Source organism: Lissotriton helveticus, chromosome 1_1 (assembly GCF_964261635.1).
Source record: "Lissotriton helveticus chromosome 1_1, aLisHel1.1, whole genome shotgun sequence".
Taxonomy (NCBI): Eukaryota; Metazoa; Chordata; class Amphibia; order Caudata; family Salamandridae; genus Lissotriton; species Lissotriton helveticus.
Window position 1 is genome coordinate 1,384,810,573 of NC_136057.1, and position 144,179 is coordinate 1,384,954,751.

Here is a 144,179-nt window from a genome sequence, read left to right on the forward strand (position 1 = left end):
TGATCTTAATTCCAGCATATGGGTGGAGTGACATCCTTTACTACGCATCCACAAGATGTTGAGCACAATGGGGGAATCTACATGTTTTAGTGTCTTAGACCTATCTATGGCTTACCATCAAGTAGAATTGCACCCAGAGTCTAGACATTTAACAGCTTTCACCACACCCATGGGCACGTTCATGTTTCGCCGCATGCCATTAGGACTCGCCTCAGCTGCTGCGGTCTTTATAAAGAATTATGCATCAAATACTTGAAGGGGTACAGAAAACACTCGGTTTTCAAGATGATGTTCTGATCTATGGTGCCAAAACTGATGAACACAACAACATCCTAAAAGAAGTACTCTCTAGGTTCAAAACGGCAGGATTAACCCTTAAAAGAGAGAAATGCCTGTTAGGTGTTAATTCAGTAGAATACTTAGGTAAAAGTATTTCGAATGATGGGTTTAAACCCAAGATTTGCCTCTTAGAAGCAGTTAAAGATGCACCTGCTCCAGAAAATAAGAAAGAGCTTAGGTCCTTCTTGGGACTAGTCGAGTACATGGCAAAGTATGTGTAGAATGTTGCCAACATAACTTCTAATCTTAGAGATCTGGTAAAGAACCATGCACACTACCAATGGTCAGAGGACCACCAAACATCATTTATGAAAATAAAATATGCTATCCTTGCTGCTCCTTATTTGTGCAACTTTGAATCTAGTTGTAAAACATTTCTAACTACAGATGCCAGTGACAAAGGTTTGGGAGCCACTCTCTCCCAAATCACAGAAGGTAAAGAGAAAACTGTGGCTTTTGCATCGCGCACCCTCACCTAGTCCGAAAAAAACTATTCTGTTGTGGAAAGAGAAGCCCTCGCCTGTTTTTGGGCTGGCAGACTTTTCAAGTTCTTCTTATGGGGCATACAGTTCTGCATACACACAGACCATAAACCACTGATGTTCATGTTCAATCCCAAAGGCTCATCATGCAGTACCCCTCACATTGCCAGGTGGATGTTAGGGTTAGAAAGCTTTTGTTTCTGAATGGAGTATGTTCCAGGCAACTTGAATTCCGCTGCAGATTTCCTCTCCAGAGCGCCATTGAACAAGGAAGAACAATTTGAGAGTACAGAATACCCTATCCTACAAGTTAATCACACTACTGTCTCACCTCAGGAAGGGGGTGAATGCAAGATCAAAGATGAAACCATACAACAACTCCGAAAATGTACTTTACATGGGTGGCCCACTTCGAAAGCATCTTTTCTGACGACATAAAAAAATTCTGGGAGGTTTGCCACGAACTTAACATAAGCCAAAACTTTTTACTAAGTAATGACAATCATTATTCCACCAGAACTTTTACGTAATACAATTGTAGACCTAGTTCATGAAGGTCACCTGGGCTGGAGTTTAACAAAAGCCAGACTCCGGGAACGCTATTGGTTTCCCAATATGGACTCCATAGTAGAAAACAGAGTCAAAGATTGCAGCATCTGTGCAAACAGTGATGAATCCAAATCGACTCGCAAGGGTCCTCTGTCACCAGTGTCTGTTCCATCCAAACCATGGGAGAAGCTTGCACTAGACATCATTGGTCCTATAAACAGTAGAAATGTACCTAAGCGATTTGGATTTGTTTTAATAGACTACGACTCCCACTGGATTGTCATAAAAATGGTGAATCAAATCACCACTGAATCATTAATTCAATTCCTTAGAGACACCTTTGCTATCGAAGTAGTTCCATTAGCTATAGTCACAGACAATGGAGTACAATTCATATCTGTGACCACATCAGGATTTTTCACGAACTTAGACATTACCCACCTCAAAACATCTCTTTATTGTCACAGGGCTAATGAGCTGGTCGAGAGAATGAATAGGATGATCAAGGGGTGTATTCAGTTAGCATGCACCAACAAGATTCCTGTTGAACAAGCCATTCAAGAAATGCTGTGGGCTTACCACACCACTCCTAACCATGTGAGAAGTTGGCCTGATGTATGAGTCCACAATTCTGTGGGCACCTTTTATCAGTCCAAACAATCCCTTATGGTGGTGGTTCTAAGTCAGTCTTAAAAAGACAAGCTATCCTAGTGGTAGCATGGACTAAGCAGCCTTCAGGCTACACTCAAGAGGGCATGTGAAGCCAGTTGTTTTACCATATGCAATCCTGTAATATCAAATGAAAGGACACCACACAAGTTATATATTATAAAAATATATGTATTTATTACTAGAATAATCCCCTGTACTCTTTATGAGTATAGAAGCACAAGCGTTTAAACAAAAGCACAGTTTAACATATGAAAGTTGCACGTTTATGGATGAGGCCGGTGGCCACTCAAACCATATATAAAAAAAGTGGTATAAGTATCACTTTACGAACAGTGGTAAGGCCTGGGGCCTTGGGAATCGCTGGGACTACACTGGACTAACAACAGTTAGGACGGGAGTAGCCTGCGGGATTCGGGTGCAGCGCTAAAAGCACACGCATGCACCAATGTAAAGTCAATAGTGCGTAAAAGTTATCGAGTTACAGTTTTAGGAGTCTTCCGACTGGAATAAAATTACCACACTTTAAACTTAGACACTAGAGGTGTAAACCACTACAGGAGCACCGGTGTTAGATCGTTACCTCACCCACAGGAAGCGGGTGCATAGGTGCCAAAGTGTGTCGGGTTTCATCGTGTAGATCTATGAAGCCTGGAGATAAAGATGCTGCAGGCGGCCAGGAGAGAAGAGTCCGGTTGGATCCAAGGGTGGATCGAAGATGTAGAGTACCTGAAAGCAGAGGGGACAGAGTCTGGGTCACTAGCCAGTGACCAGGAAGGAACCAGGAAGGAACCAGGCGATGTCGGGCGCAATCAGGTGGTTGTCGTGAAGCTTGTCTCCGCTGCCACATGGACTCTGGGGCATCGAGGGTGTCCAGGAGTGGGTCACAAGCTGTCCCACAAAGGTTCTCGCTGTCGGCGGCGGTATCGGCTTCCGGATCGGAGTTAACAAACCTTGGCAAGGGCAACCCACGCAGGATTGGAAGATCTCTTCTTATTCGAACCAGCAAGGTCAGAGCGGGTGCTCCTTTTCAGGGGAGTGAGGGCCAGTCTGGAGCAACCAGACTAGCAGAGCAAATTCAAAGGTTTGTCTGAACTGGGGCCACTAGCCAACGGGCAAGCGACCGGACCAACGCGTCGAGCAGGAAAATGCAAAAGGGCCCCACTCAGCACTCGATGAGTGTGGAGGGGTGAGCTTTGGTGCAAAAGCTGCTCGGGGCTAGGGCTTCTCAAATCCCAATGCACAGCTTCGAGGGAGCCTCGGGAGCTGCACAGTCAGCACTTCGTAGTTTTTCCAAGATGGCCGACCCCACGCTTCAGGTCGCCTCCACGGGTCTCAGTTTCGCTGGGACTGTGGATCGGGCTGTTGGAAGGCAGGAACGCTGGGTCTTGTTGATCTCTGTTGCTCGAGTTCCGGCGGGAACTGCAACAAAGCAAACAGTGATGCGCTGGATGGTGCCTGTTTGCACAGGGTGGTCACTCCTTGACCACAAGGGAGATTCTTCAGTCTTCTACGTCGAGTAGGAGGTCGAAGGGTCCAGAGTTTCGTTTCATAAGTTTCAGTCAGGATAATCTGAGGTGCATTGGCACAGCTCCTACCTTTATTCCAAATCAAGGGGCTGGATTACCTGCTGGGTCCCTCCTATGGGTGGGACCCAGGAAGGGGGTGGTTACACCCCTTTCCCTTTGTCAAGTTTCGCGCCAGAGCTGGGGCTGGAGTGCCCCAGAACCGGTTTGACTGGATTTTGCATGGGACACCTTGTGTGCCCCAGGCAGTGTCTAGTTTCTTTCAACCCTCCATGCTCCAATCCACTATCTCCTGTCTGGGGTGGTGTAGCACCTCCCTGTGACAGGAAACCCTTTGTCCAGGCTTCCCCTGCCAAGTTTCGGTCAGCAGCAGGAGGTCAGACTTGTGTCGGGGCAGCAGCATCCATTTTGTGATGCTGAGGCTCTGGTTAGGATTAACCGCATTTTAAGTAAAGAAACATGTCTTCTCCCTCTAGAAGGGTGGAATGCTACCCCCATCGCCAGAACTGGCGAGGGGGTAGTATTCCAAAGTGTATGACACCTTACACGACATGTTTTGATAAAGCCAAACCAAAGTTAGCAATAACCGCGAGTATTATAATGCACTTAAGAGTATATGGTATGGCAATACCCTGGAACAGCAGTAAGGAAATGGTTCCGACCGCTACAGACAGGCTCAGCTCATGCTAGAGCACCATCTCACATAAAACCAAGCACTCTGCCTCCAGGATTGTTAAGGCCTGCCATAGGAGTGACTGATAGGTATATATGTGTCCAGATATAGGTTTAGATACAGGTATACTATATCTAAGCAAGGGGTGATTACACCACCTTGCCCCAGCTGAGTGATCAGCCAGTTGTGTCGATTTGGATAGCCAGCCAGGGGTGGGAAAAGATATGCTGCAGCCCCTGGTAGGCCTTGGATGCACCTAGGCCCTGGGTACCTATAGTACACTGTACAGGGGCTGATGAGGTGACCCAAGCCAATTTAGTTATGCACCTAGGGTGCATGGAGTCCATTTTACAGAGAGAGCAGATAGCCTGGGACTCTGATTAGCAGGGTCCCAGGCCAACTAAGTCGAAAACCAGCTAAACACAAGGCAAAAAATCTGGGGTAACCATAGTCAGGTATCCACCTTCCTACACCAGACCACAGGGGTTTCACCATTCACCATTCTCAGCTCCTAAAGGGAGCCAACAGTGCACCAAATTTTTCCCTAATTGGTTGGGAGGAGGTGTTGGGGTGCAGATCAATACCGAAGTCAATAGCTCTAAAATCACTGCACATCAGGCCAAATACAAGTCATATTATGATACCAAACATGGCAATAAAATTCCTCCATGGGTGTTGGTGACTGGGTATGTGTCAAGAGTCCCAGATTGGCAGATTGTGCTCTCCAAGTATTTGATAAAAGGGTTTTAATTTTTTTATTTTGCATTGTTGGGAAGTTTTGTCCTGAGAGCACCGCTCACGGCTAAAACCAAGGAACACCCTTCTCCAGTCACTTACTTCACCTTTGAATTGGTCAGCTGTCCCCATCACAGGGCTTTTGTTTGTTCATTTTGGAATACTAGATGTCTTTTGAATAAAGTAGCGACCTTGACATTGATAAATTCCTACAATATGCAGTGGAACAATCAACTCAAGAGACAGGCATATATTGTTTTTAATAATGGGTACAGAATTATAATTGTGACTTGAAAATGGGTTTTTAATTTGCCTCTGTTTAAATTATTTTTATATGAAACATCCAAAGGGAACAAGCATTGGCAATTCCAATAGGTCTGGATTTGAAAGAATGTGGGATGGTATTGTGAAGAGTCACATGCAAATAGCATGGGAATTAATATGTATTTGTGTGGAAGTAAGGAACTGTATAATAATATTGGTAAAGGTTAAAAGGTCTGGTCAGAAGTTAACTTTTCGGTCAATCCAGGCCTAAAAATCCACACACAAAGCACACACCTTCTGCTCAACCAAAACATGCTACGGGTGCTCCCAACACGTGGGCAAAGCCAAAGCCCCTCTCTAGTAACGCTCACATAATTGTCAGGTGACAGCTATGCTCTTAAGCCAGACCAAAAAAAAAGATTTATGGAGATTGACATTAGAGATATATATATATATATATATATATATATATATATATATATATATATATATATAAAATATATCTCCACTGGCAGTATCCCAGTGCGAACCAGCACAAACAGGACCACGGACTCTGGGTATAGCTGTTGCCTATATTCGTACTTTATTCCAAAGTGAAAAGGGGCAGCCTCAGACGCATTTCGGACACGAACTGTGTCCTTGATCACTTGGCGGCGTAATCCAAAGCGGGAAATTTAAACAAACATAGCACTTCCGGTATCGTGATCAGCATGATGATAAAACACTGAAAAAATATCACACAATATAGTATCATGTATACGAAGAGAAACTCTAAACTGATTGTGATGGCCATAAATTTAATGCATGGTGTTAAGGCACAGAGAACCTAATTTGCAAATAATTCTGCAAATAATAAAGTGCACAAGTGCAAAAAGTGCTAGACTCTTCTAACATACATCATGAGGAGATATAGCATATATATTGTTTACAAATATGCATATGTAAACATCGACGGGAAGCATATGCAGATATTTTGCTAAAAATGCTAAAAAAACGTACTGCCTGAATTGCTAAAACACGTGAATTCATATATATATTTCTCAAATGATGTATAATTTAGCAGCAATATGTTGTTACTCCTCCTGTAAAAAATACATTTGTATGTAAACACATTTATCCCATGTTCGATGTGCAAAAACGCAATAATATAGACACTAGGCCAAGTATGGAGTTCCCATGCCTGCACGAATTTCGAAAGTGCTAAAAGTGAAATGGTGCAAATTAAACAATAGATGTGCATTAGTGTAAGAAATATTAAAATCTAGACCAAAAGGGATCATGCGGCTGCTGTAGTAGTTAATTAAAATATACTGTGGGAATGTAAACAATATCTGCCAGTACAAATACCATGTAACAAGGTTCCATACATTCCTATACCAGTAAGAATCATCTCGTTTCATGCCCTTAATGAAACTAATAAAATCATACAGTTGGCATATATATATAAGATATCTGAAATGTCAAGCTGGAGTGACTAAATCCAAATGGAACTACGATTAAAAATCAGACACATGAAAATAGAAATAGTTACAGAACCGCCTTTATACAAAATTGTGTGATTCTTCTCCTGTGTTCAGCCCAGACGGAAACATAGTATCTAGTTCTACGATGTGTTTAGATTCTAAGTGGCGTAGCTGTTTCTCCCAGTTCCCACCTCTTTTATTGAGGGGTACTGCTTCAATGACAAAGTATTGCAGACATTTTAAATTATTGTCATGTACAGCTTTGAAATGTCTTGCGACCGGGTAAGCTGGGTCTAAATTTACAATCGCAAAAAAGGTTCAGCAGAATGCAAACATGTACCTGCAGTTTCGTGGTACCAACATAGCACAAACTGCAGCTACATCTGAGCACATATACTGCGTGGTCAGTCCTACACGTGTAGTGTTCTCTTAATGTATATTCTCTATCTGAAAAAGGTGTCTTGTATGTAGAGGTATTAATACTGAATTTACAGGCTATATATATTATTATTTTTAGTTCTTTTTAGAAGCAGTATCGATTCTATTAGCGCCGTCCAGTTCTATTAGAAATGTCAGCTATACCTGGTATCGATTTACCAGCTTCAATTTCTTCCCTTAACTGTTACTATTCCCATCTTAAGCTAGATCAGCTGGCAACCCTGCTGCGTTCATTGGCCAGCTGTCATCTTGGCTATTCCACGAGCGGCTAGCTGTCACCTTTGCACTATTGTGATAGGATAGCTGTCAACGTTACTATTCTTCCATAGGTCGCCGTGGAAACAGGCGCTGCAATTGGCTCCCCGGGCCGCATGCGGTACTTCGTGATTGGCTCCTCCCTCCTCAACCGGTGTTAATGATGGCGGCTCCCGGGCCGCCGCAGCTACCTCTTCCTCCCCACCTTTCACCGGCGCGGGCCCGCCAGGTGCTGGGTGGGACGAGCACTGTGCTCTTCGACTGTGACGGGGTGCTATGGGAGGGCGAGCACGCGCTGCAGGGGGCGCGAGAGGTGGTGAGGGCGCTGCAGGCGCGGGGCGGACCCGGCGCCGCCATCTTCGTGTCGAACAACAGCCGCCGTAGTCGTGCAGAGCTAAGCCAGCGCTTCCGTGAGCTGGGCTTCTGCGGCGTGCGAGGGCCGGAGGTCTACACCTCGGGCCACTGTGCCGCCCGCTACCTGCGTGCTCAGCTGCTCGGAGGCGGCGTAAGCGCAGAGGAGGGGTTGAGGAGAGGCAGCCAGGGCATTGAGGGGACCAAGCAGGGCCCCCTAGACTCCCAAAGCCCCAAGGACACTCCCTTGGAGCCAGAGGAGGATGGACAGGGGCCTAGGGACACTGAGGAGGAGGCACAAGCCCAAGGGTCCTTTACAGTCGAGGGAGAGCAGAGGGCACATTTAACCAGCCAGTCGAGCCAGCAAGAGGGGCCGCTGGACAACAAGGTGGTCCACGGGGCCTATGATCTGCAAAGGATGCCGAGTAAAGACGAACAGGACTCTGCAAGGGGGGCACGGATTTTTCACATCACAGGTCCTCGGCAGCCCCAACAGCAGCAAAGACCATCCAACTTGCAAGGAGGGGATGGAACAAATGCAGCTTCCATAGACTCTTCTTTCCTTGAAGAGAGTGGCATTGATGAGCCAGAAGATGACCTCCATGAAGACCCTGCGCCAGACGCCCCTCTGGTGTTCATGATTGGAGGCCCTGGGCTACTCCGGGAGCTGCGGAATGCTGGCCTGAGAGTGGTGGGCGAGGAGGACAGCGACGCCACGGTCAGTGCAGTGCTGGTGGGCTACGACGAAGAGTTCACTTTCCGCAAACTGAGCCGCGCCTGTACCTACCTAAGGGACCCCAACTGCCTGCTGGTGGCCACCGACCGTGACCCATGGCACCTGTTGAGTGGAGGACGTTGCACCCCCGGTAAGATTGCTCCTCTGGATGCCTCTGTTTGACAGTTTTAAATTGTACTAAGTGTGGATTACGGCCAGGATTTATTACATTTCTACCTAGCCTTAGATGGGTGCATGGGTTTCACTTCCTCCTCTGATAATAATAAGATGTTATGAAACTAAAAATGTGAGTTTAACAAAATGATTGTTATGAGTGTTGTTTCTATGTCCGAAATAACCGTTGTGGGTACCCATTTTGTAGATTACGTCCTGTTAAGGATGGTCTGTCGGGTGGAGATGCTTAAATGGCACTCGGAAATACCGCTGCCATCTCGTGCATTTTTGGGATGAAGGGGTAATGAAAATCAGGGACAGCAATAGATACCAGGTGCTACACCTGGCTTACCCTTTGTACCAATAGCACTGCTTTTGCTGCCTGCAGTCTTCAGGGCAACGAAATCTGACAAAGGGACAGAAAGTTAATGTAGCTTTAAGAGCCCGGATTATTTAGTTTCCATTGTGTTAACTCCTCCTTGTGTGTATCAGCAGCAAATAAGATAATGTAGAAGGGATAACATGTGGGCCTAGGTTTCACTCTCTGATGTCAAAGGGTACGGAATATCACTACTGTTGCAGCTAGCATTTTTGCGAATAAATATGCATCAGCATTTTCTATGAGGCACTTATGCCGGGGTGAAGGTATCCATGACATAACTCTCCAGGTTTGCTAGCCATCTTATTTTGTAAGTTATCCCCTCTGAGAGGTTAGTCCATTCAACTTGTATAGCCTTTCAAAGAGGTCTTTCAAAGAGAGGTACTCCTGATATAGTTGCACCACATGTATTCTTGATCACTTAATGTTCGAAAATGTGTTCCTCTGATAATATATGTGGTCATTGCCCATGCCAGGCAAGAGAGAACCTGCAAGCAGTCGACGCACGAGACATGGAGTGGATGCGCTTATACTGCGTCACTTTGATATTACACAACTCAAAATGATAAATGAATCCAGCTGAAATAATACATAACCCTGATCATCATAAAACCTAAAACAATTTAGTTGTCAAATTTGTTCAGCCCAGACTAAGTGATCCATACACCAGCTGCTAATATTTCCATTATAGAATGTGTTATTGATGGGGGATTCATTTTGCCAACCCGTTTTGCTTGCCCATTGGAAGAATCCCACAATTTTGGGTAAATCTGAGTACCTCAGCCATATTCGTGTCTGCTTGCGTTTCATTGATATCATCTTTATGCTTTAGCACTACATTAACTTAATTCCTTGTAGATCGGCATTAAGCAATACATTCAGACATGAAGGCGACAGTTCAGGTGATTGCTAGGTCTACCTACTTTCAAGGCACACTTTTGGCTAGCAAACTAGAAGGTACCATATATGAATACTAGCTTAAATACATTGAGACTTCATGCCAGATCATCAGTTATTACTTATTAACATCAACTGAGCGTTCTGACCAGCATCAAGGAAAAATGTGATGGAATATCCATCAAAGCTGACTGTGCTGTGACTGGTCCTAAAGCCAGATTGCAAGGAGTGTAGGAGGTTGTTGCCGTCTAGGAAATGAATCCGATGGGTATTCACCACTTTTTCAAGTATTTTAGCTTCCCCTGGAAGCAGAGACTTGGGGGGGGTCATTAGGATGCCAGAAGGAACGCTGGGCCGGCGGTGGCTGTCCTTCCGCATTCACACAGGGTATTCCCACCGCCGATTAGGATGGCGGTGGGGATCCCACAATGTCCCCGGCAGACGGAAAGTCAGTCAGCCATGGTTCCGCAAGGAGGTCCTTTTCTGCCCGCCTGGCAGAACCAAAACAAAGGCCAGCATTGCGGCGGTGCCTGCAAAGCACTGCCGTGGAGATTAGGAAATCTCTTTTTGCGGTGGTCTTCCCACCGCGAAAACACAGGCGGATGCTGGATTCTGGGGCCCTATTGCGGGCCCCCTTTGTGTGGGGGGGGGGTGCACTGGGAGGGTACCCATGGTACCACCCTGCATTTCATAGCATGGCAGGCACCGCGGGGTGCCTGCCACACAGTGCACGCCAATTTGACATTGCAAACAGTGCTGCATCCAGCAACACTGTCTGCAATGTTAAGGGCCCGGGATGCGCCCTTAAAATCGGTAGGTCATTAGGGTCTGCATTTGTTTTTTTCAGAAGGGCCTAACGGTTGCCTTTTTCCAAATAGAGGGCACAGACCCTGATTGTAGGGAAGTAGTGAAATAGATATAGATAAGGAAATACAGGTCGTAGGCAGTCTCCTAGAAGACCAATATCTTGAGGAGGTAGGGGATCACGGGGCAAGCCAGACTTGCTGTTAGCAATTAAGCCTTAAACTTCCTTGATTCAGGGATGGGAAAATGTCAGTTTAACCTAGGCCTGTGATGTGGGGAGGCTGATAAATTTGGTAGATTCACTAGATGGTGAACTTAAGTTTGTCTTGGATTTTTCTTCAAAGAAGGTGCTTAGTTGGGTTCATAGGGTGATTGAGGGTTCAATGGGGGTGCAGTGCATTTAGGATAAATGGGGGTGCGGTGCATTTAGGATCAATAAAATTGGTTACAATTTTGAAGATTTCTTTCGTATTGTTACTATTAATTTTGTTAGTGTAAAAAGTGTGACATGCTATGTTCAAGTTAGAGTGGTAGGTACTGAGGGCATTTTTGTACTGTCTTTTGCTAGAGACATTATAATCTTTAATCCATATGTGTTCAAGTCTTTTGCAGCGTTTCCTTTCTCTCAGCTAGTTCCTTAGTGAACCAGGGAACAGAAAGCTTAGCCCTGGAGGTTCTATTGATCACTATGGACACAGCAATAGACACAGCTTCAGAGAGCCAACTGTGCATCCTTTTTACATCAGCCATAATATCTACCATTAGGGTAGGTCTGGTGCAATCAAGAGTATCTTTAAGAAGGGGGATATTGCTTTTATATCGGGCAGAATTAGGATTAATAGTAGAGAGACCTTGTCTTCCTAACTGATTTCCCAGGACCAAGAGAATGGTAGAATGAAGTGGCCGGACCATGTGACCTCTTTTGGACTCTCAAGGACCAGTGAAGTGTTTGTAAAGATGGCATCAACCCTGTGACCAGCTTTGTGAGTGGAATATGTTTTAGTGGTTTTGAGGCCTCCGTCAGAACCTCAGTCAATTTAGCTGCCATGGTATCATTGGGATTGTTCAACTGGATATTAAAGTCTCCCAAGATAGGAACGTTGGCATAGTGAATACTTTTATGACTCCGGGCTAGGGGAATAGAGTTGATGAACTCTCTAGCATAGCCTGGGGAACGATATACAAGGGTCCTAGTAAACGCGCATTGCTCCTCCACCTGAAAGTGCAACATTTAAGAGATTTCCTAAACTCAATTGCCACTCTGCCACCTCAACCAGCCCATCCTATTTGATAAATAATTACACAATGTAGCTACTTCCTATTTCATGGAAACATTTATTTCCAGATGTTACAGAGACAGCAATAGTGACACTGCACCTACGATTAAGTCACACTTTCCATTGAAAAGTTTTTTTTGTTTTGCTGCCAAACTCAGGGCCAGATGTACAAAGGCTTTAGCATTCGTAAGCACTCCGAATCGGTAGTGTTTGCAAATGCTAAAATCATTTTTCCTATGTACTAAACACATTTATCAATAAAGGAAAACAGTTTATGGATTGTTAAATGTGTTCAGAAATGGATACCGATTCGGTATTTGGGAAGGGTGTGTTATAGGCATATGCATGGTATATATCCATGTTTGGCAACCGAAATACGGTAAAAAAACATGGATAGTTTCCGAACAGCTCAAAGGAGGTGGTAACCAGGGTTGGATTGGGATTAAAAATCGGCTTGTGCAGGCTAAAAAAAAGTGTCCCACATTTGCATATTGGTTTTCCGCAAAACACTGCTTCGGCAACATTTTTATAAAAACAAGGAGGGGTGGGGGGTAAAAAAGTGCACGTGTTACTTTACATTCGTGAAACACACCTGAAAACAGGTGAGGCCACTTTTGCTCAGTCCCCTTGCCCCACTCAATGTGCATATATTAAAGGGCCGGCCGGCCCTGCAACAGAAAGGGAGTGACACCTGCCGTTGGTAAAAGGGAGGTAAATTACGCCCATCTGCCTCCGGAAAGGCCACTCAGGCCCCCACTGGGCTGCTGGCGGTATCTGAACAATGCAGAAACCACCCAAATCTGCCCCAAGCTGCTCAGAAAAGCAGCCCACAACTGGAACTGAACACTGGCCCCTCGGGCATTGCCCAAGTGCCCGCGTTACCAATCCGCCTCTGGTGGTAACCCATTTGCATAGAGGGAAGAGGTCCCTTTGAGCAGGTGCAGCACAACATGGGTACGTAGCAGGAGACTGCAGTATAGAGGGATGGCAACTCCACAAAATCTGGAGGCCATACACATCGGAAAAATATTGGCATCAATCCCAGTTGAGAGGGCTGAAAGGTGAGGTGGAAAACATGGAAGGAAACTGCCCTTACTAGCAGTGGTGGCGCCAGAATTTTGGTCCAGATACCTCATATAAACGAGCAGAAAGTGGCGTATACCCTAAGCTTCCGCTGTGGGGCTTGGGTTTTTTGGGTACACAGACGCAGCGGTATGGTGGAAAGTGGGCCTCAGTGGTCTAGAAGTGCAGAGATTTGGAAAATTAAAAACCCTGATGGAAGTGAGTATGGGTGAGGGTCAGAGAAATTTCTTGTGTGTAATGGATTGGTGCATTAGATAGGTAATTAAGAGAGTGAGACAAACCCCCTACGGACCAGTCACTATAATTACTCAAGTTCAAGTTCAAAAGACCTTTATTCGAATTCCTTAAAATTCATAAAAGTACCGAACATAATTCATCAACAAACCATAATAATATATATACTTACAAATAATAAATAAAAATAAGCATGCATGTGGCATTCCATTCCGTACAGTGACAATACAATATGTTTCAAAACAATATGCTAAATTTCCATAATAATACTAACAAGGCTGATTTACTGTACTCAAGGGTTTTCCATCATTTTACGTGCTCGTATAGCCAATCTTAAAAAGGAGCTGACACGAAAAGTCAATTCATCACTATCCAGAGCAATCAACATATTATATGAGTCTTGAAGTGTCCGTGGTCTGGATTTTTTAAAATACGAAGTTAAAAACCATTTAATATACACAAGATAAAATTTACAGAAGAATAAAAAGTGCAAATCATCCTGAATACTCACGCCATCACAGGGACATAAAATAGAATCAACACTGTGACAATGCCCTAGTGGAAATGACAACATGAATTTTACTGTTCCTGCCCTTAAACGAAACAGCAATGATCTCTCCCAGCTAGTCATGGGCAGCGAGAGATAGGGCGGTAGAATCGGTCCACACAATCCATTGCCTATGTATTTCGTTACAGTTGATTTTTGTGATTCGCTTCTAAGTCTTTCATTGTTGTAAAGTGCATATAGCGCATTCTTAACCTGAACTTTATCCTGTAATTCTATAGTTGTGGGATCAGTAAACAAAGTACCTCTACCAACTTCATTCAGAGATTTTGAAACTTCAGACAACCATGGAATTCTCATTCCATGGTCGCTACTTAAACAGTCCTTTATAATATTCTGAGTAAGAGCAGCAGCTTCATTCCTCCAGATTCTGATCCAGAAGAGTGCCGGTCTTGCTCTGATATATGGAATGTTTAATTCGCTATGACAAATGAAGGTGGATGAGGAGATTGGTGCACCCAACACTTTCCTGCAGAAGCGATTCTCCTCACTTTGGATGCAGGGGCTGTTTCTTGATCCCCATACCTCTGCTCCATACGTGGCAACAGGTGCGCACTGTAATTTAAATTTTTTTAAAATAGCCCTAGTGGCACCTATTTTCTTTGGGCGAGGGAGACTTAAAACAGAGTTGTTGGCTTTCGAGAACTTGCTCGTGGCGTGGGCCATATGCCCACTCCACGAGCCGTTCGCAGCGAAAACCAACCCTAGATATGGGAATTTAGGGACAGATCCCAATTTGTCTGTACCTGACTGTATAGTGTTAAGTTTCCTTTTGCCAGGGCCACAGGACATGATAAAAGATTTTTTAAAATTGACCTTTAGATCCAGATCCTCCATGAACTTAACAAAACTATGTACAAGCAGACGAAGGGCATTAGAAGTGCGGGCCATGAGCACCGCATCGTCTGCATATAAAAGCACTGGAAGTGGTTTCCCTAAAATGAATGGGACATCTGTAGTAACTTTTTTCAGACAGGTGGATAAGCCGTTAATATAAATGATGAACAACAGGGGTGCTAAAACGCACCCCTGTCTCACCCCCCTCCCTATCTCAATGGCTCCTGATACCTCTCCGCCCATCCCGATACGTACCCGTGCTTTCAGGTCAGTATGGAGATAGGCTAGGAAATTTACCAGAGTGTTATCAAGACCGTTAGTTGAAAGAATGGACCAGAGCTTTGATCTATTGACAAGATCAAAAGCGTACGAGAGGTCCATAAATGCAAGGTAAGTGGGGGAGGAGCGGGCAACACTGTATTTGTCAATTATCAGTTTTAAGTTTATGCATTGCTCCACTGTTCCTACCCCACTACGGAACCCCATCTGACACGGGTCTAGAAAGTCAGTGTCATTTGCCCAGTCCAATATTCTATGAAAGATTATACGGCCCAGTACTTTTAAAGTATTGTCCAAAAGGGAGATAGGTCTGATCCCGCGAATTATCGCCCTATCTCCCTTTTTGTAAATGGGGACAATAATGCTGGTGGTCCAAGTAGTCGGCATGGCTGTTTTTGGTAAACTATTAAAGATATTGAGAAATATGGGTGTCCACAAATCAACATCATATTTAATGATGTCAATGGGAAGACCATCTGGTCAGGGTGCCTTATTTCCCAGACTCTCTTTTATGGCTGTTCTAACTTCATGCTCTAAGATTAATAAACCACCTGATTGGTCAGGAGTAGGTGGAAAATACTCCTCTGTAGGGGCTGCATAGATGCTAGAAAAATGGGTCTCCCATGCTGCACTTGTTATGTTACAGCTAATTTGGGTAAGTTTCTTTCCCATTTCCCGTGTTTTTCTGACAGCTGACCAAAATGGGCCGCTACCACCCAAGTTTGCACTAATTACCAAAGAGTCCCATTGGTCGGAGAGTAAATTGGCCTTCCGTTCTGATATTTTAGCTTTGTAGTGTTTCCTAGCTAATTGAACGGTGGCTTTACACCTTGGTTTCATAGAGAGAGCCTTTCTTAATTCTCTGTTTGCCAAGGAACATTCCGAGTCGAACCACCTTGGCTCTTTACCTTCTATGGGTAGTGGAACAGACAAAAGAGTTTTGATGGCTGAACACAAGATTTCAAAATCAGCAATTAATTGATCATAGTTGTTACTTAAAGATTTACAAGAATCAATCAAATGCGGGTATAGCAATTGTACGTTTGTTAAAATAGCCTCACAATTCACTCCCCTCCATTTTAACCGAAGGCCATCGATTGATGGGGTAATGTACCTTGCACCATTTAAATTTTCAAAATTCGGACTTGGGGCAAGATCCAAAATTACAACCAGTGGATTGTGATCGCTAAGGGGTGTTTGTACCACAGAAGTTTTTACTATACAATCTGTTAGCAGTGATGACGTAAAAACATAATCAATAGTGGAACTACTGTTCCCACCAGTATATGTAGGAGCGTAATGGGAATCATATTTATGTCCTACACTCAAAGCATCATCTAAATCAAATTCAATGAGTAGTTTGGACAATTCAGAACCCCTGCGCTCTGCTGGATCAGAGTAAGTTTGATTAACAGATCCAGCACTCACTGCTAGTTTTGCATTGAAATCACCCCCTATTAAAATACATGACTTTTTATCTACTGCAAGGGAACATTCCAAATTTCTTAAAACTTTAGATAGTGCCAAAAAATTCTTGTTCGGTACATGATAAAAGTCATTGTTATAAAAATTTATTAAATAAATTGTGGTCTTTGACTTCAACTTATACTCAAGAATCTGGATGTTGGAGTTTACCGGACCATCGTTCTGCAGGTTTTTGATTGTACCACCTGCAAGAATCTTGATCCCAACAAAAAGACCACCCACCGCTCGGCCAAAACATGGTTTAGACGATGTTAGGCTGAAGCAGTGATAGCCCTCAATATACAGATTACCAACAGCCCATGTTTCCTGAAACATAAGAATATCCGCATCATTGATTATCTTAATCCATGCAGGGTCCGATAGTTTAGATTCTAGTCCTGCGACATTCCAACTTAAGATTGATAGCCCATGAGTATTGCAATGGTTACCTGGCCTAACCCTAGTACAAATACTCCCTGCTTTTTCAGAAATAATATTAACAACTGCAGGTTGATTGCCGTCAACAGGCATTAATTCCAGGATTTCTACGGTGCCAGCTGAAGCCTGACAATGTACAACCAGAGCTAAATGTCCATCTAGTGTACTGACTGTAATTAGGCTATCAATGTCTTTTGCTGGCGTTAGATTCAGTCAATCCTGATCATCTAAGTTGGAAAAATAATCAAAACGATTATAAGTAGGGATGTTAAATGTTGACCTTGCTTCCATTGACGGTTGGAACGAATGAAGGTCAGGGGCAGGATAGGATCTATCTCTATAGTTAGGTTGGTGCTATAATTACTCCTGACAATGGGGGAGGGATGAAAGGCCGTTACCTAATGATCTGATACTCTACGGGTTGGGGAAGCAACAAACTGTGATCACATAAAAATCAAGTAGGAGGCAAAGATCGAAGATTCAACAGAAGCAGATTGGGACTGAATAAGAGAATTCCTGAAAAAAAGTATAGAGCAATGCTAGAATTAAATTCACACAATGTAATCACTTGCACGAGACATAACTGATGCCTGTGAGGTATTAACGTATGAACCCTAACATACCATGTATGTGATTAGGAGTGAACACCAGTTTTCCACATGGTATTAACATGTTACATTCAGGAACCCTTTTGGAGATCTGCGACTACAATATTATCAGAAGTAGCAAGCAGACAGTTTTAAGACCTTATCACTTTCCTGCTGGGTAGTCGACCACTACCCAAGAAAAGCTAAGTAGAAATAAAGTTTAAGGATCAGGCATCATTATGGACCAAGTGCCAGACCCCCAGGAGCTGGAAATCACCAGTTCCTTCTAGAGGGAAGAGCTGGGCAGAAGAACCAAGAAAATTGAATGAAGTAGAGGTAGCTAAAGTTAGGAAACTATGAAAGTTGATCAGTCCTGCTCCAAATGTATTTACCAGAGACGACCAGCCACCACCCTGAGTAAACTTGTGAGTTATTTGCTTAATAGTTTGGTGGGATTCATGGAGGGAAGCATGCAGTCAGAAACTGGGTACTGTACAGGGATAACAGGAAGGGAGTGGCCATGCCTAAGTGAGATGTAGGAAAAGCTGGAAGGATGGAATAAGCGAAAGTGTAGTAATCAAATCGCACACTGGGAAGGGAAAAGCAATGAACTGAACAGATGTGGCGGGGTAACTAGCCAGCTAAAGAGTTTGACATCACTTTGGGAAGGCAACAGCTAGGATTATGTTGCAAATGCACTTATTGGTATTACCATATTACAGACCTGTCAACTGGTTAAAATGCCAATAAAGTATTTTTTTTAAGTAGGTCAATGTATTGAATCATTGAAAAAAATAGAAATTAATTGGAAAATGTGCAGTTTAAGTGGAGTTGTGTTTAAGAATTAAGAGAATGAAAACCCCAGAAATTCACTGGTTATGTTTCAGTACTCTCTCTTTAGAAGGGCTGCTTATTATTTCACAGTATTTATACTAATAAATAACTGGACTTATCAACACAAATATTAGGTAACAGCACAGATCCAAAAAAAACATTGACAAGATATCTATCGTGCTGCGATTAATGTCAATGATAAGGTGATATATTATGCCAACGGGCATCTCTCTCTATGATCTCAGTTATGTCATCTGTCATGCCATGGGTGTCGTTATGAATGGTCGATTCGGCGCATGATTTAGGTTTGCATACTGAGCCATTTTTGGTGACTTTCTCTTTTTTGTTTTTTCCTTAGCTTCACTCTAACTGTAAGATTTTTTCAGTGAAAGTATTCATGCCTGCTAGTGACTAAAAATGATGCATAATAGCCGGTTCGTTAGACCTAGAGACTAAATAAATTCTCCGTTATACATTTCTTACTACAGTGCAAAAGTAAAATTCCCTGCTATGACATTGCAACTTAAATAACATTAAAAACACTTATTAGTGGTTTACAGATGGCATGTTACAGTGACTTGACAGAGGAAAACTTCGTTGCTAATAGTAATAAGGTTTTTTCAGTGTGGTTTAATCTGATTGTATTTATTTAACCCTTTGAATTCTGGTGAAATTGTACACATGAAACAATCGCAAGACATAAATCATCTATGCTGATTTGTTTAGTGTCATGTGCTATACATTAGCAATGTTGGGGGATTGGAAGGGTATTGCGGAACATTCGCAGCTTCACTGCTCATGTCGGAGCCCTCGCCACACTCCGCAGTGGTATTAAATGAACCATTTCCTTTTTCTAGTGTTAAATGAATTTACTTAATGTACAGCATGTCCATCAAGGATGGTGATGACTGCACTAGCTTCCTGGTGATGGTGGTTTGATTGCTCTCGACTTTTGAGTTTTGATTAGCTTCATCTCCAGTTCGTCAGATTGGCCACTTTGGCCCCTCCTGCTCCCCAATATTGATACACAAATGAGAATTTCTTCTATAAATTTACAATTGATCTCCTTATTAAGGTAATGAATAGGAAAAGCATGTTGTATACCTAAAGGTACCCATCAATGGAATACTTTTTGATGTGAGAATTTGTGAGGTGAAATAGTGATATGTGCAGAGAAATAATCAAAAAAATAATTACAAATACGCACTTATACCAGTCTGAACAATTTTTCATGTTCCTCCAGCGGCGGCCCCTCAGCTATGGCGGGGGATCGTCGCACTCCCAAAAATGGCAGGAAAGGGAAAAAACCAACACTCATTTTATTTCTCCTTTCCTGACGAGTCTTGGGGGCAGGGCCTGGAGGGTGACCCCTCTGAGGTTAATGGTAGTACACTCCCTTCACTGTGTTTGATAGTTTGGCCGGGCACACCAAGCGCAGCAAACCTCTCTCCAACCCCAGCTGCATTGCTAGGGTTGGAGAGAGCAGGCACAGACTCCTAGTCTGTCCTGGAGTACAAAGAAAGGGCGCTCAGGCCAATCCTGAAGATGCTCTCATATGAGAGCAGCTGCAGGGCATTCTGGGAGCTTGCCTGAAGCTGGGGAGCGAAACACGGATGGCTGGAATTAAGGTTTTTTTTTTCTTTTAAATTATTTTTATTTTGCGCCCACCTGCCTCACCACTTGTCCCAAACGCTGGCTGCTACTGCATGTCTCTAATCACTCTAGATATTGCGATTTTATTTGTTAGGTAGTGGTAAAAAAATGTTTCATTTAAATAAACTAGGATACTCTTGGACACTATCCAGAATCCAAGGAAAAAAACATACATAGGGCATGCTTTTAAACAAACTAGGATACACTTGAAGAGAATCCTTTCTTGTAGAAAAAAGACACGCTTTTTGATAATCTATAGTGGTGTCTAAACAAGCACTTGATTTGGTGTATTTGAGTGTATGCACTATAGAGCATCAAGCTATCAAACATCATTTTGAATATTTAGAACGTTGTTGGAGACCCCACTAATATGTGCGTACCAGTAAGCACCATATATTGGGTTCCAATCGAAGGGAGAGATGGCCTAACTTTTATACACATAGGCAGAGTCGGATTGGGAGCACAATTTGGCCCGGGCACTGTTGAAAAAAGTGGCCCACATTTGCGGGGCGTGGCCCACATTTGCGGGGCGTGGCCCACATTTGCGGGGCGTGGCCCACATTTGCGGGGCGTGGCCCACATTTGCGGGGCGTGGCCCACATTTGCGGGGCGTGGCCCACATTTGCGGGGCGTGGCCCACATTTGCGGGGCGTGGCCCACATCTGAAAACAGCGAGGCCCCTTTCTATTAAAAAATTATTCCCCAGCGCTCCAGTGCAGGAGCACATGAAAACAGCGAGCCCCAGCTATTTGTAAGTTACTCAGCCCTCCCCAGCCCTTCAGTACCTCAGGGCAATGGTGTGGCAGGAGAGGGGCTAAAGCAAAAGCACAGCTTCTGGGCCATACATAGGGGTCCCCATAGTGAGACCTATTCTTCCTCGCCCACTATGCCCTGAATGAGAAGTGCTGTGGGGAGAGGACTAATGCAAGCACCGTTTCTGGGCTGCATGGGCCCCAGGGGGCCTAGGTAAAAATGGTTCAAAGGCCTGAGCAACACCTGGCCCCTAGAGAGGCCGATTCTGGCACACAATCACCCCTCCCCAGCCCACCATCAGCATGATTGCTTGTTAGGGGGTCAATGAGAGGTCACAGCTGATCATCGCCGAACGGCGGGCCGCACAGCGAAGCTGCTGTCCTCTCCCTGTCAGTGCTTTCTGTGGACTGGGAAAGGGGGAAAAACAGGCCCACAGAGTGCACTGAGACACCGGCCCTTAGGCCCATGCCCGAGTGCCTGCAGTGCCAATCCGCCCCTGCACATAGGGGCTGATTGCGATGGTGGTCGGACCGCAACTGACTGCTTGTCTGTTGTGGTCTGACCGACATCTGCTGCTGCAGTCCGACTGACGCATTACAATGTGTGTGGTCGAGACAGCAGGCGGAAGTTAGAAACAGAAACTGAAACTACTAGCTAGACATTTTGAGGCAGTGAGTCAGAGTAATTGGCATACTTACAATTCATATGGTGGAGTAGTTTCTGATCGCTTAAGTAAATTGACAGTGTTAGCTCCGTGTGGAACGTTTTTGATAAAAAATCTAAGGGCCCTTAAGTCGAAGGGCGTTAGTAAAAAGTAGAACTTTAGTTGCTTAGAACTTTACTTGCTTATTTTGGCTTAGTAAAGATATCGGTTTGGAAAGAGTTGCAAAGAATACACAAGTTAGTAATTGACGACTGTGGTCAATGCTAGGAGGTGACAAATTGACAGAAGAAAACAATTCATTTTAGAGATTAAGGGCCATGAGGCATCTCGCATATCGTTCTGTAAAGAACTTGTATTTTATTTGGATGTATATAGCGCTACTTACCCCATACGAGGCATTGAAGTGCTTTGCGCAAGAAGCACACTACTACGGAACCCCAGATTAGAGGTTCCTAGCATCATTGTTTTCAGGATCAGATTGGGATCAAAATAGGCCCGGGCACAAAACTAACAAGCATTAGCAATGCAATAGGTCTCGCATTTACACGAGTTTCACCTATTGGCATTGTAAATGACAATGACTTTTATTTATGTTTCAAAAACCAAAACGTAAAAGGCAATGTCATTTACAATAAAAATTGCTCAAACTCTCGCAAATGGGAGACCTATTGCATTGCAAATGCTTGTTGTAACATGCTGTGATCCCAATGACCAAAGAAAATAAACAAGATACATTTAAAAATGGTACAAGCCATGTATTTGCAGACAACACATTCATCATGGCATTCTGGAAAACATATTAATGAAAGCCGGGGCCATTTCTGCAGCCATTTATCAGCTGAAGATCACATTGAACCTCTCCTGACAGGACAGACAGATGTACATGTACTGCTCAATAGAGGAGAACATCAAAACAAATACTGATGGACGATGGAGCGCCCACAGTCAACGCTAATGTTGCTGACTCTCACTAGAACTTAACAGCATTTCCCTTTAAACTATGAATGACTTGCACGGTGGGGTGAGCCGACAAGGTAAAGTCTCTGCAACACGTACCTTACTGCAAGCTATTGGCACTGGCCGCACAGCAAAGCGAGAGTTCAAACGCTTAAGGCCTAACTTGGACTCTGGTGCTAATCCAGATTTAAGGTTCCGGTTTAAAGGGAAGTTCAGAGCCAATTAATTTTGCCTCAAGCCCCCTCAGAGGTTTTACAGTTCGAGTAGAGAAAAAGTATTTCCACCATTTGATACTTTCTGCGCACGCTAAAGTTATTTTCACAATTTTATCGAACTCCTACAGTTGGTAAGTACCTGCATTCTCAGACCTTCCGCTACATACCATGCTTACGCAAAACGACATAAGGTGCACCACTCGGGCAACAACACCCTTTCAACCAGACCATGCGTGAACCGAATGCAGAGTGTTGCTCAACCTACAGGGGAATTACGTGCTATATAAATAATGCAGTCTGACTACTCAGAAAGAGCTTCAAACATCGCACTCGCTATGGAAAGCATATAGAAACTAACATTTTTCTAGAAGCCAGTCCACCTATCCTGTGTATTGTTGATTAATCTCTTGCCTTTCTACATGCTGAAATCATCGTAATATTATTTCGGACATTTACATAGTCAGCCTCACGGAGCTTGGATCTTAAAGGTTTTTCCACAACAAGGACTGGAAGCAGATTGAATGTCCTTTCTTTGATTTCATTTGAGAATATCAGTTATCCAGACTGAGAACCGAAGACTTAACTACTACCTGCACTGCTAGCGTAAACCTGCCGTCCTGCAATCTCATCCATTCATTTTTAAACATGTTGCAAAGCCTACAAAAACAAACAACACACATGGCTGGCATGGCACAAACTTCAGAAGGAGTTACTGCATGGCTATCTTTTGTGGTTACAGACATGGCCAGAAGCCAAGCCAAACTAGGGGGCAGTAGGCCATATTTAGACGAGCAATCCTACTAATTCAGCGAATAGTGAATACAATGCACACGTGGCACACCTAGTTAGAGACTAGAGCCTGCTTTGTAACGTAGCAGGGTCAGAATATCCTCGTTGAGAAGCATCAAGCTGCAGTCTCTGAATAGGACTTCAGTCCCAGAAACTATTGAACAACCTTGTCAGCGCGGCCCTAGTCCCACTGGATAAAGGGGGCACTGTTATGCAGAAAAGTTCATAGAAAATTGAAAACTATGACAAAATTCCTGTGGTACGCATGCACCACAGAGGAACCAGGGCGGAAAACGAAACCAGTGGTGCGCATGCACCACAGAGGAGCGGGGGCAAGGGAGGCGAACCTGCGCTGCTGCGCATGCTAGCCACCGGTGGGAATGGGAGGAGCAAAGGCGGGACATGGGCCCGCCTTTGCCCAATTGCATGTCTTATTTTGGTACCAAAAAAACGCTAAAGCCAATGGCGGGCGGCGAAAGCCTACTCACATGCACGAGCGTGTGAGCAGCTTTCAGAACCCCAGACAAAAGGTCTCTCGCTGTGCGAGCAGTGCTGCACACTGCTATGCAGGCGCGAGCCCTAAAAAGTGGCCCACACTTGTGCATAATGACTTTTCATAAAATGTTGGTTAGTTAGTATCAGGGGATTTATTTTCCTCTTTTCAGTTCCTTTTCTCTTCCACTCTTTCGCCGTTGTTCTCATCTCTGCATGTCTCAATTTTCCTTTTGTTTCTACGCGGCGCCCCTTGCTCATTCTATTTTGTTACTCCCCCGCCATGTCTATTCTCCCTCCCCTTTGTCATTTTCTTCCCGAATGAATGTTTTTCACAGTACTGTTGTCAAAAAGCAATTGTTTTGATTCGTCAAAGTTTTATTTTTGCTTAATTTGGTTGTTAGCCGTATTTATTTATTTTTCTAATTGGAGAACGGGACTCCTTCGCAGTTTTGAAAATGGCAAGGTGTCAGCAGACACCTGAAGCTCATCTATCTGCTGCTGGAGACAAAAGTAGATACTTTTAAACAGCCACCGCTGTGAATCTGACTCCTTGCACAAACCATTTATTCCACCCCACGTAACATTAGTGCTAGCTGTGATGCTCAAAAACTGCATAGCTACTCCCCAAGGCTTCATTATCGCCCTCAGTGACTCCGGATGGGAGGAGAACCACCATATGCTGGGCTTGCTCAGTTTGGCCCATTGCCCTAATAAGCGTGATGAAAAGCCACCAAGCATCTGTACTTGGTCATATTGAGGTCTGACCTCTGCTCTAGGCCTTCACCAGCCTTTCGTGTGGTGTACCAGAGGCCAAGGTGGCCCAGGAAAATACTGGGGGTTTATGTGCAGCTGAAAACAAAACGGCCCACCAGCTGGCCTTTGCCCCGGACATCCCTCGGGTTATGGCCGATAATGCCCGCCCAGCCAATCGGACCAGGATTGTTTTGAATTAAGAGGTACTGTCTGTAAATAAATAAAATAACAATGAAATCGTACTGGATTTCAGGCTTTAGACATTTTATTTGAATATGTCTATGATATGTCACTGTCTGTGTTCTGAGCTTCGTCCGAAGACAGACTGTACATTTTTGTGGCTTATGTAAATAAGTCACTTCACTGGTCATTTCAGTGAGCAGCACATGTAGTGTGTTTTTTGTAAATTTTTATATAAGGTTGTTTGAGACCTGCCGAATGTGGAAGCCGTTCTTTATGTGGGTCAGCTGCTTTACGTCTGGCATGACTACGGTCCTTTTTGTTTTAACGAAAATTGTGTATATTACACAGTGTCAGTTTGCACTTTGTAGGTTATAGTTAGGTCCAGAGGAAAAGTGTTGTTTGTTTTGCTAATAACTTTGGAGCATCTAATGAAGAACTAGAGGGCTAGCCTCTGCATTATGGCAAAAGTGTGGCAAATCTGTACACCATTTTAATAGAATTAAAGCTGTAAAACACAAACCAACTCCTTTAAAAATGAACAAAATAAGATTAATTTTAAAATAGAAAATATGATTGTTTTAGAAAGCTAGAATGAGGACACGTATCCTGAGGTAATTATCAATGAGTTGTAAAATATCTCCCTCATCCATTTCAGTGAGACATTCTGAAATGTAGAGTAAAATATGTTCTTCCAACTCCAGCAGCAGTCTGTGAGTTAAATCTCTAATAGTAAACTGAAGCTTGACTACAAAGTTCTATTGAACAACTAGAGCGCTGAAACTTTGTGTGGGAGACCAGTGAGGAATTCCTGAAAGCTCTTTTGTTGGAATAGGAGCTGTTTACTTCATAGCCTTTCCTAAAGAGCAGGCGGAAATACACTAGTATTGAGATCTTAATGCAGAATGAAACCAGTGGTTTAAAAGTGTGAGGGGAGGTATGGGATTTTAGTAATTTGAGGCACAAACAATTTTCAGCCTTGCGAAAAATAGATTAAGTTACGTCTACCTAAGTATAGCATTCCCATTGCACATCTATTTACTCGGAATGCACATCTTTTCAGTCACTTAATGGCTTCTATACGTAATTTTAAAACTGTAACATTTTGGTTTAAAAAATATATTTCCAGATGGTCACCATTGCCTGCTTGTGCACACACAGTGAGTCACTTTTTTAATGGTTTTTGAAATAATGTTTTACCAAACCGATGACAAACCAAGATTTGGGAAAGCCAAAACCTTAGCAGCCAACTCCAGACCTATTGGTTTTGCCGTGGCTTATTTTCCTAGTAATTGCTCACCTCTAAGTAGCGTTCCTTTGGACCCATGTGAGTATGCTCTGCTGTAGAACCCAGGTGGAGGTGTCATAAACCTCTCTCTCTGGGCAATCACTACACAGTACATGAAATACCCACCCCAGGACCCAATACAGCACCTCTCCTTCCTCTAATAGCACACTACTGACCAACGCCAAAAACCAACAAATAAAAGCACAGTCTACTAGTACTTCCTAAAAAGTAAACCTGCTATAAAGTAAACATAACTACTAGGATGTATTAAAATACTTTGAACATTGTATAAAAGTTTTAAAAACAATTGTCGTGGGAATTACTCACCTCACGTGCTCTATTTCTGTCTCCTCATAACAGTATACAATTTCCCTCAACCATCATCAGGATTGTACTAACACCACTGAATGAAGCTCGCAATAAAGTCAAAACAGATAGTCTGGAGTGCAGAAATACTAAGTGTAAACTTACACTCCGCAAAATAACTCTGTTATCTTGTGTGCGAATACAACAACACTCAACCTGCACCACGTACCAGAGCAATGAATGCAATTCACAGTCAACCCAAACCAGGATACAAAAACAACAGCTATATCTCACACCATGGTCTCCAAACCTTATCACCTCAGTTGCAAAAACGACTTCCTCTTTCAGGCAAAGGACAGGACAGACTTAATGGGTTCAAAATGGGTGTCTTCAGGTTTTTCATGTACACAGTAGGTAATGGTAGTTTTTTTTAAAGTACACAGCAGTTAATGGTTTACTAAAGTCGACTGCCTGCTCAGCCTCCTTTTACTTGACCTCTCAGTCCAGTGACCTTCTCAGTATTCCACGTAACATCTCATCTCCATGATCATCGGGCCAAATGCTGGAAAAATACAAGGAGAAGGTACAACACCTTTAATCTATAGTGAGTCTTTTACATCATTGTTCAATCTTAAGTAAAAAAAAACATTTCTATTAAAATGAATGGGATACATTTTGATGTTCTTCACATTTTACTGTTTTAACCGCCCTTGAGTTTTGAAAGCCGTTTTTTTGCAGAACTGTCGAACCATTTGCATTCCTCTCCTCTACAATGTGGACTCCCTTTTCCCCTCCTTTTCAAATGTACAGAGACTTCGTGTGCAGCTTTGTTTTGCATAGCACTGGTGCATTACAGAAGCTACACTTTACCCAACTCAATAAAAGGAAGACTTGCTTCTGGTAGAGTGATATTTAGTTTTTCACAAATCAACTTATACAGGATGCACCAGTCGATTTTTCGAGTGTGCTGGTTAAAAATGGAACCCATGCTATAAAGTCGTTTGGTACTAATAGTTATGATTATTTATAGTAACTTTCTCTTCGGTTGGGCTTAATAAATTATGCTTACAGCATTCATCCAACCCAAGCCTTGTAACGTTATAAAAATAGGCAGACCTCAAACTCCTAAAAATGTTAATAGACCAGCAGGTCTAGTGACTAAAATAATCTACTAGACCTAACTATAATGCTCTTGACCAATAAACTAGTTTCCAATTATGCGATCCTGCGCAAATATTTAAATTCACTGAGCCACCATTTCCTTCTTTATCACATGAGAGCACCTTCAAAAACCCGAGATTTGTATGTCTGCTGAACAAAAAAACACTTGTTTGAATTAGTAGACTAAACGTTTGCTCCATATATAATACAAATCTAGCCACATCTAGTATACTCATGACCGCTGACTTGACTCCTTCGTTCATTAACCACATTGTCATCAGGGCAGGGGCAGGAATGTTTCACAAATTACGTTTAAAAACTACCACTTTTAATAAATACATACCTGAAGCGTGAAGTGGTAGCACACATATTTGCATCAGCAGATTTTTCATTGAAATGGCCACAACATTTCCCACTGGCATGTGGTTTTATTGATAAAACTATATAATGTTTGGAAATCGAATTTCTGCAAATATTTTTCATTTGCACATCATCAGGTAAAGTGTTCTGATTTGATTTGCTCCTATTTAAATCTTAGTTTGCATCACACTTGCTAAGTACAAAAAAAGGCCTTTAGTCATTTCTGAACAGAAATAAAAGTAAACGCTATTTTCCAGATTAAGATAAGAAACCGGTAGTAAAAAGACAAACTGACATTTGACATCTGTCCCTGGACAAACCGCAAATGTGTCAAATCTTACTCTGACTTTTCATTCTAGGCTTGAAGATATGTTCGATGTGGCTAACTTTAAGAAAATGGTTTATAAACTGAATGATCATTTAGGCCATTTCAACTATGTATGGGCTCCTTTTCCAAATGCATGTTGATTTTGATATGGTTTATACTTGTGATATTTGTGTTTATAGTATGGATTTTAGTCTTGAATGTATATATTTCGTTAATTTTCCCTTCTGTGAATATATATTTCTTATTTTATTAATTTCTTATTAATGTTTGAAACGGTGATTATGGTATTACATTTATTTTATTTGCTTTTTGGTGTCCTTTCTTTATCTCTTTTTTTCTTTTTCTTTACTCTTTCTTTTCCATCTTCTACTCTACTTGTCTTCGTTTTTCTTATTCCTATTGTACATTTTGTTATGTTGTTCAGTTTTTTTGGATTGATATGACTGTTAATCATTGTTTCTGTATTTGTGTGGAAACCGTTTTAAATAAAAAATTGTGAAACAAGTTTAAAGGTGTCTTTATGGCTGCTCATTCACTTTCTGAATGAACAGAACACCTGTTTCTTCCAGCTTAAGTTCACTTGCCAGAACGGATGAGTAGGTACTGAAAATAGCTCAACCGGATAAAATCTAACTCGCCATAGCGAGTAGATTTTTCGAGGCCTGATGGTGGGGCAAGTGGAATCGACGGCTGTGGAGGTGGTTGAGAATAATTTCTCCTAAAGGAATGTTATATATTTGATATCTTCAATGCACAGTGGTGGCATGCTATTAACTGATGCAACTGTTCTCTACAGTTTGCTTATAATGTAATCCTTTGATATAAAAATCTTGGTTTCAAGAAATGTAATGCAAGAGTTACTATATAATGAAGTTTGTACTGTTTCTTTTGCGCACTTTATTTTCTGTGGCGTAATACCGTTGATTCCTAATTTAATACTTAAACATTTACTTTTCTCTGTTCATGACACTAAGCTCCGATTTTGACAAAATCCATTATATTTCTTCAGATCTTTCCTACGGATAATACTTGCCATTATCCGCAAGCATCTTTCATAATAAGTGTCATTTGCACTTAACCAAGACATTATCAGTGACTCATGTTTTCCTTTTTGGGTAAGAATCCATTGAAATCTCTGCTCTTCCATCTAATAACTGCTACCAATGTTAATACTTATTGTCACCTTGTTGTATTTTTTGTATAGAAATTATCCAAAAGCACATGGCGTCATTATTCAAATTTTAAACTGACCTAGCCACTACAGAATGTCCAACTTAATTTTTGGACGGTCTTGAATCACCTAACGGAACTTCACTTATCTTCAACCACCATTTTGTGATCATTTTATGCATGACAAAGAGGATTCTATCTCCTAATCTAATCTCTGTAATAACTTTGCATGAGAATATGGAAATTATATAAAACCTGGATCTTATCTCCTAACACCATCTTTAGTTAAAATGTAAGCATGAGATTCTGGTACCTCTTTTCTTTCGCCAGACTATCTCAACACTCCTATAGGTGGTTCTCTCAACTGATGCATGATTTTCCATTTTGAAGTATCTTCACACTTGATCATCTATTTTTTCTCCTGCTAACTGCCAACAACTCTTATACTCCCATTCTCTCCTTTTTCTTTTATCTTGATTCTTCTTCTTTACCAGTATTGTTCCGTACTACTCTTTTATACTTTTATTTACTACAAAACATTTACTAAATAAGCTTGTAACAATTCGAGTATTGCTTCTGTAAACTTCATTACCTCCTTGAGGTTGAATATATTTTTGGATTACTCTTTAACCCACCTAATGTCTTCAATTTTCTGCGTAAATGTATTACATTTGCAAGCTTGTATTGACCAATGAGCTATCATTGTCTTTTGCATACTTTGTTTTGTATTATTAATAACTGTCATATCTCGGTTTTTTCCACACCCTTTCGTTAATTTAATTCAATTAAACTTGATTTGGGTTAATTTTTGTATTTTTTAAAAAGTTATTGTCTGTCTTACACATTGTTGCAAGCTCTAACGAAGCAATAGTATATTTAAAAGGTTGCGAAACACGTGTTGGCTTGAGTCATTTCATAAAGAATCTGAACAATAAAAAGCAGAGTATACCAAACATGAAGACTAGCAATATTCTTTATTTCCACTGACTTGGGTACCTGTCTTCCTTATCAATAGTACTGTTTGCGTTTGACTAGGACCTAAGCGTGATTTCAGGCTGACCATGATGGGGTACTGGTCAGCTACTCCAGGCCGATTCATCCCTGCCAAGGATTTAACATTTTGTTTTAGTCTCTAAAATGGAAGTCCAAATCCTTCAGCGAGGCAAGGTTGAAAACCGTATCCCAGAACGTCCTCTCGAAGCCAGATAGCCATAGGATGAAGTCTCGCTGAATCCATTGGGTTTAGTGGGAAAAGGTCAAATGTTGCGCTGCAAGACCCATGCTGGTTAGCCAAATACTTTTCACGACTTCACCCTGTCAAGATTTCTCCGTTTAGACGTAGTCTGTTTTTGGCACACAGAAGCCTACAATGGTGCAGGGCGTTATTCGGGAGGGTTGCACTGAAGTCAGTTTCGAGAGTGCACTAAACTGTTTTTTCAAGTCGCAAAATGCTCAGAGCGATACTTACTTCATTTTCTTGCCCAGCAATGTCCTTCCTCGGGCAGATTAACTTGGGTGATTGGCCCTAGTCTTCAGGATGTCTGAAAGTCCAAAAATTAAGTACCACTTTTTTATTGGTTGTTGAAGTCCAGCTGGACAGAGCCAGAAGCTCTTCAGAGACCTTAGGGACAGCACTCTGGAGACAGAATGTACTCCAACGGAAGCCATGAGTGGGGTCCAGTTGCAACTGGTCAGATGGACTCTTAAAGAAAAATATCTCTTGCAGCTTGTTGTGTCCCATTGCAGTTCACTACTTTGTCCTAGGTACGAGTGGGAGCATGTCCATCCCTTTAGGTCTTTTCATAGAACACACACAGACGGTGCAGTCTTTAGACGTTCCTCGACAGATCCAGAGAGTGTTATGAGATTCTGCTTGTGATGCCCATTTCTGTATAGTTCAGTAGATAGTGGTTATAAGTGACTCCTTGACACTCCCTAACCATTGAGAAAAAAAATAGATCCCAGGGACACCCCTACCCACTTTTACAACACATCCTGTTTGTCTTACTCCAGATTGTCGCAGAGTGCACTCTTCTAAGGAACTTCCAGCATGACACAGGCCTTCTGCCCTTGGAGTGAGCTTGTGTGCTAGTTTGGGCGTATTTAGGGAAATGATCCATCCTCTCCTCCTAAGCTACACCAAAATGGTTCTGGCACCAGCCTCCTCTCCCACTTGGCTTGCGCCCAATCGGGTACTTAAGAACTAAAGCTCAAAGGCTTCCCTTCCTCGAGCTTACCCGTACACTAAACTATGAATAGTTTTCTGGAACGCTCTGTTACCCTAAGGTATCTTAGCTCTACAAAAACCCTGTCCGAAAATCAGTAAACAGGTACCACCAGAGAAAATAGCCTTGTTTTAAATGGCTTTCTGAAGAGTACATAATTGTATATTTTATTTCACTGGGAAGCGAGTTACAGTGCTTACCTGTGAACAGAGAGAAGGACCTACTTCTGCCTCTGCTTCATTTAACACTTGGTATCATAACATCTTTACTCTTGGATGATTTAAGATGTCTCCTAAGGACATAGAAACCAAACTTAGATTTGATAGATTCTGGTTCCATAGAAAGCACTGTGCACCATGCACAGAGCCTTAAACATGAATTGTTTCCAGACTGGCAACCAGTGTAAACCCTTAAACTGCTTATGCTTAGGTGGACACATTTTGAATTGGTAAGCTCTGTCCCTTTCAAGTCAATGAAGTTCGTGGAACGTCCCCGGCTGCCTTTCTTGCACTGATCTGAATTACCACCCAGTATATCTTCTTACCAGGCTTAAGCCATTGTCCTGCTCTGGGAGCAGTTTTCACACTTCGTTAAGATCAAGCACTGACACGACAGCTGTTGGTAGGCTAATGTAAATTAGCCTCCATGAGCTTCAGGCAGGGAAATGTTAACTTTCTAAAAGTCATTGTTCCTAACTAGTTAGTAAAAAAATATATAACTTCACAATCAAATTGGATTTTTAATAAACATTAAAACTACTCTAGCTTGTCTTAAACCAGAGATAGTAGGATTAATAGTTTAATCTCTACGCCAGTTTTCCTCCGACGACAGCCAGAGACTTCCACTGTGAAAATTGTTTTTGGTGGCTTGTCACTGAAGGAAAATGGAAACCTTCACATTTCTACATGTCTCACTTTTGAATCCCTAGCACCCTACAGAGTGTGCTACACGGCCTCCCTAGGGGTGACATTAATATTTTCCCCCTTCATAAGGGTTATTTTGACAGGTTATGCTGCAACTTAAATTGCAACAATCCAGCTACAATGGCAGGCCTGAAAGCTTAAAGGGATCATGACGTGGACCTGTAGTCCACAGATGACATTTATCTTTCTATGCCATGGGTGTAGTTTCTACACCATATACTATGGGCTTGTAGCAGAATTAAAAATGTCATTTAAGGATTAGCCAACTTTTACATGTTTTAGGGGTCAGAGCACATATTCTGAGGCGCTGGCCAGAAGTGCCCCAGTATGCAGAGTTTAAAAAAAAAAGCAATAAAATAAAGCAAAACAATTGGGGGTCAACACCACGCAAAAATTGCATTTTCTCACAACTGTACATTCTGCAAAGCCAACAGTAAAACCAGACAATCGAACCCTAAAACGGGCCCACAAACAGCCATAAAACGGCACACACACTGGCCTATCAGACCAGCTGTTCTGGTACTGCCAAATTAACAGATAGTCCAGTCGACCCTGCATTACACCACACCCAGTGCTGCTCCAGCACCAAAAACGGAAAGACACTTCACCCATAAATGATCTTCGCTTCACCGTTATTTTTTCTCCAGTAGTAATAGTCGTACCTCTCACATCAGCAATGCAGTGGCAAGAACTGTCAGCCCATTCACCATTTGTCACCTGAGGCACCGTACATCAGCCGGCTCCCAAAGAGTGTCCACCAAGTAGATCCGAAAGAACACTCTCAGAATGGTGACCATTCCCTCAAAATGTATTTTTCTGTACTGGTTGACACTGCCTCTTTCCAGTCCCCAAAATTAAAACCCTCGGTGGAGTGTCTGGAGATGTACTCTGTAGCTGCCGGGGTGCATTGGATACGGAAAATACATCTATTTCTTCATCTTACGGGTTAAGACATTTTTAAACTATCTCTCTCTAACACTCCCTTTGCCCCTGTAGCAAATCCATACTATTTAATATTGCTGTCACAACTAAGCAAGGCACGGGTGAGCCAGTAAACACATCTGTGCCAAAATATTTCCTTTGGTGGTATACTGTGGGAGATTCATAAGCAATTTAATATCTCTCATTCGCCCATTAAGAGAGCTTATCAAGTTGAAAGGGATTTACACCGTGTTATGACAATTTGCTGCTTATTCTTTTGAACATGGGGATTGGTGTTTACTTTTCTTCCTCTGACTGCAAAGTGAGACGAGTTTTTAAAGTAAAGTATGTGACAGTCTTGGATTCATGGAATGTGAAAGGAGAGTTATGTTTAATAACAAACAACAAAAATGTAATATTTGTAGATGAACTGTACTCAGAATATATCGATAGTCAGGAAAGCAAAAATAAAATACTTATTTTGTAATGCTGAAGTGTAATAGAAACAAAGGTTTTAGAAGGATCCAGACACTTTTACTTGGTGATGTGCAAATGATACATATTCACTTGATTTCCACAGATTATCATTTGTGGGCTGTATGACTTTACCAGAAAACTGTATGTCTGTGAAAATTTAGTGACTGTTCTGTGGAAAATGTAAGTGACAGAGTAAGTGACCGAGTACTACAGCATGATACTTTAGTTATATATTTGCAAGAGAGTTCTCCAAAATGCACCACCAGCTGCATACTACGTTCTTACCACTTATCTGCCGAGTGCATTTGCTAAACTTTGTGTGAAGCTAGTTTTTTTTGCAATCCCGAAGATTTCAGTGATGTAACATTGATATCGGCACCCCCACTCTGAAAATTGTTCCAGCACCTCACTTGCAGAGGTGCTGAACTATGTCCTTAAATCCAGCTTTTAAAACAAACCCCTGCTTGTATTCCCAAATTTCCAATCAAGGCCCGGATGAACCTTCCAATATGTTTTGCTGCTGTTTATTATTTATTTATTTATTTTATTACCTTAAAGCAATTTCAACAGAGAATAGCCTCCTAATATGTAATCTTACATATTTGCCCCACTTGTGTATGGCTTTCACACATAAATTGAGAAATATGGATGTGGATTAATCGCCAGAGATGCTGACTGTGGAACCAGAATTGAGTCCCAGCATTGGCTCTGGGCAAATATTTTCATCTCCTGTGCTTAAAATAAAATGAGCCTGATCTTATGTAATGTAATCTGGTGTTAATGTAAAGGGCGCCCTTGCCCTATAAAATAAAATAAAAATATATAATTTAGTCAAATGCACCCCTGGGTTTCATTTTAACACCAAAAAGGCGCATGAGTCCTTGCTCTATTTCCTGTTCGTCAGAAGGGAGTTTTTAAATATGCTAAAATCACTAGTATCAATGTCAAGATTTTTTTTTAGAAGCCTTACTATTTTATTGAACAGTTGCTACACTGAATAGTGGTCCAGCTCCAGTGCAGTTCATCGGTCAACTTATATGGCCAGATCAATATCTTGGCCACATTCTAATAAAGACCTAACATGACTTTTACAAACAATTGCTTTGAGGGAGGAACACAAAAACACGTAAAGAGTGTTATTTTGGTAATCCACAGCATTTCGAAAAGGTGTCTACTATTATACAAAAAAATTGCCCCTGCCCCATCCCATGTGTGTTAAAGCTAGGTAGGCTCCCAAAATATTTCATTCTAAAAATTGTGTTGTGGTTCTCAAAAGTTTGGGAAGCACAGGAATGAATGGGAGAACAGCATTCTGCCTTCCAAGCAGCGAAAGATGCCCTGTCGGCCGAGTCTATCATTCAATATTTCAACTATGCCAAGGAGTCTGAGCTTATTTTCAACATAGGGGACCCGTTAGTCCTAGGGTACATGGATAGACTTCAGCTATATAAACACAGTAGTTCACCCAGAAATCAGTTCCTAGTACAGTTTTCTTTAATTCATATCCAATTGCTAAGTTACCAAATGTATAACTGTATGCATAAAATGTCATTAATACACTTATGCGAATCCAAACCTCACACAATTTATCAAGCAATGTCATTTTCAATAATTTATACAACCATAAACCAATTTGTGACATGAAAATACTAGTGGTAATGAACAGTGTTCCAATTCAGATTCTACATATAGTCGATGACCGTGTAGTGCATGTGACCAATTGATCAATAAACAAGTGAAAGACTGTACAAAATACTTAAACTTTTGGCTATTTAAAAAAAGTTATTTGAGCTAGCAATGATCTTCTTCCGTCGTGGTTCCAAATTATATGTGTGATATATATATATATATATATATATATATATCTATATATCTATATATCTATCGCTCCACGAAAACCTCAAAACTCTTGAAGAAAACAGGACACCCAGAGCTCCAGTTCAAGAATTTATTTGGCAGATGAAAATATCTCCACGACGCGTTTCGCCAATACGGCTTGGTCACGCTCGTCTAGTGGTATAACAGCCATTTTTAAATACCAACACCCGCAGTGTAATAGTTTCAAATGATCAACAAAAATCGGACAGAAATGTTCCAGGATGGGGGCTCGCAAAGAGGCCGAGGACGAGGCAACAGAGGCGGAATTACCGCAACAAACAAGCCAAAAAGAGGAGGTGCTGGCGGAATCAAAGCTCCAATGGGAATGGCAACACGGAGCAAAAACCAGAAATGAATATGACCGTGGTCAATTTATCGCAGAGAGCACTGACTCAAGATGAGATAGATACTTTGGCTTTGGGACTTTCATTCTGTCAAATAACATGAACTTTGCTGAAACACGGATTGATCTTTTCCTATTTTCTAGAAAACTTAAACTTAAGAAATGGTTCGCAACCAAGCCTAAGACAACAGGAATTGTAAGTACTCCTATGACTATTAGTAATTTAGACACACATGATGTGGAATTACTACATGCTATTGATTCCAATTTTGAAAATGTCTACAACACCCCGGAGTGGGATGCATGGGGTTTTGATGGGGGGAGCTAACCCTGGAACTAAATTTAAACCGAAATCAGTTTTCCTTCCACTGATCCAATGTGACGCTATTGATGTCTTTGAAAGAGGGGTGTTAAAAGATCTAACCAGAATGCGATATCAGAAGATATCACGGACAAATAAAAATTTAACAGCTGATCAAATTATGGCTTTTGATAACTTGAAATGTGATACCAATATTGTCATCAGACAATCCGACAAAGGTGGGAATGCTGTGGTAATGGATAAGATAAAATATCTAAATGAAGGTTTGAAACAACTGAGTGATGAAAAATGTTACTGTAAAACTACCTCTGAGTTATTGAAATCCAATACAACTTTTAGGGACTTGCTGTCTGAATGGAGCGATTTGTAAGCTTGCTGGTAGCTGCAACAGGACCGCCCGTGACAGCCTTATTTCCGAACCAGCACTGGTGGAGTATATATATATATATATATATATATATATATATATATATATATATATATATATATATATATATATATATATATATCTCAAATAATTGTTTTTTGACGTTTCGATCTCTAGTGTTGACTATTTAGCTAGGGTCTTCACCCGGATGGATAATTATGCAAGACCCCTCTATTGTAGAATGGGCAGTGGCTTTAAGATATCTGCCCTGGTTTACGAGACTCGTGATTTTTGGGGTTGAGTGCTCATAACATGAACACTATTTCTGGCATGTTTAATAGCAGTGACTTGTACATCACTTAAATAATTTCCTAATGGTGAGTTTCATATTACCTCACTTTTGATCTATGATGGAGAGTGCTACATAATAATGCTGCTGTTGTGTGCCAAGTTGTGGGCTTTCATGCGAAAGGTGAAAGATAAGGAATCAAAGATTACCAACCATAGAGCTCGCCACTTAGCATACCACATGGGGTTGACCGAAACCCTTACCAAATTAATTACTTATTGGTACTACACCCTGAGCGCCTTCACTCAATAGATCCCACCCAGGGGGCGAACTACTGGCGAGGATGCGGGAGCGTGGGCACCCTAGTGCACCTGGTGTGGGAATGCACACATATCCAGACATACTGGACTCAAGTACTTGATAAAGTGGACAAACATTTAGAAACCCAAATACCGCGATTTCCCGCATATGTCCTTCTGGGCCTCCCAAACCCTTTGACTTACCTGCTCAGATCCAGTGAGGTTGGTTGATGGCAATACGCTGGGTTCCGCAGTGCAAAACATACTAACACACTGTTTCACCTCTCAAATCCCTACCCTCATAGGTTGGCTATTCCGCTTGTGGCATGTCCTGGGGATGGAGAAGTTGATCTTGACAATAGCGGGGAAGGAATCCATGTTCAATGAGCTTTGGCAACCATTTTTGTACCTTCTTTCCTCCGAACACAGGGAAATCACCTGTCCCAGGTATTTACACCTTCTACGGCTCTCTGATCTGGCAGGGACCTAATGCCCATGTTCAAATAGCCGGACTCAGGCAACGCTTATAGTCGTCTAGTTGGTGGACAAGGGACGGGGTGGAGGGAGGGGTTAGAATTGGTTTCCTTTTCAAGTTATGTTATGTTTTGATTCTATTTTGATATGTTCTCTATATGCTTCGATCTCTTAGCTATGACGTATGTCAAACGTGTAACTATAGCTACGATACAGCTCTTGAAATGCAGAACATATTGAATGTTGATATATATCAATAAAAAGATTTGAACCTGTAGTGTAGTTCCTATATTCCCAATAGGCTCTGCGCATTGGAATAACATAAACGATAGTTTAGACGTAGGACTGAGGTCGACTAGGTCTCTACTGAATATGTTAGACTTAATTATGAATGCCAGCTAGCTCAGAGGTCACTAGAAACTTTCTCGAGTGAACAGGAAGGTGTTAACTTTCCTGAATAGACAAGAAGGGATTAGTTTCTGACACCCGCATAAACATGACAACTTTGCTCCCTCCAGAATAAGGAGTATATCTCCAGAGCCGCGCAAACAATAGATAACTATTTCACTCAGTCAATCGTGCATGCTTAGTCTCACCAGGAGTGCAGAGAAATAGAGAGACGGGCGTTTTCAATAAAAGTGGTTATTTATTGAGCAGTCTTCTTTCTCGTGCAAGAGAAGTTAATTGCCACAATTGCAATACTTATTATAAAGTAAAGTGCATACAGTAAAAGGAGTATTATGAAATAATACTGTAAAAGCATTGATATGGTTTCTGGGCCATAGCGTGTTTAAAATAGATCAAATATATACATATATAAAACCATGACTAAACATACTCAACTGGTGCCTCTATGATACGCCTACCCCGGTGTAACCAACCTAAGCCTAGTACGTGGGAAGAAGTATATGAGCTGCAGTTTAAGTTAGGATAGTTTTGCCAAGAATCTAAATCAAGAATTCTCTAAGGATCTAATCAGCTCCGTACCTTGGTTATAGAATGAAGGAGGTCTTGTATCTCGTTCTCAGGACTCGATCTCCCAGCAACCCGCAAGGGTGACTGGAAACACTGGAGCTGGATTTCTCGGCAGGAGAAAAGACAGCGTCTCTCTCAGTGAGTCAATGGGAGGGTCGGCTTCCTTCGGCACTCGCTACAGCTGGGCTTCGGGTAAGTAGATAGCCGATCTGCTCCAAACCACCGTGTGTGTGCTTAAAGCAGATGCTGGTATATTTATACCTGGAAGGTGCTGAGTTTGACGTAAGGTTGGACATAAGACGTCACTAAGAACTCGCAGTTCTTTTAGGACTCCAGGAGTTCTTGGACAAATCAAAACAAAAACAGGGGGAATTCCCGGGCTGCTGGAGGCTTGGTTTGTTTAAGAACGCATTGTGCTTTCTAGGAGTCTATGGGAGTAGCCTTGCCGTATTTGGACTGCATTGGCTATTACTAAATATGGATATGATTCTTATGCCTTTATAAGGATATGATTTGTTATAACCACATAAGGGCATGAATCGGGAATATTTAAATAGGGTCCTAGATACGTTCACAACACCCACTCCACGTATAATGTCCATCATTACTAAATACTAAACATATAACGATGCATGTGTTTTCCAACCCACCCCAAAATACATAAAATGCATTTGAAATGGTATATACACGAAAAATTAGTATTATACTGTACGTTTTTTAAGCAGAGGTAACATTCAGTTAATGCATATATGGTACGTTGGCTGAATGATTTTGCGAAAATTACATTTATGAAATGGCTCTTAATACAGAAGAGAAGGTCGAGACCATTTCATCACATATTTATACAAGACTGTACATGTGCTAGAGGCTAGGTCAAAATATTGTCTCTATCGTTTCTTAAGAATAGAAATTCTGTTCTCTAAGAATAGTTCTACTTTAAGCAGAGTATCATGTGCCAAAAAAGTAAATATTTTGGGAACGGGAAAAATAATTTGGCTTTCAGAGGAAGAGAGAAAAAATAGTTTTACTGTTTTCAGAAGTGTTGTTTATCAAAAACTGAAGACCGAATTCAGAGTTCAGGGAACGCTGTGTGCTCATGTTTTGTTTCAAAAGTTATTCTCGTTGTCAGGGGAGAACATAAGTTCAGATAGGCTGGCAAAGAATTTGTCTACAACAGTAGGTGAAAGTTGGACCAAGTCCGAAAAAGTAGAAATCGTACAGATGTGACATTCATTGCCGTCATCGGTGTCTAGATTAGCAATGTTCACAGAAGGTTGTACCTGTGTGCCGCTTTCATCTCGTACCTCACCGCCACCTAATCGTAATGGTGAGGTCTCAACAAATGCCGTCATCAGAATAGGTAGACGCTGGGGACAACACGTTGCATGATCCGTTACCGAACCAAACAAAGTATTGATATCCATAGGTACTGCTGATGGTAGTGTAAGACAGACGTCCAACACGCATTCTTCTCCGCATAGCAGGCATCGCAGAACAGGTAAGATGTCATCTTGCCAGATTGGTCTAAATGAAAGAAACCAGGTAGTATTCAGATATTAGACAAGCCAAGCCGAGGACCTTAGTAATCCTGTCTCGGTATCTCATCGCTAGGATCGTTTCTTCCATTGTTGCCTGAGTTTTATCTGTGACTTGACTTGCCATATTGGAGCAGAAGGAACAAAAATAAAATTCCTGCTACGAGTCCCAAGAGGAGAGGCAGGCCGCCGAACACAGAATGCACGAAATTCGGGAAGATGTTCAGGACTGCTTCAAAGGGTGCTAATAGTCCCGAAAAAAGTGTCTTAAATACATGTGCGATGCCACTGGTATCAAACGTGTTTAAGATTTGACCTAACATTTCTACGAAATGCACGGGGCAATTTGTTGATAATAGTGTATGTATCTCTGCCGCTGTCCTTGCAACTTGCAGATCATACGTCTCTTTGGACGAGGTTAAAGGCACAGTTGTCTGTAAAAGATTAGACTTCATTCTGCTTAAAGTATCAATTCGAATAGAAGAGATATTCAGAGTAGGCCATATTGCTGCCTCCTTGTCTGGTTTGCTGTTTGGATACAATACTTGCATACTGCAAATGACCCTGGGAGTAACGCTCACGAGATAGGCAATTCATGGCACCATGCCACAACAGCTGTGGTCACTTATTATAACATAGCTGCCGTTGGAAAGCTGTCTGAAAAAAGGTTCGATCTGTGTTGCAGGGGTGCCGTGCAGGTGACATGAAAGGTTATTTGATGAACCTTCGCAGGCTCCATGCAAGTTAATACCTTGACACAGAAGTGTACCGCTTAGTGAATTTTTACAGTTGTTACCACTAAGAAATACCTCCTTTTTTTCCCTTCACTATAACATCTATGTGTATAATGTAAATTCCAGGTTGACCTGATGTATCCTTTACCCAAGCTTTCATACAGACCTGCTGGTATATACTTTTGGCAATATCGAAACTGAAAAGTTATCGGAATTGTAATTGTACCATGTATTATCCATTCAATGACAGGTCGTTCTGACATTGTTCATGGTAATTATTCAAATTTTTCAATGTTCAGCAGCGTATAGTCTGATCCTTTTTGTGCCAAAGAGATTTGTTTATCTGTAAGGTTAAAGATAGAAAATAATGACGTTGTGTTTATTAGACGCCATGGCACGTAGCCTGAACGGAGGTTTTGTAACGTCCAGCCTAACTGTACAATAGAACGCAATTTGGACTGGCAATGTTGTAACATTAGCAAGTCCTGCTCTATTATATCAATAGCAGATGATACAATGCTGTCCAGTGAATAAATTCTGGAGGACAGAGTCGTTAACCCATTGTCCACTACAGACAGTGATTTTTCCAAATTAATACGATCAATTTCTCGTATTTTTTTCAGCAGTTTCAATTTGCATTACTTTCCAAGCTTCGTTGTAAGCAGCGTATATACCGGCGTATATGAAACGTTTTTGACGCTGTTTGCAAGGTCCCAGTATGAAATCTCGCAAGTCAGCACCTTCTTTAAGTAAAGTCAAGTGTTGCTTAATTTCAGGCAGTGTGGATTTCTGTAGCCACTCAAGGCATAATTTTCCTACACTATATGTTGTTATTATCCCTGGATGTTGTCTCTGGGAATATCTTGAGTCTGGCCTGTTCTGTTTGAACCCCTGTGTTTTGTTCAGGAATCTATCTTGACAGTTATTTGTGTCTGTGGGCCAGATCAACCATTTTTTCCAATCAGGATTTGTTCTGTTTTGGTGTAAAATATGGGATACGTCTATCTCCACATCTGTAGTGCAATTACTATCAGGTATGGGCTTTGGAATAGACGGTTTGTTTAAGTCTTTTATCTTGGCTAGGCCGAGACAAGTTGTTTGTTGAATGGTGTCTTTCAGGAATATTATCTGTTCTGGGATCATGCAGGCTCTGAATAATGATTCTAGACCTTGTACCTGCCAGTCTTTTGTACCCCAGATGGTTTTTGTCTCAATATTGTTTTTCCAAAATTCAAAACCAAATGTAGACATTTTTTCATAACATTTTTCAGAATAAATCAATTTAGTATTTGTCAACATGTTTTTCATTCCTGTCTTATTTAACATTTTGAAATAAAATGTTTCTGGATCAGTGTTGTTAAACCCTGAGAAGTATGGGAATTTCTCATAAAAGTTTTCGAACGGACTTTTGGCGGTGTTGGACAATGTTCCCATTGATTATAAGTAAAAACATTTCTAGGATTAGCAGATTTATGCAAATAGTGATGCCCATAATGATTAAAGCAATACATTTCATCATAGTTCGACGAACCCTGCAAATAATCATGGTCTGTAAATTTTGCTGACATTTCTAAATCTGACATCATATTATTAATATTTTCAAAGTCCCAAACATCAGAGAAACTACTTGGTGTTACAAAGTCACTTAATGAAACCTTGAACTGGTGTGGATATTTCAAGAGCTCAAACGGGCCATAGATTTCATAATCCGTTTTGTCCCATGCTACACCACCAGGTATTGGAATGGCTGTGATGTTCACTGATGACAGTTCTCTTTTTTTCGATGTGAGAAGATCTGTGTGGCTTTAGGACCAAGTTGATGTTCTGACTTGCTGTGTCCATTGTACTATATTTTCCATCAATAAATCTACCCAAACTTAAAACCAAGATGAGCCAAAGTAGGAGGAAAAGTACACCTAACACAATCCATAATAAAGTCCATGGTGAAATCGGATATGTTTCTTTGAGTTGAAAAAAGAGTTCAGTCATTTTTTTTCTTTGAAAGTTTTTGTTGCTGGCTTGTCTTTGTGTTCACTGGGATCATCAGAAAAGTCATCGAAATTGATGAAGTAGCCAGATGCAGTTCTGTCAATTGTTGGAATCTCTTCCGGATTTTCATTTATCTTTGGATATTTATGTTCAGAGGCTACATCATTGTAGACAGGCGTTTCTTGACGAACTGTTGCAATTTGGATTTCAAGAGGCACAAGTTCCATTGCTTTGTTGCATTGTTCTTTTTTTATTTACTGCAGGTTTATCAAAAGTGATTAGTCTTTCAGTTTGAAACTCTTGGATTGTAGCAAGGTTTGGTCTTTTGCTACTTCTTGGGAGTCCACTGGGCCTACTACTTATTATTGGCCACATGATTGTGGTTTTACCAGGTCGATTGATACAACTCTGTTCTCCTTTTTACCAGCAAGGGGCGGTAGTACTACTGATCTTGTTCCGCTGACAGCTAAGACAGGTACTGCTTTTCTGTAAGAAGGCCCAAATTCCTTCTTCACCGCAATCTTTTCTCCGACTAGATCCCCAATCTTTGGAATCCAGACCGGTCTTGCTGGGACAGGTGGTTTTTCTTCAGTGGCCGTTGGCTTTAGCTTTGTGTTACTTAGACTTCTTCTTGTTTCATTTAAGTCCTGTAAAACAGCCAAACGATTTTTGATATCAAAGGTTTTTTGTTTCACCACTGAAGTCTGACAATCGAGATCATGAATGATCATTCTAGTACCAAACAAAAGTTCCTACGGAGTGATACCTCCTAGCGAATTTCTTGGCAGATTATTAAGACTACGTTTGACACTTATTAGATGTTTGACCCACCCGTCACCCGAACCTAATACCCTCGCTGTTATACATTGCTTTATGTCACGTTTTTTTCTCTCCACTACCGCATTTCCCTCGGGATGGAATGGACTAGAGTACCGCAATGCAATGCCCATTCTGGCCATGGTCTCCTTGTAAGCTCGAGAGCTAAACGCAGGACCCTGGTCAGAATGTAGCATGCCAATTGCGTATGTGCCAATAAAGACTCGCAAATCTTTTATAACAGTTTTGGCATCAGCCGAGCGCTGGGGCCACATCCAAATGAATCTCGTGCAGGAATCCACTGAGACCATGATATATTTATAGTTGCCATCCCTTTGTAAGGGACCACAGTGGTCCAGGTAAACACATGCTAATGGTTTATCTGAGATTAGAAGGGGCGTCTGCGCTGGTCGTTTCACTGTTGATACTTTCATTCTTTGGCATATTTCACAGTCTAGAACATAGTTTCTAGTCTGTTTCCTCATGCGTGGCCACCAATATCTCTGTTTTAATAATGATACTGTGGCGGAAATGCAGCATGTGCAGAAGCGAGCCCTTCGTGTGCTGCTAAAATTAGTCCCAACCTGTATTCCATGTTTGGAATTGCTCTATCCCCCACTCCAGGGATTTCAGCAAAAGGAACATTATTCGCATCAGTTTTGTATGAGTACTTTACTGGAAAGCCTTTCGGGTGTGTCTTACCACTGTCTTTTACTGAAGCACTGACAGCTTGCATTATCTCGCTGTCTATTTTTGTTTTTGACCGGGTAATGGCAGCTACGGAAGCCGTTTGCACAGCTCCCTTCGCGGCCTCATCAGCCAATGAATTCCCTGCAACGTGAACGCCATCACGTTAATGACGTGATGGCGTGTATGTATCACGTGAGTCTTTTGTAGTTCTTTCTGTAAAAGAACTACTTGTTCCCAAAGCATTTTATGCTTGATTGTGCCACCTTTTGCATCTTTGAAACCGTTTTGAACCCAGTTCTGCAAGTATTCGTTGTAAGACTGGACGCAGTAATATGAATCACACACTATTAGTGTGGGGAATTCGCGATCGGTATTTTCAAGCGCCAACTTAAAAGCCTGTAGTTCAGCTCGCTGAGCTGTACAATCTCCTAGAGATTGAGTTTTAGTGACCAGTGGTCTGAATTTTCCTTCGTGCCAATGACCTTTAACAATCTCGCACCCAGCACTATATGCTTGTTTACCCCCAACTGCGGGTTGTGCTGAACGTCTGTATATATTATACAGCTGTAGTGTTCGAGAGGCAGAATTTCAGTCGGAAGAGGACATTCATATTCGTATTGGAGAAATTCTTGTGTTTTGAAGTTAGGATCAAATTCGTATACTACGTCTGATGCAGCAAGAAAATTATCCCATTGTATCCATCTTGGATGTAAAGCTTTAGTATTGGGAATGCTTGCTCTTGTTACTGCTTCTAGGGCAGGTACCGTTGTAACGATTATTATTCGTTTACCTTGTGCGAGGGCTCTTTCTTTTGCTACAGCAGTTTGAACCGCAGTCAGAATTTTTTCAGTGGAACTGAATTTCATTTTGGCTTGTGAGTACAAGTGTGATTTATAAGCTATTGGTACCGTTTCTCCCTCGGAGGTCAGGTATGTGAATTCGCATCTTCCTGGGATGACTCGGATTACAAGGTTGCGTTCGTTTTCGCGTGTTTGCAGTTTTGTTTTAGTTAACATGTCTGTTTGTAATGATCTTAAAATTTCTGTGTGTTTCTGAGTACAATTAATTGGTTTGAAATAAGGTTTTATTAATTCGTAGAGAGGTTTAACCCTCTCTGCAGAATTTAGAATGTAAGTTCTTCCGAAATTCAGGAAACCTAGTATTGATTGTAAATTCAGCGTTTTTGGAGCTTGGAGTACTGCACACTTCTCGAAGAAGTTGTCTGCTAGGCTTTTGCCTTCTCTTGACAATTCATATCCTAAGAACAGGACAGTTAGGTGGGCAATTCGTGACTTTTTTAAGTTGAATTTATACCCTTCAGATGCAAACCCAAGTATGACGGTGTTCACTCTTTTCAAGTGTGTCTCCAGGTGATCGTCTATAACATAGATGTCATCAACATAAGATAATGCCTCATCATCATACATTTGTAGTAACTCTGTTACCCTGGCTAAAAATAATCCTGGGCTATTCTTGAATCCCTGTGGGAGACGACAAAATTGTTTTTAGGCCCCCATACTGGAGAAAGCAGTCAAATGCCTGCTTTCTGGTGCTATGTTTTGACCGAAGAAACCATTTGAAATATCTAATGTCGTTTTATATTTTTTCCGCATGATGTTATTCATTAGTGCTGCACTGTGTGAGTTTTGTACTGCAAAGGTTTTGCAACAAGAGTTTAGGTGTCTGTAGTCCAAAACTAGACAATATGAATTGTCTGGTTTGAAGACAGGAAACAAAGGATTGCTCATTTGTGAGGTGCACATTTCAATCACCCCCTGATATTCAAGTTGATCTAAGATCTCCCTGACTTGCTTTTTAGCTTCTTGCTTAACAGGATACTGCCTTTGTGCAGTAGGTTGATTTTTTAACTGAATTTTGTGGTGAGGAGAATCCTCATCCCATCCTACATGATTTTTATATAATGCAGGGGCTTGGGCCACTGCCCATTTTCTAGCAAGTGTGTATTTTTTTTAATTGGAATGTGATTTGAGAAGGCGGGCATAATCATTTCTTCGCCATGTGGGCACTCCCTGACAAACTCTGGTGGCCGGTCTTTCTCTGCTAGAAGGATATCATAGCCTTTCGATAGGTTCTCCCAAAAGAGACCTCTTATTTTCCTAGTTTTGTCCCCCTCTATACGTAATGTTATTTCATATAATTTATGGGGCATGCAAACTCTGGTATCTGCAGTTTCCACTTGAATGTATTCATTCGTGTCCACTGTCTCCAGAAGTTTCATCAGGATCTTGCGAGCTATGGTCACTTATGCTGCGCTGTCTAGCATTGTCTGGGCCCACTCTCTGTTTTTCAGTTGTGTCCTCAGAATCCTCGGCATGTTTTATTTTAATACTAGCTACCTTCTTTTTTGGAAATAGTAATTTTTTACTTTGATGAGCAGGTTCCTTGTCTTTGGACTTGACGTGCTCTTCTTTGTGTTCTGACCGTCCTCTTCTTTCCAATTTCTGTGAGGAAGTCTGAAAAGATCGAGAGGGACGTGTATCAATATCTTGATATCTGTCCGGTTTTCTCAAATTGTCCCTATTTCTAAGGTTGTATCTTTTTTCAGAGGGCTCCCTTTGGGGAGACTTGCCTCCTCGTTCTGGAGATCTATCTCTCCGTTGAGAAGACTTTCCTCTGGACTGAAGCTGTTTTTCTCTGGGAGTGGTTTGTTTATTACCATCCCACCTCTTTTTTGGAGTATTGAGATTATTTTTAATAAAGGTTTTCTCAGGATTTTCAGTTAGTTGTGGTTTTAGTGGTTTCCCACCAAACTATCTCTACCTAATTCTTCATAGAATTTTTCAATTATTCTGGCAAGTTCAAAAGGTTGTTCTGCTATATCTGTTTCTTTCAATTTTTGGCGGATCGTCACAGAAGCTGCTTCTCCTTTTATGTTGGCTAATAATATAGCCGAGACCTGTTTAAAGTCTTTCAGTAATTGCATACCTAGAGTTAAAGCAGGTTCTGGACCGTATTCATTTTGAATCTGTCTTAGTACGTCTGGTATAACCGCCATAGACGGAACACCATGTGCCCTCCAGGGGGAGGGCACGGCCAGAGGGCTCGCATAGGGGCCGCCACGAATGAGATAGCGATGCTGGGGTAGCAGTGGCGGAGACACGCAGGACGTCTTCCCCCCCCCCTTCTCTTACACGACCCCCGCCCACTGAGTGCATTGGAGGCTAAGCGCACACGGCCCGTAAGTAGCAGCCCCCCCCACCCCCCCCGGACGCATCCGTGATGGACTGGAACATACTCCTGGCCCCTCTCCTAGGCATCGCTCCCGCAGGCACACTCTCCCTTTCTACCCCCACCCCACGTACATCCCCATGTTCACTGTTTTTGGACTCATGTTTCCCGAATGCAGCTATGACTCCATTACAAACCGCACTTGGAAGATGCGCCAGGCCCCATGACCGCCCATAGGCCCGGACTGGGGCGCCATCTCCCGAACTCACAACATGGCTACACCACTTCCTAGTCAGGCGCGTCACGCACTCTTTCGACAGCCTGTGGGGCCTCACTGCTCTCGATGGCTGTTATGTGCTACGACCACGATAAGCCGCGCACACGCACTGATAGCCCCATTCCAATGCCGCGCCCCCAAGGCCTGACGCTTCACTCTATGGGGTTCAGTGTTGTGGACACTGGTCAGATGCGCGACAACGCAGCCGAAGTTAGGGACACACCAATGAGAACTGAACTGTTATGTTTTGCAGAGTTACATTGTTTATTTCTAAAAGTTGAAGAAAAAATGGAAAAATGAGACGTCACTTACGGATGTAACTGTCTAATGAGCAAGTTAGATGTGAAAATGGTGCTTTAACCCCACTCACTGGGGGCACAATCGTGAGACCGGTGCACTTATCCCCATGCTCCCTCACCCTCATGATGCACCGTATTGATGCAGCCGGCCCGATGGGTTGTAGGTTCTGCTATATGTACTGCTCTTTAAAGCACTAATAAACGTCTCACAAAAAAAAAAAAAAATAGACGGAACACCATGTGTTTTTGTGTATATCGAAGCAAAAACTGTGCCCCAAGTGTCACAGTCCTCCACATGTGGTGGGATCCTCATTGGAAGACAGATAGTCAGGATTCTGTGTTTTCTCATTGGGTGTAGTATCAGGAAATACCGCCTCTATTTGAGTTATTTTTTTTTGAGCTAACCAGAATGGAATTTGTTCCCGTTTTGCGGGTAATTTGCCAATGACTGATTGTATAGTCTGTGGTGTAATTTTATTTGTGTTCCCCTGGTGAGGGGTGTGCTGTGGAATTCTAATTGCTGGTTGGACTGTTGAAGTCCGCATGACCTATTGGACCAATTGTCTATGTATTTTAATTAGTTGTTTTAGCTGAACTAAAAGTTCTCTGTCTGACATTTTTTCAATGTCGGGATGTGGTGTGTAGCTGGCTACAACCGGCCATGTGGCTCCTGGTCTACCTAGTGGACCGAGCCTGGTGATGTGATTTTGATGTTTTAGGGCGCCATTAAACCAGAGCTGGTGCTCTTGGTAAGTTAGTGGAATTTCAATGTCCTCGAAAGGGGCGTATTCCTCTGGAGATTCCTCTATTCTGTAGTAGTGGAACTCGTGTGTCACGGCATTTGCTGCCGGAAAATGTATCCAGGAATAGAATACCTCTGTCTGCCGATATTCATGGGCCTCTACCACAAATATATGACTGTACCACCTCTTGATGATACTCCATTTTTTAGAAGTTTCATAGTTATAGTTTTTCTTATATTGACCGGGATGATTATAGCATTCGGGTCATCATTTTTTAGAACTGTCATCCGCTAAGAGTTGAGCTGTTATTCTAGCTCTCTCTCTTTCGTCGTCACTTTCCGACATTTTTACTGACAAAGTTTGCAGAGTAAGTTTCAAGGAAACAAAGATTCGGTGCACAATATTTTGGAACACTGTATCCTTCAACGTTGACTAAACCAAAAGCTAATACATAGGATTCTCATCCTACTAAGCAGAAAGAGGACTACAAATCACTTCCAACTGCAACTGAAAGAGGACTACTTTCTCTTTGCTATCTTGTGGCGGCCATCTTGTAGTGGTACTAACCCAACCTGCAGAATCAATTTAATGATAGGCATAATCACTACTCACTATTCCTCGGTAACAGGACAATGACCACTCTACCTACCTCTCTTCAATCTTGGAAGTGGACTAGTCACTCATAAAAAAAAAAACGTTGGACAACTTCTCAAACACATTTTTTGATGTTGACCTCAATGTTGGATGCTCACTGATCCACCTCGCTACGTGCGTTTCCCATCCCAACCCATCATGGTTGGCCCTGGTTTAACCGCCTACGGGTCAAACGCGTACACACTGATCTACCCTCCAAACCTCCCTAAATCCGCAACAAAAGCCTTAAAACACCTCCCCTTGAAAAACCATCCCAAGACACTGATCGCGGACCTACGTTTCTGTGCGGACATAGGCACCGTCACAAATGACTTGGTTTTTTACTCCAGAAGAATCCCTGCTTGGCGTAACACCCTCTCACTATTCCTTAATGTTCACTCATCCAGGAACATTCCCTACGGCACTAAGCTCACAATAGCGCATTCATCAACGTTTCGAGCTGATCTCACCATCACCCTCTACAAAAGTGGCATTGTACTGATCCAAGCCTCACCCAAAAACCTTGACAAATTCTCAGTTTTTCACCACTCTCCCCGAAACCACGTGCACGACACATGGCGCCGACCAACTCCCGGCCTAACCGTACACCTACTCCCTCGCCCAATACAGAACACCCGAATCCCATCACTACGCCTCCATACTTCCCTAACGCTATGGACCTGAGCCCCCCCTCCACGTGAGTCCACCCCCCCCTCGCTTCCCACTCAGAATCCACGGCTCCCATCACAGTGTACCTTAACCCAATCCGACCGCCTTCAACTACCCTGAGCGAACCGAACACTGAACCTTTGATCCCCTCCCTCCTGGCTCCCTCCGCAATCTCCAGGACCACTAAGTCCCCAGCGACCGGGGCTATGACCGGTCAAACCAGCTCCGCTAGCACTCAAGCCACCCCCTCTATGACCCCATACACAATCCACCCTAGCCACCTAGCCCCGCCCCCCTCAGTGACTCCTGCTGTAGCAGGTCATGCCAGGACTGCTAACACGCAAGCCTCCTCTCCCACGACTCCCAGTTCAGTCCACCCATACCCTCCAACACCCCCCTCCGCAGACATCCATTCCTTGCACTCCAGAGCCTCCAAAATAATTCAGAACCTCCACTCCTCCATCCTCGACCTTACAAACCTCCTCCACCTTGCCGAACCTTCCTTCGCAAAGCTCAAGCCTCAGCCTGCCCCCTTTCTAATCCCAGAGCTCCCCAAACGCCCATTACCGACCTCCTCAAGGCATCTACGCCTTCAGAAGCACACTAGCGGCCTGTCTGAGGAGGAAACCTTTGACCTTGCCCTCTCCTACAACCTCTCCCTCACCACAACTAATCCACTAGATCTCACTGAAAAGGAGATCCAGGACATCCTTCTGGACCTTAACACACCCCCTACTTCCCCTTGTCTACCTGACGTGAGTGCCGCACACCCCATCTGCACGGTAGCTATCGACCCACACAGATCAGCCCCCCCCCCCAGTAATAGAAGAATGCTCAGAAGCAACCTTACTCCAGTGCCCCTGTCCGTCCCGACCCCCGTCACCACCCCTCCCCTCGTTATGACCGGTCTCTTACTCAACTGCCGTTCTGCAGTGAAGCATGCGGCCGATGTCGCCGCACTCATACTGAACAACAACACCGACATAGCCATTCTAACAGAATCATGGCTTAACGAATCTACATCCCCATGCCTCGACATCTTCATCCCCCCCAACTTCAACATTGTCAGGCTCGACAGACCACACAACAAAAAAGGAGGCGGAGTTGCCTGCATCCATTGCTCTAACCTCCTTGTTACTGAGCTGTTAACGGATGCCACTAACTCCTGCGAATATCTAGCCCTCTCAGTCTATAATAGGACCATCCACCTATGTAACCTACACATCTTTTACCATCCCCCAGGCACAAATGAACCTTTCACGGACTACCTCATGGAAGTTATCACAGCTAAGAACTCCCCAAACACCAAAGACATTTTCCTCGGCGACTTCAACCTGCACTGGAATGACCATAAGGATCCCCATGTCAACGCCATTAAAGACCTATTGGCCGATCTAGCCCTGACCCAAGCTTGCCCTCTCCCAACCCACTCGAAAGGAGCAACCCTAGACTGGATCATCTCCAAGGAAACCACCGTCAAGCTCACCTCGATAGAGCCCTGCGACTGGTCCGACCACCATGCCATCGCCTTTTTGTTACCTAGCACACGAAAGATATGGTCACCACAACCGGTTCTCCCAAAACGCTGGGTCAGAGACACCAAAAACCTTGACATCAACAAACTTGAGATCCGCTGCAAAACCGACCTACCCCCGCCACCCCACATCACCTCGGTCAGTGACCGCAATGATCACTACTCTGCTACAATGTCAAACATCTTGGATGACCTAGCCCCTCTGAAACTAAAAAGAACTCCAGTCAGAGAAAGAAACCCATGGTTCACTGGCTCCCTCAATGATGAGAGAAGATCCCTCCGGCAATATGAAAGAATATGGAGACAGCACCCCTCGACAGATCACCTAAAACATCTTCGCCAGGCCAGAAATATCTATAACAAGAACATCGTCAAATCAAAAAAAGAATTCTTCAGAGCGGAACTAGGAAATGCCCAGAACAGACCTCGCAAACTCTTTGAGATGATCAAACTCCAGTCGAACAAACTGTCCAAAACAGCGAAAGAAAACCCCAAGTCTCTCATCTCCTCCGAGGTTTTCTCTTCATTCTTCGCAAACAAAATCAAAACCTTAGATACTGAACTCAAGGCCGCCTCCTTCCCCCCGCCGAACTTTGACCCCCTGCCTCCTCCCTCTCTGCCGCCATGGTCCTTACCGAAGAATTTAGCACACTGGTCCGAATTTGCACCTTATGATGAAGTCGCTATCGCGAAAATCCTTGCCTCCCTGAACCCCAACAACCACTTCAATGACCCGCTCCCTTCAAACTGTCTCTCAACCGTTTCCAAATCCATCATTCCCAGCTGGACTGCAATCATCAATGCCTCCCTTCGACAGGGATCAATACCGACCTCGCTGAAAACATGCCAAGTCCTACCCATTCTGAAAAAGCCGTCGCTGGACCCAGCCTCCCCAGACAACTTTAGACCAATTTCCAACATTCCGCTCCTGGCAAAAGTGCTGGAAAAGTGTGTACAAATACAGCTAAGTCACCACATCAACAACTTCCATCTACTCGATGACTGCCAATCAGGCTTCCGGCCGGGGCACAGCACCGAAACCACCATGCTTCACATCGTTGATGACGCTCTTCAAGCCCTTGACCAAGACAAAACCTGTCTCCTGATCCTCCTTGATCTATCATCGGCCTTCGACACGGTCAACCATGAGATGCTACTCCAACGCCTCAACCACAGGATGGGTTTAGATGGCACAGTCCTCGACTGGTTTAGTTCTTACCTCCAAAACCGATCCCAGAGATTCCTAGTCAATGGCGAACTGTCCGCTCCCTCCGTGGTTACAGTGGGAGTCCCTCAGGGTTCAACATTGTCCCCCACCCTTTTCAATCTCTATCTGGAACCTCTTGCTGAAGTCCTGCGCACTGCAAATATCTCCTTCCATATGTACGCTGATGACACTCAGATCTACATAAAAATCTCATCTCTTGCAGAGATCCTCACCCTGAATGAGGCCCTAAAACTGACCGTCAGATGGCTCTCCTCCAATCAACTTAAACTCAATGCTAAGAAAACTGAGTTCCTTCTAATCTCCCCGCCCAAGAACAACCCTGATATCCAGACTTGGATTAAAGCCATCACAGCCTTGAACTGCTCCCCGACCATTGTGAATTCAGCCAAATCGCTGGGAATTACCTTAGACTATAACCTAAATATGCATGACCACATCAACACAATGGCGAAATCGGCCAGATTCCACCTGAGCTACCTATGGAAATTGAAACCCTTTCTAGACGCCCCGGACCTAAAACTCGCAGTCCAATCATTAGTCATCTCTCGACTGGAATATGGTTGCTCCACCCTCTCTGGCTTACCCAAGATCTCGCTGGCACCCTTGAAAGCCTGCCTCAACACAGCCGCCAGACTACTTACAGGCTCAAAAAAATTCGATCACATCAATCCTCACTTGAAAGCGTTAAACTGGCTCCCCTTCGAGGCTAGGATTCACCTCAAGCTGGCATGCATCACGTACAAAGCCGTTTACTCGAACTCCCCTGCGTATCTTGCACAGAAGCTTGTGTTATCCGGAGGAAACAGAAACTCAAGATCGACCAAGACCTTCCTACTCCGGCCTGCACGCTTTAGGAAAATAAAAACCTACAATCGAGCTTTCACCGGGACTGCACCAAGAATATGGAACTCCCTTCCTCCCGACATCAGAAAAATCACTTCTTTTGCACGCTTCAAAAAAGAGGCCAAAGTCTTTCTCATGGGTAAATTCCTTGGCTAAACTCGTTCCCGCAGCCACCTGAGAGACTATTGCCTTGTCCTGCGTCCTTGTACATTACTCTTTTGTTTATTGTAATATTTCTGTCCTGCTGTTATAGCTTATCTTATTCCTCAATGTACAGTACTTGTATGCTACCCCGTCCCACCTACGACCCCCTGGTTCTGAAACCTCTCCGACGTACTGATTTCTTTTTTTTTTCCTGTTTTTTGCTTATGTCCTGCCGTAACCTTGTATTTCTCTATTGAATCTGTAAAGCGCTCTGATACCATCACGGGTCAAGTTCGCGCTCTATAAAACTCTAAAATAAATAATAAATAAACACTAGTACCACTAGTAACACTACCACCACCACTACCAGTACCACCACCATTACCAGTACCACCACCATGACCAGTACCACCACCACCAGTACCCCTACCACCAGTATCACCACCAATACTACCAGTACCACCGCCAATACCACAAATACCACCACCACCACCAGTATCACCACCACCAGTATCCGTAAACTTCCACCAGTACCACCACCACTACCACCACCAGTACTACCACCACCACTACCACCACCAGAACCAACACTACCACCACCACTACCACTACCACCAGTACTACTGCCACCAGTACCACCACCACCTGTACCGCCACCAATACCACCAGTACCACCACCACAGCCACCTCTACTTCCCAGGCCGGTCTCTTCCTCTGATATTTACAATCTAACAAGTGGTCGAGGAGGCCCTTCCTTGCAATGCAATAGGTCTCGCATTTGAGAGAGTTTAAGCTGTTAGTATTGTAAATGGCAATGACCTTTATTTATGTTTTAAAACCAAAAACATTAAATAAAGGCATTTTATGGTAATAGCTCAAACTCGCGTGAATGCGCAACTTCTCACAACCACCACCACCACCACCACCAGTACCAGTATCACCAATGCCACCACCAATAACAGTACCACTACCACTACCACCACCTCCACCAGTATCACCACCAATAGCACCACCAGTACCACCACCAATACACCTTGTACCAGTACCACTACCACCAGTACCACTACCACCAGTAACGCCAACACCACCAGTATCACCTGTACCACCACCACCACCACCTCCTCCACCAGTACCACCACCTTCACCAGTATCACCACCACCAATAGCACCACTAGTACCACCACCAGTACCAGTAGTACCACCACTAATAGCACCACCAGTACCACCACCAATACCACCACTACCACCATCAGTGCCACCACCACTAGTACCACTACCACTAGTAACACTACCACCCAGTCCCAATACCACCAGTACTACCACCAGTACCACCACCAATACCACCAGTATCATCACCACCAGTACCACTACCAACAATACCACCACGACCAGTACCACCACCACAACCAGTACCACCACCACAACCAGTACCACCACCACAACCAGTACCACCACCATTACCAACACCACCATTACCACCAGTACCACTACCACCAGTACCACCACCAATACTACCAGTACCACCAACAATACCACCACTTCCACCACCAATACCACCACTTCCACCACCAATACCACCACTTCCACCACCGGTACCACCACTTCCACCACCGGTACCACCACTTCCACCACCGGTACCACCACTTCCACCACTACCACCACCAGTGCCACCAGTACCCCCACCACCAGTACAATCACCACCAGTACCGCCACTACCACCAGCAGTGCCACCGCCACCTCTGCTTCTACTTCCCAGGCCGGTCTCTTCCTCTGATATTTACAATCTAACAAGCGGTCGAGGAGGCCCTTCCTTGCAATGCAATAGGTCTCGCATTCGCCAGAGTTTAAGCTGTTAGTATTGTAAATGACAATGACCTTTATTTATGTTTTAAAACCAAAAACATTAATAAAAGGCATTGTCATTTACAATGGCAATAGCTCAAACTCGCGTGAATGCGAAACCTATTGCATTTCAATTTCTTGTTTTGATTTCGACCAGGGTTAAGACAGTCCTCATGGACACGGGGATGTTCTTCCAGATTTTGGGTGCATAAATGGAAAAGTCATGTTGCTTTGTTTTTCCTTTTTTTTTTTTTTTTTTTTTTTTTTTTTTTTTACACTTCTTTGGCACCAGTTTGATGGTGTCCTGACTGCGGTTTTGGAGAGAGCCACAAAAAGATGGTGAGCTCACAAACCAGGTGTTTGGGGTGCAGGTGGTGATAGTTTTGTTTATGATGCAGCCGTTTTTTAAGACGGTATGGGCCAGCAAAGGGAGTCAATTGAGTTCCTTCATGATGAGTTTGATGTGCTCACATTTCTTCAAGGCCCTGGATAAAGTGTGCTACCAAGAGCAGAATGCTCTTAAGGAGGGGGCTAGTGTGGATTCTGAATTACTATTTAGCAGGGCTGGTCCACCTTCCATCCACAGCAGTACTGAAAGATAAGAACATAAAAACCAATCATGTGATTCAACAGCAGAGGTCTATAGACTCAATAAGACAAGCATTTGCAATGCAATAGGTCTTGCATTTGCGAGAGTTTAAGCTATTGGCATTGTAAATGTCGATGCCTTTTATTTGTGTTTTCAAAACCAACACGTATATAAAAGGTGTTGTCATTTCTAATGCCAATAGCACTTTCATAGTGGCCGCGCCCCTTTCTTTAGACGCTGCTTTCCGTATTCTGGTCACAGCGAGCCGTGTCTCTAAAGAAAGGGGCTTGGACACCATTAAAGTGAAAGCACATCATGTGGGGCTTTTACCAAGGGCCCCAAGTGTTTCTAGAGAATTCGCAAACAGTTGTGCTGGTTGCCTAATCATTCTATAGATGGTTCCACCCACCTAAATTATGAAATGTAGCCACATAACAAGGGTTGCTTCTACATTAAGTCAATATAAGGAAATTGCCAGTGGAGTAGTGTCAAATTGTCCACAGAAGCATTACATATGGAAAATGTGTCATCCGAGGTGGTAGGAAATTGTTACTTCACCTAAGGCTCCAGAAGGCCTTCCGCTGGCCATGCATGTCAAACCGGGTTTAGTCAACCTGGATCCCTAATTCATTTTCATCACCCTCTTCCACCTCTTATAGAGCCAAGATTGAAACCTGCAGTCATGAGGAAGGATTTGGAGAGGTGAAGTTTATGTCTGAACTTCTCCTTCCATAATGCAGGAAGAAAGCTTTTCAAGACTTAAACAGAGGTGGGGTCCTGATGGACTTCTCAAGCCTTCAGAAGGTGACCTGTGGTGAGCCTCGACATGGCAATAGTATGTCTTTTTTACTCCCAGAGCCAATCACCTATCACCCATTAAAAACCTCAAAATCTAGAAGAAGTATTTCCTTGTGATATAACCCCAGAACCCTGAAACCTGTCCCTGCTCCCATGGTGACAACCAGTTTTGGAAGCCATGTATTTTTGTTTCACAACTTCCATGTTAACCTCCAGGTCTAGGGCCAGGTATTCATAATCCGACGTCCCTTTTTCAGCTTCAAGACTGTTCATCCTATCCACTTGTGAGGTCAGGGCTTGGTCTGTGCTTGGAAGATGTTCCATAAGTCCTCTCTCTTTCTTTTGCAGGCACAGGCAGCCTCGTTGCAGCGGTGGAGACTGCAGCAGGCCGTCCGGCAATAGTGGTGGGCAAGCCATCCCTCTTCATGTTTGAAAACATCCTGGCCCATCACAATGTGGATCCCTCCCGCACGCTGATGGTTGGTGACAGAATTGAGGTGGATATCCGGTTTGGCAGGAATTGCGGCCTCACTAGCATCCTAACCCTAACAGGCGTCTCGCAGCTGACCGATGTTCAGGCCTATGCGGAAAGTGACCTACCTGCCCAGCGCCGCCTGGTACCCGACTTCTACGTTGAGAGCATTGCTGACCTGTTACCTGGGCTGGAGGGATACGAAGAAGAACTGTGAAGTGTGGGAGATTGTCCTGAACACCTCTAGGTGTGGTGTCTGCCCCTGTGTTCTCCCTCGCTTACCCTTTCATGTTGTTGGACCCCTATATCCTACAGACAGAGATGCCTTCCCTTGACTGAGCTGATGCCTCTGGGCCTTGGGGTGGACTCTTTGAAACTATGGGAGGCACGCTTGGATGGGGGTGTGGGTGGTCACTGCAACCAAGTTCAATTTGTAAGTACAAGAATGCACAATGGGGTGTACAGGTAATGTGCAGAAATTCCAATGTACACAGACTGAAAGGAGCAAGAGTTACAGCTAGTGGTTTGTGATCCTTGCTCACATGAACAAGCAGCTGAAGGGAAACAGTTGTTTTGCACTAAGGTTGGTGAAGAGCGACATAGGTCTTGCCAGTAAGAGAAACGAGGCACACGCTAGTGTGCATCACTTTGGAGCATGCCTGAGCAGGACGGTCTTTGTTCACACCAGGATAAGCGTGGGTGGAGGTTTCTAGTGTTTCTATTGACAGAATGCCTGGGAGTGGCCTGGTAAAGACAATGGGATGGGTCTCTAATTGTCTGGAGCATGCTTGGGAGATAGATACTTCACTGTATGGAGCGTGCCTGTGGGTATAGAATGTGTTCACATTGGAGTGGAGGCCACTGAGTCGATGTTAAGCATGCCTAGGAGGGTAGGCCGGGGTAACTGGGGTGGGTCATTGTATCTTTATGGTGCATGCCTTGGAGGGACCAGCTGGGCACATACTAGGGTGGGTCACTGTATGGGGTTATGTCTCTGAGGGACCAGCTGGGCAGCCACAAGTTTGGGTTACTTCCTATACAGAGCATGGATGGGAGGGCAAAGTTCTGCACACAAACGCGTCCCTGGTTTTTCTCTTCATTGATAAACAGTTCTCCATGATTTGGTTTAAGTATTTTTAACAAGTATTTGGATGGGATATGGCAATCGTGGGAGATGGGCTCCTCAGCTACAAGGGTGAGTCTCTTTATCCAATTGAGCATGCTTCGCTGGGTCAGTTAATGTACCTGCAAAGGAGGGTGGATGGATAACTCATTTCACCAGTGACACACTGTTCCACACTTGGAAATTTACAAATTAGTGAGTTTTGGAGGTAGAAGTTCTGGTTCACATAAGTTGACTCTTTTGGACTAACGTTCTAGCATACCGTCAGCTGTGTATGGAATAACAGGAATGTTATTTCCCTGAAGACTTGCAGTCATCTGGATCCTCCGGAGTGCGAAAATCCTGGGGAAGATGGCTGGAAACACTTCCTGGTTTCTTGTATCTGAAAGAAGCATGCTTTTGCTCACACAATACTGTAGGCCTCTATTGGAAACCTATTGAGAAGAGTGGTATCAAAGGTTTTACTATGTGGGTTCCAGCCTATTTTCCCTAGTATGCTCATTCATTTACTGGTATATGTCTCTCCTTACATGGTACCTCAGTTTTCTGGCTCTATTGAACCGAGTGAAAGTCATACACCAGCTTTTCTTTTAAGAAGGTTCATAGACATTGAAACACATCAAGGTTTGATGTATCCATTTATATAATGCAGCTAAGATCTAGTGGGCTCAAGTAGAAAAGACCTTGCTAGAATTGACTAGTCCTACTTCTGTCAAAAGCAACAATTTAGCGGACTTATAAAAACTTTCTTCACTTTTTTTTGAAGATCAAGAAATGCAGCTGTGCACATATGTTTTCCAAAGAGTAAACTAGCAGCAATCTCCTATGCCCTCACAGTGTAGTTAAGTAACAGTAATGCCAGAATGTTAGTCATAATGTCTGGTTGTTACTTGAATAATTTTGTCAGAATGTCCATGGATTCTTCATTGTCCTGTTTTCAGATGACTGAGTTAGGGCAAGCCGAACAAAGCAAAACTGTATTTCAGAGTAGTTTGTACACCTTATCTTTGTTGTCCGGTTGGAAAGTGTGTCCCCACAAGGTGGGTTATGCTGTGTATAAACATGGGGGCATGACTGTATTGCAGAGAATAAATCTCACTCTGCCACTAGCAACAGAATCTGGGTCTAGAAACCTTGAGGAATCATCAGCATTTGCAAGCATCTATCGGGTCATTGGGCCACTCACATATATAATTATGACCAGATGATTAATTTCCGAAGTTGGCCATTGATTCAGCCCATTCTTTCCAGTCACCGCAACAGCCTGTGGAATGTTTGAGTTTCTTGCAACAACCACTCCATGATGACATACTGTTTCAAAGCTAAGTACTTTTATGTCTAATTCAGCAGCTTTTCTTGCTTCCTATGTCTGCCAAAGAATACCCAATCTTGGCTAGGAAGGATTGTAGGCTCATCCTGATTGAACTAGTGGGATAGAAAATAATACGATGTTGACTTGTGAATGAGGTACTATGTTGACTTGTAATTAAGGCTTCTCCACTAGTGGTTGGACTGTCTTTTCTTAAACCTGTTCTAAGGAGGATCCCGCAAATGTGAAGTGCAGTACAATCCTTTCAAATGTCCTTGCCGCCTGGGATACTTTGGACTGGACTATGTTGCTAAATTGGGCCTACTTTAGGCACACAATTGCCAAAGATGGCCTTGGTCCATAATGTGGTTCAAGCTTCAGTTCTATGGGCTAAGTGAAATTCTTCAGTTTACTAGGGCAGACTTCCCTTTTTCTGCACACTGCTACAGTTTTGTATGTGTTCCATTTATTGCTGAACACCGCCCAGTATTTGGTATGGAAAGTAATATTTTTCAGCACATAGGAATGCCAAGCTATTGGCTGTAGGAATGTACCCATTGCAAATTTTAACCTGCAGATTTTTGGTGTATGTTTCATAAGGTGTGTAGAAGAGATAGCAGACCGCTCAGTCGGGATGTTATGAGCATTGGGACCTTGCCAATGATCCTGGGTAATGACCGTACCCATTCCTGTTCTGGGCTGAAAGAGGCATTGGTTGAGCATCTGATTTGGTTGTCCTATAGTCAACATAGAAATTGTAACATATGTCTGCCATTGACCCCTGCACCAAAGTTGTTATCCAGGGTTTAGCAGAATTTTCAATCAACCCCCTGATCCAACATCTCTTTCATACCCTAAGTGGGGGCGAATTGTGGCAAGTATTATGGCTCCAATTCCGAACTTGTAATACACAGCTCTCTGGCTTAAGTCTAATCATACGGCAACTATTTGACGTCATTAGGAGTCTACAGATTGCTTCATGGAAATCCTGAGTTCCTCCATTTGACAGCTTAGCTCGTCTTCAACCAGCAGCTGTAGAACTAAATTGAATGTGGTCTTTCCTGTTTAACTACCCTTGCCTCATATTTTCTCCACCATATTAGTTATTTACTGTGTTAATGCAGTACACCTTATTAAAGTGACCTGTATTGAGCAATTAACTAATTATTGCCATTATCTATATAGCCTATTGTAGACCATTAGCACAACCTTTTAAGTAGTATACTATTTTGATTTTCTCATGCCATGTTTTCCTTTTGGAACAAAAGATAGTCAAACATTCTTGGCCAAATCACAGAAACTTCTTAAATTTCTCCCTAAGAGTAAGCACTTGAGCCATCATTGAGATCAGTTAGCAGATCATCTCAGCCCTTGACCAAGCTAGGTGTCTTGTCTCTCCTAAACAAAATAGCAAAGAGCTGTGCAAATTGACATAATAATGTATTTTGTCTGAAAATGTCTTCTTCAGAACTCCATACATTTAGTGGGCACCTTTCCAGTCTTTGCCACCAGTTCCTGCATAGGTTAAATCATGTTTTTTTTAGTGGCGGATTGCTTCGCTCAGTTAAGCCATTGATCTTGGTGTGATAATATTTATTAGGCTCTCTTACTCTGCAATAACATTTCAATCTGTAGGCAGTTACCCCTGAAGCATAACTTTGGTAGTGGAAGTCAGACCTCGATGAAAGCAATTCAGTGGTCACTTATGTGTTTAATCCTGTTTAGAATTGATCTTAAAACTGATAGAAATTTAACTTGAGAGTGAGGAAGTGCTGCACACATGTAATTTTATGAGGAGAAAAATCTAGCTAGCTTGGCTTTGGTTCGAAACCATATATTTAAGATGTACTGTTTTTTAGGTTGATATTGGTCAGAGCTTCTTTGAATTAAACCAAACATTGGCTTTGACATTATGCCCACCAACATCTGCTTGACCTTGGTTTAAAATAAGCACTGCTTTAGGTTGATATTGGTTGGAGCGTCTCTTTGAGTTAAAGCAAAAATGGGGGAATTTCTGAATTGAAATTTTACACACCAATATCTTCTGCTTAACCTTGGTTCTGGGGTTAAGGAACTCGAATAAATCTCTTGTGTGAGTGAAGACTAGGGCATTTTTCTGGATTGCTCCATTCATGCATGGTGTCACTCTAGGTGCATGAGTGGACTATTGTTACCCAGCCTTTGTAGTTTACAACCAACTAAACAAAGTGGATTCCTGTTGGGTTTTTGAAGGCTTGTGGTGGAGGTGAAACTGCACTTGATGCACAGCAAAATGCTGTGAACTGTTGCAGAAGTTTGCACTAGGATGTGCTTGTGATAAGTTTGAAGCGTTCTGTCATGAATAAATTTAACCTAATGAAGAGACATTGAGAGGCCCCTTCTTAGTTTTTATTGAGAGAGAAGTGTGAGGAGCTCGAAATAAGCATCGGTTCAAGGGTCTTAGCATTCTCCCAGAACAGGTTTGCGGTGGTCTCCCTCAGACATAGAGGAAATAAACAAAATTCTACTTGGCAGGATTTATACTTTCTTGTGGCGGTGCTTGGCTTTCAAAGGGGTGGGATCTAGCAATATGAGGAAAATTAGTAAAGCTTTGTTGGTGACATTCGTGATTTGATGCCATTGAACAAACCCTTCCCTGTCCACTGACTACAATGAAAGATAACCTGTCTGGGTGGGGCAACCAAGCATTTACTTTCTTTGCGACACAGGAGTGACAGTCCTGTTTTGCTGCTACTTGAGTAAATATTTCCACTGGCATATTTGACAAAAGACCTTTCTATTTTAAGAAAACTACCTTATTGTTGCACATTTTCATTAGAAAGAAGGTATACGTTTTTACATTTTTCTTCAAAATTTATTTTTCTATGTAATTTTAATGCCAGGACCCCATCCTGCTCCAGAGAAAAAAATGATGTACTTTACAATCCACTCAGTGTTAACACCATATGGCATTAATCCTTATGGGAGAAGGTTGATCAAGAACTAAATGCAAAAAAATGCAATCAGGCTAGAAAAATCAAAACTTGGCATTGGTTCTCCATCAGATTGAAATACTATAAAAGTAGAGTTGGGGGGGCAAAGTTAAAATAGGTCGAATCTTTGGAGTTGGAAGATCTCCTCTGCAAAGGCACAGTCTTGCTTAATTGATATTTAAAACGTGCCTTTTATCTTGTATATTCAGTTTCTTACTCAGTTTGACTAGTCTTTTGCCCTCTATTTTCGATGTTGCAGCTTTTAATTGTTAAACCCTTTAAAACCGTTACCCATTTTTGTCATTCAGGGATTAACTGTTTTTAATAACAGTAAAAAACGTTGTTTACTTTAATAAATGTAAACCTTTTTGGTTTACTTCCTTTTGTTTATTTTTAAAGGCATTTTTTTCTAATATCAAAACACTTCTATTGTGTTCTTTATCCTGTTTTTTTATATGGTTTATTTATTTGTTAAACACTGATTTTGTTTTTAATGGGAAAACAGTTATTCTGTTTTTTCAACTTGTTTTACTGTTTTCCTTCAGGAAAGCACTATTTTGTTTAACTTATTAAAATAGTTGGTTTACCTGTTCAAAAATTGTATTGTCTGTAAAACAATGTTTTCTTTGTAATACCGAACACATTTTTCTTTAAAACATTTTTAATTGTTTAGTCTTTATTTCTCAGAAAAACATGTTTTAGTATTATTTATGATTTTTTTTTAATAACATAATTTATTTTATACTTAGTGGAAGCATCTTTTTTATTATTTAAAAGCATTTTAGTATGTTTTGTTTTCTTTTATATTAGGAAAAACCTGTTTCAGGCATAGCTGCTACATGGTGTTGTATCTCTGGGCTGATTGCCTGTTCCTGGTGAAAGGCCATTCTGATTTTTGTTAGCATATGTCTAGGGTACAAGCTGACAGCAGTTATTATGCACTGTGCGATAAAATGCAGTGCTAAAATACACGTGTTTCCCCCTTTCTAGTGCAAGAGCATTGCAACTTTTAAGATTCAAGAAGCATGCAGTAGGGTCTGTAGCCAAGGCTTACTAGTATTAAAGGGACTTTCCCCTTATCTGACTCAGTAAACGTCTGGCGAGTTAAGTGTATGCACTAGGTTCATGTCTTTCTGCAATGGCATGGCAGTATTACTTGATTGATAGAGCGAGAGAGCTTGTAGAAAGCCAGTTTGGACCACCCCTACTGTGCCAGGCAGGGTAGAGTGCCTTTAATTGAGGGCAATGGTCCTGGAACCTGGCATCAGTCCCCTCAACAAAGCCTGTTTGTTCAAGTAACTGGATGAATCGAAAATGTATTTATATGAAATAAACCATGTATTTCACAAACCTGTATAATAACAAAAAAGTACAAAAAAGTTGGGTTTTTTTAAGTGGGAAAGGTACATTTAAAATGAATAATTTGGTAAGTCTATTCCCTTTGAGACTTTAAATATATGGCCTGCTTGGTGGGTGGGTGCCAGAGGCAGTAAATTATTTGTGTTGCATTCACATGTATGTTGCTGTTACCAGTTCCGTATTTTGCTGGTCCAGTTGAGGATGTCATTCTGTATTCTCAAGCCATTCCATAAAATTCTCTTGTCAGTGTAATAACTGGTCTGGTGTTTTTCAGACCTAAGCTATGTACCCCTGTGTTGTGCTTTAGTGAAACTGTGTATTAAATGTGGCAATAAATATTCAAGTGAGTGACTAAAAGTAGTGGACCACTTTCTTCTCTCAGCCACGCCAGACTACATGTGACTTGAAGAACTTCTTACTCGCTGTGCCTATTCCCTTACCAGTCTTCACCTTTAGACCCTTTCCATCGGTTCTCCTTCCTTTATCCCTTTCTCACCCATGCTACACATCTCCCAATATTATGTTCCTCTCTTTTCATCAATTGATTGATTTTTAGCTGTTCTCAACTTTGTGTGTAGTCTGATGCATGAACCCTAAGGAAAACGTGTTGTATGACCGTACAGCAAGGCATGGCTGAGCACATGAAGAGCTCCTTGTAGCGAGGATTGACAGGTGAGTTGGAGAGCTCTTCTTCAATTGACTTCAATAAAGAAGAAAGACAAATGGTGTCCAACAAGTGGATGTATTCTTGCAGTACTAGAGCAGTTAAACTGCCTTTAAGTTATGGTTGGGTGAAATAATTGGTCCAACTGCGTCTTCCTTCTGCCTATTATGTTTTCCGCCAAATGTAACAAATTCCCCCCCACCCCCCATCTCCCCCCACCCCAGGAGTTAGCCACCTCTCCCATTGGGATACATTTCTGGTTGACTTTACTTCCTCCGGGCAGTTGAGCTACTCTGATACTGTTGGAGATTAGTTGATTAATTTACCAGAACCTATCGTATAACCTTCCTGTGGTCTCACTCTCCCCACCCCCCGCATTTTCAGCTTCTACCTCCATATACTGCAAGGAAATTGGTCCAATCTAAAAAAGCGTAGGCCTTTTCTGAAACAAAAGAAGCAGCCATGCAGTGGCTGCTTGGGTCTCGGTGTCTTTCTCTCTCACACAATTTCGAAAAGAGAGAATTGTATATGGTACTGTTATGACATGCTCCTGTACATTTTATTGCTATAAGTAAATGTATATGATTTTAAAGTCCTCTGCTCTGGCTAGGATTTTCCTATGTTTATCTAAAAAAAAAAAAAACACAGCCAAATAAATGTGCAGCATTGTTTCACCACAAGGTGTTTACATTCTAGCAAATTAAGCTGATACTTTTTCTGGATTTCTCTTTCGATCACAGCCCAAGAAAAAGCTCTCTAGACTTTTCAGATCCAAGGACTTAGTCAGTGTACCAATATGAAGCAGAGAACCAGATGGACTACGCCCCCACAACCCACTGTGCATTACTTGAATATGGTGCATATTGGTTAATGATCACCCTTGTGAGACTGAGGAATAGTTAGTGACGCTCACACCCTCTTTCATTATGAATAGACGCATTAGGACGCTAGGAATCTACTTTTAAGAGTTACTAAAATTAAAATCCTATCCTAGTGCACACAGTGATAGTAACTATTATATAAAAAGAAGCAGGTTAGTGGCAGTTCTGTTTGACAGTAGGCAGAATAACAGGACATATTGCAACATTATAACAGTATTTTAGGGGTTCTCAACATTGATAAGCCAAACTCCTCATTTCCCTTGGCTAACTAAACTGATCTTGGCACCAAAATGGGGCTACTCGAATTTCATAGCTACTCTACACCTGCATACCTTTTCTGAACTAAAGAAGCAGTGCTTAATAAAGACAGCAGCTGTTGTTCTTGTCACCGCATCTTTGCAGCTATGTTGTAACTAACTCCCAAACATGGTAAACGATACACCAATTCTTTTTTTTAGGGTGCAAAATTAATTTTTGATGCCCAACCAGCACACACACTTGGTCTCTGAAAATTCACCTACTTTTACTTTCAAGTAGTACAGCTCTGTATTCTACAGAAATACAGGAAACATCCTTTGCCTTAATGTTAATCCGACTTCTTGCTTTGTTTACAACCCTTTCCCCAGTGATTGGACAGGCCTCTCAATTCAACCTATTGGGCTTACTCTGCTCCACCATGTTGTTAGGAACCCATGAAGACTGATTCCTGAAGGCTAAATAAAACTTCCATTCCATATAAGATAGAAATTTTTTCCATGCCCAGCATCTTCAACATTATTTCACATATAAATAGTACAACCATAAGCTCACCATCAACAAACTTGTCTTTCTCAATCTTAAAATCTTTGGAGAAGCACTTGAGCCTTAGACTTCGCCTCTATCCTTCAATTGAATGGGACATTATACAAAGGCACCAGCCTCCAAATTTAAATTGCCCTTCCATCATGAGCAAATCAATGAAGCTATAAATGTCCCAGGGAACTGTTTGAAGTTGTAAGAAAATGTGCTAAACGTTTACCAGTACACTATTTCCCTCATTGCTAACTCACCAAAATCACGCTCTTTCTTTTCTGGAAAACAAAAAACCTGCAAAATGAGCATACTCACTTTCAGGTGCTTCCCTTTTCCACCTCTTCCCCAAAAGTGCAATTGTAATTAGTCCTCCTTTCTGCAGTCCCACATCATCTTATCAAACAACTTGAAGTATTCTGTAAACCTTAGCCTCTTGTCGGTCTTTCTCAAAGAATTTTTTTCCCTTCCTGCAACTAACCCAAATAAGCTGTCGTCTCAAAACGTTCTCAATAAACATCCTATACCAGAAGGAATGTTGCATCATCACAGATCTTCCTCGACATTCAAATTAATGCAACAATGTTCTACAACTTCATCATTATCAAGTACTTAATTTGAATTGAAATATCAAACCTTAAAAGTCAATTACATTTAAAAAAACAAACCGTTGACATACAAAACATTATAAGGCTTTACATCGTTTCTCATTGTTCATACAGTTCGTTAGTATGACCGCTCAGTTTAAATAACAGGAAATAGACCGACAAATAAAAGGATCACTAAAGAACTGTAAAAACTGCAAGGCAGCCCTGGTCTGAGTAACATTTCTTCCAACTAAAAGTGGGCTTAAAAAACTGAGTCTCAGATGCTTATAGATTGGGGAAAATAGAATAAAGTGCTTAGGATCTTGTTCTGATCAAGCCACTCAAATAGGTGTATGTACCACATCACAACATCATCCCTTGGGGATACTCAATAAACAATTGACCATATTTAATATAAAACACAATAATAAAAAGCAATAGTAGTTTTACATGTCATATAAGAGATATGGCTCAGTGGACAAAGTGGTCTGCACAAGTGCATGGGCCTGACTGAGACCTTGAATAGGGGGTTCCCTCTACTGTCGTAATTGATGAACAAAGGCATCCTTTACCCAGGTGAGGTCTGCTTTCATAATGGTCCTGGGTTACTAAACTGGGATAGTCAGCCTAAGTAAAAAAACCTCATCCTGACATAACTAATCCATGGTATTTATAAAACCTGATACAAACCTAAACAATCCTTTAAAAACCTCCTGTTGAGGCCAAACTCCGGTTTAAGCCAGACTAACAACCATAAGATGAGCAGTCTCAATCGAATTGTTTCATACAAAAAGCTCTTCCCCCCAGTTCTTCATGGAGGATGAAGGTGAATGAACTGCTGAGTAGAGCAAGAAGACATCTAAAAACATATTCTTAACCCATTTGAAGTTAGTTTTATTGGCATACCCCCAGATGTCACAGCTTTAAGACACTATGGGCACACATTTGGCTTTGTTCAAGCATTGCCCTAACCGATGTATGCACTAGCCTGGCAGCAATGTAAAAAAAACTGGAGCAATGCTTCTTGCAAAGACATGCCTTCTTTACCTAATCAATGGTGGCCTGCTAATAGGAGAATCAATCAAAATACCAAGATAAAGAAGGTCTGGACTTTGGTAAGTATGCTGCCCTTGCAAAAGTGAGTTTTGCTTTTGGTGTTTCTGGATTCTGTTGCCACGGTGTGAAATTTGGTGGAGTTAATACTGACTTCAAGTGTGTCCACATAATTACTAAAAAGAGGTCTGATAATATTTGGAGACCATGAGCCGTCCTCGAAACTAAAACAGTATCATCAAATTATAAGAGCTGGAACGGTCTGGTCATCTAACATAGGCAGATTACAACCCCCAGCTACTAGGACTCACTCCAACTTGTTTACATGAAAAGTGATTGAAAAGATGGCCAGGATATCACTTGTCTTGCCCCCATATTGAGTGAAAAGTAATCAGTACACTCTCCCATCTTACCATATCTGACAAGCTCTCAAGTTAATATGCAGATCATGTTAAGAGGACAATGTTTTTGTCAATAACCAAGTCCAACATTCTGGACCACAGCTTTTCTCTGTTAACCCTATTGAAGGTGTAGCATTAGTCCATAAAAGCAAAATGTATGCCTCCTGGTCTTGCTACAATGTACTTATTATTTAACGCCTTCAATGCTATGGATATTTTTCTCCTGTGCTGGATATTTGTTTTTCCCATTGTTCATGACAAGGTCAGCTCGTCATTAGCACAGCTCCAGTGTACTGCATGACGAGCTGACCTTGTCATGAGCATGGAAGGGGTTAAAAGATACAATTGTAAACATTGGTCCACTGTGCCATTTCCTGGTCTGAGGCCATATTGAGCTTCAGCGAGCACATTATGGTTTTTTACCCAGGTCATTAGTCTAGATAAAAGCATTGTCCCTGTTAGTTTTTTTTTTGTTTAAGAACTTTTGATTGAGTTTTCAATTACAAGAAGAAATAAAAGCGATAAAACAATAGTTTATAATGTATACAGCATAATATGCATACAATGAAAAAAATGTAATGGAGTAATATATGCATAACTGGAGAAAAAGAAGGGAAAGGAAAGAAAAAAGAAAAGGAGGGAAAAGGGAAAAAAAATAAAAGGTAAATAGATATAAGGAGGCCAACGAGGGAAAAAGAATAATATGACAGAAAAGAAAGAGGAAATAACAGATTAATGTGCAGGATTATGAGTAGATGATGATGTAGAATGATCTTTCCAGGATAGTAAGAACTTTAAAAGCTAGTGCAATAAAAAGATCAAATAACAAGGAAACCGGAGATGAGCAATCTACATCAGGCGATAAGGAACCTAGAAATACATTTTGTAAAGATAAAGTAAGGTTGCATTTTAACATTTTCATGCACGTAGACCAAAAGTTAAAAACATTAGGGCACTCATAAAGTTGGTGTCTCAATGTGCCAGTATCCGTAGAACAAGACCAGCATAGAGGAGAAGAAGAGGGAGAAAACTTTGAAATCCCAACTGGGGTCATAATAGCTCTATTATCGATGAAATATAAAGACTGAGTAATACGAGCAGCAGCAGAAACTTTAAACAATTTAGACCATAATTTGTCCCAAGTTGCAACGGAAAAAGAAACCGACAAATCAGTTTCCCATGCAGTTTGAACAGAAGACTTCGGTCTCTCAATAATACGGGATAGCAATACCTTATATACAAGAGCAGCTTTAGGTCTATGTGTGGGAAATAAGAGATATAAAGGAGAGGTTGGAGTAAGGGAAGGTGTAGCGTCTGGGATAACAAATGTATGTAAGTGTGATAGTAGGGCATTGGAAAGTATATTATACTCTTGAGTGGAGGAATCAGGTAATTTAAATTGTAGTTGCAGAGTAAAAAAGGGGAGAACAGAGTTTTGGGAAACCATTTGATGAACATAAATAATACCCTTCTCCTTTCAAAATTTGTAGTAGAATGATTTTCCTTTTTACCGAAGATATTTATTATAACAAATTGTAGAGGATAAGAAACATGGAAAGGGGTGAGATCATTAGAAAAAATATTATAAAGCAGATTCTGAGAGTATTTTAAAATAGGGTTATGTGATAGGAAAGTGCTATTGGACATATAAAGTACATTTGGAAAATATTTTTTTTTTAATAAGGACATCATAAACAATCCATCTAGGAATATCAGCAAAATCATATGATAAGGCAAAGGCTTGTTTATTTAGAAAAGCTGAATGATAAGCTCTGAAATTAGGGAAACGGACACCGCCCTCAGATTTAGGACAAATAAGTCTGGTAAGGGAAATACGTGGGTGTTTCTTATTCCATAAGAATTTTATACACATGGAATTCATTTGAGAAAAAAAGGAGAGATGAATGCGAATGGGTAGCATAGATAGTGTGTAAAGGACATGAGGAACAATCGTAATTTTTATAGTGTCCAGCCTACCCCACCAGGAAAGAAATAAAGGAGACCAGGTGTGAAGAAGTGATTGAATTTTTGTAAATAGAGAATTAAACGAGTATTTAAGGGTGGTATGCAGAGAGGGGGAGAACCAAATACCAAGTTATTTAATTTTAGAAGGGCACCAAGTAAAATCGGTATCGTTAAACATAAGTTGATAACAGATGGATTTTAACGGTAAAACTTCTGTTTTTGAGAGATTTAATTTATCCCCAGCAATACTAGAATATAATTGGATTTCTTCCATAAAGGGCGGGAGTGAGTCAGTAGGGTTTGACATATAAATTAAGATATCATCTGCATAGGCAGATATTTTGGTCTCAATGTAATTATGAATATAACCAGATATACGTGAATTAATACGAATGCGTTCCAGGAAAGGTTACAAGGCATAAAACAAAAAGTAAAGGTGAAAGGGGACACCCCTGTCTCGTACCTCTGGACAAAGAGAAACATTTTGAGAAGTGATTATTAACAAAAATACTAGCCCAAGGACAGGAATTTAATAACTTAACATAAGATATAAAAGTAGGGCCTAAACCAAACCATTGAAGAGTTTTAAACATAAATTGCCAATTGATCCGATCAAATGCTTTTTCGGCATCCAGGGATCATGCTGCAAGGGGAGGCTTATATTTTTTGACATGAGATAATATTTGTAAACATTCGTGCATTATCTGATGCCAATCTACCTTTGACAAATCCGACTTGATCAGTTTTAACTAATAAAGGGACAATTGTTTCAAGTCTTGACGCAAGAATCTTGGCAAATATTTAACAGTCGTAGTTTATTAAAGATATAGGCCGAAATTTTTTACATTGAGTATGATCTTTATCTGGTTTGGGGATGAGAACAATTAAGGCATCCATAAAGGAGCCAGAAGTTTTGGCATCTTTAATAAAGGAATTAAAAAGTGCTAGAAGGTGAGGGACAAAAATAGAGGTGAAGGTAGAATAAAATTCAACGGATAGACCATCAGGGCCAGGGACTTTGGATTTGTTTGAGAATTAATAGCATTAATTATTTCTTGAGAAGTAATCTCTCTCTCTAAATCATTAAATTTATCAGGTATAGAAGGGGGAGAAGGGAGGCCTGAGAAAAAAGTGTGTACGTTTTGATTAGAGGTAAATGTATCATCAGAGTAGAGGGATTTATAAAATTCATGAAAGACTTCTGCAATATCTTTATCTGAGGATACCATTTTCTTAGTAGAATCCTTAAAAATGGGGCCCATATTCTTGCGTTCAGATTTAACTTTCAGGTAATTGGCAAGCATTTTACCAGCTTTATTTTGACCACCATGATATTTGGATTTAATTTTGAGAAGAATATTACAAGCTTCAGTGGTGGCTAGTTTATTGAGTTCAGATTTGGCCTTAATTAATTCATGGAGAGTTGAAGGTGACTTGGAGATGTAGTATGTGTGTTCAAGTAATTTGAGATGGTTTAATTGTTCAGTATACTTTTTCCGCATAGTCTTCTTTTTAGAGACATAGGAAATAGTGAAAGCACAAAAGAGGCTTTGAAGGCATCCCAATTATTAGAGACAGAGGTATCCATTGGATTATTAAAATTAAAAAAATCCTTAATAAATGTGGTGGCTTCTGTAATGTAATTAGTGTCAGATAATAAAAAACCATTAAGCTTCCAACGACTAAATTTGGGTGATGTAAGTGAGAGGTCAAGAATAGCATGTACGGGGGCATGGTCAGAGATAAAAGTGGAACCAATTTCTGAGGATTGAATAGAAGGAAGCAGAGATTTACTAACTAGAACATAATCAATCCTAGAACGAGTATGGTGAACACTAGAAAAAAAAGTATATACAAGTAAATCAGGATTACAAGTATTCCAGACATCGTAAAGTGTACGAGAGATTCGATTGCCGATTGAAATGCTTTTTCAGATTTATCCGGGTTAAACTTGTATTTAGATAATCTGTCTGAAAAAGGGTCGATCCACTGGTTAAGATCACCAGCAACAACAATATCAGGACAATCAATGAAAGAAATTAAAATGTTGATTTCATCCCAAAATTTGGGGTCTGGTTTGACAGGACCATAAATGTTCAATAAAACTAGGGTTAAATTGATAAATTGTAAATTGATACTTGTATAGCGCACTACTCGTCCGCAAGGGTCTCAAGGCGCTTGTACGAATACCGCTGTGGAACCCATCCTGGCTTTCCCTGTGAGGTGTGAAGAACCGGGTTATTTAAGACCCAGCGGTGCCAGGGGACACACCCGAAGTCTCCGGATTCACCTGTCTCAGAACTACAGAAACGCGGACTCTTCTTGGTGATGTCGAAAGATCAAATTTATTGGCTGCAACCAGTAACAGAGGTCCACGAAGTACAAAGGCTGTATATTCGTAGGAGACTGCTCAATCTTACAAAGCAAACCATCCCTTTTATACCAAATATTGTGCTTCAGGCAAACATTCCTTATTTACAGTTGACCAATCCCATGTGTACACGAAAAAAACATTGCATGACAAACCCACATTTCATTGTCCAGCCCACCATCAATTTCTCGGGAAGGTCCAACACTCTTCATTAGATAAATCGAGCGGACCCCTAATAAAAACGGGCACCTCCTCATCGTAAACAGGCCATAAAGAAAGGAGCAGAGACCGGTGTAAGTAAGATAAGACATAATTGTGTGCAATAAAGGTTTTATGATGTCCTGTGCCTTTATCTTCAATCTTGACCAGCTGCTGAACAAGGAACTGGCTCAACAAGTTTGTCCTCGGGCAACGGAGTCAACTTGCCCAGGTCACGCAGAAGTCAGCTAAAGGTGTGCGTGTCCCAAGGACTCGTTCGGCCTTAGTCATCGGCCTATGTGAGGTCAACCACAAAATGGCTGCCGCACACAAAATGGAACCCAAGGGTTCAGAACGGAATCCCTGATTTCATGAGGAACACGTTACTTGAACATGACGAAAACACGCATGCATCGTACGATCGCCATTTTCGGTTCGCTGATACCAAAATCATCATGATACGACGACATTTATGAAAAGGGTCCAGAATCTCAGAACCTCAGGTGTCCACTCCTGGGCACCCCCAAGGTGGAGGCCAGGCATCCTTAGCGTTGTGGGGGCCGTTGTGGAGATTAAGCAAGCTATTGCCCAGAGTTGCAGAGTGGGACTCCATGATTGGAATAGGCATCGAGGTGAGAATTATCAGGTCCGTGGAATTTTTTAGCCCAAGACCTGCCGATGCGGGGAATTGAACCCTGGTCCAGGGCTAGACCTCTGCATCAGGGTCTGTCGCTCTAACCATTGAGCCCACTTCTCCAGAGGCAATTAAAGAAATCTAGAAAAGTCAGGCATTAGCGTCCATTCCATTAGAAGAGAGGCTGTGGAGAAAAAGCTTGAGTTTATAAGGATCATCAAAGGAGCGAGAGGTTTTGTTGTGTATAACAACCTTTGCTATCACCCACCGTCCAGCATCATCACATTGTGTAGATAATATTTGTACAGTTAAAGATTTATGAAATAAAATGGCAACACCTTTTTTATTCAATGCAGGAGAATAAACAATTTGTCCCACCCGATTTCTCTTCAACTTAAGAGATTCTGCATCAGTACAATGTGTTTCTTGAAGAAAGGAAACCTGGGAATCAAGTTTAGATAAATGAGATAATACCTTCTGACGTTTGACGGGGTGTCCAAGACCACGAACGTTCCACGTGACGAACTTACACATAATGGAGGGTTAGGAATGTGGAATCGAGACCCAGCAGGAGCACATCTACAAAAAATGGAACAGTACTCATGAGATACAGACAAAAAAATAATGCAAGAAAAATGACATGCAGTACCACATCACATTCGGAGCAGATACATTTCAAAGGTAAATCTACAAAAGAAGACGCAACACAAAACAAATTGCATGGTGAAAAAACAACAAAAATACCTACAACACCGTAATAACTGAACAGTAAAGAAATAACAAAGGACATTAGTAACCAAAAAATATATAGAAGAAAGAAGCATAGGAAGATGGATAGAGCAGAAATGAAAGAGAAGAAACGATATAGAAAGAAAAAGGGGAAGTAAAAGAAAAAAATGAAAATGAAAAAAGCAACATAGGGAAGAAAAAGGAAAAAATAGAAAGTGAAGAAGAACAAACAGATCAAGGTATAATAACCAGACCTGTAGAAAGAGACGAAGAAGATAAGGAGGGAGCATAGTGATGCAAGGCAAAACGGATCTCAGCAATAATAATAAAGAAGATAGGGAGAAGAGAACCTCAATCGAGTAAAGAATTAAAGAGAGTGAAAGGAGCTAGTCATTATAGGACAGAACGAGGAAGGTAGAATAAAGAAAAAAAAGAAAAAAAAATCAAGAGGCAATTTCAAAAATCTAGAAAAGTCAGGCATTAGCGTCCATTCCATTAGAAGAGAGGCTATGGAGAAAAAGCTTGAGTTTATCCGGATCATCAAAGGAGCGAGAACGACCATCATGAGTAATCTTGCAGAGACCAGGATGAAGAATTCCGTATTGAATATTCAAATGACGCATCTGAGGGCGAAGTGCGAGGAATTCTTTACGACGTGCATTAGTTGCAGTAGAAACATCCTGCGAAATGAAGATGTTGTGGCCAGACCAAATAAGGCGTCGTTTAAGTTTTGCAACTTTCAGGACTGTCATTAATTCTGTAACCTCCAAGAAAAGCATGATAATTCCACGAGGTTTCGTAGCATTAGTAGGTGGACGACCTAAGCGATGGGCCCTTTGTATGTTGAAGGGAGGAGATGAAGACGGGAGATCTAGAAGCTCTAGAAGGAATTTCTGAAGAAAGAGTGCCATATTGGGCCCTTCAGCATTTTCCGCAAGGCCATACAGGCGTAGGTTGTTTCTACGGTTCCGATTTTCAAGATCCTCTGTGTGGAGTTTCAGCTTATGAATTTCTTGTTCAAGTAACGGAATTTTTGTGGTAACATCTTGTATATCGCTGACACGTTGTTCCAGATTTAACACCTTGTTTTCCAGAACAATCCACCTCTCCTCGATCTGTCTCAACTTCTCATTTGTTGTAGACATAAATGGTTGAAGACCACGAACTTCTTCCAAAATGGAGTCTAGAACCGGATTCTGAGAAGAATGGATTGGAGATGGTGGGTCATTTTTTTGTCTTTTAGATTTTGTACCTGTTGCAGATGATCTAGCTGAATGGGAATCGTTAGCCATCGTAGTTTAGAGGTACATAAAGAGTTAGTTAGAACATTCAATAAAGATACGGTGTTAGCACAGAAAAAAGGAAAAATGGCGATGAAGGACACTGCAAGAAGTACAAGCAGAGTAACTCAGTTAGACCAGGGATTATGAGAGCACATGTACAGCAGATCCTTAATCGTGAAAATACAGTCGGTATGGAGACCATGAGGCTGACTTATGAAAAAGTGGATATTATATGAAGGAAACCAAAGTGGCGATAAAACATGAGCTCCGCAACCAGATATGATAGTTATCAGCATCCCCAAGAAGCAGGAAATAACCAAGCATCAGGGTACGATGGGAAAATGCCGGCACACATCATAAAATCATGGTCAATAGAACAAAAGTTCAGGAAATGAGGTAAGCCATTCAGCGTAGAATCCCCTGTCATGCCAAGCAAGCGTAAAAGTTAGAAGGCAAAGGAAATATTGCCTGTAGAAATCACTTCAATAATGTGAAAGCAGAAAAACCAGGATGACTGGCTATAGGGGAAGAAAAAGCAGAGGAAAAAGCTCACGGGCGTGGGAGCCAGAAATGGCGACAGCCCGCCTCACGAAAATGCCAAGTTCCTTGTCCAAAAAAGGCAAGGGCATGAAAACATTACAAACGCGATCAATGTGCTCACCGCATACTCCAGCGTTGGTATTTGGCACTCAGTCAGCAGGTAAACGAAAGGCCAGCAGGTTTGTGGAAAGAAAACGCGGGAGCTGCAGTGCAAAATGGCGGCCGCCCGCGTCGGAGATAGAACAGAAGCGCCGCTGACTGTAACTTGATGCAGAGAGCAGTGAGAAAGTCCAAACGCGGCCAGCAAATTCAGCGCATGTTCCGATAATAATAATCGTCGCCGTAGCGGTGAAAACAGTGAGAAAGAGGTTCGTAAAGGGCTTCCGAGTTCCGCTGAAGAGCGGAGGTCACGCTGGATCCGCCATCTTGCCTCGGCGTCCAAGCCACGCCCCCCCCCCCTCACGCTGGATTCGCCAACTTGCCTCGGCGTCCAAGCCACGCCTCCCTGTCCCTGTTAGTTTGACTTGAGAATCTAGCAGAGAATAACACCAAGGGCTTTTCTCTTGAACCCCTTTAAATAAAGGGACAATGACTGATTTAGACCATGAGTTGGGTAAACTATGTTTAAGGGCCTCATTCAAATAGCTGGTCAATATCTGTGTTCGCAGAAGTACGTTGGGCTTGAATAGTTCTATTGGAACCCCGTTAGGACCGGAGGCCGTTTAACTGGGAAGAGTAAGGACTTCATCTCTTGCTTCTTCCCAGTCAAAGGAAAGCAAAAAGCCACTGGCTGGTGTCAGAACTGGGTGGAACTCAGTAAGACCATAGTTAGGACCATACCTGTCATAAATTGCTTCAACATGTTTAATCCACAAGTTGGCTGTAATGTGTTATGATAAATAACTTCCGGAGTCAGGATTTATTTATAAAGTTTTATATAGCGCGAACGTGATCCCAAAGGATGTCAGAGCGCTTTACAATAGGAGGGAGAGGAAGGTAAAAGTTGAAGTACATGTGTCAAATCGGGATACCAAATCGAGCATGTATCAAAATAGAACTCACAGAACAAAAAAACGTATACAAATGCAAGGGGTAGACAAAGAGTAAGATAATAACTGGTACATAGCGAAATGGGAGGGGAGCAAATGATTCGAGAAGGAAAAAAAAGTAAAGAATAACATCCAACGCAGGGCCTAAAGGTGTACGTCCAGTGCCTTAGAGCAGAACAATACAGCACCCTATTAAGGTAAGAACTTGTTCATAAGGAATCTTTTTACTTCTGCTTTGAAATCAACCTTGAATTGAATAGGGGACTGCTCCCGATCAGTTTGAGCAAAGATGAAAGTTAAAATCACAGGACTAAAAACACTAGTCCTAATAAAAGCATTGATCAAACACAGCTCTGAATGCTCTAACATGTTCAACAATGATGTGACAGATGTTTGCGCTATAGAAATCAATAACAAGTAGTCAGTCTACGTAAGCCACAAGCATATTATATTGGACAAACCAATGTCCACTGTTTCTAGCTTACAGTTGAGAGCAAGGGAAACTAAAGTCAAAAGACCACCCTTAGCCCCCCCCGACTGAACTGCACGCAAGCACAAAAATAAATAAAAAACACAAACATATAAGAAGAAACCATGATTAACTTCCTAAGTTTCCTGAAGATAGATAATATTAAAATAGGAAGGACGGCCAAAAAGGTTCATCCCTATCAGGCGCGCAACACCCATTGGGCTGAGAGGGCTCCTGCCCCCCAACCCCCCCTCCCTACCTCCCAAAGTCAGGTGCCGTGGGCTAGGCCGAGTCTGTCAGGCAGTAATAAATGTTCATCCAGGGTATTGCTCTGTCCGTCCTAAAGTCTCGGCATTCACAGTAAGCGGTTTATCTTTATACCTATTTCTTTCTTTCAGCAGCCTGCCTGCATTGCTTAATCACGGTCTCTGCATGACAACAGTGGCGAGCCTGGCACTGTTAAAAGGTCTATAGGTGTGAAGTACAGCCAGCCATCCCAACCGGGAATGAATACAGGATATCATGCAAACGAAAAAGAATACACCCATATCACAGGCTTTTACATATCTTGTAGGCGAGAGGTGAATTTAAAGTGGACATGTGATGGATGTATATAGGGTTGCCACTTTCTCAGAAACAAGTGAGGACGAGGCTAGTATGTAAATGGCAACTTATGGATACATTCGCTGTAAGACTTTCTTGAAACTTCAAATGGCAGTAGAGTTTAAAATTAACACAGTACAGTGAGTGTTAAAGAAAGTATGGTAGTCCTGAGGAGTTCACAATACGCACTCAAAATTATAGACCAGAATAAGACGTTATCTGCAGAAGAGTGAATGTGAAGCCAGCAACTATTGCATTGAACAACTGAGTATCAAAGTGATCAAGTCCGATCATAAGAATTTTTTTCAGTCAAATGTTGAACAGCAAAGAGTAAGATGCTGTTAGCTTTATCAATGATTTAGGAATTATGTATATAATATACATAATTCCTAAATCATTAATAAAGCTAACAGCGTATTTTGATGCAATATATGTAGGTACAAAAGGAGATGGTGATGGACGGAGTTTCCGAACCAATCAAACACTCCGTCCATCACCACCCCCTTTTATACCGCTTTGTTCGCCATAAGCTGGTAGGGTATGCTCAGACGGGAGTCCCTTGCTCACTTTGCCACTGGATTCAAGCAAGCCTGGCTGAAGACGGCTGAAATGCCAGAAACAGGTCCTAGGAAGCTTGTTTCCGGTCCAGGAGGGCATGGCTTGGCAGTTCAGGCCGGACTGTTCCCATGAAGCACAGGGTCAGACTGATTTGCACATGGCCATGTCTGAACTGGGGTGGCAGAGTGGGCTAAAGAACGGTGATGGGTGAAACCCAGATCTGTTGACTGGGTGTGAGTGTTTGATTGGTTCAGATGCTCCGTCCATCACCACCCACTTTGTACCGCTTTGTTCGCCATAAGTTGGCAGGGTATGCTCCGACGTGAGTCCCTTGCTCACTTTGCCACTGGATTCAAGCAAGCTTGGCTGAAGACGGCTGAAATGCCAGAAACCGGTCCTAGGAAGCTTGTTTCCGGTCCAGGGAGGGCATGGCTTGGCAGTTCGGGCTGGACTGTTCCCATGAGGCACAGGGTCAGACTGGTTTGCATATGGCCATGTCTGAACTGGGGTGGCAGAGTGGGCTAAAGAACGGTGATGGATTAAATCCAGATCTGTTGACTGGGTGTGAGCGTTTGATTGGTTCAGATGCTCCGTCCATCACCACCCCCTTTTGTACCACAGTATATGCAGGGCTACTGGAATTCTGTGGTGGGAGAGAACCAAAATATACAACAGGGTTGAGTCAATTATGTGACAAAAGGCAAATTATGCAGCATAATGCAACACATTTTGTGATCGTATTGCTTTATTAATTTGTCATTTTTACACTTGTTAATACTGTCTAAGCATTAGTGGCATCAATTAGTACCAGTTTAACACCCAAATACAGAAATAAGCCACAGAATGGTGAAAAGTCACCATTTGCAAAGGGCCTTCCACTGTACTGCCACACAGGTCGCTGCATTTTTTAGTAACTTTTGAACTGTTTAAGCTAAAACTTTTTTTCTGTTAACATCTGCAGATTATCAGACCGATGATATATTATGTGGCAAATGCAGCAAATCTACAACTGTGCGAAAAATGGTACAGCCATACCGTTGCATAGTTTCGGTGGCCCTGGGTATAAGCTTGTATTAATTGCTTAAACCTTGTAGTTCAAATAGAAATAACTATGAGCTTTTGTTCAGTTTAAAGAGATTTTTACCACCTTTTACCTAAAAATATCCATTATTTTGGTAACAAATTGGCCAGTTGGTAACCCTATGGGAAGTTACAGAATGGAGGGAAAATGTATGCAAGTGTGGCAGTGTAGCAGGGATTCTGCTCCTACACAGAACTGTTCACAGAGACCCAGGACCTCAGTGAATTGTGGTGTACCAAAAACTCACCTCAGTGCCTAGAAACCACATCCAGCTAGCAGCAGTGTCACATTAGCTTAACGTTCTATAGCAAAGGAACCAATGATTAGACAACCCAGAACATGCGACTTAGGTTCTATTCAGGAATGGTGGAAAGCAAGAACAATCTTTCGTTACACTCTCATACCAGTCCATAACAGGAGTAAAAAAGAGACACAGAAAGGTTCAAATATTAATTTTAATGACGTGTTCTAAGATGCAGTATCTTTGCTAACCTAAGCAGGCATATGATTAAAAATAATATGATCAGCATTGTTACAATTCCATAAAATACAAAGGGAGCAATCATATTACAAAGATGGTGAAAATAGTGCCGAGTAAATCACCCTCCCTAGCTAGGAACTATGTTTTATCAAATATAGAAGGTCTCTTAGGCTTGTTTGGGGGACCCCATACCTCCAAGATCAGCAGGTGTGAATCACATCAGGGTCTTCCAAAGCCTCTCTGTCTGGAAAACGGGCTTCTTCCAAGTGCCTGAAATCATGCTTACAGTGTGATATTAAAGGTGCCAGAATCACGTTGGCTTGCAGCTGCATATATGTTATGGCTAGAACGTGAGCCCATCAGCTCGAACAACAGCTACTTTGTTATGACCTTGTAGGCTTTAGAATTCCGTGTGCAGACTAGAGTCACGATGTAAGTCTAGGGGTGCTGAAAACAAGCCCTTCTCATGTGAAGCATTTCACGCAGCCTAACTACAACAACAATTATATGCAGTGTCGTGTGCAAAAGCGGCAAAAAGATAAAATGGCGTTTACACTTCTAATAAGCCTATGCTGACTTAATGTGCGCAACAAGGCCCAGCCCACACTACACCCTCCCTTGATCGGAGAATGGACAAGAGCAGGGGCAATTTCTAGAACGCAGAGTTCAAGTTCGAATGAGACCGAAGCAAGTTCAAAATTTCACCAAAGTGGATAATTGGGAGTATAATCCGAATTAGTAACCAACATTTTTTTTTAAATCCAACAGGGATCTATAGTGTCAACACAAAGGTAACCTGAAAAAGTTTATAGAGAGGAAAAAAAAATGAAGGGTAAAAATTCACCAGTCCAATTCAGGTCTATGAAGCAGAAAGCCCGTGGTCAAGGAGGCATTAAAGATAGTGTGAATCAACGCACCAAAATGAAGGGGAGATCTGTGTTTAAGAAGGCATGTACCTCCGTACGAGTATTAGCCACGTGAAGGACGAATGTCTCACGCGCAGATGTACGGGCGACTTTTTTTTGAGACAAAAGGGCCCTTATTCGACTCATCTTGTTGAACTCTGCCTTCAAGGTCGGAATGGAAGGCCAGATGGATACATCGAGCTTCCCATGCAGAGGAGGAAACAGTACATTTTTACAACAGACTACTTGTTGGGAAACAGTCACTATGTAAGGAATTCCCGCCAGCATACCACAGCAATCAAACAAATAACTGCCATTTGCAAACAGCGTGAAAGTCGGTGTAATAGCCGGAGCTGGTGTACCTTTCAAAATGCAAGCTAAATTCGGTGCTTCCTGGTTGCAAGAACCGTGCAATTGTATATTCCTACAGACCAATGAGTGATAGGGTTTTGGATGTGCAATCTTCACCTTTTTAAATAAACTTCTTTTCCCTCCCTCAGGCACCTATAGGTGAACGGAAGAGACCAAACTTCATGGAGATATGCGCTACCCAGTGGTTCATGGCTGCCTATGGCATAGTGTTTCATGCATGATTCAAATTTAAGCAGCGGAAAAGGTAGAGTTGTTAACCCGTATATAAGCCAAACTGCTGAATTGGTTTCGGCCACAGAAAATGGTAAGGGTTCTAACTTTTCAATATGCAAAAGTGAAAACGTGGCATCTTTCATTGACATAAATTGTTGTTTAACAGTCAAATTAAATGGCAAAAACAATGAAGAATTGTTCATGTAGTCCCAAGGCACTTTCCCAGCCTTTAACGTTGTAAAGTCCATGCAAACTGCATAATAGAACGCAATTGATTTTGACTATGGTACAAAACAGACTTCATCTTGCACAATATCCACAACAGAAGAAACAATATTATCTAATGTGTAAATGCGGGAAGAAAGTTTGTTAATGCTATTATCTATGACTGCAAGCACTTTTTCTAAATTAGCTTGATCAATAGCATGTAACCTAGAAGCAGCTTCAATTAGGGACAACTTCCAAACTTCGTTATAAACTGCATAGATCCATCTTTTGGACCTGCTTTTTGCAGGACCTCTGACAAAGTCATTCAAGTCAACAGCGTCCGTCAATTTAGACAAATGGAGTTTAATTGACGCTAAGGTGGAGTGTTTGAGCCAGGACTGACACAGCTTGCCAACAGAATAGGTAGTGACAGAATGGTCAGTCTCAAAACGGGGTTCCACCCTAACTTGTGTATAGCCGGGGCTAAACCCAAAAAACAATGCTGGCATGAATCTGCACTTTTTTTGCCATAACAGCCAGCCTGTGGGATCCAAACTCGAAATGTTAAAGAACGAATTCTGTAACCGGGTTTGTAAATCACTAAGGGACCTACTGGTATGATTATTCCAATAGGAGTAGTCCCCCCAAATCGGGAATAGAGGGAGCATTTAATTTTTTAGATGTAGCCAATCCAAAGCATGTGGTTTGTGAAATAGTCGAATTCAGAAACAACATATGGTTCGGGATGAGACATGCACGATGCAAAGCCTCAGTGCCTTTCACTTGCCAATGCTTAGAACCCTAAACAGATTGAAGATCAATGGTATCTTTCCTCAGCTCATAGCCTCCTATGGCCAACTGGTCTGTAAAGGACTTTGAATACAGCAATTTTGTGTGGGTAAGTCTAACCGTGGAAGAGAACTTTTCAGTCAACTGAAAATAAAATGCCTCTGGGTTGGTTTGATTAAAATCGAGTCACCCCGGGCTCTAATGCAGTGATGCCTCTGTTTGTGCCCACGAGGATCTGAGCTCCGCAGTCACACCGCCCACCATGCGCTTTTCTCTCTCAACATAACGCTGTAATCACTTGAATTTAGCGCTTTGAAAATTGAACACTTTCACTAATCCTAAGTCTGTCAGCGCCCGCAATGCCTAGGTGGTGTCTGCAGGTGTTTGAAGGTCAGAGCTGAAACGAAGCAATTGGAAAGGCTGGGAATAGCTGAGAGATCAGCATAGATGCCAAAACTCTGTTAATGTATGAACAACAGCGCAACTCAACCAGGGCGCCAAGTCCGCTCACCGAGACAGCAACGGGAGCCTAAGACTCCAGAAAAAGGCGCGAAAACACCGGCACACAACAGCGCGGCATCTGAAAACCCAAAGCGCTCCAACAAAATGACGGCTGATCTTGGTGCTCAGCGACATAGTGTAATGCCCTCATAATATCATAGTGTTTATTGGCGTTCTTGGAAAACACAGTACACGTGTGCATTTGATGACTTTTACATGGTCTCCCCCCCACACTGCGGCACATTGATTGACTGTGTGCAAAACGGGTCATAAAACCACAGACTTTCTAATTCCTCTATCTCTATGAAGGCAGCCTGAAATGGTGACATCACGACTAGACCACCCTGCCGCGAAACGCATAAAATTCCCGCATGCAGGAAGTTGAGTGAAGTGAAGCCACGTGCGGCACTGGATAGAGAGCAAGAGTTTGCTGTTTCGAGTTGGAGACCCCGCAGCGTATTAGGTGCTTACCTGCTTGTGTTTACCTGCTTGTCTACTGCTTGTCTACTACTGTAATTACCCTCACGAGCTCATATTGACAAGGAGCAGCTATAAAGATTATCTTTAAAAAAGGGAGAGGTGTATATTCCGCTGGCCTGCGCAGTCCAAATATACGTGGTCCCATCACTACATGCCTGAAACGCCAAGACGCCTGTACAACCCACTGCCTACGCATCTACAGTATGGGAGAAAAGGAGAATGGTGCAGCTGCCAAACGCCTGAAATCTAACCCACCGACACCGGTCAAAGGGAACAAAGGGAAAAAAATGGAGGAAGCCGTGGAAACAATCTTGAGCAGGCTAGAAGAAGTCAGAGACTTGGCCAAATCCACCAAGGAGGAGGTTGTTGCTATCCGCCAAGACATTAAAGACATCAACTCGAGATTAACCGACACCGAGACCAGGATAAGCAAATTGGAAGACCTTGAAAATAAGACATGTGGAGCTGTCAAGAACCTTTCCTTATGCTCTGACCATCTCGTGAGGAAGGTTGCAGAGTTGGAGGACAGAAACAGAAGAGGGAATCTAAGAATTTTTGGTATGCCGGAGAAATCGGAGGAGAAACATGATTCATGCATACCCTTCCTCGAGGAGTGGTTCACGCAGGCCACAAATCTAACTTTCACTCAGCCACTGGAGTTTGACAGGGCGCATAGGGTGCCAGGACGAATCTCAAAGGACCAAAAGGGCCCAAGAGCGATCGTGTGCAAACCACTAAGGTACCAACACACAGAACAGATACTCACCTTCGCTCGTAAACACAACCACGTACTATGGAAAGGCCAAAAAATCTTCATCTCACAGGACTTCAGTAAGGAAACAATGGAGATCAGAAAAGCCTTCCTTGCAATGAGACCCCAACTAAAGTCACTTGGTCACCTGTATGGCTTTATCGGTCCAATTAAGTTTAGAGTGACGATACAAGGTGTGCCCCATGTGTTCTCAGACCCGCGAAAACTACGACAACTCCTGTTTGACCGTGGAGATGGCAGTATGGAAGTCTCCCCCCCGGATCAACAGGGAGCCTCTGCGTCTGGCTTAGGATAAACTCTGGTTTTGAAATTTTGTCCTACCAATCTCATACTCCAGTACTCTTATAAAAGTGCCTATCTGAACTGGATCTGATATGCGGCTCTCTTGTCTTGGACTTGATACCTGGTTGGTGAGCGCAAGTGGTCTTTGGACGGTAATGACACGGTAATGTACTCTGTACCCTTGGGCCCTATATCAGCTATTCATCTGACTCCAGATCTATATTGGAACGATCCCTTGGACGATCTGGTGAACCTTTAACTTGAAATATCTAGATTAGATAGATTAGATATCTAGATTAGAATGATTAGAACGATCCCTTGTACGATTTGATGAACCTTCAACTTGAAACACATATCATTATAAGCTGCCTCAGTATGGTTCTATCCTTGCTACCGCACCCACGATACCATACCTATGCTAACATGATACCACGCTACCATGATATTGCTCATGTCCCTTATGGGCCTTACATAGGCACTATGCCGTGCTGTACTGTTGACTTGTTGTTGAATACGCTTACGATAATTCTTTGCAGGTACTGATATATTTGGTCCCGATACTGAACCCAAAGCAGTGATTTCCCTGTGTTTCATGTTCTGGCACCAGCGTTGTTTATTGTTTGTTGTTGCCTAACACATTTGGGCTAATTCCTCAGAATTAGGATTGCAGCCCGTAGAATCGTAGTTAAGAGTAAGTTGCTTGGAGGCGGCCGGCTGGTCGTCATTCCTGAGTCGCCATGTTCTGTTGTACCTACTATTGGGGAGGGAGGGGTGGGAAGTGGGTGAGGGAGGAGGGCGGAGGGAGGTTGGAAGGGAGGAAGGGGGGGGTTGTTTTGATATTTCGTATATGGTTTTGTTTAATTCTGTCCACCTTGCATACTAGTTTGCACCCACTGTACCACATTATGTTACGAAGCTTATACTCTGTACTTCTGTATCCTGCATACTGTGCTAGCCCTACATCATGTGTGTCAAAAGATGCTGTTGACTCTTTAAGGGGTATGAGACCGCTTCCACGGCCTAGTCCTTATGTATACACATGTGTTATGAGACGATATTACTGGATGCATAGTTGATGGCTGCTGTTATAGATACTCCGATAGGAACGACAACTGTAACTAACCTTAAAATTCTATCGTTGAACGTGAAAGGACTCAACCAGCCAGTTAAACGCCAAAAGATACTTGACTATCTACGAAGACAGCATGGAGATATAGCCTTATTGCAAGAAACGAAACTAGAAGCAAAGCAATTCCACACACTACGCAATAAGTATTATACTGAAGTGATAGGCTCTGAGGCGATCTCAAAAAAGAATGGGGTGGTAATGCTAGTGGCTAAGAATGCAAATGTGGAAATAGTCTCTAGTGCAATAGATACAAAAGGCAGATGGGTCTCAGCGAGACTACTCAAGGATGACACTGAATTCTTTATCACGACTATCTATGCCCCAAATACACATGATCCGTCCTTCTGGGTAGGCTTAACGAAGCAGATAAACTCCATCCCCGACACAGCAGTCCATATTCTGGCGGGCGACTTCAATCTCCCACACGACCCAATACTAGATAGAGATTCTAAATGCGTCTTTCGCCCGGGGAAGGCCCATAAGGCATTCATGAAACTGCAATAGATTTCATTTGGTGGACACGTGGCGTTTGATGCACCCTGATGGCAGAGACTACTCATTCTATTCCCCACCGCATGACTCGTTCTCAAGAATCGACTATATACTCATATCTAATAACGCGGTGGCAAGAGTGGAGGACGCGGACATTGCTCCCAGATTAGTCTCTGATCATTCCTGCGTCTCCCTTACATTGTCTAATATTAAACCGACCACCCGTCAATCTATGTGGCGATTCAATGACACCGTTATCAATGACACAAAGCACAAAGAAACCCTTGACACTGCCATTAAAGACTTTTTATTATTAAACAAGAGGGGGGACACTTCAGACACCACTCGATGGGATGCTTTGAAGTCCACCATAAGGGGGGTCATTATAAAAATGTCGTCTGCAATTAATAAGAACCGCACTGCAGCCTTGTTAAAATTAGAGGAGGACATTTCAAAACTCCAGCACACATACTTGAGGAATAGAAACCCTGAGATTCTAACTGAACTGTCCAATCAGAAATACACCTATAACAAACTTATTAGTGAAAATACGGGAATTTGGTTAGACAGGAGGAAGCGTTTCAAAATTTGTGACTCGAACAAAGCCGGGAAGGGATTAGCCGCTTATCTTAAATTTAAAATTCAAAAGAATACCATTGCATCCCTACTCGATGACAATGGGACTCCTAACTCTGATCCCACTAAGATTGCGAATATCTTCAAGGACTTTTACGAGAAGCTTTATGCTAAGAACATGCATGTAGACAGCGAAAAAATGGAGAAATACCTCTCCAACTGCACGCTCCCAACACCGACGGCTGCGGAAAGAGACTCCTTGAATGAACCAATCTCTGAGTTGGAGGTTATTAGCGCGATCAAATCTCTCAAAAAGGGGAAAGCCCCTGGGCCTGACGGCTATACAGCACAATTTTATAAGACCTTTGGCCATATTCTTTCCACCCCTCTCCTAGAGGTCTTTCACGAAATTACCAATACAGGTAAAGTTAAGGGGACTATGGCAGAGGCTGTGATTGCGGTAATACCCAAGGAAGGCAAAGACCACAAACTCCCCAAAAATTACAGGCCTATCTCACTGATAAATTTAGATTGTAAGCTCCTAGCATCAATTCTAGCGAATCGCATTCAGAGAGTCCTGCCGTCTCTAATACATCCCTCGCAAGCCGGTTTTCTGAAGAACAGGCTCTCGAGCGATAATACGAGAATCCTGGCTCATGTCATTGAAAAAGCGAAACTCTTATCTACACCCACCATCGCCATTACACTAGACGCTGAAAAAGCGTTCGACAAAGTAGACTGGGGTTACTTAAATGCTGTACTACATAAATTCGACCTGGGTCCCATATTCACTAAATTAGTCATGTCCCTCTATGCCTGTCCCTCTGCTAGAGTACGAGCTGGCGGCGCTTTTTCCTCCCCATTTGGTCTAGAACAGGGTACTAGACAGGGATGTCCATTATCCCCGTCCTTATTCCTCCTGGCTATTGAGCATTTTCTGTACTACATAAGGGAAAACCCTGACATCGCTGGAATCCGGTTCACTGACTGTACAATTAAACTCACGGCTTATGCAGATGACGTGTTGGTCATGAGCGAACAAGCTGATAAGGCTATCCCTGCGCTAATGTCCACGATAGAAGACTTCTCAGCTGTTTCTGGATACTCCTTGAACAAGGATAAAACTGAGGTGAAGTCATTGAATAATCTATGTGATAAAACCATCCTGGGCGACTCCGGGCTTACCTGGCAGTCGAAGAGTTTTAAATATCTAGGCATGGAATTCGAAAAGGACTTGATATCCACCTTAAAAATTAATGAGGAGATACTCTACAAGAAAACACAAAAGCTGTTGGATGGGTGGTCCCCTAAATTCCTTTCGTGGTGGGGTAGGGCTGAAACACTAAAAATGATGATCAGTCCCTTGGTGAATTATATGGCATGTATGCTCCCCATGACCTTCACGGAGGACTTTTTACATAGAATTGAAAAACTGATCTCGGATTTTCTGTGGAAAGGGAAGAAACCGAGAATTGCCATGAAAAAATTGCAACTTCCAAAGCTCAAAGGGGGATTAGGATTGCCAAATTTCAGAAATTACCAGACCGCCTTTCTCTGTAAGCAGGGAGCCTCCTGGTTTATCGAGGACCCTGTCTACACGCCCTTATGGATCAATATTGAAAAATCCATTATAGGCAAAGCCCCGCTCTCTGCAGTCCTAACAATGGACCTCTCACATCTCACGAACTCTAAGTACATCATGCTCAATACCAAGAGAGCCCTCCTGCGGTTAGATCGCGTTCATGCCACTGGTCAACGAATCCACAATTCCTCCTCTGCGTCCTTATGGCGTAACCCGTCCATTAAAATTAGTGGATCACCTATCGTATGGGACCACTGGTCCGATAAAGGTCTTAATGTGGTCTCTGATCTATACGAAAATAATATGCCATTGCCATTCTCGACTCTACAGGCTAGACACTCCCTGTTACCGATCGACTTTTATGCCTTCTTAAAGCTAAAATCAGCCTTATCCACTAAAACATTCAAACTAGTGAAGCCTTGGCTAAAAGCTATGCTACCCCACTTTCAATCCTCTGGACATTTTGTCTCTAAAATATATAAACTACTCGAGCCAACGGCCAGCAAGTCAATGAGGCGCAATGAGTTAAAATGGGAATCAGAAACAAACAACACTGGCATAAGTATAGACTGGGTCAGGATACATGCATCAGCACTCACACACAAGGTATCACCGATACTATCACAGACCAAATATATGATTATTAACAGAGCATTTTGGACCCCACAGAGGCTATTTAAGGTTGGCCTGCGGGATACACCGAATTGCTGGAACTGCTCCTCTGGTATTGGTGACCTTACGCACATGCTGTTTGATTGCCCCATGCTTCACGCCTTCTGGGCAAAAATCTTTGACTACATTGGACACACGCTCCACATACATCCTACGAGGGAATTCATCTACATTCTCTTAGGGGCATTAGATCCATCACTAAAGGGTGACCATGACCGCCAGCTCCTTGACCTCCTACTAACTCTAGCATGTAAGGTGATCCTGTGCAATTGGAAATCAACGGGTGAGGTCTCCTTCAATGCCTGGAGGGAGTGGCTGTCCTGCATTAGGGGCACTGACAACCCCGCGTTACACTCATCACCATGGCAGGTCACCAACAAAAAATTATGGTCTTCATTGGACCGAGCCTCCTTCACCTTTGACCCACCTTGAAGTTCCAAACGATGAGGTCTGTACTCAGTGATTTATGGGCTACATGTTGCATGAACTGTAATGGCTGTATCTTGGGCTCACGGGATTGACAACCTTAGAATCGTGAAGCAGGAATCATGAAACATAAATGGTGTTATATGACTTGATTTAGACGGAGGGCTCTACGGAACTATGTACAAATATGAGAATGCAAGGATGGTACTTTATTTTCCTTTACTGTATACGTATTGTTTTGTGTAATAACCCATGTCTGGTTGCGGTATTTTTGTAACATGACTGTAATTCTTTTGATGCTTTCTTGCCGCTATCATATCTGTTTTCATTTTTATTATTGTTTAATAAAATAAAACATGATTTGAAATAAAAAAAAAAAAAACAGTAATATATGAAAAAAAAATTAAAAGAGTTTGGGACAGAGCTCCCGAGACCTTCGCCACCTCCCGCACCTATCCTGAACATTATCCTGATTATGACGACGGGTTATTGAAGACGCAACCCAGCTGATATAATAGCTGCTTTCAGAAATCTATTTGGACTCCGGGAACCGTAACTACGGCACTTCGAACTTTTGTGGCCTGCTCCATGGCACTGCCCCGGGCTCGAGTCAATGTGGTGCCCAGGTAGCAAATTGAACAACAACGGCCTACGGGGCCCTGCTCGCAAACCCGGAGTTAACTTTCGGTTTCGATTTTGGCTCCTCGGCCTTCTCCTGTCTTGAGGCCGCTCTGGCAACCCGGGATGCGATCTGACCCCGCGACTCCACTGTGTGATTGCCACCGAGTGTCTCTGGTCGAGTGACATCTGGCTGGAACTTGTTTTTGGTGATCCCTGTGGGTGAATCGAGAGGAGCCATTTTTACCAGGTCTCGAAGGCCCCTCAGGGGCGCAACACCCAATATGGCGGGCAAACCCGACAGCGAGAAACGGAAGACCAAGACCGTTCACCGGGGGGGGGCACTATTCAATCGAATATCATGGATCGTTACTCTCATCCTAAGGGGTCCCCGGGTGGTACGTGTTGGTCCCTGGGAGATGTGGGAGAAGACTCGGCGGCGGTGGATGACTTGACCCTGCATGATGTCATGGGCGCCATCGCTAGTATGAAGACCTCTATCGGCCAACAATATGAGGCTCTGGCCCTAAAGCTTGACACTGTGGCAATCGATGTCAACTTGATCAGGGCGGATTTATCAAAGACTAACGAAAAAGTCAAATCCTTGGATTTGAAGACTTCCAGCCTTACGACTGATGACTGATGTGTCCGATTTACAGACGGAGGTTCGCAATCTACGATCCTCCAATGATCTCTTTTTTCGCCGGCTGGGGGATTTTGAAAGTCTGGCCAGACGCAACAACGTACGTATTATCGGGGTTCCTGAAAAACCGGAAGACCCAGCCGTGGATCTCCTTGTCGAAGACCTCATCCTAAATCATCTTGCCCCCAAAGGCCTGAGCAACTTCTTTGCGGTGGAACGTGCACACAGAGTGCCGGGCGGGAAGCCTAAGCTGGGCGCCCCTCCTCGTCCCATCATTGCCAGAATTTTCAACTTTAGAGATAGAGACCGTATCCTGCAGGCATCGCGGGTGGGCGGTCCTACGAAGTTCGAAAACACTACAGTGAGCTTCTACCCAGATTTCACCCAGTTTGTTCAGAAACAAAGGATGGGGTTTCAGGGGGTGAAACGACGAATGAGAGACATGGGTATGAAATATATGCGATGCTTTTTCCATCTCGGCTGCGTGTGGAATACGAAGATCGGACGTTTTTCTTTGACCGCCCCGAGAACGTGAGTGACTGGCTCGATACGTTGCCCATGCGGCGTGATCGCCCTGAACATTCCGAAGGAGCTGAGGGCGGCCCGTTGGAACAGGAGTGAGCAGTGCTTTCAGATTTCAGGATATTGTGCACAACTGGCAGCTGTGGTTCGAAGACTTTTACATTTGCACTATTTGTGGTTGAATACCCAGAGGTGGCGGGGGGGGTGAGACTCTTTCCTCCTCCGGGTTTCTTTTTGTAGACTAGTTTAATGTTAGGGCGACAGGCACACTGCAAGTTGGGGTGGCTTTTGAGTCTAACTCAGGGGTGCAGGGTGGGGGGGTTGTTTTGGGTATTTGTTGGGGGGCGGGGGGGGGGGTTGTGTGTGTTTCGCTTTCTTTCAAGGCAACGCATTGTTTAACTTCTGGACCTGGGTGTTGTGCTCGCTATGGGGTGGATTCTGCATTCATTTCTTGGGATGGGGGGGTAGGGGGCTGAAGTTATTATGCTGGAATGTCAACGGGTTGGGGGCTAGGATAAAACGAGGTGTAGTGCTGCAGCTATTGAGACGCCTCTCCCCTGATGCAGTGTTACTGCAAGAGACCCATCTGATCGGAAATACATGCCATGCCATGAATCGGCGAGGTTATCGTCTAGTGGCACACTCTGGATTCACTACTGGTTCTAGGGGAGTGGGTATCCTGGTCAGGGGTTCCCTCCCCCTGGAGGTCGAAGACATAATCCTTGACGACAGGGGGCGCTACGCCGCTCTCACTGGTAGATGGGAGGGGAAGACTGTCTCACTGCTTTTCCATTTATGTTCCTCCTGGCCTGCAGACTACTACCTTTGCCGATTTGGGGAGAGTAATTCTGGGGCTTCCGGAAGGCATCTTGGTGATGGGTGGAGATTTCAATTCTGTCGTCTCCGGTGTGGAGGACCATTACCCCCCCAGGGATCTCACGAGATCACAGTCTTGGTTGGGTGGCTTCTTGGAAACACTGGGACTGGTAGATTGTTGGAGGCTACTGCATCCGGGACAGTCGCAATACACCTTCCACTCTGGTGCTCACGGTAGTCTCTCTAGACTTGATTATGTCCTGATGCCGGCAGCGCATGCCTCTTCAGTCAGGGAAGTCAGACATCTGGCTAGGGGTATTTCAGATCACTCCCCACTGAGGCTCATGATGGATACGAAGATGGGGGCTGAGGGTCGAGTGGCCCGGATCAATCCTTGGTATCTCCGTGACCCCAAAACCCGGGCGGAGTTGATCAAGTCTCTGGATCATTATTTTGCCGAGAATGTGGGGTCTGTATCCTCTTCTGTTTCTTTGTGGGAGGCTTTCAAGACGGTTATTCGTGGCCAGGCGCTGTCCTTAATTGCTGGTGCCAAGAAAAGCAACAAGCATTTGCAATGCAATAGGTCTCGCATTTACGACAGTTTGAGTTATTGGCATTGTAAATGGCAATGCCTTTTATTTAGGTTTTTTTTTTTTAAATAAATAAAAGGTATGGTCATTTACAATGCCAATAGCTTAAACTCTCATAAATGCGAGCCCTATTGCATTGCAAATGCTTGTTATCACCTTTTCCCTATCTCTCTCACTTTGTCTTCAGATATGCAGACAAAGCAGTCCCCTAAAGAACTAGTCAACGATGTAATGCAATCCCCACTTTAGTTCCCAAAACCACTGCAAGTAAACATGTTCAAACAAACTTCCGGACCACAAAGTGCACTACTTCGAGAAGCAGCCACAGAAGAATGTGTCTAGAAGGCGTGGGAACAAGTCGTGCAACTGGCCACCACATGTACCTTCAGACACACTGATGCCTCCCGTAGCTCTGGTAGTGCCTGCACAAGCCTCGCCTCTAGGTGCAGATGCGTGGATCCTGTAGCAATGCACAACCCCGGGGCCATCCATCCTGCAGCATCAGCTGCCAATGTTCCTGCATCCGACCAGCGTTAGCAGGGAGAGGGGGTGAGGGCCCATGGAGACAGGGCCACTGTCAGAATGCCAGCTACTTTGCTAGTCAAATTCCTGCTTGCCCTCTAGCTGCGAGAGAGGAGGCAGCCAACAGGAGAAGACAAACAGAGCATGTCATGTGCTGTGGGGTGAGAATGATCCAGGGAGTGTGGAAGCTCGGGTTCAGAGAAGTATTATAGGCCGTGTGCAGTGGACTCTTCGAGGCTGGGGTACATAGTGCCTTAATACGCCGAGATAGTGCTCGTTTCCTGAAAAGCGCCCAATCGTGTTTATTCTTATGATTCTAATTTGAAACTCGGCCGTCTGGGGCGCCGATGCTATATGTCGCCACAGTCGGCAGGTGGTAGTGTCCTTGAAGAAGGCACATCACATTTTAATATTTACTATTGTATTTTGAGTAAATCTGTTTGGTAGGAGTTTCTGTAAAACATTTCATAAAAAAAGAATCTGATAGATATCCACTTTGCAAAGACTGACTTATCACCTTTCAGTTGTTGGTTGCGTTAAACTAGTGCTAGTGAAGGGAAACGTATGCCGCCTTAGATAGTATTCATTTCACGCAGGGGTGGGAGTGGGGGCAAATGAGGTGGAGGAGGAAGGAAGTAACAGTGAGTGAGCAGTGGATGGGGGAAAGCAGAAGACTTGAGAGAGCATCACAGGAGCCTGGACTGGGAGGGAAGCACACAAGAGAGATGCAGGGAGTGTGAGGAGGAACGAAGGGAGGTGGGTGAGTGAGAGGCAAAGGAGAGAGAGCTTTCAGCGTGGAGTGCAGGGGAGCAGACATTTGGAGGGAGAAAGCTGGAACATGCACGCACTCTCATGGAGTGCTTAAGAAACAAGGCGGCAGTGTGCCGCTAGTGATAACGAACGTGCAGCTGTGCCAAAAGTTAACTTGTGATGGAAATACTTAAGCTGCTTATCTACCCAGCGGATACATACCAAGTGTAATCCCTGCAGCCGCTCTGGAGGTGCCAGCCTACGGCACGCGTTGCTGTGCGGGGATCAGGGCTGGATACCTAGGGACAGAGTGGCATGCGCTGGTAGACCTGCGATGCGAGTCTTAGTTCTAGTCTCTGGAAGTGCTTAGTAAACAGTAGTACACGCTATAAAAACAAGTGATAAGATGTGCGCACGCACTCAGGAAAACTAAATAAGCGTGGGGGCGGGACTTCCGTCAAGTGCGCGAATCAGCGCCCAGGAGTTTGTTAAAGTCCCCGCCGGGCCGCCGCGCTGCCTGCGACGACCCGGAAGCGGTTGGCCAGCCGGCCAATCCCATCGCGGCCCCAACGGGAAGTCCCGCCCCATCGCAGCGAGAGCGAGCTGCCCGAGGAGCCACGAAGCCTCCTGATTGAGTCCCGGTCCCGAGATGGGGGACCGGGTGAAGAGCGGCCGGGCGCATGGGGAAGGCGGGGCTCTCATGTGGTGAGAGAGCCCCGCAAAGCGCTACCGCCGCCCGAGAGGCAGAACCGCCGCCAGAACAGGTGAGTGTGTTGAGGGAGAGAAGGGGTGAGTGGGGGTGGGATGTACGCGCATGTGTCTGTTTGAGTGTGTCTGTGCGTGCGTCTGTCTGTCTGTCTGTGTGCACGTGTGTCTGTTTAAGGGGGGGTGCGTGTGTGTATGCAGTGTGTGTATGGATGTGTATGTGCGCATGCGTGAGTGAGGCTTTCTTTATGCATGGGAATACGAGGCACAGCGACGTGCGCGCTCACGAGGTACAATCTCGAGCGCGTGGCACTTTGCTGTCCATATTCCCAAATACGGGTAGCATTAGGTCTGAAGCAGACACCCTCAATGCTCACGCATTGAGCGTAGGTCTGCTCGACCTAAAAACGAGGCGGTAGTCCGCCTTGAGACCGAAATAGTCGAATTGAAGGTTATTTGGAATTGGGTATCACTCACGACAAGATTCATCTCCTCAGTCTTAAACAACTTGACTATAGGGCGTTGGTAACGGATCCCGCTAAAGTCATGAGTAGAGAGCAGCAGGGACGTTTATATGATGTGGGAGATAAGGCGGGGAAATTGATTGCTTGGTTGGATAGAAAGGAGAGGGCGAGTCGTGTGGTCCCTGTGGTTGAGAGAGTGGATGGAGTGAGAGTGACTGATCCTGCCGAGATTGTGGAGTGTTTTGCGGAACATTTTCAAACAATGTACTCCCCAGTATCCGACAGACCAGAGGAAGACTCACATCTGCTGTTACGGGACCTTGCATTGCCCTGCCTGTCGGATTCAGATAGGGAACGGATGGACACAGCTCTTTCCGTTGACGAGGTGGCAACTGCTATCCGCTCTGTACGCTCTGGAAAAGCGATGGGCCCCAATGGTCTCCACATCGAGCTTTGCAAGCTGCGTCCTGACAAGATGGCGCGTATCTTCGTTCTATGTTCCTGGAGTCGCGAGACATCGGCTCCCTCCCTTGTGATCAGCGACTTGCGACCATTGTGGTGATTCATAAGGAGGGGAAGCCGCGGGATTGCTGCGCATCCTATAGGCCTATTTCGCTTCTAAATGCGGAGCCCAAGATCCTCGCAAAATTGTTGGCGAACCGTTTGATAAAGGTGATCAGTGACCTGATCCATCCGGATCAGTCCGGTTTCATTCCACATCGTAATACAGCATTGAACTTGCGGCGCTTATTTGGCGTTCTTGCGAGAGCAGCGTCACTGCGTGAACCAGCCATCTTGGCTTCCTTGGGCGCTACGATGGCCTTTGATACGTTTGAATGGCCGTATCTCTGGGCTGCTCTCGCAAAGTTTGGTTTTGGTCCTGGTTTCATCGGCTGGGTGAAACTTTTGTATGAGGAACCTTTGGCTCAGATTGTGGTGAATGGTCGGGTTTCTAAGTCTTTTATTCTTGGGAGGGCACGCGGCAGGGGTGTCCGCTGTCCCCGCTTCTTTTTGCCCTCGCCTTGGAACCCCTGGCTGCTTGGCTGCGGTGGGAGCCATCGATGAAGGGTATTCGGTGGACCCCGGATTTGGAGGACCGAATATCACTCTATGCGGATGATATCTTACTTCGCCTCGAAAGTCGCTGATTGTAGTGTTTGATGTGTTGAACTTGTTCGGGAGAAACTCCGGCCTTGTGATTAATTGGACCAAGTCCTGTGTCTATGTACTCTCGGGTGACTCTCCTTCTCTGCCGCGCGGTTGTCCCATACAAGTGGTGCAGACGGGATTTAAATATCTGGGGGGTTTTATAGCCTTGGACCCCATGGTCCGTTATGACCGTAATTTGCTTCCCCCGCTCCAACGGTTGAAATACGACGTTGTGGCCTGGCGCAGACTGCCATTGTCCCCCCTCGGGCGTGCAGCTCTTTTCAAAATGATGTCTTTGCTGCGGTTTTTATATGCGCTGCAGAACACACTTGATGTCATTACGGCGAGTTACTTTCGAGAGGTGGAGAGTTTGCAGAGACAATTGATATGGGGCGGGCGTTCGCGTATCGCCCTCGCCACGCTGATGCTCCCCTGGTATGATTGTGGTATTGCACTTCCGAATATAAGGCGATACTATTGGGCTTCCCAACTGGGAGCGATTAATCATGGAATGAACGGTCCCGCGTCAAATCCTGCGTTTGAAATGGATAAGTGGCTGCTGCCGGGTGGCGATTATAACAGGGCGCTTTACTCCAGATCTGTTGGGAAGAAACTTTCGGAACCCACTAAGATAGCGGTGCGAGTGTGGCAAAGTGCTAATGCGGCAATGGGATGGAGGGATCGACTGACTCGAGCGACTCCGCTCTATGCATCTGAACGATTGGGTAGCCTGTGGAAGACGAAAGGTTTCGAGAAGTGGGATATGATTGGTATTTGCAGGGTGAGTGATGTCTGGGCCAAAGACAGGGTTAAGACCTTTTAGGAATTGAAAGTAGAATATGAGTTGAGTGGTAAGGAGTTCTTCCGTTATGCGCAGATTCGCCACGCGCTGAGTTTGGTTTTTCCTGCAGGTATCGCTATCCCGGAATCATCCCCACTTGAAGATCGGGTACTTGACGGATACGTTCCAGACAGCACTATTTCTTTGATTATATAAGAAATTGATTAATGATCGAGTTGATTTGTTGGTCCTACTTAGAGTGGTTTGGACTACTGACGGTCTGGAGTTGGACGACGAGGACTGGCAGTCGGCGATATCCTCACCGAAGGAGGTGGCGATTCCGGCTCGTCTCCGACTCGTACAGCTTAAGATCCTGCACCGGATTTACGTGACCGGCCCTCACCTGATTCGTATGGGATATTCTGTGGATGGGCTGTGTAAGCGTGGATGCGGTTTAACTGGTACTTTCCTCCACATAATTTGGGAATGTCCGGAAGTGGTGCTGTTCTGGAGTCGAGTGCATGCTGTGATGGAGGAGGTCACGGGTATCGCGCTGTTGCCTGAAGCAAGGCGTTGTTTGCTGAATGTTTGGGAGCCGACTGATTATGATGTAGCGCAGACTCAGTGGGGGACCCTTGGGAATATGATTGCCAAGAGAGATATCGCGCAGTTGTGGGGCTCCCAGAGACCGCCCACGGTCCTCGCATGGAAGGAGAATATGGACTGGTGTATGTTTAGAGAGAAGACAGTGTATGTGGCGAGCGGCAGACCTAAAAAATGGGGTAAAATCTGGGGCCAATGGAACTCCTACCGGGGTTATATATGTACACCTCCCCTCATGGGTGCTCCGGATGTTCCGTCGTCCCCCTGACCTGACATTCCTAATGAGGTTTAAGCTGTAATGTTTCATGACTCTGGATTTCCCCCCTGCTCCCCCCCTCTTGCACTGATGATTTGTATCAAATTGTAATGCACTTCCTTCCTCGCTGAGCGCTTATCCGGCTGCACTGATTTTTGTTGCCTTGTTTGTTTGTTTATTTGATAATAAAAAGAAATATTAAAAAAAACGTATTCAACGTCTGTTGCAGCAAGAGAATTAACCCATTGTATCCATCTCGGATGTAATCGTTTAGCATTTGCAATGCTCACTTTCGTCACTGCCTGTAAGGCAGGTACAGGACTAACTACCAGTATGCGCTTACCATGTGCGAGGGCTCTCTTTTGCTACTGCAGTTTTAACCGCTGTCAGAATTTTCTCTGTTGAAGTGAATTTCATTTCTGCTTGTGTGAACAAGTGTGATTTGTAAGCTATTGGTACTTTTTCTCCTTCATTAAAGGTTAAGTATGTGAAGAAAAAAAAAAGTTTTGGAGCTGCCTTCAACTGAGCGGGGCAATGTTCCCACTGTGTGTTATTAACCACATTTCTAAACGTGTTTGCTTTGTGCAGAAAATGATTTCCTTAGTGTTGAAAACAAAACAAATCACCAAATTTGCAGAATCTAAATGCAAATCTTCAGCATCTAAGCAGCATAATATTTCAAATCAGAAAATAGAGCCTCTACGGCTTGGACGTCCAAATCATCAGAGCGTATATTTTGTTTAACCACATCCCCCATTGAAACACAAAGTACAATAGGGACATTAATAACTTCTGTGGGTCTGTGGATTTGAAATTGTACAGCATCCCATACTATCCCATCCAGGATAGGCCAAGCAGTGATATTCATGAAAGACTGGTCCCTCTTCATTCTGTGTGAAGAGGAGTAGGGTGCCAAAGTTCCATTAATTAGCCTAATTGTAGTTCTTTAACATAGTGTCCATTCATATCCAAATCCAATGGACATGAACAAAAAAATTGAAAAAAGCACCAGCCAAATGTAAGTCCATGGGGGAATTAAAAAATGTTTTTTAAACCAAACAGTAAAAATCGAAACTTTTGAAGGAGGCTTTGATGTGGTAGAGTCGGTGTCAAATGAAAAATCAGGCATGGATAAGTCTGTGGGATAATTGTACTCAGTAACATCAAGAGGATCACCAGCCTGTGGGGTCAATAAAGGTTTTGCAACTGTAGTAATCTCGATGGCAACATCAGGTGCGGCAGTAGGTGTCAGAACCAAAACAGAGTTTTGCAGCATAGCCGGACAAGAGACCGCAGGTGTCCTACTAAGAAGAATCGGCCACTCTGTGTAGTTTGACATTGTCAATGGAGATGTACCTGTTTTCCTTTCGACCAGGAAGTGGAGGTAAAATGACTGTTCTTGTACCCTGCACGCCAAGCACAGGAACTGGAGCATGATATGAGGGACCAAACTCCTTGTTTGCAACCTTTTCTCGGACCAGTTCACCAACTCGGGGTTGCCAGCCAACTACCGGAATCTGCAACGCAGCATCTGATGTGGAGGGCAAATGTTCCTCTGCAAGACGGTCTCTGGTGTGAGAAAGTGGCTCTATATATACTGGACAATAAGGCAGTCCAGTGTGTATAGAGTCCACAAACCCCAAAGGTATAACAGAGGTTAAAGTCAGAACTGACCTTACTCTCCAAAGTGGTAGCTTGGTCGAGCAGTAAGGCAGTACCAGAGGACAGTGTAAAGCATTTGTTGTACACACTCAGTCAGCAAAAGGTTTCACACACTCAAGAACTGAACTCCAAGCCAATTGTTATTATATCCTCAGATATAGTTGTTTTATTTTTTAGAACCAACAGTTATAAAAATATACTTTTCGAGATACTAGTACTCTCAGGTGAATACTTTGCAGAGGAGCAATAAGTTTGTACACACAATAATTACAGGATAACTAATAAGCAATACAGTTCTGAAACACACTCTAGCATTGAGCTCAATGGGTTTTTCATAGGAAAGTACAGTTGATTACTTTATGGATTACTTTGGTAGTTCCAGGACTAGATCTTGGATTCAGTCCTGGGGTCTAACCTGGAACCAGATTAGCAAAAACGTTTTAGTTACTGTGATGAATTTTCCTGAAATAAAGCTGTTTTAAAAGTTCACACTTAGAAACTTTTCAAGATGATTCTGACAATGTTATCCAATGGGAGGAAATTCCCATTTCGACCAGCACTTCGAGAGGTAAATTGGGATCTTGGAGCACAGGTAGGTACCCCAAAGGGAGGCACAGGGGGCCGCGGGGCGCCGGGTGCAGGGGTGTCTTTGGGGGTCGGAAAAGCTTACCCTCGGCTGGTCGCGGTTGGTGTGGCCCCTGGTTCTGAGTCTGCAGCCGTCGGCTGGTTCGTCAAGGAGAGACTTTGGGCACTGGACTTCGGGTCCCAGTCACTGGGGGGACATCCTCGTGGTCTTGGTTTGGGTTGGCCCGGGCTCGACTGGTGCAGAGTGGGCTGGTCCGGAGCTTCCTGGTAGGCACCAGGTGGGTTGTTGCAGCAGAGCCTCTGCTGATCCGAGTCCCAATCTTTGAGCGGGTCAAGGCAGGCAGGTCCTCTGGGTGTTTCAACGTTGCTGTCCACGGAGGTCGCCAGGATTAGGCAGGACCAGGTTCTAGGATCAACAGGCCGGTAGGGCTGGGGCCAAGTCAGTTGTTGTTGTCCTGTTGGCAGCTGCGCGGCTGGTCTTCTTCTTGATCTTCTTTCTTCTTGTGATAACGGGATCTGAGGAAGGAAGGTTCAGGGAGCCCCTAAATACTAAATTTAGGGGCGTTACAGGTAGGGCAAGGGCAGGGACCAATGGGTCCCTGTCCTGGGGTGAGTACACCCCCTAGCCTGCTCCTCTCCTGTGGAATAGGGGCAGAAGCCTAGCTGGGATTGGGCAGGACTCCCCATCTACAAGATGGCCGGAGCTCGGGGTCGTGCTTCACCTCGCCTCTTCCACCTGAGGGTGGAGTTGGCACAGGTTGGCACCCCTCCCTTCCTGACGTAGTTTTTCTTGCCAATCTTCCCGCCAGAGTGGGGGTAGGACTGGTGGGGGGCTGGTTGCTGGGTACAGCAAATGGTCTGGAGAAGCTCTCAGAGGCGGTATGCCATTGAAGATTCCCCCTGTCCATCCTGGGGGAGGAGACCTATCACCTCGCCCAGGATGTGCTTTGTTGCAGACCCAGGAGAGTGGGGGGCTCTCCACCCAGGGGTCCAGCAACATGTCTGCTGTGTGGCAGCCACTCAGCCCAGATGTGGATTGTAGGTTCGGGTTTTGGGGGGCATCTCTGTTATGCCCTCTCATGCATGTTACATTAAATCCCATACTGGCATCAGTACGGGTTTAGGGTTTAATGTGTTGAGAAGTTTGATACCAAATTTGTCAGTCTTCAGTGTAGCCATTATGGTGCTGTGGAGTTCGTAATGACAACCTCCCAGCACCATATACTCTTAAGTGGTATCACTGCACTTACAGTGCCCAGGAATGGCCCTGGGTACTGTAGGGGCACAGGGCTCATGCACCTGTGCCCTCACCTCTGGCACCCAGCTAGAGGGGTGACTGAGGTATGCCAGGGCAGTGGGTTCTGTGGGCATGGCACACAGGGATGTGTGCCATGTCGACTCTTGTTTTAGTTCTGTACTTAGGCACTCAGCCTGCAAAGGCAGTGTGTGGGTGCCAGGTTACAGGGCCCCTGAGAGTGGCACAATCAGTGCTGCAGCCCTCAGGGGTCTTCTCTGGTCATCATACCCTGGGTACCTAGGGTACCATTTACTAGTGGCTGACAGGGGGCCAGAGATGCCAATTGGGTATTTTGTTTCAGCATAGTTTTTAGGGAAGGAACACGGGCCCTGGGTACCTGATTGGCAGGGACCCAGGGCACACTCAGTCAAAGCACATCAGCAGTTCCCAAAAAAAGTGGGGGCATACCCAGGCAAGAAAGATGGCACTTTCTCACATCTGGTCTTTTGTAGGTTCTGTAAAATATTAGAATGTTTATCTACGTCAAAGGATGCGGCAGACGCCGCCATGTCTAGACCCTCAAGGTCCGGACAAACATTTTGATGCCAAAGAGCATTTCGTATGGGGTCTACCCACACAGAGACCTTCTAGGGAGATTAAGTGCACGCTATTGAGGTGGGCTAGCCAGTTCCGGCCTGTACCTAATAACCTAGCTGTCAATGATCACTTTAAGTCACGGTTCATCCGCTCCACAACACTATTGCCCTCAGGCCGATATAGAGACAAAAATTTGACTTGGACCCCCAATGAACGCAGGGCATCCTTGTATGCCTTAGAGGCAAACGCCGGACCCTGGTCCGAATGGAAGGTACCACATGTAAAAATTCCCACAAAGACATGCATATCCCTTATGACAGTTTGAGAATCAGCACTCCGTTGGGGCCACAACCACACAAAGCGTGTGCACGAATCAACTGCAACTAACATGTACTTATACGCCGTATCAGAGGAGAAAGGACCGCAGTGATCTAAATAAACACACACAAGTGGTTTATTAGATATGTATAACTGTGTCTGGGGCTGGCGTGCAGCAGTAGAAGGTTTAATCTGCTGGCAAATGTCACAATGAAGGACATAATCACACGTCTGTTTGTACAATCCCCGCCACCAGTAACGCTGTTGTAGGAGAGAAACAGTAGCTGACACACCGGCATGCGCTGAGGCCATCCCCTCGTGTACCGCTGTAATCAAAGTCTGCCTGCGGTCTGTGTTGGAATCAACCTGTCACCAACGTCGTTAATTCTCACATAAGGAACTTTATCAGGACTTAAATGATAAGAGTATTTAGAAGGGAAACCTTTCGGGTAATTACCTCCCTTCTCTGTTGCGACAATAGCTGCCAAGATGTCATCATCAATCTTACTTTCGGAACGTGTAACTGCTGCTACTGAATATACTGAAACAGCCGTCTTGGCGGCTTCATCAGCAAGACTGTTGCCAGTCTCCTCCACTGGTGGGTGAGACCGATGAATCCTGCAAAGAGCGAGGAGAACGTTCATCAGGAACCTGAAAACGATCAGGTGACTTAATCGTAGAGCGGTCGCGCAATTCATAAGTGCGCACTGTGGATACAGGTATTGGCAAGGGAGAACGGACCCCCTGTTTTTGTTGCTATTTCCGCTGTTTTTTAATTTTTAGTCCAAGTCTGTTTCTGACCTGAGGGGGCGATCATCTTTGTCAGACTTCACCGCCTGTGTTTGCTTTTGCGCTGTCTTGGCTCAAGGCTTAACACGTAAACTGTTATGTGCAACGGTCCTATAAGCCGCCGTGATAATTCTCGGGGTTTCTCTGCATCGGGGACATCGCGCAAAGCATTAGACACCTGAAAACTTACCGCATCTCTCTTAACGTTAGCAAGGACAAGATCGGAAACTGCGTCAAACACTCCCAACGAGTCTCATTCCCAATTCAAAAGCCACCTCCGGTCTGTGCTCATCCTGAACACGCTTAATAACGGAGGGTAGGACAGACATCGACGGGGTGCCGAAGCATCTCGTATAGACTGCCACAAAAATCATACCCCATGTGGTACAGTCAATCACTTCAGGCACTATATCTTTCTTCAAACTAATTGTAATAATCCTGTGTTTCTCCACAGGAGTCGGGTTAGGTAATACTGCTTCCAGTTGGTCAAATTGCTGGTCAAGCCGAAAAGGCATTTCATCCTTATCTTGGGGACGCTTGCCCATAACCGCATTAACCATAATGGGACTAAGCTTCAAATCAACTGGATGCGCTGCAATACCAGGGCCCCCACCTGGCATGTTGCGGGAAATATAATGAACCAAAGTCCTTATAACTGCTACTGCAGAGGTATAAAGGGGCCTCAATTCAAGTAAGGGGCATTCCCCTGCACGCGGGTGCGGGGTAAATCCAGCCAAAACGGGTCAAGAAGCGCTTGGAATGGACCAAGGACCCAATCTAATTGCAGTGAGAGGGTGGGGAAGGGTGCCCTCAAACCAAACGCGGTGCTGCCAATCAGAAATCGGAATCTCCTGTGTCCTATAAGGAGTGTACTCCGCAGGCACGGCAGTGGGAGTGTACGTATGAAACACATTAGTATCCGCATTAACTGCCGGAAGTGTAACCCATGAGTAGAAAAGCTCAAAAGGGTAATCTGCGTCAGCACTCACAACAAAAACAACTGCCATGCCTTCCAAGGCAACGTTGAGACCCTGCAGATGATTGCGAACAGCCAATCGACTGTGCTGTGGGATATCAACGGCCGCAAGGACACAGAAAGATATGGACTATACAATGCGATATAATATAGCACAACTGGGTAGTAATCCAATAGCAAACCGTTTTTATATTTATCAAGCTTGAAAAGACCTATTTAGCTGTAGGTAGGTTTATCCGTCACCACTGTCAACCGGAAACAATAGTGAGGGGGTCGTAGACTGATATAACCACTACACAAGAGTCTCAAATTAGGACCACAACGTTAGGTGCGCCATGTTGCAGGGATTCTGATCCTACACAGAACTGCACAGAGACCCAGTTCCTCAGTGAATTGTGGTGTACCAAAAACTCACCTCAGTGCCTAGAAACCCTAACCAGGTAGCATTAGTGTCACATTAGCTCTTCGTCCTACAGCAAAGGAACCAATGATTAGACAACCCAGAACATGCGACTTAGGTTCTACTCAGGAATGGTGGTAAGCAAGAACACTTTTTCGTTAAACTCTCATACAAGTCCATAACAGGAGTAAAAAAGAGACACAGAACAGTTCAAATATTAATTTTAACGACGTGCTCTAAGATGCAGTATCTTTGCTAACATAAGCAGGCATATGAATAGAAATAATATGATCAGCATTGTTACAATTCCACAAAACACAAAGGGAGCAATCATATTAAAATGATGGTGAAAATAGGTCCTATGGGCCTAGTAAATCACCCTCCCTAGCTAGGAACTATGTTTTATAAAATATAGAAGGTCTCTTAGGGGGACCCCATACCTCCAAGATCAGCAGGTGTGAATCACATCAGGATCTGCAAAAGCTTTCTGTCTGTCTGGAAAAATGGGCTTCTTCCTAGTGCCTGGAATCATGCTTACAGTGTGATATTAAAGGCGCCAGAATCACATTGGCTTGCAGCTGCATATATGTTATGGCTAGAACATGAGCCGATTAGCTCGAACAACAGCTGCTTTGTTATGATGACCTTGTAGGCTTTAGAACTCCATGTGCAGACTAGAGTCACAATGTAAGTCTAGGGATGCTGAAAACAAGCCCTTCTCATGTGTAGCATTTCACGCAGCCTAACTTACAACAACAATTATATGTAGTGTCGTGTGCAAAAGCGCCAAAAAGGTAAAATGACGTTTAAACTTCTAATAAGCCTATGCTAACTTAATGTGCGAAACAAGGCCCAGCCCACACTACAGCAGAGCCACTGAGGGAAAGGAACAGGCTAAGGAGAGAGGGAGGGGCAGAGGTAAAGATGAGTGTCGATAAAAAGTATTGAGAAAAACCAAAGGAAATGATGGACGGAACGTTGACATTACAAGCACTCACCCCCAGTCAACTGATCTGGGTTTAATCCATCCCCGTTCTTTAGCCCACTCTGCCACCCCAGTTCAGACATGGCCATATGCAAATCAGTCTGACCCTGTGCCTCATGGGAACAGTCCAGTCCGAACTGCCAAGCCATGCCTTCCCTGGTCCGGAAACAAGCTACCGAGGACTGGTTTCTGGCATTTCAGCCGTCTTCAGCCCGGCTTGCTTGGAACCTTTGGCAAAGTGAGCAAGGGACTCACGTCTGAGCATACCCTGCCAACTTATAGCGAACAAAGAAAAACCAAAGGAAATGATGGACGGAGCGTTGACAATACAAGCACTCACCCCCAGTCAACTGATCTGGGTTTAATCCATCACCGTTCTTTAGCCCACTCTGCCACCCCAGTTCAGACATGGCCATATGCAAATCAGTCTGACCCTGTGCCTTATGGGAACAGTGCAGCCCGAACTGCCAAGCCATGCCTTCCCTGGACCGGAAACAAGCTACCGAGGACCGGTTTCTGGCATTTCAGCCGTCTTCAGCCCGGCTTGCTTGAATCCAGTGGCAAAGTGAGCAAGGGACTCGCGTCTGAGCATGCCCTGCCAACTTATGCCGAACAAAGAAAAACCAAAGGAAATGATGGACGGAGCGTTGACAATACAAGCACTCACCCCCAGTCAAAAAGTATTGGGCAGCAAGAAAGAGGAAGGAAAGACATGCGTGAAAAATTGCCAAATAAAGTGAGAGAAGGAAACAAACTGGGAAGAGCTGACAGTTGAAGATTAGGGCATGGAGGCAAGGCGTGAACTGCAACTGCGGACACTGCTGAACTATTGAACCTATGTTGCTCACTATACAGTACACTCATACAAAATTGGTAGCAAAGATTGACAGTCTAGTGCTTGATGTAGGATAACTCTGAACAGGAGAACCTGGCAGTTTTAGTATCAGAAGCCGAAGCAAAACGGACAATGAGATCTGAGTCCTCAGGAAGCACTAAGAGAACATGCAAGACAGAATCTTGTTCCTTAAATACTGGGCTGAAGACGCAGAAGGAAAAGCTATGAGGACCAACATTCAGATTGGTGGTCTCATCGAACAAACTAAGAGCTTTAACACCAAACATTTTTTGTCAGGGTTACTAAGTACTTTGGGTGGGCAGTTAACTCTCTGCTCTGCCAGCAGAATTTACAAAAGTCGAGAACTCCAAACGGAGTGCAGAGTGCAAAGTTTTCAAAAACTCTGCACTCGCAGTGGAGCAGACTTTACCGGTGCCACTTAGGGGGAGTCTAGGACTTAACTCCAAATGGTGGCTATCCATGGCGGTGCCGCCCCGCCACCAGTCTGTCCTTCCTTCCTGCACTCCGCTTAGAAGCCTAAGCCTCTGCTGCTTGGGCTCGGAAGGAATCCAATGCAGGGAGCCGCCCTCAGCCAGCTTAGTGCAGCAGCTAGCCCCAACTTAAAGGACAGCAAGAACGGCAGGGCGCATGTCGTATTGCTTGAAGGCATGCCTGTTCTGATGAAATCCCATGATCTGGTCAGGCATGCCTTCACACAGTATGATATGCGCACTGCAGTTCTTGCTGTCCTTTGAGTTTGTGTTAGCTCCTGCCCTAAGCTGGCTGAGGGCGGCTCCCACATTGAATTCCTTCTGAGTCTGAGCAGCGGAGGCTCAGGCTTCTAAGCGGCGTGCAGTCAACTGGAAGTTATTGGCGGCTAGGAAAGGCTTGTGGCTGAGCGGCACCGCCTTGGATAGCTGGTGCCACCAAAACCCACTGACCAAGTGAAGGCGGCGGCTCCGGACTAAAGGCCTTACTACGTGGTGGGGGAGTTGCACGCGTCACACTGACTCACCAAGAGAGACCAAGCAAAAAAGGTCTCAATTGATACAAGTTAATCTGTTGGGGCGCGGAACTCCGCGGAATTTCACTGAATTTTCAAGTAACTCAGTGAAATTCAGTGGAATACAACTCCGCAAGCTCCACCCGGGCCCGCTAAGTAACAACACTTGCAACCTATTGCATGACCAAGTTCTTCTCAGTTGAATATGCACACAGTATCATTATTGGTGTCTGGAGGGCCAGCCAGGCCTACAATCTGTAAACTATTATAATACAGCCAAAAAGGCATAATCCTGTAGTGTGCTAGGCGAGATGACTGCAGTTCTGCCTAAAAGTGGGCAGATAAGGCAATTTTCTTCAGGTTCTGCTCCTTGTAGAGGCCATGCAATGCATTATGGGTGAGACCGTCTGCTTGGTGTGAAGCATTTCTCACAGGGTGAAGGGATAGCTGTAATCCTAGCTGTGCTATGAAACGGACCATGCCCATGCTGTGACAAAAGCCTTGCTTCCAGTTGACAGGTTGTAGTAGGCAAGAATGACTAGGCGGGTGTTTTGAGACTCATATATAATGTCTTTATTGTTGCAGATCGACCAACATTCTGGTACATTAAACAACATACAAGAAAGGGTTTGGACAGTTTGCATCCTGAACAATTATTTCAAGGTGCTCTCAAATATAATGATCATGGAAAAGGAGTCACAGTGAAGAAAAGCAATTGCCCAGAGTCGCACAGTTTAGTAATCTAGTGAGCCAGGTTCTATGGGTCAGGGCACTATAAAAGCTCCAAACTGACCTGTATGGCCCATACACAATTGATGATGCAAAAGTAATGATTTTTCTGTGACAGATAACAGAGGAGAGCGTATCTGGAAGTTAAGAAACAACTCCCTGAATGACCCCTCAGGTGAATGTGATCATTCCAAGTGGGCCTGAAAGTCTTGTACAATGGGATGTCTCACATCTTCACTGCAGTATTGAAATGTGCGAAAGCTCTAACAAACTCTGGGAGCCCTATTGGTCATCCCAGAACAGATTGAAATATAAACTGCAACTAAGGAGAAACCCATATAAGGTTGACAGACCATCTGCTACTCTGCACAAGCTGAGAGGGTTGCTGCGGCAGTGGAGGAACTCCATGAATTGTTGCGCTTGATTGTCACCAGTGGCTTAGGAGACAGCCCATTGGTGATTAATGGCAACACAGATGACCTGGAAACTTCCCTGATTATGGGACACATGGCAGAACCTCTGAACCTATGCAAAATAATGAGGCCCTCTGGCTGCTCTTAGCTAGCTTGGCTGGATTATATTGCCTGTTAGACTTCCCCTAGTAAAACTTTAGGTGGCAGTGCTGTGAGATGCAGGTTTTTGGGGGGCTGTGAGGGATATCAATGTGGACTACTGTAGGGGAAATGGAGGTACATCAGGGAGTATGCAGGCTGAATCATAAGTGTTAGGTTAATGATTTGGGGAGTGTGTATCAGGATAGTAATTGGACCTCCAATGATGCTAGAGGGGCAAGTATGCAAAGCAGAGACTGCCATGCGTACTCTGAGGGAGTCTGGACTTGACTATAAGAGCAATAAGAGATTACTAGCATGTAAGGAAAGGTACAAGATGATCAAACCTTGCTTGAATTGATTTGCTTATAAGGAACTCGGAGCCAAGCTACTTTGAGAGGGTGATAGAACAGGCAGGTTGTTAACAAGCTTCCTGACCTCGGAGGTGCCTCAAATTCCAGTGGCTATGCTGTGAGGGGATAACCCGGAGTTGGCACTATGCCCACACTAACATCAATGGCATTTTTGTTAATTACTATACCTCCTTGGATGCACTACTATGTGAGTTATAGGGCACATTTACTGAAGTTCTAAGGACATCAGGTTCTCTCCATTTCATCAGAAGTTCAGTGACTTGCTCTGGAGGCACCACTGACCCAGGCTGAAACTAGGCAAGCTATAGAAGTGATAACGAGGGGCCAAAACCCAGGATCGAATGGCCTGCCAAACAAATTTTACTCCACGTACAAAAGACTGCTGACTTCTCAGCGCTTGGATATCTATAACCTTCACAAACTTACTCATGCTTCCACAAATGAAAGAGATTCTACTAGTGATTCTGAAAGTTGCCCGTGATAGTTTTGATAGGCATTTGAAACGACCACTCTCTATGATGATATCCACTGTACAATTCTGGGAAGGTGCTAACAAATAGATTGCTGCCCTTGCTCTCTCTTTGCTCATGAGCAAAATGGCTTCATTTTGGGCGGGCAAACTTCTTTGAACTTTGAGATTAGTCTACTCGAGGACCTACCTCCTAGATGCTGAACATTTACCAGCAGTGGCAACATTGTCCTGTTCAAAATTAATAGAATTTCACTTTCTTCATCACAACTATCTTACCCCAAGGAAGCTCAGTACAATATGAAGACTAATGATTAATCTCCCAGACATGAGAGTCTAAAGACAGATTTGTAGGAGAACTCGAATCTAATAGATACTGGAAACATGAATAAAATAATAGCAAAAGTTGGAGGTAGAAGAATCGACTGTACTCTGAGGGTGAGCAGAATGGGCTGGATGTCCATAGCCAAATGAGGGAAGAAGGAGCAGGTGTGCAGATTTGATCATAGTTGTAGCAAAATGTTGCCTAGCCATGTCATGAAGATCAACAATAGCACTTGACAAAAAAATGTTTACGAGAGAAAGAAATTGGTGGAGGCAGAATGTGCAACAGTGAGAAACTCAGTTATACACATACATGGATCACATAAGGGAACTAATAATATTGGAAATCAAATGGCTTTCTGGTTATAGGTTACCCTGAATGACCGTTCCTCCTAACTGCATATCTCAGTGTACTGGTGTATGTTTAACAATTAAATATAGACAGTATAAGAGGAAGAGGAGAATCAAGGGATGGACACACACCTTGCGCCAGAAGAGCAGAAACAATGTTTAGTTTAGTAGACTTACCACCAGTGAGAGACCCAGTTTACTCGGGGTCCCAATCAGTATCCTATGGTATTGCGTACTTGTGATCACCCACTAAAAACAATTTAGAGGTATCCCCAACACAGTTTGTATTGTTTAATGAGGTATACATCTATTGTCTGCACTTATGAAAGGATAGACTGTCATATGAAGAGTACATTTTAAAATAACGTATGTGCTTGAGGGTGATATCCATATGCACTGTTATAACATGATTGTTTTGAAACTTTATAAAATTTTTATTAAAATATCAATAATTTGGTCCCGCACGTCAGATGCTAAACTCATTTCCGTTCTCTACAAGATGCTACAGGCTGCGCAGGCGCACATACACAACCCGGGCAGGGAGCGGTGGGAGAGAGAATTGGGTAGGACTTTTAGCCACAAAGATTGGGAGGGGATCTCTTACAGGGCCTGACACTCCGCATACCACATGGGACTCACAGAGACATTCACGAAAGCGGTGACATATTGGTATTATACCCCAGAAAGGCTACATGCGTGGGACCGCAGCCGAGAGGTGACCTGTTGGCGTGGCTGTGGCCAGGTTGGCAACCTGGTGCATTTGTTGTGGGAATGTGTACAGATTCAACCCTACTGGGCTCAAGTACTGGATGAAATCGACAAGCACTTTGAGACAGAACTCCAGCTCTTTCCTGCCTATAAACTATTAGGTCTTCCTAACTCTCTGACCTACCCCTTAAGATCACGCAGAGGCAGACAGATGGCTATCGCACTAGGCTCTGTATTACAAAACATACTCACACACTGGCGTACTCCCACCACACCCTCCTTTGTACCATGGCTGCACCGGTTATGGCACGTGCTCGGAATGGAGAAACTATCACTTACTATAGCGGGAGAAGGAGACAAATATGATGACCTACGGCAACCATTCATGACACTCTTGACCACCGAATTCCGGGAAATCACATGTCCCTGATATCTTGCTCACGGAACCACGGAAGACGGACTGTTAAGTAGATCATTGGGGGCTCGGCACAGTTGGGAGGAGAGTTTGGGGGGGGGGTTGGGGGTGAGGCTGGTGCACTGGATGCGAGGAGGGAGGGGGGGGTCCCTGGGACAGGGGGGTTAGTTTTTTCTAATTTCATTTGCTTCTTCCTACCTTTTTCATACCATTTACGAGCACTTGACTGATTTCACCTTGAATACTGAACCCATGCCTATAAAGGACTCTGCCCGATTGCACAGTTATGATCTTGAGGGGTCACAGCTACAATGTACATGGAGATGACTGTATGCCTTTCCTTTTTGAAATCAATAAAAACATTTAAACCATAAAATATAAATAATTTGGAACAATGTCACACCTAAGGTACTGCCCTTGTGTGGCTTACCTTTTTTCTATCTGAGAGGTCATGAACAGTCCCCGTCCCACAATTTTAGTTATGTTTGAAACCTCTCACCATCTCTCCTCACTGTTCTACTGTCTATTGACTTTTGAATGTGAAATGTTGTAAGTTCAAAGAGTAGTGCCTAGATCTTGGCGCACGCCATAAAATAGGTTCTCTACTTCTTCACCATTGTATCACTCTTTATATTCTTATCCAGAATCCTATGCTTTGTAGCCAAGTGCCAAAACCAAAGGGGATGATGGACGGAGTGTTGAACATTGCAAGCACTCACCCCCAGTCAACTGATCTGGGTTTAACCCCTTTCCTGCGCATGACTGAGCCACGGGCAGCGTGTGCTCATGATGGCATGGTTCTGTCATGCTGCGGCTGCTCCACCCACGTGGCACTGATGCCCGGCCTGTGCGGGTGAATTAGTTAGTGGGCGGGGTTGTGATGGAACCATGCTGTCATGAGCACAGCTCGCCCATGACTCATGATGGTGTGGTTCCGTCACGAGCATGGCGGCGCCACGCTCACCCCCTCTCTCTCTCTCTCCCCCCCCCCCCCCCCAGCACCGCGGCATAATTACCACCGTGGCCAAGGGGTTCATCCCTCATCATTCTTTAGCTCACTCCGTCACCCCAGTTCAGACATGGCCATATGCAAATCAGTCTGAACCTGTGTCTCATGGGAACAGTCCAGCCTGAACTGCCAAGCCATGTCTTCCCTGGACTGGAAACAAGCATTCTGGGATCGGTTTCGGACTAACAGCCCTCATCAGCCAGGCTAGCTTGATTCCAGTAGCAAAGTGAGCAAGGGACCCACGTCTGGGCATACCCTGCCAACTTAAGGCAAACAAAGCAAAACCAAGTGCCTACATCTATCTAACATTATTGGGTGGTGATGCTTTTCCTTTCTGGCATCAGAGCACTGGAACCCTTTGGCTCCCAAGTTCCAGGGACTCCAGTTTTCTGGCCTTTGAAGAAAAAAATGAAAACTTGCCTATTTCATGTTAATGCAGTCGCCGCCTCTCCTTTAGTTATCGCTAAGACCGCTTGATTATGGTAGCAGTTCACTTTACATATTATTTTCAATCATTCATTTAATTCAGCAGAACAGGATAGAAATGTGTTTAAACTGCACCAATTGCCACCATTTTGTGAAGCACTCCGGGAGGTGGGAAGATGAAGAAAATTAAAAATATTCTAAAAGTATTTTGAAGGGCTAATGGGTTGAGGCAAAGGCAATTGACCTAAGGTGTTTTACAATGCATTATATTCCACTAATTGTTGACAAAACTAGAAGTCTAATGATAAATGTCAGTGGTAGTAGGGAAACACGTTGCACTCTATTTACAACAAGTACAACTAAGTTCAACAGTTACCATTTGTTCTACTAGAATTCATTAAAGGAGAGTCCTAAACTTTCTATAAAAGTTGTCAAATACTATCATGAATACATTATTGTTAGCGGCCCAGCGTGCTTTAGATTGAGCTGTCCTATATCGGCAAAAAATGACCCCCATGCATTATCCTACTACAATGACAGGATGACCCGCAAGAAATGTTTTGTCTGACATTGAATTTGCCTCCACCTCCAGCATTTTAAGTGTTAGCCCCCCGCCCAAATTTGGGTCTAGTTGCGCCCCTGTCCCGAGGACATGCGATGTTACAGGAGAGAATATGATGCGTATGAGAAGGGTAAATAATGCAGGTTCACTCTCCTATTCTCTGGAGAAATTGATTCCTGGGGCAAAGAGATTGTAGTCAAAAAGGAATGTCAATCATTGGCATCCTGGTTGCTCATAGGTTCAAAAGAATTTGAGATGGACACATTAAACGTGACCATGCACGGTTGAACTGGGCTAGCAGAAGAGGTGCCAGTGCTATGAGATGCAATGACTGTACGGCCACCTCCTGCACTCAAATGATGATTGTAAAAGAAATTCTGAGAAACTGGAATAATGCATGTGTCAGGTTGTGTTGGCAGTACCCTTAGAATGTTCCTGGCACACGTGGTGGTGTTAAAATGAATAACTATACATTATCATGACGAAGCTTTAAGGCCCTTGCCCAGCCAGGAGACCCATCTGACCACGTTAATTCTATGAAATATTGTGTGGGGGGCCAGCTGGTCGTGGGGCAATTGAACAACCTTATTTCTAAGTTGGCGATAGTCCTCCATAAGGCCATCTTTCAAATTAGGAACGTTGGTCAGGAGTACAGCAAAATGTGCAGCCGCTGGTGGAAGGCCCAAGTGCATAAAACCAAAGTCTGTTGTGGACACTATTACCTATGTTGCAGGCCCCATCAGACTGTGTGCTCCCCAAGATCCTGCTAGGCGATCTCACGCTAAAAGGGCCTGGCACCGGAGCACTTATATTGGCTTTCGAACCCTCAATCAAACCTGCTGGAATGGCACCTGTGGTCCCAATAGGGAGTGGAGTAGAAAGGCAGTAATGTGCATAGGTCAGAATTACATGGTGCAACAGAAACGGTGGGAAGTTTGAGAGCAGAGGTGAATTGCGGGGTGTTTTGAGGCAGAATGAAAATCGCGGTCAGTCCCAACGTTGAGTAATGATGTCTTACCAGCAACTTCTGCATTCGGTCTTCTCTTTTTTGGGCAAAGCACCAGAAGTGAGGGAGTCCCTTAACTGATGAACAGTTACATCAACGGTGAGGGTGCTACGAACAGAAGCATTCAATGTTTCAGATATGGGACCTATCAGTGAGTTTGAGGAATTGTTTGGATGAGGAACGCTGGGAGAGACAAGGGAGCCAACTGCAGGAGCCTTAGCAGCCAGCCTATGTTCCTCCTCCACAGTAGTGATCTCCTCGGAAATTGCCCCCGGCGTAGAAATTAGAAAGGTGAAAATATTCAGGCCATTGATTGCGGTTCCTCTTGTGGAAAGTTAGAAGTAGTGCAGATTTCCACTTATCCATAACAGCAGTAGAGGCAAGGCCCGGGCTGGTCTCAGTTGTGCGAGGATGGGCACAGAAAGGTCCACCGTTGGCCAGGTCAATGACCAGGCTCGGCCTTCATAGCGGAACAGCTACGGGTGCTTTGTAGTGCGTTCAGGGCCCCCACCCTCTCCCATAATATGGGTTGATGGGAAACAAAGTCTTCAGATGCTGTTTTTCATGCTCTATTCCTTAATGGTCATTAAAGGCAACATTCCAGTTGTTTACATTGTTCCTTTCCCCTGTCTTAGACCTCTGTGTCCATCAGCATATTGATGACCCTCACACACACCTCAAGTAGCCAGCAACAGGTGATCTCATTCAACTAAACAGTTCTATACCGCATTCCATAACTAGTTGCCTTCCAAATTCCTCCAACATGATCTTTCTAAGAATTATACGTTTCTTTTGCCCCTTTAGACTCGCATCTTCACATCCAGGACCGATACTCCTCTACTATCCTAATCCCAACACCTTGCCGCCCCATCCATGACTATCTCGATCTGCTACATCTCCAACTACCTGAGCTATTCCCTCAACTCCAAGCTTCAAAATGATCACATCTATAAATCTTGCCTTTTATGACTATAACGTTTTAAAGATTTAACCCACTCCTCTATTCCTCTAACAACTTCTTTGTAGTTGTGTCTAACTATCTCTAAACCGAACAATGTAAGCAGTAGCTCATCTCTCCCTTTCTCCCCTTGAGGTCAACATTTCAATCTATCTACACCACTTTCAAGATTATACAGCTACGATGATCAGGCTGCCTAACTGCAAATCTCTTCTTGTTTTTTTTGCAGCAAAGATGTTCTCCATTTCACTGTCCTTCTCTGAAGGAGTACAAATCTTCGCCCAGGCCTTCCAAGAATCCGGGTACCTCACATCCTCAGCACTACTCCGCTCCAGATTTGTTCTTTCATGGAGTGTTTTTCAAATGTCTAATTCACCACCAAGATACGTCCCCTTAATGTTTATGTTCTTCCCCACATTATGTGCAGTGACTATTTTTAATTGTAAATTTTTTTAGGTATGATTCAAGCACAAATTGGACTTTCCACACATGTTACGAGGTGAACCCACCTTTTCTTAATACGTGAGAATATAAATAAATTCATAATCTGATGTACAAGGTGGAGGTCTACGGTCTATTTATGAGAGGGTTGAATCACCTTTGCAAAGTGCAACGAGTCAAATGCATGACGCAAACCTCTAAAGTTAGATTTTTTTAAGCCACTTTGCGTGGCTCTGAGTGGTTTTAAAAATCTGGAGCAACGCAGCGCAAATCGATGCAATGCCTTACCCTGCCCTGGGAAGGCATTCCATAGGCATTGTGTGGGTGTTCTCATGCAACTCCCATGGATTTTGATGCATCCCCAGATTTACAAGAACTTGTAAACATGGAGATGTGCCAAAATCCAACACCTTCCTAGGGGGGGGGCGTAATGGGGATAAATCTCTTTCGCCTCATTTCTTCCTCCTTCTATGTGTGCTGCATTTCTGAGAATATGCCTCCCAGGATTGTTTTTGTGCAGGAAGAAGCCCCTTCACTGTATTGCCTTAAATAAAGCACATTCCTGCCTGTTCCTTGTTAAAGACTGCAGCGTGTGGCTTGCTGCGCTGCACTGCCTCACAAGCTCAACTACAAGCCCCTAAGTTTACAACCATGAGAAAGTTCAAGGGCTTCTGTTACCACACACTGAAACGTGTCAGTGTTCATTGATCTTTCACCAAGTCATGAGGCATTTCAATATATGATACTGGATTAAAGCACTGTAGATCTAGTTCCAACTTCATCAGATATTCTGATGCCTCAAGTTCTCTTGGATAATCACAGATCTGTAGGAATTGGTAATTTGGGGACTCATAATTACACATTACTCTTGAATCCATCCAACTTTGGAATTTTCAGTAACTTGTAATGAGGGCCTATGTTTAAATCTTCGATGCCTGCTTATAATGCATTTGGAAAATAAATATAATTTGGATGAACAAGAACTGAATGTTGCTAGCAATTCTGTTTAACAGGTTCATGTGTTTGTGGCAACAGCAACCATTGAGTGCTCCATTGCAACACTACAAACTCAAAATACATTCCTCTGCCTCCTCAAATCTCCCCCTTTGAATAATCTTGCCCTCTTTAATTCCTGTACATATTTCACATCAGCTCCATTTTTTGACAAAAATATATTATATACTACCATTGTGTAACACCTCTCAATGTTCACTGTCTGCCTTTATTATTTTCTGTTCTGCTTGCTTTGTTGTTTACAGTTTTATATAAGGCAATAACTCCAGGTGAGGCAGCACCTACGGCCCTGGTCTAATTCCTGTTTGGTTCCTACTCTGATGAATGGTGGGTTTGCAAATGTTTGATGGTTTAACTTACAAATGATACATTTAAAAAAATGGCAGCATTATATGATGAAAGCAAACGTTCACTCAAGACAGCACTCTTTATAAGGAAAAGAGCAATCTTAAGTAGATGGAGGACGTAAGTTGTCAAGAGGGCCCAAAGTTGAAGAGTATGTTAACAATATATACATAACCAAGCTACCACGGAAAAAAGTATGTTAAGATCAAGAACAGAGAATTACTATAAGGTGATACGATCAACATTTCTTAAGTTAAATGTCAATTCATGATGTTCCAGTCACAGTTACTCTTCAGGAGTCTTTAGTATTTTTTTATTTGTATATGTTCTATAGGAAAGAGTCTAATAAGAGTAATTAAATGTTGTGTCTCAATTGCTGTTTATTGTGCTGGTATTTGTTATTATGAATTTACTGTTCTAGTTAAACCTAAACTTTTGCAATGGGAACTTTTATGGGCTTTAATTTATCAAACAGTTTGAAGTCATTTAGACCCTGACAGGCTGTCCACTAGCTGTCATCTCTGAATGTATGATGGTATTCTGCATTATAACTACTTGCCTTCGGTGGGCGCTAGATTTTGTAATAGGTTAATTTCCTATTCCAACTCCAGTCTGCGCAACAGTAGGGAAGATGTTGGACTTGAAATCCAACACCAATGCGCCCCCCTAATGCAAGTCGTTGTAATGACTTGCGTGCTGAACGAAGGCGTACTAAAGACTCATTCGTTATATTGCCGGCACTGTGAAGGGACAGCGAAATTCCGGCTTTGTTCTAAAGGACGTTTCCTGTCGGCTTTAGTATCTGCTCCCCGGCTGAATCTTGCTTGTTTTATTTTGAGTTCCCCTTCACCTGAGGATCTTACACCCCTTAGTTCAACCGCTGGGGAGGCAGCAGATGTAAAGGTAGATCACTTTGCTAAGAGTGGACCATGTTGATTTGGCCTAGCTCTGAAAGGTATTTTCGTTTTGTTATTTCGAAGGCAAACTCCAATAATGATTTGTGTTTTTTCAACAAAAAAACAACCCAATGCTTATGAATATGCTGGGAGACTTCCTGTGTATAAGGGTAATGGTTTGATTTCCCTGTATGGGACCACAGTAACTTCTGCTACAGTCCTGAAGCAAGGTATTCTTGACCGTCGCCCTTCCTAAATTGGGCTGGATGACTATCAATATGACCTGCAAACCTTTGCAAGATGACCTACTCATGAAAGGTGAAAACTGTGATTCCCATACCTCTTATTGTGGCAGGGATCTTTCATCTGCTCTACCAAACTCTTTGTCTTTAGATTATAAATTGCAATAAAGAGTTAGGTTTTGTTATGATCTCTGTTTTCAGGCATTGCACGTAATATTGGACAATCTTAATGAACGTGTTAAAAAGGAAAAAGAAAAAGCAGTATTCATGAAAAGCAAAATAACAAGATACCAGTATGCAAATGAGAATGTAATTAGTAATTGCCCAAGTGTGGTGCATCTATTTGAAGTTTCCTTAAAGTGTGGCAAGGACACTAGCAAGGCACACTTCCACTTGCTAGAGGGTTCTTGTTATTTTGCTATGCCACCTAGTGTTTGTAGGTCTTGCGTAGACAGGCATGCGCTGTTTCTTCGAGACATTTTGTTTACTGTTAGTGGGGTTTTAGCCCTCTCATTACTTACAATTGGTGGACATCAAAGCCACTCTTGATTGCTTGCTTCCTGCTAGTCAGCTCTGTGATCAGCACTTTCCTCTTCTTGTATGTGACCCTCCCCTAGAGCACTCGTTTCCTTCCACTGCTCCCACTTGTGGGAGCTATTGTTTTCGTTTTGTTGAGCCACTCTACAGAGTGTATCCTTTGTAGCTGGCTCCGTCTGCTCCCTACCATTGTCTGTACCTTCTGATTTATAAAGCTTTCACTACTGTTTGCAACTTCATCTTGCAAAAACCACAGTTGATGGACAGAATGTAGAACAATGTCTTACATTCACCCCAGTACAAAGATCTGGGCCTAAATCCATCGTTTTTTTGCACTCCACACCACCCTAGGTCAGACAATGGCTATATGCAAATCAGCCTTGACCCTGTGCCTCATGGGAACAGTCCAGCCTGAACTACCAAGCCATGTCTTTCCTAGACCGGAATCCAGCATCCAAGGACCGGTTTCTGGCTATCAGCCTTCTTCAGCCTGGATAGCTTGACTCCAGTGATGTGGAGAGCCTGGGACTCACGTCTGAGCATAGCCAGCCCACTCGGGGTGAAAATTGCAAAAACCACAGTTGATGGACAGAATGTAGAACAATGTCTTACATTCACCCCAGTACAAAGATCTGGGCCTAAATCCATCGTTTATTTGCACTCCACACCACCCTAGGTCAGACAATGGCTATATGCAAATCAGCCTTGACCCTGTGCCTCATGGGAACAGTCCAGCCCGAACTACCAAGCCATGTCTTTCCTAGACCGGAATCAAGCATCCAAGGACCGGTTTCTGGCTATCAGCCTTCTTCAGCCTGGATAGCTTGACTCCAGTGATGTGGAGAGCCTGGGACTCACGTCTGAGCATACCCAGCCCACTCGGGGTGAAAATTGCAAAAACCACCGTTGATGGACAGAATGTAGAACAATGTCTTACATTCACCCCAGTACAAAGATCTGTGCCTAAATCCATCGTTTTTTTGCACTCCACACCAACCTAGGTCAGACAATGGCTATATGCAAATCAGCCTTGACCCTGTGCCTCATGGGAACAGTCCAACCCGAACTACCAAGCCATGTCTTTCCTAGACCGGAATCAAGCATCCAAGGACCGGTTTCTGGCTATCAGCCTTCTTCAGCCTGGATAGCTTGACTCCAGTGATGTGGAGAGCCTGGGACTCACGTCTGAGCATACCCAGCCCACTCGGGGTGAAAATTGCAAGAACCACAGTTGATGGACAGAATGTAGAACAATGTCTTACATTCACCCCAGTACAAAGATCTGGGCCTAAATCCATCGTTTTTTTGCACTCCACACCACCCTAGGTCAGACAATGGCTATATGCAAATCAGCCTTGACCCTGTGCCTCATGGGAACAGTCCAGCCCGAACTACCAAGCCATGTCTTTCCTAGACCGGACTCAAGCATCCAAGGACCGGTTTCTGGCTATCACCCTTCTTCAGCCTGGATAGCTTGACTCCAGTGATGTGGAGAGCCTGGGACTCACGTCTGAGCATACCCAGCCCACTCGGGGTGAAAATTGCAAAAACCACAGTTGATGGACAGAATGTAGAACAATGTCTTACATTCACCCCAGTACAAAGATCTGTGCCTAAATCCATCGTTTTTTTGCACTCCACACCAACCTAGGTCAGACAAGGGCTATATGTAAATCAGCCTTGACCCTGTGCCTCATGGGAACAGTCCAGCCCGAACTACCAAGCCATGTCTTTCCTAGACCGGAATCAAGCATCCAAGGACCGGTTTCTGGCTATCAGCCTTCTTCAGCCTGGATAGCTTAACTCCAGTGATGTGGAGAGCCTGGGACTCACGTCTGAGCATACCCAGCCCACTCGGGGTGAAAATTGCAAGAACCACAGTTGATGGACAGAATGTAGAACAATGTCTTACATTCACCCCAGTACAAAGATCTGGGCCTAAATCCATCGTTTTTTTGCACTCCACACCACCCTAGGTCAGACAATGGCTATATGCAAATCAGCCTTGACCCTGTGCCTCATGGGAACAGTCCAGCCCGAACTACCAAGCCATGTCTTTCCTAGACCGGACTCAAGCATCCAAGGACCGGTTTCTGGCTATCACCCTTCTTCAGCCTGGATAGCTTGACTCCAGTGATGTGGAGAGCCTGGGACTCACGTCTGAGCATACCCAGCCCACTCGGGGTGAAAATTGCAAAAACCACAGTTGATGGACAGAATGTAGAACAATGTCTTACATTCACCCCAGTACAAAGATCTGGGCCTAAATCCATCGTTTATTTGCACTCCACACCACCCTAGGTCAGACAATGGCTATATGTAAACCAGCCCGAACTACCAAGCCATGTCTTTCCTAGACCGGAATCAAGCATCCGAGTGGAAAAAAACGATGGATTTAGGCCCAGATCTTTGTACTGGGGTGAATGTAAGACATTGTTCTACATTCTGTCCATCAACTGTGGTTTTTGCAATTTTCACCCCGAGTGGGCTGGGTATGCTCAGACGTGAGTCCCAGGCTCTCCACACCACTGGAGTCAAGCAATCCAGGCTGATGAAGGCTGATAGCCAGAAACCGGTCCTTGGATGCTTGATTCCGGTCTGGGAAAGACATGGCTTGGTAGTTCGGACTGGACTGTTCCCATGAGGCACAGGGTCAGAGCTGATTTGCATATAGCCAGTGTCTAACCCAGGGGTGTGTGGAGTGCAAAAAAACGATGGATTTAGGCCCAGATCCTTGTACTGGGGTGAATGTATGACATTGTTCTACATTCTGTCCATCAACTGTGTTTTTTGCAATTTCACCCCGAGTGGGCTGGGGATGCTCAGACGTGAGTCCCAGGCTCTCCACACCACTGGAGTCAAGCTATCCAGGCTGATGAAGGCTGATAGCCAGAAACCGGTCCTTGGATGCTTGATTCCGGTCTGGGAAAGACATGGCTTGGTAGTTCGGACTGGACTGTTCCCATGAGGCACAGGGTCCGAGCTGATTTGCATATAGCCAGTGTCTAACCCAGGGTGGTGTGGAGTGCAAAAAAAACGATGGATTTAGGCCCAGATCCTTGTACTGGGGTGAATGTATGACATTGTTCTACATTCTGCCCATCAACTGTGTTTTTTGCAACTTCATCTTGGCCATATCCTTACTGTGTTTTAAAATATATATATTTTTATTTGCCTGAGTTTGTGTTTAGCGTCCAACTGATGGGGACCTTGCAAGTGAGTGCGTGTTTGTTCTTAGCTCAAGCACACTCATATTCAGGGAACTACTTGCATGTTGTACACACACTCTGTTGCCTTCCATTTCCTTTGAGATAAGAAAATGTGCTTGCAGACGCGGAAAATGTGCTTGCAGACGCTGGACTTTTATGGGTTCCCCAGCTTCAAAGCTCACTAATCTGCAGATAAGGAGACATGCATTGCTATGTGTTTTGTGATGTTCAGAGATGTGGCTTTGAAGCTAGGGAACCCATTCAAGTCCTAGCCGTGCCACAACATCTTGGGATTGTGGTGCAAATTAGTTAATTTAGACATGTAAAAAAATTATCAGACCCCCCCTCCCTTAACATTGCCAGCGAAAGCAGTATGGGAAGCATATATTCTTATCTCAAATGAAATGGTCTTTGCATCTAGAGACTTGCTTATTTACCTTTATTCCACCTCGAACAATGCTGTCTTTCAATTCTTTTGTTAGCCAGCTTTAAACAGTAGTGTGAATGCAAAAACACAGAGTGTGCATAGTACACAGAAAATGTTATCCTTCACTTATTTAGGCTCATGGGTGTTCAAAAAGTGACCAACAGGGCAACATTTACCTTCAGCTTTAAATTCACATTTATTCCACCTCAGAAAATGCTGCCTTTCATTTGTTCAGTTAGACAGCTTTAAAAAATATTTGTAACTGCACCTCTCCTACAAGTTATATTTTCAACTTAACTATGCCAAAAAACAAGCTTCAAGGACACATTTTTGATGCGCTTTTAAAACCAAATAGCGTTCATTCTGAGCTCAAGCGCACAAATGATCAAATTTGGGGATCTGCTTGCCTGTTACTTAGTCCATTCCATTTCCTTCGAGATGAGAAAATGTGCTTCCTACCCCTCTTCACTTGCAATTTTATGAAGAAACGTTCATTCATCTTTTTTATATGTGCACATTGATTAAGTTGCACAATAATCACTATCATTTCCATCAATTTAAATAAAATTATTTCATAAATTAAACAGTACTTTCCACTAAACATGATGCATATTTGTCACACTACCCATTATCTATCTACCTTACATATTACCTACCACTGCCTATCCAATTTTCTATATTAAGCACCCACTCGCCCCGTAAAAAAGTGAGGTGTTCACTATATCATTATACTCTTTTAAGACAGCCGTTGTTTGTGTTGATACTTCCTGTCCATTTCATATTTTAATTCAAATCCTATACCATCACTCACACATTGTAAATAACAGTGGAATAATGGTTGTTTCATAGCAATTTAGAATAACACCTTAGATATACTATACAATCACAGTGCTGTACAATGCAGCTAAAATAAACTAAACCATAACTCTTGCAGAGGCGAGACCTATTGGCTTTGCCAATTCTTGTTTCAATGTGTGAGCCAATAACTCCTTGGTGAATGGGTACCTACATTTTGTTTGCTAAGGATCATTTTCAACGACTTGCTTTACAATGCATTTTTTACATGGCACGGATACTTTTAATGAATATGTGAAGCAAAAATACATTCTATACGTTGAAAATGTTCCTTTGCAGACTGCCATCTCTCGTTGTCCACTAGGCGGCAGCCAGAACCAGCAAATCTGAAATCGAAATATGGCCGCGAATAGGCTCGCAATCTAAGTTATTGAAAAAGATCTGTATTAAATGCAATATACATTTCTCATAAATTAAGTTTTGATGGATTAATTTCGCACTTGCCAAACACCCTGTTCCGTTTGAGGCCGTCCCCAAATCGAAACAACCCCTGTGCTGTCTAACATAACACGGTGCATAGCACGATACTCTGTAAGGCGCGGTCTGGCTGTTCTCTCATTTTTAGGTCTCGCCTCTCAATGCGCATGCGCATTGAGCAGAGCGAGACTACAGGGGCTTAAATAAGCTTTACCTAGACTGGCGATTGACTGGCGATTTGATGCTGTGCCCGTGCGCTTTTAGGTCAATGCGCAAGCGCATTGACCTAAAATGCGCGTGCACATCATCAAATCGCCAGTCAATCACCAGCAGCACTCCTCCCACACCTTTGAAGTGAAGCTTAGCTTCACTTCAAAGGCCCCTGCTGCTTCACACCCTCATGGCGCTCTCCCCGCTCCGCCCCTCCCCGCCCGCCGTGTCGCATTTCTCCTCCCCCCTCCCCTTCTCTGCCTTCCCTCCGTCTTGTTTTTTTTACCTGCTCCGCCCCCTCCCCTGCCCGCCGTGTCGCATTTCTCCTCCCCTTCTCTGCCTTCCCTCCGTCTTGTTTTTTTTTACCCGCTCCGTAGTAGGACATTTTTCCAGTGTTTACATTTTTTAATCACTACTTCATATGAACATTCACGCGACCGCAGAAAACAAGCTAGCAGATTGTCCATTTCACAATTCTCCTGCGGTGCCTTTAAGATTCATTTTCCTTTCTCTCGGTGCATGCTGCTATGGATACTTAAACCTGCCAAGGCAAGCCTGTACCTTTAAATATCTCTTACTCGCACTCCCCTCCTCTCCCCTACTTGCCGCTTCTCCCTGCGCACAGAGCTATTTCCTGAAAGCTGCTTTCATCTGAATATGCATGCAATTATTAATGTATTCAATGTGTGCGCAGGATACTACAGGGTTGCAAATCATCGGGCATCAAACCAGGTCACCTAAAAGCAAATGCGTTCAGCGTGCTATTTGAAGAGCACCCACTGACGAAAGAACCCACATAAGGCTTTTCGTGTTGTTCCTTTAAACTCGGCTATTACAAATTAAATAAATTATTTAACAATTAATTTAACAAAAAAAATAAAAGCCATTGTTATTTGTAATATTAATACATCTAAGTCACGTAAATAAAAAACATGTTGCATTACAAATGCTATAGGTGTCACATTTGCGAAAGTTATAACTATTGGCATTGTAAATGACAGAGCTATTAATTTAGCTATTTTAACAAACACATAAATAAATAAAAAATTAATTTATAAGACCAATAGCTCAAACTTTCCTAATGCGAGACCTATTGCATTTCCAATGCTTGTTGTACGTGCTAGTTTGACACCGCCTCTCTCCCGCCTGTACTGGAACACTGCGGAGGCAGCAGGGACTCTGTAGCATATCCATGTACAACGCATTTGAAATATTGTCTAATGTAAAATATATTTAATTCGCATAAAAGTTGTGACTCTATGCAGTGTCAATGTATTTTAAATTAGTGAACATTAAAATGCTTTGTACATGTCTGCGTTGTAAAAAATAAATAAAAAATAAACGTGTTGTAAATGTATAATGTAGTAGAACAATGGAATGTTGGCAGCTACAGTGAAGACAAACCCCCAGATTCATCATTGTCATGTTTTGCGAGTCCTTAATAGCGATTATTAAAGACTCGCAAAACAGGATTCATGTAGAAATCTCAATATTTTTTGCGATTTCTACTGCTTCCTTATTTGCGATTCGGTAATAGCGAATCGCAAATAAGGAAGCGATTTCAAGGGTGCCAGGGTGTCCAAAGGACACCCTGTAGCACCCCCGAAATGGTAATTTACACTGGTGTTGCGCACACACATGTCCAAAGGACATGTGTGTGTGTAACATACAACTTAGAAAAATGCACTAAAGTGCATTTTTCTAAGTTTTTGCTATTTGCCACGAAGTCAGACTTCGCGGTAAATAGCGGCCCCAGATTGCGAATTCGCAATTCTAAAATGGTTCATGAATTGCATTTAAGGAATCTCAAATTGAGATTCCTTAAATGCAATTCTTCGCAATTTAGTGATTTCAAAATTTGCGATTTTTGCATTTGGGATGATAAATCCCAAATGCAAAAAAAGCGCTCGCAAAGGGCCAGATTCTCAGAATCTGGCCCTTTGCGAGCCGATTTTGGCTACATGAATCTGGCTGAAAGTTTCTTAGGTTTATATTGCCTGGTATAAGCCTTCTGCTTCCAATGTTTGCCTTCCTGTTCCTTTTTAATTTAGAAAATGTTACTCTCAGTGGATGGCTTGTTCTTATAGCCTTATAACCCTTCTGCCTCAGGCTATACCAGTTGTTAAGGTCTTTTTCCCTTGATATAGGCCCTGGTAGCAGGTCAAGGGCCTATAACCACATGCGCGGCGGGTTTTCCCGCTGCGTGCTGAAGTTTTTAAAACCCCGCGGTTCATGACGAGCTCAGCTCGTCATGAGCGCACCGCAGGTAAAACTCATGACGAGCTGAGCTCGTCAGCCGCGCAGAAGGGGTTAATAGATATAGCCCTTGGCAGTGGTCCTAAGACTTATAGTATTCGTTTTCTAACTAATGTCTGATATTTGATTTAACTGCTTGCTAGGTCTTGCCACCCATCATCCTTCAGGAATCACAGTTCTCCCTCTTGTTGTACTGAATTGTAATTGCATTTATATAGCACTTACTACCCCGATGAAGCATCATAGAGCTTTTTCGTTGAGTAGCACGCTACTCCGGAACCCATAAAGGATTAGTGGTGAATTAGTATGGTGCAGTATGAAAGCAATTTGGGTGGTGGATATGATAGTCAGTTATTTGGATTGAGAAGGATAGTGGAGAAATCGAAGAGGGAAGGATTTATTATTTATTTTATTTATTTTTCTGCAGTAAGGTTGAAAAAACATGTCTAATGCTTATGCAAAATACAACAAGGGCAGCATTCAGTGTGGAGACACCGGGCTGCAGAGGGTCGTTGTTGGTTGCTTCTATGAGTTGCGTTTGCGGCATAAGATTCTAACTTTTCCCGACTTTCCGTCTTGCAACAATCAATGGCCCTACTACACTTTTGTGCATGGATTACGGGAATGCAGGCATCTAGGGTTTTCCGAGTGCTTGAGAGCTACATTGCAGATCATTTGACATGTAGCTGTGAGACTGGCTTGTGTTGTGTGATAGTCATCTTGTGTCTGTTGCTTGTTGCTCGTCGTCCTGGCTCTCTGCAATGCAAATCATTCTTTTTAAGTCACAATTAACTGTTCCTTTGGGCCTACATAAAATTGAATCCAGCTTTCTATCTGGTTTAGGGGCTGCACATATCCTCAGAATTCGACTGAGATTGGGAAATCTCCATTTACGGATAGGTACTTGCTTTGTGGACATTTGTTGTGGTGACAGAGACATCAGATATCTGGCTCCCAAACATTGGAAATTCTTGTCCATTTTTTTGTTCTCAATTAAAAACCACTCAGTGTTCCAACAAGCTCTGGAGTCACATCACTTTCTGTTGAGTTGTACCTGTCTTTTACTATTGTGCTATTCTCTCCCTGTATCTGGTAAACAATTCAAATTTCAAGTTGCACACGGATATGTTTTCATGCTTTATAAATAAATAAAATAATGTGATCGAAAGATATTGATTCCAGAATGGAAGGTCAGCCGCTGTATTCCATTTCTTGTATATAAACGTCATGACAAAGGAAGAATTCAACAAAGTGCTTGAAATCCCCCAAATCCTTGTGCCAGATGCACGTCTATATACATATGTGTCGAAAATGCTCTGCCATGGAGAGGCCTGGTTCATTGATCCCTGGCACACACAGGGCACCTTAGGAACTTTGAGATCTACGTGGTAAAGACTTGAAGCAACACTGGAAGTCTGGTCAACTCCTGCTTTGTATTCAAAATGGATTCCTATAAGACAGATGCTGACACATGTCGGGCTCATCAAGAAGAAACATAGAAAAGCTCTTCCCAATATTGTTTAAAGGCCTAGGCAAGCTAGAGGGTGTCAAATCAAGGTAAATATTAATGAATCGGCTACACCTATTGCACAGCATTATATAGGAATCACTTACATCATCAAGAAAGCGATGTAAGAAGAGGCCTAACACAGAAAAACATAACCCAGCTCATCTGTTGGCCCACCTCTGGGTGCCTTCCACCAGTTGTCCAAGTAACTTTAGGTAAATCCTGGGGACATGACCTAGTGCAATACAGCAATCAAGAGACCTGGCAGGACATGATTCATTTACTGAAAGAGGCCCGCTTATGTTCCAAATTTGATCTCAATAAAGGGTACCAACAGTTAGAGGTACAAGAATCTTCCAGGTACCTCACAACATTTGCCATTCACATGGGTATGCTTTTTTACAGATGGTTGTGTGATAGCATCTCTGAAGCAGCTGTTTTTTCCTAAAAGTGATTAAGGGGTAATTCGACACATACCCAAGTGTGTGAATGGCAGCAATGCCACCCTGCCTGTGTCCATATTACCTAGAGTGCCAATGAGTTGCAATAGGCAAGTGCACCCACTTTCTGTGCCCCCAGGGCACTTTGGTATTATAGCAAGGACAGCAGATGCTTGCATGACCCCTCCTGTAATACAGATAGTGTCAGCACACATGTAGCTCAGTTTAGATCCTAAAAGGGCATTCTTTCATTTGCATGGGGCACAATCCCCATGCAAGTGAGGGAAACAGTTTGCCTCTGTGATCACATCATTTTATGGACACCGGCGCAAAGGCAAGAAGGCCGTCGGAGGGCGCACTGATTGTCTGCCACAAAAAGGTAGCACTCATTCAGTTTCCTCTCCTCCAAGAGTGGCCACTGAAAAGGGTCCCATGGACTCCTCCCCAGACATCCCCCTTTGTAAATCAGGCCAGATGTCATGTGCACAGTGAAAGACAGCGTACCTGCTCAAAAAGCCACTTTGATTTTCACTAATGTGCTGACAGACCCTTATCTGGAATAGGATGCACTGCCCCTGTTTGCAAATGGTGCACCTAGTTAAGAATGTACCGAGGCATGAAGAGGACCAGGGCGCTCTTTACATAACGTGGCCCCTGGGGCATAGCAGTACTCAAGCTAAGCATGATGAGACATTAATTAAGGCTGCAGTGCACTGATAGAAGCCGACCTAACTCTCAACAAAGAAAAGCTTGTGCTTTACAGGTTTTCTTTAAAACTGTACAAGCACGTTCTTGGATCAGGGCGTGCAACCAAACAAGAACTAGATTGAGGGGCTGACCAAAATATCTCTTCCTCATTAACCTTACCACCTGCCCCACACTACAGCACCAACTGTTGCTGAGTAGAACATCTGCAATATGGAAGAGTAAGCTTGACCGATGGCTCTCAAGCTCGAAAATATCATAAATTCGACTCAAAAGGATGCCACCCTGGTTGCTGTGATGGAATGCATACTCCGCCATAGCCACATGTGCAACAAATGAAAACAAGTCATAGGAACACTTGATGGCAAAAGTGAGGGTCTTCTGTCACTTAGATGGAGAATTGGCTCATATGGGGAATGGAATTCTGTAAAGGGAACCCATTAATTCATACCAAATTGACTGCAGATCTTGTTTGTCATTTATCAGGTTTAGCGGCGTAAACCGGGATCCTGGTGTCAAGATGAATCAACCTTGTAAACTAGATCCAACATGAGAGATGTTAATTTCTATACTTCTCTGAACCCACCGACAACCTTACACTAACCACGTGTAGATGAAAGTAGACTGCGGGAAAATAGGATGGGAAGAAGAGAGCGAAAATGACTGCGGATACCATCAATCTGCTTGGTTTCTCATAGGGGCTTGATTGGTACTGCTGAAGTTTTGATAGCGAAAGAAGACTTTCTGGCTTAGATTTATGAAACCTTTGCATTGTGCAAGGCGACACAAGGACAACACCAAGGCTTCAGTAATATTTACAGAGTCACGTAAAGGCGATTTTTGCCATCTTGCGTGGCTTTTTAAAGAAATGTATCGGAAACACATCTGCTTGCGCTGTGGTATATTACATTTCAAGTGGAGAGGCATTCAATGAGTGAGGCATGGGCATGGTCATGCACCCACCCAAGGATTTTTGTGCATTCCCAGATTTACTTAAGCTAGTGCTGCACAGTGCACCAGTGCAAGGAGAGGGCAAAAATGATCCATATATTTGTAAACCTGGATCATTCCTGCTCTGTTCCTCTCACACAGCGCAGAGGTTTGCATGCTGCTCTACAATGCCTGAAAGATTAGTAAATGTGTCCCCTATTCCTTAACTACTTATATGTTCTAATATTAAGGTAAAGTCTGTAAAATATGAGATTGCACTGCCTCCTCTTGTAGAAATAATGCACGGGCATTATTATTTTATCCATTTATACATTGCAGCTGTTACCCATAGGTGTCCTAGTGCTGATCACCATGTTGTTGCTTTGCTTTAGGGGAAAACAAAGAAGTACCTGTGAGGGAAAAAAGCCTCCTAAAGAGTATATAACCAAGTGTTAAGCAATTTCCAGAAGGACAAAAGATTGTTGGTAGGGCGCAACGGTGAGCGGAGATGATATCAAAGCAATGCAACATGCACAGAGAATGCAAGACCGCTGATTTATGCCCTCCTAAATTCGAGGGCTATAAGAATATTGCTGCTGGCTGAGTGAAGCATATGGGTAGGCCTGTAGCGGGTACATCTGGATTACAGAAACCAGCGCCCAGCTGAATTTATGAACTATACACAAAGCCTTGAATTTAACCCTTTTGGCCGCTGGTAGCCAATGCAGTTTCTTTAATGTAAGAAGGATCTGCTTCCTATGGTTACCCCCACTTTTTGCTGATGTTTCACTGTTTTTGGACTAGTCTGACTGGGATCCTGCTATCCAGCAGTGGTGGCTGGTGACATTTGAAAGTGGTGAGGCAGAAACTTTCTATCGGAGTGCACCATGGCGAGCGATCAAGACCCAAACATCTTAAAGGGGGTTCGGGGGGGAGTAAATGGTGCATTTTCAAGCAAATTTGAGAAGCAAGAACGTTAATAAGTAATTGTGAAAGTGCAGTTATTACATTAATAAAAGTTCTTTGTGCAGCATAATTAACCTCGAAAGAGACATAATCTTGTATACGAGAGTAGCCAAATACCAAAACAATTAACGTCCATATTGTTAATCGCATTGCTCTACGTGAAACGATGAAACTGGTACAAGATGCAATAGTTGGACAGTGGATGTCAACACTTCAGCGCTCCCCCCCTCACTTTCAGATATTATGTGTGAGCAGTCAAATTTGTGTAGAGAAATCCTATCTGTCGCAACGGACAGCTGAAACAAGCCACTACATTGTTCAAGTGACATCGCCATTTTATCAACTTCAACCACTGTTTCCAGCGCGATGCATGACTAAAAGATTGTGGCCTAGCCAGGGCTGATTATTTAAAATAAACCTCCCTGAACCCTCGGTGTATTATGGTGACAAAAATACCAATGATTAAAAATTACATATATTTTCGAACAAGTTGTCTGCAGGCTGCCACGCATATCGCATTAAAGGCACCTGCAGGGCAGATATCATGAGGAGCCATTCCTGTGTTATGATTGCAGAGAACAGGGCCCTTGCTTGTTGTCTGCTTGCATCTTATCTGGGCATCTCACCAACTGAGAGCAGCCGTGCAGGTCTGTAGTGAAAACGCCCCGGCACAGGATGGTCAGCGGCCCACACGACAAGTGGCCGCGTGTGTGAATCTGCAGCTCAGGAAAGTGGAGTTTCGCCCCACTTTATTAACACTATCCTATAATCAAAGCGCTCGAGTTGTTTGTCAAAACAGGGCCATCATTTCGAAGATCCTGGGTGGGCCGCTGTGGAGGTTAATGAGGGAACTGCACAGCCAGAGCCAGCATTACAAAATGTACTGTGTGCCAGGTGGCCTTACACATACATATGCACTGTGCCACATCACTATGCGCCTCTCCTGGACCGAGCAGTCATTCACAAGTACGCTGTGCACACATCACCCACTCTCCATCCTATGCACCTCTCCTGCAGGTGACAGGCACTCATTCACATGTACGCAGTGCACACATCACACAGTGTCTGTCCCGTGCAGCTTTTCTGTAAGGGCCACCCATTAACAGGCCCTCAGACCCAGTTGCGGCTCGCAGTACTGGGAGGGGGGGGGGGGTTCGCACGGGTTCGCGTCGCCTCTGCTCCGGGGGCCAGGATTGGCTTAGCAGGGCTGTTCACGGCCCACCTGCCCATTAGGAGACTGAGGCTTGAGCCTTTCCTCAACCCTCGCTCTCCTAAAGCGCAGCCACAGCCTGAGCAGACACTAGTGGGCATGACTGGGCTGGTCAGAAAAATTTGCCGACCTTTACCAGTCATGCGCACTTGTGCTGCTGCCAGCACCTGGTCTGATAATGCATGCATGTCAGTCAACATGACGCCAGACTGCCCACCTCTTTCAGACACTGAAGGGGGTGGGCGGTCCGACGTCATGCTGACTGACAGGATTGTCAGTTCTCCCTCGTGTCTCTGAACTGACGTCAACTGAGAGTTTACTTAAGTTCAGAGATTCAGAGGGAGTTGTGGGCGGCTTGTAGGGCAACGACCCAGCGCCCTAATAGACGCACCGCCAGTGCTATCCAAGACCCCAGTCTATCTGCTTTCTCCCTTAAATTACTATGTTTGTACTTTAGGTACACTCCAGATTGGATACTGGGGTACCCTTATGAGTCCCTAGTATATGGTACACCATGTACCCAGGGTATAGGTACCCCAGAGGCCACCCATGGGCTGAAGCACGCTTGATCCCATCTTTTCCGCAAGCCCCCACGTCACCTACAGCCACACCACCGAACTCCACTGGACCGACCATCGCTGCATCCACTTCACCTTCCGGAAACACACCACCGCACTCAACAGATCCCCCGCCGCAGCTGGAGCAAAATCACCGAAGACCAGCTAAACATCACACACACCCGAAGCCCACCCACCATGCACCACCGCACTCAACAGATCCCCCGCTGCAGCTGGAGCAAAATCACCGAAGACCAGCTAAACACCACACTCACCGGAAGCCCACCCGCCGACCCCACCAACGCCGACACCGCCGCCCGCTACCTCAGACGTTGGATCAACAACTGCGGCAACACGCTCGCCCCGATCAAGAAACCCTCCAACAGACACACTAACAAGAAAGCCAGCTGGTTCACTGCAGACCTCCAGGCCTCCAAGAAAATCTGCCGAGCTCTAGAGAAGAAATGGCACTGTGAACAGACACCAGAAAGCTACCCAGCCCACAAGAACGACATCCTCAGACACCATCACCTCATCAGATCTGCCAAAAGGGCTTCCTTCAAAGACCTACTCGACAACAACGCCCACAACAGCAAAGAGCTCTTCAACATCGTGAAGGAGCTCTCCAACCCCAGCTCCAACACCAACGACATCCCACCATCACAAGACCTATGCGACTCCCTCGCTACCTTCCTCCATCGCAAGATCCCAGACATCCACGACAGCTTCAACAACCTTACAACCCCAACAACCACCAACACCTCAGACCCCACGGCCTCCACCCACATCGATCCCCTACTCACCTAGACAAGCATAAACAACGATGACACCATCAAAATCATGAACACCATCTACTCCGGCTCTCTGTCAGACCCATGCCCACACTACATCTTCAACAAAGCTAGTGCCACCATCACACCCCATCTCCGCAAGGCCATCAACATCTCCTTCGAGACTGCGACCTTCCCGGAGATCAGGAAGCACGCCAAGATCAACGCCCTACTGAAGAAACCCAAGGCGGATCCGAGGGACCTCAAGAACTTCTGGCTCATCTCCCTTTCCCGGCAAAGGTCATTGAGAAGACCGTCAACAGTCAGCTGACCAGCTACCTCGAGGAGTACAACATCCTGGACCCATCCCAGTCCGGGTTCCGCAGCAACCACAGTACCGAGACTGCTGTCATCGCTGCCACCGATGACATCAGGGCCCTGCTGGATAACGGTGAGACCGCGGCCCTCACCCTCCTGGACCTATCAGCTGCCTTCAACACTGTCTGCCACCTCACCCTATGCACACGCCTCAACAATGCAGGGATCCGAGACAAGGCTCTGGAATGGACCACCTCCTTTCTCTCCGGCAGAACCCAGAGAGTCCGCCTCCCCCTTTCAGTTCCAAAGCCTCCGAGATCATCTGCGGCGTACCCCAAGGATCATCCCTCAGCCCGACACTGTTCAAAGTCTACATGGCACCACTCGTCCACGTCGCCCGACCGAACGACCTCAACATCATCTCCTACGCCGACGACACCCAGCTGATCCTCTCCCTCACCAAAGACCCCCTCACCGCCAAAACCAACCTCCAGGAAGGAATGAAAGCCGTCGCCGAGTGGATGAAGAACAGCCGTCTGAAGCTGAACTCGGACAAGACAGAGGTCCTCATCCTCGGGTCCACCCCCTCAGCCTGGGATGACTCCTGGTGGCCGTCTGCTCCGGAAGCAGCACCGACACCCACCGACTATGCACGCAACCAGGGGCTTATCCTCGACTCAACGCTCTCCATGACCATGCAAGTCAACGCCGTCTCGTCCTCCTGCTTCAACACCCGCCGCATGCTCCGCAAGATCTACAGGTGGATCCCCACCAAAACAAGAACGGTCACCCAGGCCCTCGTCTGCAGCAGGCTGGACTACGGAAACGCCCTCTACGCAGGAGCCTCGGCCAAACTCCTGAAATGTCTACAACGCATACAGAACGCCTTTGCTCGCCTGATCCTCGATATCCTGCGCCACAGCCACATCACATCACACCACACCTGAGAGACCTGCACTGGCTTCCCGTCAACAAGAGGATCACTTTCAAGCTCCTCACCCACGCACACAAGGCACTCCACAACACCCGACCAGCATACCTCAACAGACGACTCACCTTCTACATTCCGAACCGACAGCTCCGCTCCACCGACCTCCAGGAAGGAATGAAAGCCGTCGCCGAGTGGATGAAGAACAGCCGTCTGAAGCTGAACTCGGACAAGACAGAGGTCCTCATCCTCGGGTCCACCCCCTCAGCCTGGGATGACCCCTGGTGTCCGTCCGCTCCGGAAGCAGCACTGACACCCACCGACCACGCACGCAACCAGGGGTTTATCCTCGACTCAACACTCTCCATGACCATGCAAGTCAACGCCGTCTCGTCCTCCTGCTTCAACACCCTCCGCATGCTCCGCAAGATCTACAGGTGGATCCCCACCAAAACAAGAACGGTCACCCATGCCCTCGTCTGCAGCAGGCTGGACTACGGAAACGCCCTCTACGCAGGAGCTTCGGCCAAACTCCTGAAATGTCTACAACGCATACAGAACGCCTTTGCTCGCCTGATCCTCGATATCTTGCGCCACAGCCACATCACACCACACCTGAGAGACCTGCACTGGCTTCCCGTCAACAAGAGGATCACCTTCAAGCTCCTCACCCATGCATACAAGCACTCCACAACACCCGACCAGCATACCTCAACAGACGACTCACCTTCTACATTCCGAACCGACAGCTCCGCTCCACCGACCTCGCCACTGTCCCCCGCATCCGAAGAGCGAAGACCACTAGCGGCAGATCGTTCTCCCACCGCCAAGCCCTGGAACACCCTCCACACCCTCCTACGGTAGACCCAGGACCTACTAACCTTCAGGAGGCTTCTCAAGACCTGGCTATTCAAGCAGTAGCAGCGCCTCTCCCTTAACCCCCCCCCCCACCCATCCCCCCCCACCCACGCCTTCAGACCCTAACAGGTGATTAGTGCGCTTTACAAATGTACTGATTGATTGAAAAATAAGACTTATCTACTCACTGCTTTAAATAAGTAAGTACTCACAGTTACCAGCCCTTCTTTAATTTGAAAAGGAGAGTTCCTGAATTTCTCAGCAGGGTTCAGTTCTTTTAATGAGAGAGTACCAGCACTTCTCAATAGCACACAGGTACTCTGGGACAGTGAGTATAGCTGACATTCATTCCTGCCTAGCAGTGTCGGACTGGCCTATAGGGGAAACAGGCAGGGCTCGATGGGCTGATCTGACCGGCCTGTGTGTGGGCCTTTTTTTTGTCTTTTAAGGATGGTTTTAAATGTTGATTTCCTCGATCCTAAAACTAACATTGCCTGCAGCAAGCACACATTTATGTAGCCTTCTATAACTTGCAAAACAGTGTGTTTGCACAAGAATAAAAATGCAAAAATAAAATTGCAAACATGAACCATTTTTCCAGTTTTCTAATGCACTGATGGTGGTTCTTTTATTCTGTTGCCCGGGCTTATTTTCAGCCCCAATCCGACCCCGCTGCCTACCAAGGCATTCTATTAAGGCAGGTGGCGATGTGGTGCCTTCACTTCCGGTGTGTGTCTAAACAAGGAGCCAGAACGGAAGTAGAAAAAAAAGAGCGGGACAGATCAGCGAAGGCTAGCAACAACAGCAGACCTTCTAGCTCCCTCCTCCTGACGCAGAAGCAGCTGTTCTCGCTGGCAAGCTCTCGTGTGAAATCAGTTTTAAAATGTTCTGTAAACTCATTGGTATGCGTTTCCCAAACAGTGTACACAGGCGCGCAACACCCATTGGGCTCACCGGGCTTCAGCCCCCCCGTCGTCTTCTTCAGCCCGGGCTAATTGACACGCACTGAGATGACTGCGCATCGGAGCTGAGAATGTCATTGTTATTGATGCATTCTGAGAGGCCCGGCAGCCAGCCTCTGAATAGTATCAAGTAAACCCCCAGCCCCCCCCTTCTTGTTTTCCTTTACTAGCGCCGAGGTGATATCCTTGCCTGAAGGCAGGGATTTCACCTAACCTCTTGATGGCTTCAGCATGGGGTGGGAGTGGGAAGATGCACACAGCAGGGGGAAAGGGACGGCCAGTGCAGGTGATGCTTTTCCTTTGTAAAGGAATTTCTCTGGCGTCATAGACCAGGGTTTGCTGTCTGTGCACTTGCATGGATGTGTATTCCATACAAGTGCACAGACAGCAAACCCTGGGCTATGACGCCAGAAGGAATTAATTTACAAAGGAAAAGCTTCACTTGCACTGGACATCCCATTCCCCCTGCTGTCCGTGCACTTGTAGGGAATTCACATCCACAGCGCACCTCACCAGATAAATGGTGAATAGGGCCATGGATCTTTCTCTAAAGAGGAGAGTCCCCTCCGAATATGAATATGTAGTGTAAGTTTGTAGTGTTCATTTTTTGGGGTGCTAGTGGGTAATTTTAGGGTTCAGGGTGGGTTACGGATTGGGGTGCCAGGGGGTAATTGTAGGGTTCTGAGTGGGTATGGGTTTTAGGGTGCCAGGGATAATTTTAGGGTTCAGGGTAGTAATGGGTTTTGGTGTGCCAGGGGGCAATTTTAGGGTTCAGGACGGGTATGGGGGCCAGGAGGGTAATTTAGGGGTTCAGGGTGGATGTGGGTTTTGGGGTGCCAGGGGTAATTTTAGGCTTCAGGGTGGGTATGGGTTTTGGGGAACCAGGGGTAATATTAGGGTTCAGCGTGGGTATGGGTTTTGGGGTGCCAGGGGAGAATTTAATGTTCAGCATGGGTATGGGATTTAGGGTGCCAGGGGTAATTTTAATGATCAGCGCGGGTATGAGTTTTGGGGCTCCAAGGGGGTGATTTTAGGGTCCAGAGTGGTAATGGGTTTTGGGGTGCCAGGGGGTTAATTTTAGGGTTCAGGGTGGGTATGGGTTTTGGGGTGCCGGGGGGTTAATTTTGGGGTTCAGAGTGGTAATGGATTTGAGGGGCAAGGGTGTAATTTTAGGGATCAGTGCGGGTATGGGTTTTGGGGTGCCAGAGGTAATTTTAGGGTTCAGGGTGGGTATGGGTTTTGGGGGGTAAGGGGAGAATTTAATGTTCAGCATGGGTATGGGTTTTAGGGTGCCAGGGGTAATTTTAACGTTCAGTGTGGGTATGGGTTTTGGGGGGCAAGGGTGTAATTTTAGGGATCAGCGCGGGTATGAGTTTTGGGGCTCCAAGGGGGTGATTTTAGTGTCCAGAGTGGTAATGGGTTTTGGGGTGCCAGGGGGTAATTTTAGGGTTCAGGGTGGGTATGGGTTTTGGGGTGCCGGGGGGTAATTTTGGGGTTCAGGGTGGTAATGGATTTGAGGGGGCAAGGGTGTAATTTTAGGGATCAGTGCGGGTATGGGTTTTGGGGTGCCAGAGGTAATTTTAGGGTTCAGGGTGGGTATGCGTTTTGGGGCTAAGGGTGTAATTTTAGGGATCGGCGTGGGTTTGGGGTTCTAGGTGGATGATTTCAGGGTTCAGGGTGGTAATGGGTTTTGGGGTGCGAGGGGGTAATTTTAGGGTTGCATGTTTTCTCCACTTGACCTGAGCATTAATCGATCCCGTTTATCTGACATTTTAGCCCCGCCCCATTGATTAACATTAGCCACGCCCCTTCATTTGCCATGTTAGCCCCCCCCCCGAAATTAAGACCTAGTTGCGCCCCTGAGTGTACAGAGAAAAAGCAGCAACCTCACTTTGGCTTAGTTGCTGGAAATGCGTGACAAAGGATTCTTGGCAGTGGCAGTAATGGTGCCCCTGGGCCCTAATGGAAAGAAGCAAAATGGGCCATTCTGTCCTAATTGTGTCGGAGTAATGCCCTGACACTGCATCTCTGCAATAATGACAGATAAGGCATGTGTGTATGTATATATGTAGTGCAATAAAATCAGATGGCACTGGCGCAATGCTGTATACATGCCGATCTCAATTCAGGCGGTAGACTCCCGATTTTTGGGCAAGAAAATTGCTTTCTTTTGGCTGTCTGCTGTCTGAAATTGCCTCTGCCTCAATAGAAGCCAATGGGGGAAATGCATTCTCCCAATTATTTGCAGCGCCATGTTTACAAAGAGCATGATGTCATCTGCAGCATGTGTGCAAAAATGTTGGTTTTGAGCAGCACTAAGGGGAATATTTGTCAAAGGTCTCCGCCGCGTTTGCCCCATGCATGACGCAAACCCTAACATGCGATTTATCAAGCCACGGTGAGTGGCTTGCTAAATCAGTAGTAACGCAATGCAGCGCAAATCATTACTTTGAGTTACTCTGCCCCAGGGAGGCATTCCATGGGTGTTGCATGGGTATTCCCACACAACTCCCATGGACTTTGACGCATTCCCAGTTTTACCATTACTGGTAGACCTGGGAATGCGCCAAAATGCTGCGCCTTCCTAGGTGCTTCGTAACGGGGAGAAATGTCTTTATTTCTCCTCGTTACTTCTCCTTTCTACGTGTGCTGCATTTTGCAGCACACGTAGAAAGAGGAATATGCCTCAGGAGATTGTTTTTGTGAAGGACGTTTCTACTTCTTGTGCAAAAGCCATCCTGCATGCAATGCAAGCTGCCTTGAACCATGCTGTAAGGGTGCCTGCATTGGCGCTAAGCAGCTCATTGTGCGCCAGCGCTGTGAAACGGACAGGAAACTTCTGCACAAGTATACCTCTAAGTATTGCTGCTCATTTAGGGAACTTGAACGTACATACATAGTTGTAGTTCCATTCTTGCTTTTCTAGGGAAACAGTCCATAAACTCATTAATAGAACTCCACACTTGTTTAACTAGGGAACTTATGCCTAATTGCACAGGTAAAGCTCCACTCTAGTCATCTGGAGAACTCGTATGTGGCGCTCCGCTATAGTCACAGAAGGAACTCATCTATAAACTCACAGATCGAGGTGTCCCAGTACATAAACCCACAATTATCACTCCACTCCAGCTCACCTATGGAACTCAACTATGGGCTTACAGGTAAAGCTCACACTATTTCCATTAACTCCAAGTATGGAACTCTTTCCAACTTACTTCTCACACATTAGTTCAGTTAGAGAGCAGTCCATAAATTCACAGGTAGCAGGCCATCACTCAGGGAACTGAAAGCTCAGCGCACAGGACGCCAAACATGCTTTCTCGCCCCTGTAAATGTGGCCTTCAAGCCAGGGCAGCAAGCCCCAGACATTGCTCAGCAGTTTTAAGGTGGGGGTCCTACAGTCGGAGTGTGCCTGTTTTTAACGTTTATATATGTGCCATGTCGATCTCCCAGTCACTTGCTGCGCTGCCCCTTACAGTTGAACATACCATCCTTGGAATGTTCAAGACTTTCCGAGCTGGGCAGTGCCATGGTCAAAGGGAAACCAGAAACAGGGGCCCTAATGCAGACGAGGGAAAGGTTCCCTCCCAGGGCCCCGTGTGATGAGCAGACAGTCTTGAGTAGTGCTGTAGGCCCTTGCACCCAGGGCCCCTGCTGCACTGCACACGCCGCACTATTGCTCGCTAGGCCCCTGGGCACTCAGAGGAGCTCTCTGCCATGAGTACTTAGGCACCAGGGGTGTTCACATGCGTGAGTACGAGTGGGTGTATGTATGCGCGTGTCTATGAGTGATGCGTGATTCTTGTGTGCGCGTGATTGTGCTTGGGGAAAGACTTGCGGACGGACAGATGCCTCCTGAAATCTGTAATATCTATCTCCTAAAAAGCTTCAAGTGAGATATCAACTTGCTTGGAGCAAATTAAATATGCACTTTTACTTTACTCAAAAGATTGTTTCGGGAAGCTAGCGTTTGCTAATCAAAGTTCAAACTAGGGTATTTTTACATTTGGGTAAACGTCTTAATTTATTTTCTGTAAATTAATAAGTCTGCCCTGGTCACATTCCTGCTGGCCGAGCACTTCCCGGGTGACGCCAGGCATTTTGCACAAAGTCCATCTTGACCTTCCAATGGCAGGTGAACGTGCGCTCGCAGACGTGTGGCACAATTTGCCTCAAGATGCGCGTGTGAGAGAGGAATGCAAGATTGGGGGGGAGGGGTGAATCAGAAATTTCCCAATCAATAAACAGTATGCTGAAGGATGGAGGAACGACCAAGGTTAGGAATACACCATTCCCACGCGGAGCAGGTTTAATACTGGTTTTCATTAGGTGGGCCCCTGCCTACGTTTCTAATTTTTAAAAAAACATAATAAGTTAAAGCCTTTCAAACTAGGAGGATAACCAGCATTAAAAATGCAATAGGTCTCGCCTTTCATTAAGTTAAAGCCATTTGCTTTGCTATACAATACCATTAGCAAAGCAAATGGCTTTGACCCCTTCCACGCTGATGACGAGCTGGGCTCGTCATGAGGTAGCCTCCTCGCACGCTCATGACGAGCCCAGCTCGTCACGTAAAGTGCGCTTTTCAAAATCTCAGCGTACGGGCGGAATTCCGCACGCATGCGGTTAACTTAATCAGGCGAGACCTATTGCGTTTGTAATGCTTGTTTACTGTATCCGTCTGAGATTTCACTTTCTGTAAGCAGGCCTTTAAATCTTGTCCTTCTCTTGTCACATTTGCTGTGCATCTAAACACAAAGGTCAAACATGAGGCATAGTCTTCTGAGAGGTTGGCATTTACTTTTCTTTCTTTGACTTCAAAATGAGTGTGTTTATAGGAAAGCAAGAAGAATGCAGTTTACTCTAACCATGGAGCCCACCTTAAGCACATTCTGTGGTGGTGCTAAACAAATATTCATGTTGAGGTTCTTATATCAAAGCATTTTTAACTTTTGCTTAATGTGACCATCTAGCACTAGTGAATGCCTATGATCTCCTGTTTACAGTCAGTGAGTCAGAGTACCAAACCCCTTTACTAAAAACCCACATTGGCAAGCCAAAAGGTGTAGCCTACACAACCACACTTAATAAGCAATAGCCTCGGTATGTGCAACACGTGCGGTCGCACCGTGCCATAAAACCCTAGACAGTACAGATTACTGCTTTCCTGAAAACTACAAACTGGAACCCAGAAACACTGCATTATTTACACTAAAGCCTTAGACTTCCTGCCTATGTCAATACATAGTTTTTATGCTATCTGGTGGATCATGTGTTGTCAACAATGAAATAGATGAACATGTTCCACTGAAACAACAATGGCCTGCCACCAGGGCCGGCTTTAGTACTGCTGGAATTTGATTTGACTCTTTATGCCTCTTCACTCTATACCTCTCTACTCTGCACCACTCTACTTTATGACATGCACTGTACTAAGCACCACTGCACTCTTTGCCACTGCACTATGCACACGTCCAGTCTAGAACACTCTACCGTACTCTAGGCGACTCAACTCTATGCCACAATACTCTGCAACACTGCACTCTATCCTGTACCCTTCCACTCAACCACTTCACTCTACTCTTAAACAATCTACGCTATGCCACTCCATTCTATTCCACTCTATTCCACTCTGTGCCACTCCTCTTTATGCTCTAACAGTCTCCACTGTGCTCTACACTCCTACTCTATGCTATTGCACTCTACCGTGCACCACTCCACTCTGTCACTTCACTCTATTCTGAAACTATCGAATCTATGCCACTGCACTCTATTCCACTCTACTCCAGTGCACTCTTCTCTCAACCACTCTACTCCACTGCGCTCTACGCTGCTCTACTCTAAACCACTGTATGTTACACCAATGCACTCAACACCACTTTGCTCAAAACCAATGCACTCTACGCCACTATACTCTACGACACTCTACGCCACTGCAGCTATACCACGGCATGCTACAACACTCTATTCTACTGCACCACTGTACTCTGCTCCACTCTTCTCAGCAACACTCTACGCCTCTCTACTCTCGGCCACTGCACTCTGCACCACTGTACGATATACCACTGCACACTATGCCACTCTACACAATTGTACTCTGTCACTGCACTTTACACCACTCTGTTCTACTCTGCGCCACTGCTCTCTGCACATTTAAATGAACTGTGCAAGCATTTCAGAATATATCAGAATTAGGAAAGCACAAATGAAGCACATTTTTTGTTAATTTTGAAGTGTATTGGAAACAAATATTTTAATATGATCACAACAAATCAGTGCACTATGTGATGCCATTTCCACACATTATCGTTTGTGCACTGTATAGCTTTATTAGTAAAACTGTTTGGCTGTGGAAATGCAATGGCCATTGCAATTGGAAATGTGTAATGCCAGTGTGCTACAGCACCAGGCATACTCCACTCTACACCACTGCATTTTACTCTGCACCACTCCATGCCACTGTACTCTACTCTGCACCCCTCCACTTTACACAACTCCACACCACTGCACTCTGCTTCACTCTGTAATACTTCACTCTATGCCAGTGCACTCTACGCCACTTCACTCTATGCCTCTCTATTCTACTCTGCACCACTTTACTCCTTCCAATGCAATTTTCGCCACTCTACACTATACCACTGACTCTTCGCCACTCCAGTGTAGGCCTCTCCACTCTGCACCACTCCATTCTACACGACTCTGCAACACTGCACTCTATGCCAATACACTGTACTCCAATACACTCTACTCTGTATAATTCCACGCCCCTGCCCTCTATGTCAATCCTGTGTATGCCACTCTAATCTACTCTGCACCAATGCACTCTACACCACTTTACTCTGTCATTGAGGTCTACACCACTGTGCTCTATGCCACTGAACTCTACCTTGCACCACTTCACTCTACTCTGAAACAATCTACTCTATGCTACTGCACTCAATGGCACTCTACTCCACACTGCGCCATTGCACTCTACTCTACTCTGCACCACTGTAGTCTATGTCATTCTTCTCTATGCTACTGCACTCTATCCCACTCTACACCACTGCACTCTACTCTGCAACACTACGCTTTTCGCCACTGAACTCTACGCC

At 44.0% G+C, this 144,179-nt stretch overlaps 1 protein-coding gene across 2 annotated transcripts; it reads left to right on the plus strand.

The window, feature by feature from the left end:
* Positions 1–7,542: 7,542 nt before the first annotated feature.
* Positions 7,543–116,604, plus strand: PDXP (pyridoxal phosphatase). 2 transcript variants are annotated; one of them, XM_078684051.1, is made up of 2 exons: positions 7,543–8,610; positions 116,315–116,604. In XM_078684051.1, the coding sequence occupies exons 1-2, from the start codon at positions 7,554–7,556 to the stop codon at positions 116,539–116,541; spliced, it is 1,284 nt and encodes a 427-aa protein (XP_078540177.1). In that variant the 5' UTR covers positions 7,543–7,553; the 3' UTR covers positions 116,542–116,604. The 2 variants fall into 2 exon arrangements, with proteins under 2 accessions (XP_078540177.1, XP_078540170.1); XM_078684044.1 differs by lacking the exon at positions 116,315–116,604 and adding an exon at positions 57,777–65,020.
* The last annotated feature ends 27,575 nt before the right edge of the window (positions 116,605–144,179 follow it).

Coding starts and splice junctions, on each gene's coding strand:
- PDXP (XM_078684044.1), top strand. CDS start 7,554: ATGATGGCGGCTCCCGGGCCGCCGCAGCTACCTCTTCCTCCCCACCTT. Junction 8,611..57,776: donor TGGAGGACGTTGCACCCCCG/GTAAGATTGCTC, acceptor TTTCTTTTGCAG/GCACAGGCAGCCTCGTTGCA.